This window comes from Pongo pygmaeus, chromosome 6, assembly GCF_028885625.2.
Source record: "Pongo pygmaeus isolate AG05252 chromosome 6, NHGRI_mPonPyg2-v2.0_pri, whole genome shotgun sequence".
Lineage (NCBI taxonomy): Eukaryota > Metazoa > Chordata > Mammalia > Primates > Hominidae > Pongo > Pongo pygmaeus.
The window spans coordinates 107532352-107676530 of record NC_072379.2 but is presented as its reverse complement, the minus strand read 5'-3'; the positions used below and the strand labels follow the sequence as shown (position 1 = coordinate 107676530).

Genomic DNA, 144179 nt, shown 5'->3' with positions numbered 1-144179 from the left:
AGTTCATGTCCTTTGTAGGGACATGGATGAAACTGGAAATCATCATTCTCAGTAAACTATCGCAAGGACAAAAAACCAAACACCGCATGTTCTCACTCATAGATGGGAATTGAACAATGAGAACACATGGACACAGGAAGGGGAACATCACACTCTGGGGACTGTTGTGGGGTGGGGGGAGAGGGGAGGGATAGCATTAGGAGATATACCTAATGCTAAATGACGAGTTAATGGGTGCGGCACACCAGCATGGCACATGTATATATATGTAACTAACCTGCACATTGTGCACATGTACCCTAAAACTTAAAGTATAATAATAATAAAAAAAAAGGGAAAAAAAAGAGATACTATAACTCATTATACATTCTTTAAAGTGATAGAAAAAATTAAGTTTTAAGATTTATGGCAACCCATACCAAAAGAGAAAAAGAAGTAACAAGTTAAGAATAATGAGGCACAAACAAATCAAATACTCAGGAAATTCAAAACTGACATTAAGACCAAAGACCTCAAAAAATATGATAAACAACATCCTCAACAACACAGGAATAAAGTTGACAGAACGATTTTTTAGAACATCCCTAACATAGGCCAGTGGTAGCATATCAATGCCCAAAAAATTAATCTTGGGGGAATGACACTGTGCTGATATGTCTTGCGTTGATTATCTGGTTTACCCAAGAATATAAGGTTAAAAGTTTTGAACTTTGTCCTATAGACTAGTAGGAGCCATAACGTATTTTTTTAATGTAACGCCCACATATTTAAAAGCAGACACCTGATATAACACTTTCTCCAGACTTCCTTTTACACTGTTAAATATTTTATTTACTCCAATGTATCCAACTTTTATCATTTCAATGCATGATCAATGTAAAAATATTATTGAATATTTTTACTTTTTTGGTACAAAATCTTTGAAATCTGCTGTGAATTTTATACTTACAGCACATGTCAACTTGAGCTGCCACATTTTAAGCTGTGTTTTGCTATGGATACGGAAATGGAAATGAAAAAAAAAGGTATATAGATGCGCTGTCTAGTACTCTAGCCAGACTTCCTCTTTGTAGCAAATCTACGAGAACTTTGGAATGGTTTCATCTGTCGGTATGTGGATATTGCCAATACAATTTTTCTTTTAACCTTAACTTCATAAAAGATACAGCTTGTTCTCAAGAAAAGTGTATTTTTCTCCATGAGTTGCCAACCAGATCTTGAAGCAACGTGAGTTTGAAGGTAAACACAGTGTTGCAGAAACTATCCATCAGAACTTGGAAAGCTTTAACCTGGAAAGATAGACATCTGGTTGTCAAGGGGACTATTTGCTTCTATGTTTTTGATGGAGTTTGGCCTGTACTTCATATCTCATGCATAATTGGAAGCTCCGCCTAGAGGAAATGGTAGTCCTTTCTGAAGAAGGTGCTATGGCAAGGAGAGAAAAAGGTCATGAATTAATAATCTTGTTCGGTGGAACTTTCGTGACACTTGCCAACACTACACACAAAGAAAGCATTTCTCAGTCCTTTGCTTTCATGCCTGGTGAATTAACTCATATATTTTACAAAAGAAGTGCTCCATACTGTGATCATTTCCATCTCCTGACATCTGCTTCATGCTTATCTTTGTCAGCTTAAGAAATGCTACTTGTCAGTGATAAGTGAATGAGGGTATATAAAAATGTAAAAATGCTACTTTACATTAGGAAGAAGGAAACAGCCTTAGCAGAAATTGACAGAAGTCACCAAATGCAAATTCTAACTTTACCTTGAAATTGACGACTTAAAATATGTCCCACAGGGTTTGTTGGACAGCTTTAAAATGAATAGGAAATCAAATTTTCTTGAATCATAATGTATATTTTGTTAATTTTGTGTGAGTTTTTTTGAATAGTGTAAAACATAAGCTATTTTACAATGGTATATTTTATAGTTTATTTCTTTATATTATTCATTTTATATTTAAAGGCCTTTATATTTGTATATAAAAATTGTGAAAACATAAAACTCCTTTCAATATGATGAGTAATATTCTTTGTAAATGCTAAATGTGGTTGCTTTTCTCAAAAAAAAAAAAAAAAAAAAAAAACAGAAAAAATAGGCCAGGCATGGTGGCTCATGCCTGGAATCCCAGCACTTTGGGAAACTGGGGGAGGTAGATTGCTTGAGCCCAGGAAGTTGAGACCAGCCTGAACAACATAGCAAAATCTCATCTCTACCAAAAAAACTACAAAAATTAGCCAGGTGTGGTAGTTTGTGCCTATAGTCTCAGCTACTTGGGAGGCTGAGGTGGGAGGATCACTTGAGCCCAGGAGGTAAAGGTTGCAGTGAGCCGAGATTGTGCCACTGCACTCCAGCCTGGGAGACAGAGTGAGACCCTGTCTCAAAAAAAAAAAAAAAAAAAAAAAAAAATGTGTGTATATATATATATATATATATAATTTAATAAAAAGGTCTAGTATAATGAATAACTTATGACATGTTATCTAGGGAAAAGTTATGTATGGTCCAAAGTGAAATATAGGAGTATATTTCAAATAATTAAATCATTTCATAAATAACAGTGATACTTTTTATATTATAGTGTTACTGTAATAGATTGTCTTTAAAACAACTTTCCTAAAAATACTAAATAAAATTGTGATTATGAAAATGGGTTATGAAGTGTTACTATTACAGAATTTATGAAATTAATAGGTGTTCCATTATTTTTAGCTACAATGTTCCTGGACACACTTAGGTTCATTTCCACACTAGCTATGCACCTTTGTACTTTTAATATAATGTATTAAAATCTTTAATAGAAACTATAATCATATATGAACATATTTGACTAAGATTTTTCTCTTGTTTAATTTTCTTTTTTACAGAATCACAGAAGACAGTTTACTGTCTCTCACAGTCCTACTAAAGCAATATTCTTTTTCTTCAATTGTGTGTGCATGTGTGTGTGTGTGCGCGCGCATGCATGTGTGTTTATATAGAAGTCAAGTTAAGGTATGGCAAATAGGTAATTTTTTAAATAGAAAAAATATTACTTTTATCAGAACCATCATAACTAGTACAGAAAAATGCCTACCTGCTATTAACACACTGCTTCCTAAATACTTGGGAAAAAAAAACAAAACAGAGAAAGGAAGCAATGAAATCAAAGAGCTTTAGACTAAAGAAAAGTCTAATGTGACTAAGAAAAGTAAATGGTAATGTACTAGTGTCCAACAGAAAGCAGTTTGGTAAATCTATTATATTATTTTTATAATCCATATATATTCATTTTTAAAAACCAGACATATATTTTTTATGTGAAAAATACTCTATGAAGAGTTGGGATCCTAGAAGGTATGTAACTCTGTAGGAGAATATATAACTCTGGAGAAATGCAGGTTTATTTTAAAGTTAATATAATTCCATACAGTTGGATATTGTACAGAATTAAAATTCGATTATATAAAAATTGCTTATATTATAAAATGAAAAGAACCTGTAAACACAATGCTATTTAATTTTGTTTATAAATACACATGCACATTATAAAGGTAAAGAAAAAAACTAAACAAACTTCTCATCGAATACCTGGAGTAAGAGGAAGTTTGGTTTTTATCAAACTTACACCCTTCTATATTCTCCATTTTTTTTCTATAATCAATGAGCATTAACTACTAATGAAAAATTTACTATAGAGTATTAACATAAAATACAAAAATTGAGAATTATTCCAAATAACTAACATCCAGGTGGATAATGTATCCCTTGAACACTTATCTCTCTATACTTGGTACATTTAAAAAAATCCATATCAATAATTATGCTAAAAATCAAAGAACAAGCCTTATTATTCTGTATAAGATATCTACACATGCTCTGCCCTCTCACTCACGTTGACGGCAACTATAAAAAATAGCAGAATGCATGCAGTATCTATTTGAGGGTGCCCAAAAAATAAATATTAACAGACACATTATGTAAGAAGATGAGCATTTGAATAACCACCTGACATACATTGAGCTTACCATTTTTTTCTTAAGATTTTCTTTGTTCGGCCCTGAATGCTACACAGTTTTAAAAGTGGGTGGTGGAGAAGGGGTAATAAAAGCCTTAGTTACTTGGGACTCTTTTCTAGCCAGAGGATGAAAAACAAGAGGCCTAAGAAAATAATGGAACCAGGGAGATTACAGAGAGTGAAGGGCTCAAAGAAGAAACCCTATAAAGTTATTTATAAACTTATTACCAAGTTTTGCATGTGTACACCAGACCTTAATCAGCGTATCAAAGATCTTTTAAAATTAGACTGGAATTGGAACCACAGCCTACTATAGATAAGTTGGAACTTGCAGTATTAACCTAACCAGGTCTATTGACTGCTAAAACAAAAATCTCTAGGGAAATTTCAGCTTTTGGGAGAAAAGACAACCAACAGACTCCAACAACAAAATCACACAGATGTTGAAAACATCTACAAAGACTTTAAAGCACCTATTATACAAATACTGCAATAATCAAGAAACACTTGAAATAAACAGAAAAACAAATTCTCGGCTCGGCGTGGTGGCTCATGCCTATAATCTCAGCACTTTGGGAGGCCGAGGCAGGCAGATCACCTCTGGTAAGGAGTTCGAGACCAGCCTGGCCAACATGGTGAAACACCGTCTCTACTGAAAATATAAAAATTAGCTAAGCGTGGTGGCACATGCCTGTAGTCCCAGCTACTCGGGAGGCTGCGGCAGGAGAATTGCTTGAACCTGGGAGGTGGAGGTTGCAGTGAGCCAAGATCATGCTGCTGTACTCCAGCCCAGGCGATAGAGCAAAAGTCCATCTCAAAAAAAAAAAAATAATAATAATTCTCAAAGAAATACAAGACGTAAAAAACAAAATATAAAATAACAAAATAAAAAATGTACTGGAGGTGCTCAGTAAACAAAGAGGACAGAGAAAAGGGCAGTGAACTTAAAAGATATATCAGTGGAAGTTATCTGATATGATTGGATCTGTGTCCCCACCCAAATCTCAATTCGAGTTGTCATCCCCAGGGTTGGAGGAGGGGACTGATGGGAGATGATTGGATCATGAGGGCAGATTTACCCCTTGCTGTTCTCATGATAGTGAGTTCTCACCAGATCTGGTTGTTTAAAAGTGTGTAGCACCCCCAGCTACTCTCTTTTCCTCCTGCTCCAAACATGAAGGACATGCCTACTTTTCCTTTGCCTTCCCCCATGATTGCAATTTTCCTGAGGTCTTTCCAGCCATGCTTCCCATGCAGTCTGCAGAACTGTGAGCCAATTAAACCTCCTTTCTTTATAAATTACTCAGCCTCAGGTAGTTCTTTATAGCAATGTAAGAATGGACTAATACATTATCCCATCTGAACCACAGAGGAAAAATAAACATTAGATAAAAATGAACAGAAACTTAGAAACTGTGAAACATTAACAAAGGTCTAACATTTATGCCATTGGAGTCATAGAAGAATAGAAGGATGCAGAATGGAAAAAAATATTTGATGAAATAACAGCTGAAAACTTCCTCAATATGGTAAAAAGACGTCACACTAGATATTCAAAAAGCTCAACAAACACCAAACAGGAAATATCCAAAGTAGTCCATATCCAGATACATCATAATCAGCCTGTTGAAAACTGAACAAAAAAAGAAAAAATGTTCCAAATAGCTAGTAAAAAATATATTATCTGTACGGAAACAATGATTTAAATAGCAGATTTCTCATTAAAAATATGGAGACTAAAAGGAAGTAGCATAACATTTTTAAAATATTGAAAGAAATGCCAATCTATAATCTATATCCCATGATGTACATAGTTTTCAGAAATTAAGGTAAAATAAAGACTTCGAAAGAAAGAAAATTAAGAGAATTTTTGCCAGGAAATGAAAGGAGAGAGAGAGAGAGAAAGAGACAGAGAAAGAGAGAGAGAGAGAAGGAAGGAAGAAAGGAAAGAAAGAAAGGGAGAGAGAGAGAAAGAGAGAAAGAAAGAAAGGAAGGAAGGAAGGGAGGAAGGGAGGGAGGGAGGAATGGAGGGAGGGAGGGAGGGAAAAAAAGGGAAGGAAAGGGAAGGAAAGGGAAAAGGAAAGGGAAAGGAAGAAAGACATTTTAAAATAGAACAGACAAATGGGATATTTAAAAATGTTCAAATAAGCCACAGAAAGGAAGAAAATGGAACCAATACACACACAAAAACCATGCAGCTAACAATATACATAATAGTGAAAGATGTAATATTTGCCAACAAAGATGAGGAACAAGGAAAAGATGTCCTTTATCACCACTCTTACTCAACAATTTAATAGAAGTCCTAACCAGTACAATAAGACAAGAAAAAGAAGTTAAAGGCACACGGATTAGAAAGAAAGAAATGGATGACATTATTGTCTACGTAGAAATCCCATGGAATCTACAGAAAACAATCTCCCAGAACTAGTATATGAGTTTAATAAAGTCTCAGGATATAAGGTCAGCATTATAAAAATCAACCTTATATCTATATACTTGCAATGTGCAATTAAAAACAAACTTAAAAATAATGCCATTTACAGTCTTAAAAATGATTAAACAGGCTTAATAGAAAATAGCTTAAAAAAACTAGAAAAGATGAAAAATTTTCTATCAAGTTTCAAATTAGTAAAATTTGAATAGCTCAATTATAGAAAAAATGTAAAAGTAATTAAAGATCAAAATTGAATGAGGGCCAATGGGAACAGGGCTAAATTGGAACACATTAAAATCCATTTTAAAACATTAAATTTATTTGAACACTTAGAAAAATGATGGAAATATCTCTAATTAATTTTAAAAGTCAGCATAATCTTAATTTTTAAACTTTATCAGGGTAGAACTAATGCAGAACTTTAGACTAATCACAGTTAAAAATATGGATACATCAATTCTTAATCTGATAATAGCAGTATATCAAAAGAATGGTAGATTAATACCATGAAGGATTAATTCAGAAATGTGAATTATAGTGGCCCCCAAAAAGATATTAGGCCTATGTCCTAATCCCCAAAACCTGTAAATACAACTTTAATTGGGAAAAGAGTCTTTGCAAACGTGATTAAGTTAATGATCTTGAGATGAAATCATCCTGAATTATTCAGGAGGGCCCTAAGTCCAATGATATGTGTCCTTATAAGGAACACAAACAGGAGAAGACAGGCACAGAGGAGAAGGCCATGTAAAGACAGAGGCAGGGACTGGAGTGATACCACCATAGGAACTCTGACACCAGAAGTTGAAGGACCAAGTAATGATTCTCACCTAGTGTCTCCAGAGAGAACAGTCCTGCTGACACACTGATTTTAGACTTCTAGCCTCCAGAGCCATAAGAGGATAAGTTTCTGTTGACTGATTGATTGCGACATTGTGTCACTCTGTCACCCAGGCTGGAGTGCAGTGGTGCAATCACAACTCACTGCAGCCTTGACCTCCCGGGCTCAGGTGATCCTCCCACCTTAGCCTCCTAAACAAGTGAGGCTACTCCCGGGCTCAGGTGATCCTCCCACCTTAGCCTCCTAAACAAGTAAGACTACAGGCATGTGCCACCATGACCAGCTAACTTTTATATTTTTTTGCACAGATGTGGTTTTGCCATGTTGCCCAGGCTGGTCATGAACTCTTGGGCTCAAGGGATCCGCCTGCCTCGGCCTTCCAAGGTGCTGGGATTACAGGTGTGAGTCACTGCGTCCAGTATTTTATTGTTTTAAACCACCCAGTGTTTGGTAATTTCTTGTTGCAGCCTCAGGAAACTAATGCACAAGGATATTTCAAAACTACAAGATATACAATCATTTTTCTAAAAGTAACAAAGCAAAGTACCCAACCAAAATGCTAAAAACATTTTTGTTATAAAATAAACAGTACCTAGATAGCAATATTTGTTATTATGATGATGATTTGAGAAGAAGAGAATTAACAGCAGCCCTGAAACCAATTGCCTCCCTAACTGGTAGTCCTGGCAAGAAGGAACGGCCTCAATCAAATATCTTGTTAAACAAACCAAAGACCAAATCTCATGGTAAACTTACTGGTGGTACTCACTCACGAGAATAGAGCAATCTTATGTATTAAATATTGTCAGAAGAATATACCTGCTCTGCTTATATTATTATTATAAGCAAACTTGAAATGTATGGTTTTATGGCAAGCATGACTCTCTAGACAATGGAAGATAACCAATTTATCTGTGAATTAATGAGGTATAAAGAGGAGGTGTTCTTTAACTGAAACGGCTCCCTTTTTTTCTAAGCAGCATATGTTGCTTAGGAAGAATCTTATTCATTAGTCCAAAACTAAAACACTTCCTAATTCAAAGAGAAAGTCACTTTGGGGAGCTGTGTTTGACTCCTCAATCTCTCCGAGTAAAGAATGTTTCACTTTTGCCTGGTATTTGACGGATACATGTTTGAGTCACTGGCAAATTTGCTACTGGTAAGGTTTATGATTCATGTGAGTCTGCTCAACGCAACCTTTTGTGTTGTCAGATAATTAAACATTTACCTGGAAAGCCCAACGAGTTTATTAATACAAGAAAACAAAGCATGAGATAAATTTTGGAAAAGAGAAAAAAACAAAAACCCAAAAGTGAAAAATTACTTGAATTAATACAATAATCTGTAATTAGAAAATATAAATGTATCAGGGAAGATTAACTATTTTCCACCATGTAAAAATAATAAAAAAAAGGATTTAGGAAAAAATTTCAACTTTCAACAATTATATCAAATTTGACAATGGACGCATAGAAAATCAACAAAGAAACATCAGACTTAGACCACATTGTAGACCAAATGGACCTAACAGACATTTACAGAGCATTTCATTCACATGCTGCAGTACACATATTTTTCTCAACGGCACAGGGAGAATTCTCCAGGATTAATTATATGTTAGGCTACAAAGCTAGTCTTAACAAATTTATGATAAGGGGGATCGTATCAAATATCTTTTCTGCCTACAATTGCATAAAACTAGAAATCAACAAGAAAAACTTTAGAAACTTTACAAATACATAGGAATTAAACAACGTGCTCCTAAATAACCAATGGGTCAATGAAGAAATTAAAAGGAAAATTTTTAAATTCCTTGAGACAAACAAGAATGGAAACATATCATATCAAAACCTATGGAATACAGCAAAAGCAGTCCTAAGAGAAAAGTGTACAGCAATACATTTCTATGTCAAAAAAAGATTTACAGTAAATAACCTAATGATGTACCTCAAGGAACCAGGAAAACAGTAATAAACTAAACCCAAAATTGGTAGGAAGGAAGGAAACAACAAAACTTGGAGAAGAAATAAGCAAAACAGAGGCTAAAAATGCAATTCAAAACATAGTGAAATGAACAGTTGGTTTTTTGAAAAGATCAACAAAATCAACAAACCTTTAGACTTAAAAAAGAGACAGACAAATAAAATCAGAGATGGAAAAGGCAACATTACAAGTGATACCACAGTAATACAAGGAATCATAAGAAACTCTTAGGAACAACTATATGCCAACAAATTTGATATCATAAAAGAAGGGGATAATTCCTGGATACATACAACCTTTAAAGGCTTAACTATGAAGAAATAAAATAATTGAACAGACCAGTAACTAGAGAGAAAATTAAATAAATCATATAAAACCTTCTATCAAAGAAAAGCCCAGGACTTGGTGACTTCACTGCTGAATTCTAACAAACATTTAAGAAAAAAAAAAAATATACCAATTATCCTCAAATTATTCTGGAAAATTAAAAAGGAGGGAATTGTTCCAAACTCATTTTATGAAGCCAGCGTTATCCTGATTCCAAAACCAGACAAGAACATAACAATATAAAAAGAGAAAACTACAGGCCAATATCCCTAATGAAAATAGGTACAAAAATTCTCAACAAATTACTAGCAAACCAAATTCAACAACACATTCAAAGATCGTTCACTGTAATCAAGCAGGATTCATTCCAGGTATGCAATATCATGCTAGACAGAGAGCAAGACTTTGTTTTTTTCTTCATTTGACATTTAACTATGGTTTTAAAAAGCATATATGGACACTAAGTACTTGTCCTAGAAATAGAATGAGAGTCATCAGTCCAAGGAGCTTCCATTTCTTGAGGATAGTCAGGTAGTGTCCTTTACCCCTAACAGAAGCATTCATTGCTTTCTATCTCCCCATCCCATGGCCTTAGGGAACATAAAATTCTCAATATCATATTCTACTTGCACAGAACTAGTGGTATTCCTTAAAAATGAGTATTCAGATTCTAAGTCAGAATAAATATATAGGATCTCAGTTATAACAAATTTTTGCATGAAACTTTAAAATTCAGAGAAGCCAATATTATGATGTCCATTATAATCTTATGGTTGAAGTAAATAGCATAGAAAATGCTGTATTATGAATGATCAAAACCTATTACAGGATAATCATGGGCAGTAAGTCTTGGGATAATCTTGAAGGTAGGAGACTGTTTTTTTGGCTCAACCAAAGAAAAGCCACTCTTCTTAGCTAAATGTATGTATTATTCAGAGATAGATATTCCAGAGAATCAGAGTCACTAGGAATGATTTAGAATAAGGTATTCATCATGGAGATTTGAACTTATACAATTGTAGGAACCGGTAAAACATTCTTGGTTCAGTTATTTCTTCTGTTTCTATTGCTGATTGTGGAGTCAGAGTGCAGGAGATGGATAAGGAAAGATTGACATGAAGTTAGAGAGATTAGGAACAACTGAAATCTGCAAAGTATAACCAAGAACCTCTATCTTTTTTTTTTTTTTTTTTTTTTTGAGACGAAGTCTCACTCTGTCACCCAGGCTGGAGTGCAGTGGTATCATCTTGGCTCACTGCAACCTCCACTTCCCAGATTCAAGTGATTCTCCTGCCTCAGCCTCCTGAGTAGCTGGGACTACAGGTGCGTGCCACCATGACTGGCTAATTTTTGTATTTTTAGTAGACATGGTGTTTTGTCATATTGGCCAGGCTTGGTCTTGATCTCCTGACCATGTGATCTGCTCACCTCAGCCTCCCAAAGTGCTGGGATTATAGGCATGAGCCACCATGCCCGGCCGAACCTGTATCTATTCTATGTTTGTCTCTCCTCATCAATGCCATGGATGACATAAAAGAGAAGTTTGCACTTGTCATAGAGTCAAATAGCACCCGACCCAGGATTTAAGAAAACTAGGGAAAATATCTTATGGAAGCAACATAACCCTTAGGTCCAGCTGCCACCCAGATACTCAAAAACATGCATGAACTGCAAAAAGGTTGGCCTACATAAACCTTCAGTGAACAAACATGGCTACTTTTTCACTCTACCTTCCAAATCTTACACAAATTGTTCTTGTAGTCGACCCTAATCAGAAACACACAGAGAAGGAAATTCTTGGGAACGTTGTTCAGTTGAGCCATTTTAACAAACTTTAAGGCCGTCACAGTCCTTGTCACCATGTACCCATACACAACACTTTAAATCATACTCAATTTCAAATAAAGATGAGCAGTCTTGCTTCTGCCCACCATACAGCTACTATACCATATACAAAGCACACACATACACACACACACACACACACACACTAACTGCCACCCCTGCAACCTGCCCCCAAGAGGAAAAATATAACCGCCGCCCTGCAACCTGCTCCTGCCCTGCAAGAGGAAAAATATACCTTATCCATCTTTGGGTAACGTTTATTCATTTTTCTAGCTGAGTCACAGTTGGCCTTTGAAGTCATATAAATTCAATACTGAGATAAAAAGTTAACATTATTGTAATGTTAGTTGACAGGAAAATGGGAGATGAGGAAGTAAAGATTTTTGTCAATATTTATATGTTTATTTAAAATATGGAAAAATATAATAGTCATAACTATTATAGATCTTCTTTCTATAATCAACTCCATCGTCATAGTATTAATAACCTTCTTCCACTACCCATTCCATAAGTCCTTTGTCCTAAGCAAGCACCTCAGCAGGTTAAGTTTCCTTGCCTGGTGGGGTGACCCTAACCTTTATTCCTGAAAAGACTGTTTCATTAGTGGTACAATGTATATTGGGTTGCTGTACTTTTCCATGTACTTTGATAAAGCTGCATGGAAATATGGAGAAAAGGAGCTCCTGCCTTTCAATTTCAAACATATTTCTCCTCAACCCCTGTATTGATTTTTTAATTGCTAAATTACATCAAAATGTAGCAGCTTAAAACAACAAGCTCTTAGTATCTTACATGGTTTCTGATTGTCAGAATCTGAGAGATGCTCAGTTGGGTGGATCCTCCGTTTCAGGGTCTCTTGTGAAGTTTCAGTGAAAATGGCTGAGGTCGCAATCATCTGAATACTTCCCTGGGTGAGCCAGCAGAGAATAAAACAGGGCATACAATAAGGAAGTCACAGTCCTTTTGAAGCCTAATTGTGGAAGTAACATCTGATACTTGCTGAATTATATCCATCAGAATGGAAAAAAGAATTCTACTCCACACTCAAAGAGCCAAATTACACAAGGGTACGAATACCAGGAAGTGGGATCTGTTGGGTGTAATTTTACAAGCTCACCACAATATTGTACAGATTTAGGCTAAACGAAGAATGTGACAGAAAATGTATGTTCTACTACCAAAGGCACCTCTTTGCATTATTGTAACTGATACTGTAACAATTGGAATTACGTTTCATCTAATTAGTATTTTACATACTTAATGCCAATTTCTCTACATGATGTTCTCAAATCTATCTCCATTTAGAGATAAGGAGTATTAAAACAGTCATTAATGGGAAAATAGATTTTATTCTGTTACTTCCACCTATAGTTTTATATACAATTTAAAAGTAAGGATATCCTATATATTTTTTAATCTTATTTGATAATAAAAAATCATCTTACCTCTATCCTTTTAAAAAGAATGTTAAGTCTGGGAAGGATTTTAGACAACAGTCCAATTTTTGCTTTGAGAAGTGAGGAAACTTAGGTCTAGAACTTTTACATGAATTATTCAAAATTTCATGACCATTTGATTCTAAATCTGGGAAGTGACGTGCTGGACTGACTTTCACAGAACTGCAAGGGTTAAGTGTCCTCGTCTCTTCTGAACTCTGCTTTCGGTGACATCAGGTCATGATCTTGAAATCAGTGACATGGGATATTTATACCATGGAAATCCAGCAACATTAAAAATCAGCATTTTTTTCCAGGGAGCCAATTGTGTGACATTCACCAGCACAACACAGGATTATGATTAGAATCCAGACTTTCTGATCTCTCGCACTTCTCTGTCCACTTCTCTGGTTACATACCTTTATCATTAATAACAAAGCTGGTAAACTAATTATCTTACATAAGGTTTTATCTTCCTCCACCTAACCTGGACTTTATACATGTTTCTTCAGAGGTTATATTTAGCCAAATGCACTGTTAATGAAATGTAGGTTTATATATCCATAGTAATTACTAAGTCCTGGTAATCTTTGAAATAGATGGATGCCCATTTTCTCTATTTCAGAATGTTTGCCACAAGAAAGCAATTACCCTTATTTAATGCCTTGCTGTTGTGCCTGTATTTTTAACACTGCTACATAGTATTGGCCATAATCATGGCTTTTCATGTGATCTATATAACAATTAAATTTAACAGCCTTATTTTTTCATGTTATGCATATTAACAGCAAACTCTCATTTAACAAACTCTATCTCTTATAAGATCAACAAATACAAACAATATAAAACATAAATAAACCCAAAAAATAATTTAAAATACTTTATAGAAGTATTCATATTATTTGCTTTATCTTGCCCTAATTTTTATATTCTTATATTTTTACCTTTATTATCTTTGATTACCACATAATATCATGTTATGTTCTAATTAGTAAAAGTAATAAAACAAATCTGTCATTCTGCAACCAGTAAAAATTGTGGACTATAAAGTTTCAACTTTTTGATATTTGTTTAAGCAAGAGTTTTAAAAAATTGTTTATATATAATGTATAATTTTGGTGGATAATAACTAATTATCCTTTAAACTTATCTTACTATAATTAATTATCACATGCTAGTTATCATCAGGATGCCTTCTTATAGCCACGGTAATTTATTAAATTCAAAAGTAATCTGCTGGCTGTGTCTTCAAAATTTGTCCAGAATCTGACTCTCTAACTATCTCTCACTATCTCCATAGCAGCAAATCTGGCCTGGTCATCATTTCTTACGTAGATCATGCAACAGTCTTCTAACCGGCTTTCCTGTTTCTATTCTTGTTTTCCTACAATCAATTCTCCACACAGGAGCCAGAGTAATTTAAAAGGTGTAGGTCTGCTGAATCACCCAATGACTTCCCATCTCCTACAGACCAAAATCCCAACTCCTTGTAATGGCTTGCAAAGCCTACATAATTTGACCTGTGTCTTCTCCAACCTCCTTTATCTCTTCTTTCCCTCTCTCTTCATCTGTTCCTGCCACACTGTCCTCCATGTTGTTTTTCCAAATACTGCAATCAGGCTTGTACTTCAGGGATTTTGCATTAACTATTTCTCTCTGCTTAGAGTGCTGTTCTTCCTAGCACTTCGATGGCCCACTTTACTTAAATGTTGTATGCTTAGTGAGGTCATTGCTGACCACCATGTCTAAAAATACCACTGATCTCTGGCTTTTTGCTCTCATTTATCTGGAATATTTATAATTTACTAACAATGTAATTTAACTATTTATTATGTTAGTGTTTATCATTTGTCACCCCCAGCCATATTTGAACATATATATAAAGTCTTAAATTAATATTTTTGAAGAAAGGAGGAAAGAAAACAATAAAGAAAGGAACAAAAAACTGTGAACCCAAAAGAGAATAGTAAAATGCAAGAAAAAAAGTCATGAACATAAAAAAATCGATAAACATGTTGGTAAATTTATTTAACTACAGACTATAAAAATAAATCAGTAATTATAATTAGTAGGAACAGATGTGCCTAACAAACCTGATAATAACAAAATAATAGAAAGAGATTAGTGTTTTTATAATTATATCCCTTTGCATTATTATGCAATATGATGGACATATTAATTAGCTTTAGATATTTTTAAGACGAGATTTAAAATATAAAGGAATCACTAAAGAAAATAATACACTAAAATACTAAACATATACTTCCACACAATCTGCTATGCAAAGAAAATTTATAATACGTTATGATTATAACTACATGACAATGAAAACAATAAAGGTTAAAACATCTCTAAAAACAGGAAATATTTACACCATAATATATATATAAATAAGACTAAAAATTAACAAGCCAAGCATTCAAATCAATAAGTTAGAGACAGAACAAAAGAAAAAACTCAAAGAATAAGGAGATTATAATGGTAAGAACAGAAACTTTTTTTTGTTTTTTTAAGGAAGAATAGAGAAAATCAATCCAGTTTTTTGGAAGATGGCTGACTAGATGTGGCTAGGAGAGACCATGACATTGGAAAGACTGGCATACTCTGAGCAGGTCTTCACAGGGAAGGCACTGAGAGCAGATGGAGAGAAGACACAGATGCTGGGCTGAAGAGGGAGGAAGCTGGGAACCCTGCATGAGGCTACTCTGCACTGGGACTCATTCCTGCCCCTGAATGACTCCTGGGGATGGCTGAGTTGAGAAGACAAAGAATGACCAGCTCTCACCATGGACCTCTGGAATCCTGGCAACAGGAGACCCCATGACTCCCATGGACAATTGAGCCAGCAGGGCCAGGGATGCCCATCCATCTAGGCTAGCCTTGCTCTCCTAGGAGACTTTAACCTTAGGGAAAATGTTGCAACTGAACAGTGCTGGGCAATCTTGCCTATGAGATGGGGCTGGTTTGACCTGAGTGCCCTCCTGTCTGCTGGCTTCTCCTGGGGCCCCAGCCTAGCCATGCCTGCTTGCAGGATGCTCACTGAGGCTTCTCCTAGGGGCCGCATCATAGCTCCTACACTGGCAGAGACCATGCCTGACCATCAGAGAGCTCCAGCAGAGCAGTCCTAGCCAATGTGCACATCTTGTCCATGCCCTCCCCCAACCACAGTGGCCCCCATGCCTCTTTCCCAGCATGCACTTGCCCACAGACACCCCACACCATGCTTTGTCAGTGTGTGTCTATGTATGGGTGGACCTTGCCTCCCTCTCTGCTGGTGCACATGCAGAGTGGATCCAAGGGCTAAGGGAATTCATTAAAACCAGATCTGCCTTACAAGAGGTCCTGAAGGGAATGCTAAATATGGAAAGGAAAGACCATTACTGGCCACTACAAAAACACACTTTACTACATAGACCAGTGACACTATACAGCCACCACACAAACAATCTGCATAATAACCAGCTAACAACATGATGACAGGTTCAAATCCTCACATATCAACACTAACTTTGAATGCAAATGGAACAAATACTCCAAGTAAAAGGCACAGAGTCGCAAGTTTGATTTAAAAAGGCAAAAGCCAATGGTATGCTGCCTTTAAGATACCCCATCTCACATGCAGTGACACACACAGGCTCAAAGTAAAGGGATGGAGAAAAATCTACCAATTAAAAGGAAAACAAACAAACCAAAAAAAGCAGGGGTTGCTATTCTAATTTCAGACAAAACAGACTTTAAATCAATAAAGATCAAAAAAGACCAAAAAAAAAAAGCATTACATAATGGTAAAGGGTTTAATTCAACAAGACCTAATTATCTTCTTGTTGAGATATATATATATCCAACACAGGAGTACTCAGATTAATAAAGAAAGTTCTTAGAGACCTACAAAGAAATGTAGATAATTTAGTATCTAAATATATATGCACCCAACACAGGAGTAACCAAATTAATAAAAAAAGTTCTTAGAGACCTACAAAGAAACTTAAATAATCACATAATAATAGATTTCAACTCCCCACTGACAGTATTAGACAGATCATCAAGACAAAAAACTAACAAAGATATTTGGGACCTGAACTTAACACTTGATCAAGTAGACCTAATAGATATCTACAGAAATCTCGACCCCAAAATAACAGAATATATAATCTTGTCATCTGTACTCACCACATACTCTAAAATCAACCACATGATCGGGCATAAAACAATCCTCAGCATATTTAAACAAACTGAAATGATACCAACCATATTCTCAGACCACAGTGCAATAAAAATAGAAATCAGTGTTAAGAAAATTGCTCAAAACCATACAATTACTTGGAAATTAAGCTATCTGCTCCAGAATGACTTCTGGATAGATAATGAAATTAAAGGAGAAATCAAGAAAATATTTGAAACTAATTAAACAAAATACAACATGCCAGAATCTTTGGGATACAGCCAAAGCATTTAAGAGGCAAGTATATATCACTAAATGCCCACATCAAAAAGTTAGGAAGATCTCAAATTAACAACCTAACATCACAACTTAGAGGAATAGAGAAACAATAGCACACCAACCCCAAAGCTAGCAGAAGACAAGAAACAAAATCAGAGCTGAAGTGAAGAAAACTGAGACACAGAAAATCATACAAAAGACAGATGAATCCAGGAGCTGGTTATTTTAAAGAATTAATAAGATAGATAAACCACTAGCTAAATTAATTAAGGAAAAAAGCAAGAAGATCCAAATAAACTCAATCATAAATGGCAAAGGGGATATTACCTATCTACCCAAAGGAAAAGAAGTCATATCAAAAAGACACCTGCAAGCATATGCTTATTGCAGCACAATTCACAATTTCAAAGATATGGAACCAATCTAAGTTCCCATCAACCAGCCAGTGGATAAAGAAAATGTATATATACACCATGGTATACTACTCAGCCATAATAAAAGAATTAAATAATGTCATTTGCAGCAACTTGGATGGAGCTTGAGGCATTATCTTAAGTGAAATAACTCAGGAATGGAAAACCAAATACTGTACGTTCTCACTTAGGAGCTAAGCTATGGGTATGCAAATGCTTACAAAGTGGTATAATGGACACTGAAGACTCAGAAGGAGAGAGGAAAAGATAGAGGTGAGAGATTAAAAAATAAAATATTGGGTACAATATACACTACTTGGGTGATGAGTGCACTAAAATCTCAAACTTAACCGCTATATAATTCATCTATGTAACCAAAAACCACCTGTACCCCCAAAGCTATTGAGATTTTTACAAAAAAATAGAGGTTAACAAAACCAAAAAGCTTTAAAAGTAATAAGAGATACAGAAGGCAAAATTGATCAACAAAATTTAAGAGAGATTTTGTTTGTTTGTTTTGGAAAGTTGAAGGGGGCATAACTACAAATAGACATGTTAAAACATTGAAGAAAATGCCATAAAATTATCAAATAAATTTAAATGTATATTAAAATAACTTTTAACAAATTATTATTAAAGTGGACTCAAGAATAAATAGAAAGACAGAAGTATAACCATTAAAAAATTCAGTCAACATCACAATTCTCTCAAAGGATGAGACTGTGAATTAAAGAATACCACTAACCTTTATATGAACTTTTTCATGGACTAAAGAAAATATTCCCAAATATATTACATATGGCCAGGATAGCCTAACTGCCAATATTGAATAAAGGTAATCTGAGGAAAAAATAAGCCTACTTATTCATAAGCATAAACGCAACATCTTAATTAAAATTTGTAACTAGTATAAAAAACACATCAACAAACAAATTTTATACTTAAAAGCAAAGGTGGTCTAATATACGGTATCCAAAAATCTATTAGTATAACTCATCACATGAATAACAAATATATACATTTATATCAATGGATGAAGAATAATCTATAACGTTGACTATATATTCATGTTTTTAAGAAGTAATTCTTATGAAACTGAGACTAGACCAAACTTTGCAAGATTTTCAGTGCAGAAAGGATGAAGATGGAAAATCTTCCCCCTGAAAAAAACCACTATGTGACTTGACAAAATTGTTGAAACAAACATTTCTATTTTCCGATATAAAACAAAGGCAAAGAACAACTTGAGAAGCATTAGTTCATGAAAAATTCTTAAATTTAATGTAAGAAATGTGGGAATCTGGGGTGTTCTTGCCTGGGGTGTCTCCTTTCCTTCTCCCTCCAGAAAATGACAAAAGTTAATGAAAATAAATTGAATATATAAATCTATAAGAACATAACTAAACTCAAAATAAATAACAAAATAAAAAACAGGCTAAAAAGCTTATCAATATTGGAAGTAAACGTAACACTGATTGCTACTCTGTGAATTGGCAATGAAAGGAACATAAGTTATCTTTAAACCTGCTTCTCTTGTACAGACTACGTTTCAGGGTATCCAAATGACCTGAGTTGATGTGTCCCTTGCCACCAAAATTATAATTATGGAAGTTTTCAACTATAAAATGTTATAGGAGTACACCTAAAGCCATATCACTGCACTTATTTTCACAAACTGTTAATTTTTGCCACATTTACTCTACAGAAATAAGTGACGGAGATAGATAGAAATGACAAGCCTAACAAATCTTTATGATAACATGAAAATAATAGAAAGAGATTGTTTTTATGATTATATCCTTCTGCATTATGATGACAGAGAGAGAGAGTGAGACGAGAGGATATTTACCATCTCCTCAGCCCCTGGCCACATCGCTGCCTGTAGGGGAAAGTGATATTTATTTTTAAAAATCCAAAGCAAATATGAGAAAATTTTGACATCAATTAAACCTAGGTATTGATATGCATGTGTTATATCATTCTTATACTTTTTAACAAGTTATATAAAACTTTCAATCATTTTTAAAGTTTTAAAATATGGTTTGTTTTCTGCCTTTTTTCCCACCTGCCACAAGAACCAGCTCTCTTTACCCAAATACTCACTTTACCAAAATACTCACTTATTTTAACTTTTTCCCATTTTTTGAAAATACTTTTCTCCTGTCTCATTCTCTTTGTATGTATGTGTATATATACACATATATATTTCCACACATATATAGATACATATATGTATATATGTGTGTCTCTGCATTTATATTTTCTGAACCATTTGTGGATTTTTATATATAACTTTATACACATTTATTAGCATATATATTATACATATTAAAATGGCCCTTTATTCTTACTATTTCCAATAATATGGATATTTTCTCACATAATCACAGTGAAGTTGTCAAAATCAGTAAATTTAACAGTGGTAAAGTATTATTACTTAATTTACCATTTATATTCCAATTTTTTTAATTGACCCACTAATTTTCTTTTAGAATTTTTTTCTTCTCAATTACAATATCCAGTGTGGGGTTAGATATTACATTCATTTGTCATACATGTTTATCCTTCAATTTTAGACCTTTCTACAGCCTTTGTCTTTCATGGCACTGATATTTTTTTTTAAATATCTCCTCGTTAAAAAATAAAATGCACCACATTTTGATGTGTTTTCTAATTAGATTTAGGTTTCCTCCTAATTAGATTTAGGCTATGCATTCTCAGCCAGAGTACTGTACAGGTGATGTGGTATCTGCCTCAATGGAGAAACAGCATATCTATCTCTTCCTCATTGAACATATTAATTTTGATCACCTAATCAAGTTGTTTCTGATTTATCCATTGTATAATTACACTTGCCCCCCCACTCTTGTAGCTAATAAGGAGTCTACTGTGAGCACTGCTTCCATTTTATTAGTTTGGAACTTAGAATTCTATTGTAAGCAAGAGCTTTCCATTCTCTTCAACTATTTATTTATTGGTTTACCTATTTATTATCAGTAGGTACTATTAAATATCTATTTATCCTATTTTTCAAATGTATTACTGTGCTTCAGTATTTTAATGCTCAAGTTCTCCTAAATTTAGTCAGGGGGAGCTCCTTCAAACAGGTTCCTGAGTCTTTGTTACATGCCCTCAACATTTATTGAGCACTTTCTAAGTTTCTGCCATAACAAAATGTTCCAGCCTCATCTCATTTATGCCCTATCACAGCTATAATATTAGTCACCTCTTTGAGGACCTTGAATTCCTTTTGTGGAGACTCTTATTAACTATAAGTCTTTAAATTATTTGTTTAAAGGTATCAGAGAGCTACTGATTTAACCAAGTCTTAAAGAGACAAGATCTTAATAAATAGGAAAACTGTGATAAGGTAAACTAATATTCTGGGTCTGCTTTTTAGCTTCGCTATATTTGCTAATTCTAGATACTGGGAAAGAATCTGAGAGTTCAGCAAGTGGAAGGGTAAGAAGGAAAATACTTAGAATCAGAGAAACCAAGAGAGCATTTACAGTTTCACAAACATGGAAAACGAACATGAGAAACTTGAGAGACCAAGATTTTAGTGAGATCCAAAATTAAGCACTGCCCTAGGACTGTTTTCCCCTAAATATGTATAAGTATGCAATCATAGCACCTGCAAGACTACACTCTAGGAACATGGAATTAACCAAAGGTAGAGAAACACTTAGCAAGCTTTTAACACAGTCTTAAGTCAGCTTAAACCAAGATTGGTTAATATTGTAAATTCCCATTTTTATCTAACAAAAGGAATGATAAACCCTCTCTAGAGAAAAAAAACAGCACTCAGAGCCTCTACACCTTTCCATACGAAGGTATTGATATTTAATATAAAATTACCAGGCATGTCATGAGCAAGAACCACATGATAAAAGCCCAAGAGAAAATATAGACAACACATAACCCAGGAGCAATCCAAATAAAAATTGTAAGATAACCATGACTAAGGAGTTCTAGGAAATAAATGGAACACTGGAGGAAAAACACAGAAAAATGGATGTATTCACAAGAACATTAACTTTACCAAAAATGAATAAAATAGAAATGCTATAAATAAGAAGTAACTAAAATTTAAAACTTAATGTAAAGGATTAAAATCATGATAGACAGGGGAAAGGGATTAATGAGCTAGAATATGGAACAGAAAATATCTAATTAAGGAGAAAAAAAAGGAAAATGTAGTAAAGAATCTAAGAAACATATGTGAGACCATGTAATGATCTAATTGAAGTTCCAGGGAGGAGAGACACAATGGGGTGTAACTAATACTCAAGTAATAAATAGCTAAGAATTTTCCAAAAGCAATTAAAGAATTCAGTCCATAAACTCAAATGAAACCCCAAGCAGGATAATTTAGGATCATCTGAGAAGATGCAGGTGAGGCTGAAAAGAAAAAAGAAATAGAAAAAGAAAAAAATCAAATAGAGAAAAAGATATCTTAACTTGAAAGGAAATCATCAGGATTTTCAGGTGATATATCCACACAAGCAATTTAAAGACAGTTGGCAATTGAAATAACAACCGAAATATAAAGTCAAAATTAGATACTCGTTAAAATATACATTTTCCACTTTCAATGGAATGAAGTAAGGTGGAACAGCTTTACTATACTGATTTAAACTAGAAAGCTAGAAAAAATATTTGAAACAACTGACACTTCATACAACAGGGAATACAGAATAATGGTCCCTAAGAGAAGGGAAAACATGAGGTAGATGCTATGATTGCCACAGTTCACCAGCTTGAGAGACTATCCGAGGCTGAGGGAAGGAAGGGCAAATCCAAAAAGATAGCTACGATTAATAGGAAAGTGTGCTGAAGAAAAGGGAAGAGCTTAGATAAAGAGGTCCAGAAATCATCAGAGAGGCCCTCTTGAATCTTCAGCTGAGTATTCATCTACACATGTATGTGGGAAAACTCTAAAAGCAGGGAGAAAAAAGCCATACCACATGCACACACACACAGACACACACGCACACGCGAAAGAGTAGTCAACAATTCCTGGGGTTCACGCAGAACTGAAAATATTTTGTGTTCCCACCAACTAAGGTGAAAAGAATTCTAATGAAATAAGAAATAAGGTAAAGAGGCCAGGAGCAGTGGCCAACATGGCGAAACCTCGTCTCTACTAAAAATACAAAAATTAGCTGGGCATGGTGGCAGGCACCTGTAATCCCAGCTACTCAGGAGGCTGAGGCAGGAGAATCATTTGAACAGGGAGACGGAGGTTGTAGGGAGCCGAGATCATACCAGCGCACTCCACACTCCAGCCTGGGGGACAGAGGGAGACTGTCTCAAAAAAAAAAAAAAAAAAAAGCAAGGTAAAGTACTGGGAAGAATCTTGACTAAAGTGTAGTGCCAATTAGCCCTAGGATAAAAGCTGTTCTGAACGCTCCCTAAGAAAACTTAAAAGCAAGTCATAAAAGAATCAAACCATTTACAAGTAACTTAACTCTAACTGACAACAAAACTCAAAAATATCTAGAGTAATACAATGAAAGCTAGCATGCAAAAGCATAAAATTCACAATATTGGCCATCCAATAAAAAATTATAATGCAAGCAATTAAATCAGGAAAATATGACTAAAACCAATCGATACAAACAGACAAGAAGTGACATAGATGGTAAAATTAGCAGTTAGTAATGTTAGTAATGTTAGAGTTCTTATAACTAAATTTCATATGCTTAAAAGGTAAAAGAAAAAAATATGATGGGAAGAAAAATGAAAGAATGAAAAAGACCCAAGTCAAACTTCTGGAGATGGAAAAATACAACATTTAGAAGGAAAATACTCTGGGTGGGATTAACACCCAATTACACACTGCAGAAGAAAAAAAATAGTGAACTTGAAGACATAGCAAGAAAACTATTCGAAATGAAACAGAGAGAGAAAAGACCAAGAAAAATAAAAGATTATCACTGTTCATTAATAAATTAGCTATTTTATTTAAAAACTTCAAAATACATAAAGCAAAAGTTGATAGAGCTAAAAGACATTCAGTAAAGAAGATTTAAAAATTCCAAATAAGAACATAAGGAAATACTTAATATCATTAGGCATTAAAGAAAAGTTAAAATTATAATGAGATATCAATGTACATTCATTAAATTGCTAAAATTTAAAGAGATTGACAATACCAAGTGTTTACAAGAATGCAAAATTACAATTTTCTTATATTGCTTGTTGCATCTACTTTGGAAAAGTTGACAGCTTTTAATAATTCTCATTTAACTTAACAATTCCACAATTAGTATATTCCATACAGAAATGAAAACATACATCCACACACATAAATGTTTATGGCCACTTTATTAATAATATTTTAAATCTGGAAAAACCCAAATGCTCGTGAAGAGATCAATTAATAAATATGTGATGTGTTCATGCATTGGAATATAATTCAGCAATCAAGAAAAACTACTGGTACAAGCAAAATGAATCTCAAAATCATTATACTGAGTGAAATAAATCAGCCAAGAAGAATATCTACTATATGATTCCATTTATATGAAACTCCAGAAAAGAAACAAATTTGAATCTATTGTTACAAAAAAACAAAACATTGGTTTCTTGGAGGTGGAAATGAGGGGAGGAGATTGCCTGACAAGGACCACCAAGGAAGTCTTTCTGAATCACGAAAATATGCTGTATCTTGATTACAGCTCTGGTTACACACACTCACACACACACAAGTAATTTCTGAAAACTTATCAAATTATACTTCAAATATAGGTACACTTAAGCATACATAAATGATTCTACTGTGTTAATTTAAATAAAAAAAGAGAGATAAAGAGAAAAGAGGAAAGAATGAACAAAGGAACGAAAGAAAGAAAAAGAAAAGGATGGAAGGAAGAAGGAAGGAAGGAAGCAAGGAAGAAAGGAAAGTAGGACAGAAAGAAAGAGAAAACCAAATCGAAATCTAGAACTAAAATAAAATAGTTTAAATAAAAAAATTCACTGGATGCACTTAACAGCAAATAGGTGACCACAGACGAAAGCAACAATGAACTTGAAGACAGGTCAACAGAAACTATCCATACTGAAACTTTGTGGGGAAAGAATGTGTATTAATCCATTTTCATGCTTCTATAAAGAACTGCCCGAGGCTGGGTAATTTATAAAGGAAAGAGGTTTAATTGGCTCACAATTCAGCATGGCTGGGGAAGCCTCAAGAAACTTACAATCATGGTGGAACGCGAAGAGGAAGCAAGGCACCTTCTTCACAAGGCATGTTCTTTGCAAGGCAGCAGGAGGGACAAGTGCTGAGCAAAGGGGGAAGAGTCCCTTACAAAAGCATCAGATCTTAGGAGAACTCACCCACTATCATGAAAACAGCATGGGGGAAACTTCCCCCATGGTTCAATTACCTCCACCTGTTCTCTTCCTTGACATGTGGGAATTATGAGGATTACAATTCAAGATGAGATCTGGGTGGGGACACAAAGTCTAACCATATCAGAATAAAAACTCCCATTTCCCCTGCTTTAAAACTGGTCAGAGAACTTCAATTGCAATAGAATGAAAATATAACTCCCTAATCCTGATCTATAAGTTTCTTATGGCCGAAGCCCTTTTTCTTCCTCTTAGGCTGTTGTCTTCTTGATCACCAGGCTCCACTAACACTGGCTTTCTTTCACCTCCTAGAAAATGCCAAGCTCCTCCTTATCACAGAGGCTCTGTACTTGAGTTTGCTTCCCCCCCCAAAACAAGGATCTTATTTCCAATGTTCACACTGCCAAGCTCAATAATTGCCTTCTTGATAACCTTATTTAAAATAGACTACTGTCTTCCAGATGCATCCTTTTATATCACTACATTATTATTTGACATGTTTATTCATATGTGTGTTGTATATCTCACCCAACTAGAATTTAAGTTTTTTGAGGCTAGGGACCTTGTCTTTCTTATTTACAATGCTTAGAACAGTGTCTGGGACATATAAAACCTGCATAAACAGTAACTAATGTATAAGTAAAAATGAGAGAATGAATTCTGCTGGGTAAGGGAGATGCATCTAGGAGCAAAGGAGACCTAATTCCTTTGTTCATAGGCTTACATTGTAGTGGAGAAAGCAGACAAATAAGCCAATTATTGAAATGCATGATGATTAGAGCAATTGCTGGGGAGTAGAGCATACCTCTAGGGCCACAGGTTGGCCAGCTAATCTGGACTGGAGGTTAGGGAGAGTTACAGGTAATCAGGCAAGTTCACTTGAGGGATTTCCAAACTGAGATCTAAAAGATAAGAAAGAATTACCTTTGCAAAGGAGAATGGAGACACAGCAGAGGAATTAGAGACAGTGGAGACTCTGTGGGAGGCTATACAAGTTCAAGGAACTAAAAGAAGTTCTGTGAAGCTGAACTCCACAGAGCAAGGAAGAGAGTAGTCAGAAATGAGGCTGGTGAGGAAAGTGGAGGCAAACTTATATAAACTTTCCTAATGTCTTAAATCAGAAGGAGGCAGGTGCAAAGGATACATGGGAGTTGCTGGAGAGCAGGCTTAATTGAGAAAGTAAGGCACACAGACATGAAAAAGGAATAAGTCTAAGGCACAGGTAGAAGTCTGTTTTAAGTACCACTTAGCAATAAGGGGAAGTAACTGAATGGCCTCCAGGCCTCCATTTATCAAGCAGAGAGAGAATGACTTCCTAAGAAGTGAAGTAGTAGAATTTCCCCCTTCAACTCATTTTGCCGTAACTAAAAAAAAAGGTAGTTTGAAACGAGGCTGCCTAAATGGACAATCACAATGCCTTTGATGATACTAAACAGTAAAGTCTTAATGTTTGTAATTTACCAAACAAATGATACATTTAGCAATATGATGTTCAATGGTTTCCAAGTACAGATTATACAATTTTCATACAGGATACATGAAGTTATTCTTTTATTTAATAAACTGTAACATTTTGTTGTTTGTTTTTTAAATGCAATTCACATAGCATAAAATCCATCATTTTAAATTGGCTATTAGTATATTCACTATGTGTGCAACCACTGTCATTATCTAAGCCTAGAACATTTCCATCAACCTCCCAAAAACCCTGTACCTATTAGCACTTAGTCCCAATTTCCCCCTCCCCTTATCCCCCCCAATAGATAGACTTGAACATTCAAATAGATAGACATGAACAAATCCAATTCCTATTGGAAAATAAAAGAAGTGTTTCCTTCACTGTTTTCAACTTCTAGTTAACTTTAAATAGTAATCAACATATAAAGTTTTCCATTGAAAAGGACAGTTTATTTCTCAAATTTTTCTTCTCTTGGTAGTAGTATAATTAGCATTTTAATAGTCACATTTTCAGATTCAGTTCTTAAAGAGTCAGTTAAATATAAATTCATAATGCTAACTTGTACCATGCTGCATTTTTGAGATTGTAGAAATGTATATGCACTTGTACAGCATATGTTATTGAATTTAGTCAACATAATTTAGATGTATTGAATAATTATGACAGTATGCAAACCTCTTTAAATTGGCTAATGTATAATCAGCATTCATACTGCTTCAGCATAATCCAGTCTATTGCTTCTGTCAGGCAAAGAATTTGAGCTTCCTTCTATGGAGTATCCCAGTTTCCATCTAGAACACCAACATTTTGGGCCTTAGACAAGCATCACCTTCTCCAGGAAACCTCACCCTATCACTCTCACACATAGACCTTCCTTCCCTTTTTGGAATTCTTTTTTAGCACTTTTTCATTATAGACACCTAATGAAACATTGTGTTATAGTTTAATTGTGCTAGCAAAAGCAATGAAATGGTAAAATTTTTTTAACCTAACATCTTTTACATTGAAATGAATTTTAGTGCTGGAGCTTCTGCAGAAGCAATGCCCTCATTTCAGTGACATTGTTTTACTCAAATCATTTTGTCAACTCCTGTTTCACAACTGCCATGAGTGGCACATTACAAATCATCTAAGCCAATCCCTATAGTGGACTAAATAAAGTCTTATCTGGTGAGGACTCACATTGCCCCCTCAAAATTGCTTTACTTCCTGATCTTGTCCTTAACCTTATCTATCCACCTTGACAATGGCTCTTAATTTAGAGTCTAATTGTTAGCTCTTTGAGAAAAAAAAGGGATCCTTCCTTCATGAAGAAGTTGGGTATATAAGCTCTTTTACAAATTGAGCATTTATTTATGAGAATGGTTCAAAATATGCTATACACTAAGGGAATTATAATACAGATCTAAGACATGTATCTCCCTTATTAAGAGTTCCTGAACTAATTGGAAAGGCACACCAAAAGAGACCCATTTAAAAACAATATGCTTTATTTTTAGTAAATGTGTACAACTTTAAATGTGTATAAATTTTTAGTAAATGCATATAAATAGTAAATGTATATAAATGTATATACATGTACTGTTAAAGTAAATTAAAATGAAGGCCTGATGAATTCTTCAGCAGACAAAGCCAGTTAAGCCTCATAAGTCACCTCAACCTTTGATTTGTAAACATAAGCAAAACTTAATTTGAGCTATTTCTTATAAATGCCTATATTCTTAAAAAGGAAAACTTAAACTCAACCAATCTGAGATAGCCAACAAACTTCTACTTATATAATTAGACTTTTCAAAGGAATAGACCAAATAAGTATATAATTGGAACCAGTCAAATATTTTACATACTCACCCTATAAAAGCCTCCTCCTTACATTTCCCCTGGTTTAGAGCTACCCAATTCATGAATTTCTGTATGTGCAAGTAAATTTTTAAAAAATTGTATTGTGCCTCAGTTTACTTTTGAACAATATTAAATAGGTAAATATATATATATATATATATGGCTGGTAGGCATCAGTGCTAGAAAATCAGGAATAAAAGATAAAATCAAAGACTTATTATCTGCTATGGGATGTAGAAAGGTGCTTTATGACACAAAACTTCAGAAATTACAAGATATAAACTAAAAATGAAAGTCAAGAAAAATGAAAGATTATTGGAAAATGTGGATTACTATATCTCCTGTATTGTCCAAGGAAAGCAGATACTGTTATATCATATAGTAGTAGGAAATTGATCTTCTTCAGTGTTTTTTACTTTTTGATGACTGGAAAAAAAATCTTCTACGTTAAAAAAACCTACAGTCATGATACTACCCATACATACATGCTAAATGACTCCAAGTAATCAAATGACACTTTTTATCTCTTCTTAAATTTTAAATCTCATAAGTACAAGGAGTATATTTTCTCAATCACAAATAGATGTTCAACAATATTTGATGAAGGAATTTTATGAAGGGGTGATTAGACTCATTGATCCTAATCCTTAGCTTAATAAATTGGCCAAAGCAAATGATACTATAGCCTAAATGTGAAAGACAGAGAGGTCAGTTAGGACAATAGAAGAGTTGACACTAATGTACAGCTTTTAATCAGCATGTGAGAAAAAGTGATAGATGTTCTGCCTGTCCAAGGGCCAGAGACAGAAACTGAACAACTAGTTGGGACTCTTTATTTCTTCAAAGACTCAAGATATCTAGGCCTGGGAACCACTCCATCTTAATTGCATAGAACCACAGAGAACATAAGTAACAAATAATGTAGAAGCAATGTTTGTATGTATATTAATTCACAAAGGTTTAGTTTAGTATGTCTAATACAGAGTAAAGATAATGTGGGTTGCTTGGGAGTCGGGAGACATAGCCTGAAGCAGTGCTATATAAACATGAAATTTCTTTGAAAACATTCCTTAAAACTCATGCAAATTTGACAGTGTAGTTTATTTCATATTTGTGCTTGTTTTAATGACCATAAGGACTATTTGTTTCCTGCCGGATCTTGAGTGTCTATCACTAGGCCCAGCACCTAATAAGCAATCAAAAAATACCCGTTGAATGAATGCAAAATTGCTTTATTTTCCAATTAGATAAGCAATATACCTTAATTAAAAAAAATCTCACTGATAATGCACAATATGTTATTGTAATGAATCTGTCAACTTTGGAAAATTAGCTTGAATTGAATCTTGGTTGACATCTCCCATACAATTTTGCCTGTTTGTCTCAGAGCCATATTTTATAAGACTTCTTTCTTACCAAAAAAGAAACAATCAGCAACTTTTCCCCTTTGTATGATCCTTCTTGCTTATTCTGATGGAAGACCCTCAGACATCCACTTAGAAAGGACAATGCAAGTTTAGGGGGTTTTGCTAATGGAAATTTTAATAAATGCATCTTCTTATTGAAATCTCAAGGCAATGGTTGTCAGGTTCTGGGCTGAAAGTGTTTCCATTCCACTGGTCAGGCTGTATTACTCTCTTGGGGAAAAATTTAAACAAAGGTCTTTTTAGTTAAAGAAAAAATGAAAAACCTACTGTTGATGTTCTTTACTCTTAATGCTCTCATTTTCTTTCCATGCAAATAGACTAAAAATCGCAAATGACTCATTTTATCAATAATTAACTTCTCATCTAAATCTCAAACATCATTTTCACAGTAGCCATTTTGTTGTATGCAGTCAGATCATTCCATTTTTGCCTTATAGTTAATTGATTGTAAGTATTCAGCCTTGAAAAAAAAAATCACTATGTAAGCAAACATTTGTAACACACTCTTCAATAAAGTTGGCAATGAATTAATTCATGTGGACAGATTCTTGCCCTTTATTATAGTGCCTTTTTCCTCATTAAAGGAAAATAGATATTAAGACTTTGAAAATACATAAACAGTTTCACTCATGGTCATATTTATGCAAGAATCTGAGTTACTTCCTATTTGACATCTGACCAAATATTTTTCATTTTAAAATTATTTTATTTTGCGCTAATGACAACTGTATATATTATAAATTTATGGAGTACAATGTGATGCTTTAATATATGTTTTTAAAGAAACCCTTTTAATAGTATTTACCATTTTGCTACCTTAATAAACAAACTGCTACAATGAGATTGCCTTGTGATTTTCTTCCTGATTTATGATGGATAAAGAAGTGGGTGCAAGTACATTTCAGGGCACCATGTTTTGTCTGTCGTGATTTGGCTCCATCTGTGCACATATCTTTTAGAAACACTTTTTCCTCATCAGGAATGCTTTATAAAAATCACACATTTGTTGCTGAAATGTGTTCACAAGTTTTGTTGTTTTTTTTATCATTAATCATGGTGAATTTAACATGTCTTCACAAACATATTTTAAGATGTTTAACTGATCTGAAGCAGCTTTTTTTTTTTTTCAATAAATTGTGTGGCTCTTCATATCCTTCATTCTTTCCATGAGCTCCCTTCCTGTACTTCATATACTTCATTGTATATGAAGCTGCACCAGCTTCTTGACAAACGGAAAATGTAATGTCATTCAGAAAATGTATTGAGAAGTGTTATAGAATCAACACCTATGAAAGGAGAGGAAGGAAAGCAAGATTGGAGAGCAGGAAATGTTGAAATAAAATGCAGTCTCAACAATGACTAGACTTCTTGGGAGGCCGAGGCGGGCAGATCACGAGGTCAGGAGATCCAGACCATCCTGGCTAACACGGTGAAACCCCGTCTCTACTAAAAATACAAAAACTTAGCCGGGTGTGGTGGCGGGCGCCTGTAGTACCAGCTACTCAGGAGGCTGAGGCAGGAGAATGGCGTGAATCCGGGAGGCGCAGTTTGCAGTGAGCTGAGATCGCGCCACTGAACTCCAGCCTGGGTGACAGAGCGAGACTCCGTCTCAAAAAAAAAAAAAAACGACTAAATGACTAGACTTCTTGTACATGAGTCTGAAGATTGGTCACTTTAGCAGATTTTTGTTCTGGTGCATTATCTGTTCCCCTTTACATTGCCCTAGTCTTAAAAGCATCTTTTTTTTTTTTTTTTTTTTTTTAATCTTTACGTTCTGGGATACATGTGTAGAATGTGCAGGTTTGTTGGTTTACTGCACCCATCAACCTGTCATCTACATTAGGTATTTCTCCTAATGCTATCCCTCCCCCAGCCCACCACCCACTGACAGACCATGGTGTGTGATGTTCCCCTCCGTGTCCATGGGTTCTCGTTTTTCAACTCCCACCTGTGAGTGAGAACATGAGGTGTTCGGTTTTCTGTTCCTGTTTTAGTTTGCTGAGAATGATGGTTTCCAGCTTCATCCATGTCCCAGCAGAGGACATGAACTCATCGTTTCTTATGGCTGCATAGTATTCCATGGTGTATGCATGCTACATTTTCTTTATCCAGTCTATCATTGATGGGCATTAGGGTTGGTTCCAAGTCTTTGGTATTGTGAATAGTGCTGCAATCAACATAAGTGTGCATGCGTCTTTATAGCAGCATGTTTTATAATCCTTTGGGTATATACCCAGTAATGGGATGGCTGGGTCAAATAGTATTTCTGGTTCTAGATCCTTGAGGAATCACCACACTGTCTTCCACAATGGTTGAACTAATTTACACTCCCACCAACAGTGTGAAAGTGTTCCTATTTCTCCACATCCTCTCCAGCATCTGTTGTTTCCTGACTTTTTAATGATCACCATTCTAACTGGCATGAGATGGTATCTCACTGTGGTTTTGATTTGCATTTCTCTAATGACCGGTGATAATGAGCTTTTTTTGATATGTTTATTGGCCACTTAAATGACTTCTTTTGAGAAGTATGTGTTCATATCCTTTGACCACTTTTTGATGGGGTTTTTTTTTCTTGTAAATTCGTTTAAGTTCTTTATCGATTCTGGATATTAGTCCTTTGACAGATGGATAGATTGCAAAAACTTTCTGCCATTCTGTAGCTTACCTGTTCACTCTGACGATAGTTTCTTTTGCTGAGCAGAAGCTCTTTAGTTTAATTAGATCCCATTTGTCAATTTTGGCTTTTGTTGCCATTGCTTTTGGTGTTTGTCATGAAGTCTTTGCCCATGCCTGTGTCCTGAATGGTATTGCCTAGGTTTTCTTCTAGGGTTTTTATGTTTTTAGGCCTTACATTTAAGTATTTAATCCATCTCGAGTTAATTTTTGTATAAGGTGTAAGCAAGGGGTCCAGTTTCAGTTTTCTGCATATGGCTAGCCAGTTTTCCCAACATTTATTAAATAGGGAATCCTTTCTCCATTGCTTGTTTTTGTCAGGTTTGTTAGATTAGATGGTTGTAAATGTGTGGCATTATTCCTTAGGCCTCTGTTCTGTTCCATTGGTCTATATGTCTGTTTTGGTACCAGTACCATGCTATTTTGGTTACTGTAGCCTTGTAGTGTAGTTTGAAGTCAGGTAGCATGATGCCTCCAGCTTTCCTCTTTTTGCTTAGGGTTGGTTGGCTATATGGGCTCTTTTTTGGTTCCATGTGAAGTTTAAAGTAGTTTTTTCTAATTCTATGAAGAAAATCGATGGTAGCTTGATGGATATAGCACTGAAACTGTAAATTACTTTTGGCAGTAAGGCCATGTGACCATGTTCACGATATTGATTCCTTCTATCCATGAGCATTGAACATTTTTCCATTTGTTTGTGTCCTCTCTTATTTTCTTGAGCGGTGGTTTGTAATTCTCCTTGAAGATGTCCTTCACATCCCTTGTAAGTTGGATTTGTAGGTATTTTATTTTCTTTGTAGCAATTATGGATGGGAGTTCACTCATGATTTGGCTGTTTATATAGGAATGCTCATGATTTTTGCATATTGATTTTGTATCCTGAGACTTTGCTGAAGTTGCTTATCAGCTTAAAGAGATTTTGGGCTGAGATGATGGGGTTTTCTAAATACACAATCATGTCATCCGCAAATAGAGACAATTTGACTTCCTCTCTTCCTTTTTGAATACCCTTTATTTCTTTCACTTGCCTGATTGCCCTGGCCAGAACTTCCAATACTATGTTGAATAGGAGTGGTGAGAGAGGTCCTCCTTGTCTTGTGCTGATTTTCAAAGGGAATGCTTCCAGGTTTTGTCCATTCAGTATGATATTGGCTATGGATTTGTCATAAATAGCTCTTATTATTTTGAGATATGTTCCATCAATACCTAGTTTATTGAGAGTTTTTAGCATGAAGGGGTGTTGAATTTTGTCAAAGGCCTTTTCTGCATCTATTGAGATAATCGTGTGGTTTTTGTTATTGGTTCTGTTTGTGTTGACGGTTTACGTTTATTGATTTGCGTATGTTGAATCAGCCTTGCATCCCAAGGATAAAGCCAACTTGATGGTAGTGGATAAGCTTTTTGATGTGCTGCTAGATTCGATTTGCCAGTATTTTATTGAGGATTTATGCATCAATGTTCATTAGGGGTCTCAGCCTGAAATTTTCTTTATTGTTGTCTCTCTGCCAGGTTTTGGTATCAGGATGAAGAATTAGTTTTTTCATAACACAAAACTACTATAATTTTTCAATCACTGCTTATACTTTAAAAGTTTCTATGCTCCAGGCTTTTGAGACAAAATAGATGTTCACCAAAATAGAAAAGTTATATTCTTATAATTTCACCTGTGAATATACTACATGATGAATATTCTAAGAAAATAAAACTTCGATGTTATCCAAATCTTTGAAAAAAAAAATCTCCAACTAGAAAGGTAATTTTCTTGTAGCTGTGCACATATTTGTTCACAGGTGTGTCCATATTCTCCAATTTGAAGATCCCAGTAGAAGAAAGTTGCCCCAGGAGACATGAAAGAGCTACCCTAGAGGCATTCAAGTCATATTTTACTAAAAGCCAAGTTGCCCATCTCCTGACCTGATAAAGTATATTCCTGTGTTCTCTTTTAATCTTCCTATCCATAGCTGACTACCTGGATACAATTTATGCCATGGTACCTTTTTTTTTTTTTTTTTTTTGAGACGGAGTCTCACTCTGTCGTCCAGGTTGGAGTGCAGTGGCGCGATCTCAGCTCACTGCAAGCTCTGCTTCCTGGTTCACGCCATTCTCCTGCCTCAGCCTCCTGAGTAGCTGGGACTACAGGCGCCCACCACCACGCCTGGCTAATTTTTTGTATTTTTAGTAGAGAATGGGTTTCACCATGGTCTCGATCTCCTGACCTCGTGATCCACCCGCCTTGGCCTCCCAAAGTGCTGGGATTACAGGCGTGAGCCACCGCTCCCGGCCTGCCATGGTACCTCTTAAAACTCTACAAAAATAGCGTTTACTCTCTTCAGGAAAGCTTGCTTCAGCATTTCCTACTGCTGTAGATGAGGGTTTTTAGGGCAAAAGAGGAAAAGAATATGTTCCCAGGACTTAATTCCTGGAAACATGTTAGTCTTCATGTGATGACCAGGAAATGTAAGACCACTCCAGCTCTTTCTGAGACATGTCCCCATGTCTCCTGCTTTTCCATCCCTCCACTCCACCATCCACTTATACTACCTAGGTGGCATAAATGGATTATCCCAAAACATTTTGACTATGGGCTCAATATGCCATCAAGGAAACAACTACCAGAAAAAAAAAAACAAGCACAGGAGTTGTGCTCACTTCTGAAAAACATGGCATCTGATGGGAATGATTTTAAAGTATTAATAGCTTGAGTACTTCAACTTTATTAATCAATATATAGTGGGACAAATATTAGCACAAAAACCTGACTCAGCCAAAGAAAATTAGAGTGAGACTATGTTGCAGGTTGGGATACATATCCTTGAGAAACATATCCTTGGATAGAGATTGGCATTTAGAAAAGGTATTGAGAAGTGTTCTAGAATCAGCACCTGTGGAAGGGGAAGGATGAAAAACAAGATTGGACAGCAGGAAAAGTTGGAGTAAAATATAGTCTCAACAATGGTCAAAGTCCACAGGGAATTCTAAAGGTGGGAGGATCCTTCCAATTTGTCGCAGATTGTGGTGAGAAAGCCAAGCATTTATATCCTCAAATTGATCAGTCATTGGAAGTTGGCTACCCCTAAAAAAGGAGTTGTAGGAGTGTGACTTTGGGATATGCAGCTTTTTCCAACCAAGAGCAGTTTCCAAAGGATGACATATAAGGGTTTCAAGCAATTAGAATAACAAGCTCTTCTGTGCTGAACAGAGATCTGGGCAGCATATCACAACATTCCCTAATGATGATCATTTTTCTCTCCAAGCCTTGAAGCTCCCATTGACACCCTCGAATAGACATAAAGTAGACGTTTCTCAAGGGAGAAGGAGATGAAAATTTGCCTAAGCCAAAATAGCAGAAATTTCAAACTCAAGTTTGGAGTAAATATTTTTAAAATATTATATATTAGTATATGTGCCCTTACTTTTTTGATATCCATTTTACTTTTAAAGGATTAAACATTATAATAATTGATACAATATACCAAAACTCTTCCATGTGGTAAGCACCATGCTAGAGGCATGCATGTAATCCTGCAACAAATTTAAGGGTTACATAATGCCACACACACTGTATAGATTAAGAAAGTAAGGCTTGGGCAGGGTGCAGTGGCTCATGCCTGTATTCCCAGCACTACAGGAAGCTGAGGTGGGTGGATTGCTTGAGTCCTGGAGTTCAAGACCAGCCTGGACAACATAGCAAAACCCCATCTCTACTAAAAATACAAAATACTAGCCAGGTGTGGTCGTGCGTGCCTGTAATCCCAGCTACTAGGGAGGCTGAGGTGGGAGAATCACCTGAGCCCAGGAGGTCAAGGCTTCAGTGAGCCAAGATTGCACCATTGCATTCCAGCCTGGCAATCAGAGTAAGACCTTGTCTCAAAAAAAAAAAAAAAAAAAAAAAAAAGAAAAGAAAGTAAGGCTCAGAGAAGTTAAATACATTATCCTTGGTCACACAGCTAATAGACCGCTAAGTTTAAACATACATATGTCCGACTCCAAAGCCTGTGTGCTTTCTACTATTTTGCACTATTTCTTAGGTTAACCAGAAACTATATTTAAGATACAGCTTTACAATTTATCAACTCTAAAATTCTGGTGCATTTGTTCATTCCATTCAAAGACGCAGAGTCAACAATGCTCTTGATCTTAGTAACTCAGAAATGAATCTAGATCTTTTGATCAATTTTCACAGGTATAAAAAGGGAATTAAAAAATGCATGCCTTACCTATATAAATAGCTTATGACGATCAAATGTGATAATGCATACTTAAGTGACTTAGAAACTGTAAAGTACTAGAAATAACATCTTAATTGTTAAGATTCACAATAACAGCATCTCGCAAATAGACTCAACATGGTAAGGTTTGAAAAAGCATATGCCCTAATGTGCATGCTCATCTGATGTTTAGCTATGTCCTTCACTTTCAGGCCTAAAAAAATTAATAATTAGTAATATTAATGTTAATTTTTAAAAAAGAAAGTCCACATTTCTATTTTAATGGAAGAAAATGATGCGTAAAATAAAAATAATAATTCTGTTAGTTACAGTCACCATACGAAAGTATAAATTGCTTTGGGAAACATACATAAGATTTTGCAACGGGGGAAAATCTGGCACTGAATGTTTGGAAACAGTCTAGTTCTTGAATTGTACTGTTTTCTAATTCTTCTATACATTCTTTTATATATAATAATAGCCAAATGGGGAGGAGGGTATAGGGTAAACTCTGGCTGAGCAGTTATCCAATAACCCTGCAAATACAGGGTTGCTTGGCAGAGGCTGATTTGGAGAATGTGGCTTAAGCCAAGACTCAACTGAGGCTTATTTTTCCCATGGGCCAGCAAGGCAAAAAATCTGTTTACTCAATAAACATCATAGAAAAGGGTATGAACACAAATAAAATAATGGCAATTTGATTCATCAGAAATGAGGAGGATATGGTAAAAAGACCATGACACATGCTGGCACTAGCTTTTAAAGCAGAGCCACCCCCACAAGTAAAACACAACCTAATAAAAATAGCAACTCTACCAAAATGAAGAACTATCAAGTGGGTGAAGAGAGAGCCTAAAAGCAATAAAGTAAATGCTCTGTATTCTCTGAAAATAGAAAATGGCAATATGCTCTAAAAATATGCCTGTCACATACATATACCTTCAATTTCCCTCACCTACACACACTCTTCCTAATATGAAGCTTTTTCTGATGAATTATTTAGTAAATAGATAAATAATTGTTATGTTAAAGAAAAAAGTACGTAAGGGAGATATAAAACAAATGGATAGTAAAATTCAATGTGATGCCAAACATACCCAAATTTATCTACAGATTCAATACAGTCTGAATCAAAATTTTTAAAATTTTTGTCAACTTGAAAAACATATTCTGAAATATATGTAGAAAACCAAATGGTCAAAATAGCCAAAATGAAGAAAGACATGCTCAATTGGCTATAGGAATTAAGACAATATGGCTATTGGCACAGCAATAGAAAAATAAACCAATGTAATAGAATACAGTGTCCAGAAATAAATCCATGAAAATGTAAATATTTGTTAAATGTAGCATTGCAGATTATTGGGGAAAGAATCATTTTTTAAATATATTAGGTTATTTTTTATACATATGGCAAAAAATATTAGATCTCTACCTTATCCTATCCACACAAATTTTAGATAAATTACAGAACTGAATGCAAATAACAAAGCTATAAAGTCTTTAGAAAATAATACAAGTGACTACTTTCATGACTATGTAGCAGGGAAAGAACTCTTAAATAAGACCAGAAAGAAAATGTTAAACTTACTAATTTAAAAGTTAGAATTTCTGTTAAATACATCAAGAGAGATAAGAGAAACTGCAAAACTAAAAATATAGTTGCATTTTACTAAGAACTGGAATATATATATATATTTATATATACACACATATATGTATACATATCATAAATGTATGCTTTTTTCAATATAATCCTCTGTGTGTGTGTGTGTGTGTGTGTGTGTGTCTAGGAATTAAAAATATATAGTGTCTAGGGAACCAATAGAAAATGGATAAAAGATTTTAATAAATACTTCAAAAAGAGGACATTTATAAAAAGATGCCTGACCTCACAAGTAATTAGGAAAACGGAGATGAAACCAATTTCAGCCATCTAATTGAAAAAATTTAGTTTAACAATTCAAACTCTTGTAAGCTGCTAGTATGAGTGTCATTTGGTACAATCACTTTAGAAAATCATTTAACAGTAATCATCAAGGTTGAAAATATGCATAGCCTATGACCCTGTGGTTCTCATCCTAGGCATAATCATAGAGTAACTCTTGCACATGTGCACTAAAAGGCATGTAAAAGAGTGTTCATTCCTGTGTTCATTGTAATAGTTCCAAACTGGAAATAACCTAAACAGCCACAAAAAGTAGAATAGGAAAAGTATGGCATAAAATAGAATGCTATACAACATTGAAAATGAACAAACAACTGCTAAAGACAATTAATATGTTAAATAAAACAAGTCACAGAAGTATATAGATAATATGATTTGGTTTATATGATGCTCAAAAATAGACAAAACCAAGTTATCTTGTTTAGATATGCATACATAGGCGGTTAAACTACAAAGAAAATTATTATTTCATTTAAAATATTGTATTCAAGTTATATTTTAAAAATTAAAAAAAAATTATCTAGTGGGAAGGTTTGTTCAGGAAGAGATATATGTAGGATGGCTAATGTATTCTGTGTCTTAAGTCTTAAGGTGTTTCTATGCTGATCCATTCACCAGGTAATTGCAAAACTTTATTATCCTACCAAATAATATTAGTTGAGAAATACTATATGCAATGCACCAATTTGACATTAGCTGATATGTTGAAAACAATCTTTTTTTTTTTTACCACTCACAATACTAAATATTTTTCTAATTTTTTCTATTTTTTGAAGTTTGATCTGAATTATGTTTTCTATTAAAACGTTCAAGCTGTCAAAACTGAAAATATAGAAAGAAGGTAAACTTTAGGTCAACTGTAATTGCTTCATAGAAAAGGAGGTATTTGAGATACACTTGGAAAGGTAAGTGGAAATTTGATATCAGGGAAAGAGAGCTACATAGCAAGTGCAGACATGTTCAATGACTGATAAATAGATGAACTTGACTATGGGGTTTATGTTTGAAAATAATTGAAGTCTAGAAACTTCAAAAAGTTATTTCTGGACAGATTCCCACGTACGGACTCTACCATCCAGCCAAGCAAGACAACCCAGTCATTCTTCAAATCTCTGCTTACTGTCATCTCCTTAGGGAACCCTTTTTTGATCTCTGTATTAGAACGACTTCAATGCTACAGCATATAGACATAATAACTCAAACACAATAAAAGTTTATTTCTTCCTCATCTAACACCACAATGTGGATGAAGAGTTTGTCAGACAGCCTGTCTTCACAATTATTCAGGACTATCCAAACTCTGTGACCTTCATCATGAGATTTCCACTGTAATTCTTTGGCTTACCTCTACCCCAGCAACTAGAAGGAAAAAGGTCATGGAGAGAAGGATGCTGCATGGCAGAAGGACTTTGTGGACCTGAAAACAGATCACATCTACTTACATTGTAATGGCTGGACTTATTCACATGTGTCTATCTGTAAAAGAACTAAGAAATCTAGCCTATATGCATATAGCATTTACTTATGTACAAAAGAAAACTTAGGTTTTGGTGAGCAGCTATCAATTTCTTCCTTACACCATTAAAATGTAGTAACATCGAAAATTTGAAAGAGAAGAGAAATTTTTTGTCAGACTAATTCTAAAGAAAAGATTGCATATATCACAATATTATTATGAGAGGAAACAGATTTAAAAACCAAATTCACTGTTATAGGTAAAGCAAATGACCAAATAATAATGATAGTCAATTAATTAAAAATGCAATTAAACCTAAATTTGTATGTCTATTCACATTAAAGATATATGAAATTAAAATTACTAGAACTGAGAGAATTACAAAGAGAAATTGCCAAATCATTAAGGGAGCTTTAATCATGTTTCTTTCTATATTCAAAATTTGAAGGGCCAATGGAAAATGGAAAAATGATAAGGTTATAGAAGATTAGAACAAAACCATTGTCAATTTTGATCTAATAACCATATATACCACTCAGCACTTAATAATTACAATTTATTTTATAAAATGAACCATATTTGTTCACATAGCTATACATATATAAAAAAAATCATTGATCCACATCATTAAGGCCTAACAGGCCACAGTCCTAACAGGACTAATAGCAGTCCGTGGCCTGTTAGGAACTGGGCCACACAGCAGGAGGTGAGGGGCAGAGCAAGCAAAGCCTCATCTGTACTTACAGCTGCTCTCTATCTTCATTCCTTGTGTTGCCGCCTGAGTTCCACCTCCTGTCAGATCAGCAGTGGCATTAGATTTTCACAGGACCACAAACCCTATTGTGAACTGTGCATGTGAGGGATCTAGGTTATGTCCTCCTTATGAGAATCTAATGCCTGATGATCTGTCACTGTCTCCCAGCATCCCCAGATAAGACCATCTAGTTGCAAGAAAACAAGCTCAGGACTCCCACTGATTCTATATTATGATGAATTATATAAATGTTTCATTATATATTACAATGTAATAATAGAAATAAAGTGCACAATAAATGTAATGTGCTTGAATTATCCCAAAATCATTGTGCAACTCCCCAGCCCCCCATGAAAAATTGTCCTCCATGAAACAGTTCCGAGTGCCACAAAGGTTGGGGACCACTGCTCTAAATGAATTATGTTCCAGTTCCTTTTGGTACCTCTTAGTATCACAACCTGCCAGACAAGTCAGGAATTTGTTAGCATTGTTGCAATCATCTCACTCTGCACCAATTTTCATCTTATTCACAGATCCCTATGGCTAATATGAGTAATATCATGTGTTGATGTTAGCATATAGTAGATTCAGGCATGCTGGCAGTCAGCTTTCTTCACAGCCAGTGTTCTCAGGAATTCCTTCTTCCTTTCTTTTTGGTTCTTTTCTCCTCTCAGAATATGTTTTTGCATTTGGAGCCTTTTTTTATTTTGGAGAGAAGGTGACATGTCATTCACATGCTCACTTGTAGATTGTGGCTATATGACCTTCTGCCTACTATTTATTTCACACTTTATTTATTGAACACTCTTGGCCTTAAACATGCATTTGCTGAAAACTCCATGGTAGTTAGATACCATTAGGTGATATTTTGCATTACCAGTATGAGGCGCTATTAGAAGGCCATATGATTTTTAGCATCCACCTCTAATGGCACTGCTTACTAGAACTCCAGTTACAAACAGATAACTGAGAGTCCTACAGAAATGCAGCATCTTAACAAGCTCCTTCAGAAACTTGAGAAGCAAGGAAAATGTTTAATTGAGACTTTTTTCTTTAATTTTACTTTAAGGCATTAAAATTTCCTGGGTCAGTGATTGAAAAAATTAATACAAATGCTTTATAACATTACATAGCATCATGTCAAATATTACTCATTCATGATTTCCTCTATGATTCAGCAAGGTGGTTCATGGCAAAAACAAACAAAAATGCATTTAAATATTACTCTAATAATGGATGTGTTTCTTGAAATTTAGCATTACAAACTTATTTATCAAACAAATGAAGTGATGTTTGCAATTAAATGTCAGTAGATTCAAAAAATAAATTCACTCAAACAACATGCTCTTTAGGAATGTGGCTTTAGAGTCTACCATAGACCTAATAATTCCCATCTTCCTCACCAGCTAGAGTGTCAGCTACCCACTGGCAAAAGGATTCTGTGTAAGTACCAAGCAGGTCTTGTCCAAACCCAGAGGTATGGGGGTTTATGTGTGAGTCTCTAATTTCAGAGGCATATACAAATAACTTTAATAATTTGCTATTTTAGGCCATCTGTCTATCTGTTCTGGAGTATATTAAAAGACAGAAAATCAAATTTGATCAATAAGATCAAGAAAATACATTCATGTTTAAAAAGAAGTGTCCTCCTCCAAAATGGTGAAATAGTGTAAACTCAAATATTACCAAAACATTGTTGATTCATAAATAAGAATGTCATTTAATATTATACTTTACATGTCTTGGTTGAGGGAAATAATCAAAACTAGTATTACTATACATGTCTTAGTTCATTTTTGCATTGCTGTAAAGGAATACCTGAAGCTGGGTAATTTATAAAGAAAAGAGCTTCATTTAGTTCACAGTTCCACAGGCTTTACAAGAAGCACAGTGCCAGCATCTGCTTCTAATAAGGTTCTCAGGCAGCTTCCACTCCTGGTGGAAGGCATAGAGAAACTAGGTTTTACAGAGATTACATGGTGTGAGAGGAGGAAAAGAGAGAGGAGAGGTTTCTGGCATTTTTTTCTTTTTTAAAGAAAGAACAACCAGCACTTGTGGAATCTAATAGAGTAAGAAGTCACTCACCCCCAAGGGAGGGCATTAATCTGCCCACATGCCCCAAACACCTTTCATCAGGCCCCATCTCCAACACTAAGGATCAAATTTCAGCATGAGGTTTAGAAAGGACAAATATTCAAATTGTAGCAGTACAATTGTGGCAGAATGCTTTTTACCACATCCCCTTCCTGCAGCATGACACCATTCTGGAAGACAGTGTGGTGATTCCTCAAGGATCTAGAACCAGAAATACTATTTGACCCAGCAATCCCATTACTGGGTATACACCCAAAGGATTATAAATCATTCTACTATAAAGACATATGCACATGTATGTTTTTTGCAGCACTGTTTACAATAGCAAAGACTTGGAACCAACCCAAATGCCCATCAGTGTTAGATGGGATTAAGAAAATGTGGCATATATACACCATGGAATACTATGCAGCCATAAGAAAGGATGAATTCATGTCCTTTGCAGGTACATGGATGAAGCTGGAAACCATCATTATCAGCAAACATAGGAACAGAAAACCAAACACCATATGTTCTCACTCATAAGTGGGAGTTCGACAATAACACATGGACACAGGAAGGGGAACATCACACAATGGGGCCTGTCAGGGGTTTGGGGGTTAGGGGAGGGATAGCATTAGGAGAAATGCCTTATGTAGATGATGGGTTGATGAGTGTAGCAAACCACCACGGCACGTGTATACCTATGCAACAAACCTGTACGTTCTGCACATGTATCCCAGGACTTAAAGTATAATCATAAAAAAAATTTTTAAAAATAGGCAAATGGCCTGAATAGACATTTCTCAAAAGGAGACATACAAATGGCCAATAGGTATATGGAAAAATGCTCAACATCACTAATCATCTAGGAAATGCATATCAAAATCACAATGAAATTTAATCTCACCCCATTTAGAATGGCTATCATCAAAAAAACAAAAAATAATAAATGCTGGTGAGGATGCAGAAAATAAGTAATGCTCGTACACTGTTGATGGGAATGTAAAGTAGAACAGCCATTATGGAAAATAGTGCAAGCCTTCCTCAAAAACCTAGAAGTAGAATGAACATATGATCCAGCAGTCCCACTGCTAGGTAGATATCCAAAAAAAGGAAGTCAGTATATAGAAGAGATATCTACACTTTCATGTTTATTATAGCCCTGTTCACAATAGCTAAGATATGGAATCAACCTAGGTGCCTATCAACAAATCAATGGATTTTAAAATATAATATATACGCACAATGAAATACTATTCAGCCACAAAAAGAATGCATTTCTGTCATTTGCAGCAACATAGATAAAACTGGAGGCCATCATGTCAAGTGAAATAAGCCATGCTTAGAAAAATATTTTATGTTCCCATTCATATGTGAGAGCTAAAAAATAGATTTCATGGAGACAGAGCATAGAACGGTAGTTACCAGAACTTAGGAAAGGAAGGGTGTGGGGATAGAGTTGGTTAATGGGTACCGAAAAACAGATAGAAAGTTAAGAACCAGTATTCAGTAATACAGTAGGAAAATTATAGTTTAACAATAATTTATTGTATTCTTCAAATAGCTGGAAGAAAAGAATTATAATGTTCCCAATACAAAGAAAAGAAATTTTTGAAGTCATGAATATCCCAATTACCCTTACTTGATCATTACACATTTATACATGTATCAAAATATCACATATACCCCCAACATATGTACAACAATAATATATCAATTTTAAAAAAAAGAAAGAATGTGGCAAATTATTTACCCCAGATCAGAATCAGTGACTTTGTGCATAAAAAAGAACAGTGCTGGGCCATCTCCTAATTCCATATGTGTTTCCTACAACGGACACTATCATTCTGCCTTTGAAATACTGAAAAATTATACAACTCCAATCTTTTCCTCTGCTTCTAAATTAGGCAAATACTGTATATGAATTTCACAATGGCATTTGTTTAGTCTCAGCTACTGTTAAGTCAAGATCAAATTTCTGAATACTATGATAATGTTTTCTTTTTCAGAAAATGAAGCAGTTACTTTAATTCATTCTAACATATTTTGAGTTTCACGCAGAGTGATCTGAGTAAAATATATGCATGTTATCTATAATGACAAAGTTATTCTATGAAGAGTCATAAGACTGTTTCATTCAAAGCTTTGATACTGAGTTGGTCAAATGACCTTTAGCTTCACTTTCTTCTCCTGAAAACTAAAGAAATAGCATCTGCGTTGTCTAGAACTCTATGTTAATATGAGATCAAATGAGGTAATGCATACCAAATGGATTTTAAAGTATGAAATTATTCACTAATGGAAAGGATTAAAGGGTAATGTAGATATTGCTCTACAGGAGATTTTTAAAACAATTTTTCATTTAACGAATATTTAGAGTATCTCCCACATGCCTGCCTTCTGTGGAGTCCTGAAAAAGGGGTGAAGGTGTATGTAAAAAGGGATTGGATATGTAAAGCATCATACTCCCTTGGCTCAAAGAGCTTGTAATAATATTAGAATCAAGATATAAAACAATTAAAATCCAAAATAACAATTTAAACAGCATAGAATTAGATGGTAAGAAACAGGAGAGATCATTAGTGCTAAAAATAGGTCTTTGGAGAGAGGTCATAAAGTGCTGGAAAATTCAGATCCCTCTAGGCCTTGTAATCCCTTAACATTCCTTGATTCATTAATTTATTTTCATCTTTTAAAGTCTGAATATTTTACACAAGAAATGCTTGAATATATGTTCATGATTCAACAACCTACACAGTACAATGTAAGAATTCCACACTGCTCTGTGACTACCACTTAATCTGGCAACCTCCAAATCCCATTTCTCTCCCCACTGAAAACCATAGTTAATGGTTTGGTGTTGTGTATCCTAGAGTTTTTATGTATTGATATACACACACACACACACACACACACTCACACAGCCGCTCAACTTGTAGCATCAAATTCCAACTTGCTTTGTTTAGTGTCTCAGCAAACCTTCTGTGATAATACATGTAACTTTAATATTTTTGAAAATGATACTTTGTATAAATATACCACATGCTATTTATTCTATTAGTAGGCATTTAGATGCTACTAATTCTCCAGTATTATAAGCCACACAGCACCACTATCTGGAAGCTCATAGGCTGTTTGATACATCACCAGCATGAGATGCCATATGACTTCATGTCAGACTAAGGAACCCACTCTACATAAAGTAGGTTCATGGCCATGGAATCCACTGATTGTATTACCTATCATACCATGCAGAAAGTGCTGGCCCAAGAGAACAGTGAAACAGCCTGCTGAACACACATTTGAAGGACTGTCTTGGAGGCAATACTCTGTGAAGATGGAGTCCCATTCTTCCAGATGCAGTAAAGACCTTTATACAGAACTGTATCCCGGTTGGGAAGAGCACATGGGTCTTAGAACCAACTGATTACCACCATGGAAAATTTGCTTCCTATCATTTTTAGTCTCAATTTGGGCTCTGCAGTTGGATGTCTTGGTCCATAAAGGAGATATACTCTACCAAAGGACATACTGAGAGTCTCATTGAACTACAAGCTAGCTCTGCCCCTGGGCCCTTTGAACTTCTCATGTCTAGATACTAGGAAGCAGGCAAAGCAATCAACATCATGGCAGTCAGGAGGAGGTAGGGCTGCTGTTACACAATGAGCTTCAGAGAAATATGTGTGATACCCAGGTGAATGCTTGGGGTGCCCCTTAGGACTCTCTTGCCCAATTGTGGTGGTCAATGAAAAAGTGCGGCAATATCAGACTCAGAAGAACAGGGTGACCAGAGGCTTAGACCTTTTGGGAATGAAAATCTGTGTCATGCCACCAGGTAAACCACCAGGCCCAGCAGTTACTAAGTGAAGATGAGGAGAACTGAGCATGGAGATTAGAGGAGGGAGGTAACGAGCATCAGTTCCAGCCTCCAAAACAGCTGCATTGCCAATAGCTCTAGTTATTCCCAATTTTCCCCAAAGAAGAAAGACTCACAGTATTATGGAGCCTCTCAAGGGATAAGTTATAGTGGACGTAAGATTCACTTTAGAGATCCTTCTTCAAGGAAATCCAGTTTTCCCCAACCACTGGGAATAGTCTGCATACAGACTCTAGCTGTTAACAGTCTGCCTCAGCTGCAGAGAGCCACTTTTTCCAATGGCACACCCTTCCTGGGGTGGCTGATATCTTATGATTGACTGTAGCAGTGATATTAAGGCCATTTCGTCCAGCATGTGACAACTCTAATGAGCCATATTTGGCCTAGAGCTCTCCATGAAATTGGTCAAGGCTTTTCTGAGCCTGCATCACAGCTCAACTTCTTCCTCTGCTCAATTCAGCTTCCATCTTCTTTTTTCCAAAGGTGTTAATCCCTAATAAATATTCTGCTTGCCAAAACAGAGTCTATTTCTAAAGAACCTAACTCAAGACATGTCTGTATCAGTCTGCTATTTCTGTGTAACAACAATGCACTCTCAGTGGCACAAAACAAGAACACTTATTTGCTTACATATCTGCAGGTTGACTGGAGGTTGGCTGAATTAGGCTGGGCTTGGCTGTGCCCAGCTTTATGTGTATATTGGGTAAGGTCTGATCCACACATCTCATCTTTCTTATATCAGCATGCTTTAGGGGAAAGAGCCTTTTCATGGTAATTGCAGAGATGTAAGGGTCAATCCCTCCATACAAGTACATTGAAGTCTTTGCTTACATATGCTAATATTTATCTATTTAGCTAAACATGTCACATGGCTGAGCCCAAAGTCAAGGGGCTGGAAAGTGTATTCCCTTTTGGGTGGATAGGTGTAAGACACTGAAGGGAGTGAATGTTTTTGAACAATAATTTAAAATCACAATGTCCTTTTCTACTTCAGATTTCCCTTATTTATTGATATGTGCTTTGTAAGAGGTCTGTATATATTAAAACTTTTGTCTCAGATTTGTTGCAATATTTTCCCAATTTTTAAAGTGATAAATGTATACTTTATGTGGTCATATTTATTTATATTTTGCACTCTAATTTTTTTCTTTTGTATTTATCCTTAGAAATCCCTTCTCTTTCCAGAAGTCAGAGAAGCAATCATTGCTTTCACCTCTGAGACACTACTTAGTGCTGCTTTTCCTCTATCCTCTGACTGAGCTTTATCTTGAATTCTCACTTCGTCTTTCCTAAAATGTTAATGTTATGGCAGGTTTTCTACACAATCTTCTTAACTACTTACTCTAGGCCACTGTAGTTCACTGGGGGACATAAGTACTTAATACTTACGTTCTCCTTGAACACCTCTTTTTAACAATACAGATTCAGTAGTAAACATCAATGTTCTTACCCAAATTTTCCAATCCCTCCCCATTTTTCAAATACATGGCATGGTAGTATTGAAAGTCACTGCTCCATTAAAGTTGTGACACTCTATGACTTGCTTTGATCAATAAAAGTAGAAATGACCATTGTGACTACTAGGTGGGAGCTTAAAGAGCTAGCATATGTTTTGCCACCCTTTCTTCTGCCTCAGAATTCATGGATGCAAGGAGATGAAGCCTCCATGAGACCCAGGACCCTGAGAGAAAATGGTGTGGAGCAGAGCCTTTGGCTGATTCCTGATGGATAAGGAGCCAGAGGATGAAATATATCCACTGACAATTTTTTTAAGCATGGCATAATCAAACATGCCCTAACTGATATTGAGTTCAAACCTTCCTTTCTCACTCCCACTCTGGCACTAGAATATCCATAAATCTAAGTATACAGCATTTTTAAAACTCACCAGCTATTTCTGATGTTCCTGCCACATCTACTTAAAAACCTCTTTTCTAAGTGTTTCTGAGCTTAATCCCCACAGTTTCCACCATAATCTGTTTGTTCATGTCCAATGTCCAAAATTACTATATTCAATTTTCCAATTTCTCTGGGGTGGATAGAGCTCTCCTGCCTTCTCCACCCACATTACAATTCAGGCTGTACAACTTTCCAAAGCCCATCCCCCCACTTATGCTATGGATGGCAGCCACTACTACTATATCAAAGACCCATTACTACAGATTTTTCCCTATCTCTTTATTTGGTTTTACCTTTAACAGCTCCCTCTCATGCATTTTTCTTTATTTTATACTAGGATTTCTCAAAATTGAAAAGAAATAATCCATTGACCTTTTTTTTAAACTGCTAACATCTTTAAAGCCAAACTTCTAAAATGAGTTATTAATGAATGCACTCTGCATTTATTCCTCCCATTTTCACCTCGATCACTCCAGTCCAGTTTCCACCTTCAACATTCTGTGGAAAAGACTCTCACAATAGTGTAAACCCTGGGGAAATTTTTTTTATCATCTTAATTGCAAATTCAGTGGCACAAAACACTGCTGATCTCTCCATTCTTGAAGGGGACTCTCTTTAGCTTCAGTGACCCCAAACTCTCTTTCCTACTAACACTTTTAGGGGTTTCCCTGTCATTCTTTTTCAAGCTCATCTGGGTCTTCACGCTTTTGTTTAAAGACCGTTATCCAGATTTATGCCTTAAGACTGGATTTAGCAATGAGTAAGAAGAAAACCCAAGTTGCAGTGCTTAAATAAAGTTCCCACGGACCAACCACATCCACTTCAGAACTCTCTAATTTCTAGGGTGTGATCTGCATCCTCATGGTCCAAGGTAGCATCTAGATTCCAGACTAGAAGATGGAAGGAAGAGAGGAAAACAGCAAAAGGGGGTGCACCAGGTATTTCATAAAGTAGGCACACAGGTCCTTCTTACATCTCATGCACCAAACCTAGTTTCAGAGGAGGTTGGGCAGTTACATACCCAGATAGTTTTTTTATATGAAAGAAAATGAAAGGAATATTGAGGGACAACTAGTAATCTCTGTCTAGGCCTCTTTTCTTCATTTGTTATAATATTTGTCAATGACTTCAATAATTCCATACACTCCTGTGACAAGCTTTGTGACTTTGGGTAAATTATGAAACGACTCTGTGCCTCAGTGTCTTCATCTGCAAAATGAGAATAATAAGTTCTATTTTAACCATGTATTTTTACATATGATGTGCTTACAAGAGTGCCTGGTATCTAGTAATCATTGAATAAATGTCAGCTACACAACTCTGAACTTAGATCTTCAGACCTGATTGTTCCCCCAAGTTTAGAAACGTATGATAAATTGTAGATCAACATCTCCGCCAAGATACCTCAAAGGAATCTCAAGCTCACTCTGCTCAATACTGAATTCACAACATGGTCCCTAATCTGGTTTCCTTCAACATTCTCTACCTTAGTAAATAACATGACCACTCCATTGTTAGTAATTACATACCTAGATAATTTTTAACATAGAAGACAAGGAAAGAAACTTGAGAAACTAGTAATCTCTGTCACTTCTCTAACAGTGAGAAATTTAACTCATTATCCACATGTTTTTTCATTTGCTCAACCTAGAATTCATAGAAAGCAGTCTCAGAATTGCTAATGTATACCACTGCTGAAAGCCAACCTGTAGACTAGAGATCAATACTTCCTTGCAGATTTTTCAAAATGCATAATAAAGCATACAATTTGATGAGTTTTGACAAATACGTACACTTATGAAATAGGTATATCCACCTCTATTAAGATAACATTTTCATCATCCCAAAATGTTTCCTTATGCCCTTTCAAATCAATCCTCCTCCCCTACAGAATGATTCACTTTCTGCATATTTTTCACCATTGATTAGTTTTGTCTGTCTTAAAATGAAATCTCACTCAATATGTAGTACTTTGTATGTAGTTTCTTTTACTCAGAATATTATCTATGAGATTCTTCCATACAGTTGTCTGTCTCAGTAGTTTGCTTTCTTTTATTCCTGAAAAGCATTCCATCATCCTAAACATACTACAAATTTTTTGTTAGCTCTCTTACAGATGAACATTTAGGTTATTGCCAGTTTGGGGCAATTTTATTTTTGGATATTAAAAATGTATCGGATGTACAAGTTGTTTTGTACATTTGGTTTAATTTCTCTTTGCTGAATATCAAGTCATAAAATTACTAAAATTACTGGTTTATAGAGAAGTTGAAAGTTGAAATTTATAAGAGCTGCAAAATTCCTTTCTAAAGTAGTGGTGCCATTTTTTATAGTCCCACAAATTAGAGTTGTATTGCTCTACATCCAAACCTACCTTTGGTGTTACCAATTTAGCCTGAAGTAGGAACACTCAAATAGTAGCTTAATTCGCATTTACTTGATGAATAATAATGTTGACTACTTTTTCATGTGCTTATTGACCATTCATATATTCTCCTTTGTGAAGTGTCTCTTCAAGACTTTTGCTCATTTTTCACTGGTTTGTTTTGAATTTTGGATTTCTCATGTTCTGTATATATTCACAATCCAAGTGCTTTATCACTATGTAATTTGGAAATATATACTCATATCTTTGGCTTGGATATCCATTTTCTTAGTGGTATCTTTCAATGAACAGAAGTGGTGATTTTGAATTTATTTTATCATACTTTATGGTTATTTCTTTCTGTGTCCTAAGAAACCCTTGCATACTCCCAAGGAGAAAAAAATATGTTCCTATGTTTTCATCTAGGATAACTTACTGTTTGAGATTTTACATTTACATTTATGATCTACCTTGAGTTACTTTTTCTATATATGGCTATTCAGCCATTATAATACCATTTATTAGATATACTTCTGTTACCTCTTTATCAAAATTACTTTTCCACCTTTACCAAAATCAATGGTAATATTAGGGTGGGTCTATTTCAGAACTCTCTGGCCTGTTCTTATTCTGTGTTTCTGTCTTTATGTCAAAACCACACTGCCTTGAATACTGTAGCTGTAGCAGTTCTTGAAATCCATGTAAATCTTTCATTTTTATTCTTTTTTTTCAGTATTTGTCTTTTTAATCCTTTTGTTTTTCTAGGTAAATTTTAGAATTATATTGTCAAGTTATAAAAACTAAGTAAAATCAGTTGAAAATTGTATTGCATTGAATCCATGTTATTGAGGGTGTGTGTGTGTGTATGTGTGTGTGAGAGAGAGAGAGATGGGTGCTCCAGGAATTATAATACACATCCATGACTCTTACAGTTCACTTAATGTATTACTTCATATTAGCTTTAAAAACTTTCAAACTACATATGTTTAACAGCTACCATCCTTTGTGCTACTACATTAATATATATTATACATCATAAACTCTATAATACAGTTCGTATTTTTGGTTTAAATGGCCATATGTCTTTTAGAAAAATTGGGACAAGGAAATATATATTTACATATATGAGGCTTTTTACAATTCACATTTTAGTATTTACGGTCCTTTTCACTTTTTCCTATAGAATACAAGTTTCCATCTGAAGTCATTTTCCTCTAGTCTGAATAACTTCAACAAATTTTTTTATTTTTTTCTTTTTAAAAAATCATAGAAGTCTTTCAGCTAACATTTCTTATAATGCAGTCTACTGGCAACAAATTTCTGGTTTATTTTTCTGTAAATGTCTGAATTTTGCCTTCAGTTTTGAAAAAAAAAATTCACAGGATGTGGAATTCTGAGTTGACAGGTTTTTTACTTTCTTTTATCCCTTTAAAGTTGTCATTCTGATGCTAGAATGGTCCAATGGTCTGATTCATCTGTTCTTTCTGATCAGAAACCACCCATCTCGTCTATTACTATTGCTCTGGATGTAATAAATTGTTTCGTTTAGCTGTTTTTATAAATTTTTCTCTTTGGTGTTCAGCAGTTTAACAGATTAAGTGTGCAGTAGAACGTTATCTATAGGCACCATGTTATACATCAGATCTCTAGAACTGATTCATTTTGCACAACTGAAATTTTACGCACATTAATTAGCAACTTGCCATTTCTCCTCCCTCAGCCTCTGGCAATCATCATTCAATTACTTGCTTCTATGAGTTTGATTATTTTGATACCTCATATAAGTAGACAAGTGACTGACTTGTTTCACTCAACATAATGTCACAAGGTTTATCTATGTTGTTGCATAGATAAGAATTTTCTTTTTAAGGCTGAATAGTATGCTACTGGATGTATCTACCACATGTTCTTTATACATTTATATACTGAACATTTTGATTGCTTCCACATCTTGGTTATTGCGAATAGTGCTGAAATGAACATGGGAGTGCAAATCTCTCTTCAAAATCCTGATTTCAATTCTTTGGGATAAATATCTTGAAGTGGGGTTGCTATTAATAGATCATATGGTAGTTCTATTTTTTAATTTTTTTAGTAACTTTTGTACTGTTTTCCATAGCAGCTGCACTACTTTGCATTTCCACCAATACTATACAGGGATTTCAGTTGTTCTACATCCTCAGCAACACTTGTCTTTTGTTTTTTCTGATAATAGTCATCCTAACATGTGTGAGATAATATCTCATTGTGGTCTTGATTTGCATTTACCTGATGATTAGTGACATTGAAAATCTTTGCATATACTTTATGGTCATTTGTGTATCTCTTCTTTGGAGAAATGTCTATTCCATTCTTTATCTCATTTTTAAGTGGGTCACTAGCAAGTCCACTGCTGACATGGCTTGGCTGTGTCCCCACCCAAATCTCACCTTGAATTGTAATAATCCCCACATGTCAAGGGTGTCAAACGTGGGGCCAGGTGGAGATAATTGAATCATGGGGGCAGTTTCCCTCATACTGTTCTCATGGTAGTTAATAAGTCTCGTGAGATCTGATGGTTTTATAAACAGGAGTTCCCCTGCACAAGCTTTCTTGCCTGTTGCCACGTAAGATGTGACTTTGTTCGTCCTTGCCTTCTGCTTTGATTGTTAGGCCTCCCCAGCCATGTGGAACTGTGAGTCCATTAAGCCTCTTTTTCTTTATAAATTACATGGTCTTGGGTATGTCTTTATTAGCAGCATGAGAACAGACTAATACAACACCTAACATCATACTCAATGGGGAACAACTAAAAGCTTTTCCACTAAGATCAGAGACAAGACAAGGATGGCTACTCTCATTATTTCTATTTAACATAGTACTGGAAGTCCTAGCCAGAACAATTAGGCAAGAAAAAGAAATTTTAAAATCCAATTCAAGATCTAATCTAAATTAGAAAGAGGTAAAATTGTCCCTGTTTGCAGATGACATGATTTTGCATATAGGAAAACCTAAAGCTTTCCCCAAAACTGCTAGAACTAATACATTTAGTAAATTGCAGAATACAAAATCAACATAGAAAAGTCAGTTGCTTTTCTATACACTAATAACACACTATCTAAAAAGGAAATTTAAAAACAATCTTATTTAGAATAGCATCAAAAATAAAATAGTTAGGCATGGCCTGAACTGGGGACTTTCTTTTTTATATTTATCTTCCCATTTTCTACATCCTTTCCTTCCTCACTTTCCAGATACTCCAGCTTTTTTTATCTTCATCTTACTACTCTAGTTAGATTGTGATTTTCTGCCTCAGTTGTAGCTTCCCCAATATGATGCAGACTGAGGGCAGGCCCTCAAAATATTATCCCTAGAACATTTTACCTAGGGAAGTTTTCTTCTTTCAATGGTCTACTCCCCTCCAGTCTCTGCCTCCTTCTGGTTGCTCTATAATGCCTTCCAGTGGTGGGTGGATTTTTTCCTCCAGAGTTTATAATTATCATCTCTGGGAGAGATCATCTGGTACAAGTTATTTCACCATTATCTGAAGAGGACTTCTCCACCTTAACCTGTACCAATTTCTCCACTTTGTAGTCAACCAAAAGAGCCTGCTTTTAGCTTCTCAAACCCCTTCCTGCCTGAGACTCCTTATAATTATTCAATCACCTTGGAATGCCTGCTCTGCATATCAACATTCACACACACATGCACACACACGCACACATCTGGTGTATCTCCATGCACTCTTCAGACATCAGGTGAATTATTTTATATATTGCAATGAAGCTTTCATTTACCTCTTGGCTCAGAACAGTTCTTCCTGTTATCCGCTTCCTGTTATCTGCTTAGAACAGGTCTTCCTGTTACCTGCTTCTAACTCTTCTGGTCATTTTACCTCATGCCTCTTATCACAGTTTATTATTTAGGCTTTCTGTCTGTGATTACTTTATTAATGTTTGAACTTAATTTAGAATTAAATTCCAATGATTTGTGCTCACAAATTTGTATGTAGATAAGACTTGCTTGTTATACTCACAACTGTATGAATAGTGCTGAGCAAGGGCCTGATACTTTAGTGTGTGCTGTCAAAATATTAATTTAACTAATTAATTTATCCATTAATTAATAGCTCCTCACCTGTATTGCATCTTGACTATTTCTAATTAAATACCTCACTGGTACCTTAAACATTATATGCCTCAAACAGAATGCATTTTCTGTCTATCCCCACTTGTCCTCTTTTATTTCCAATACAAATTAATTATAATTAGGGCACCTGTATACCAGGTGCCCTAAGTAGAAACTTCAAACCATTTTTAGAGGGTTTTTCTCCTCTCTAAGGAACACTTCTCACACATGTGCTTTCTTGGGACCTCTCAGTCAAAAATTCTATCACCTTTTCTTTTCATCCTCTAACTGCCCCAGTTAATTAAGGGTCTTCTTTTCTGTGTATTACTTCTACAGGTTTCCACCGTATGTCACTAGTTTTAGTCCTCTTCCTAGCCACTTTGCCTTTACTATTCACCTTCACTCTCCCAAAAGACAGATATTCCTAAAACTTTCCATGCCCTCAATTAAAAATCTTTCCAGAGCTCTCACGTTTAATTAGAGGAAGTTCAAAAATCTTAACATAGCCTACATTTTTTTCACCTAGCCCTACACCTATGGGGTAAGCCTACAAAAGTACACACTAAAACTCAAGGAAGAACTCGGCTACTTTATATAACTGATCACACCTTTCCCATACCTCCAGCCTATTGTGCAGTCAGCGCTCTGTGCTCTGTATTCTGACCCTAGGTCTCTGTCCAGCCACACATATTCTCAGATCCTCCACTCCCTATTCCTGGGCACTAAGAATTTACGGGGATCCTCTACACCCCATGTAGTGTTTGAGGAGCCTCACTATCTCCCTCAGCATGTCAGTCTTGCCACCTCCTCCTGTCAAAGGCTCTCTACTCCTATGACATGACGTGGGAAGTGGTTCCAAGCCAAATATCAGGCTGCTCTCAGGGCCAGAATGAAGGCTAGCCTTTAAAGTAGGCCACAAACATGATGTTCTCAGAAAATTCCATACCAACCTGCATGGTTTGCAGCCCTTTAACCTTCTAGATCAGTCCTGGATTGGGAGTGGATTAAATCTGGCAATTGATCTCCTTGCCTTTCTGTTTTTCCTTCTCCTTTCCCTGCTTCCCAGAAAAGGTGAAGGAGCCAGATTTCTACTTCCTTTTTCTTCTTCCAAAGCCAATGTTCATTTTGCCCACTTACTTGACAGACAGAGTGAAGGTATATAAAATGTCTTGGCTATAATAATCTAAAAATATTAGCCCTATGACACCAACTTTATAGAGTTTTCATTTTCATTTCTAGCCATGTCTTCTTGTCACCACTTCTAGACAGAATTAATTACTATCACATCTCCCAGAGTACCTTATTCATATTTTTTATTATTTAGCACATCGTAATTATAATTAGCTGCATGTTTGCCTTTCCCATTAGACTGTGTGACAACCTCAAGGACAGGGACTGAATCTTACTCATCTCTTTATTTCCCTAAAACCTACCAGAGGGCCTGACACAGAATAAGTGCTTAGTGAAAGTCTCAGTTCAAAACATGAGCAAATCTTCTTAGAGCTGAAGCTACCTATGAAGAAACAATGACCAGAGAGAGTTGGGAAGACAAATTGTAATAGCTTATAGGGTTCCCTGATTTGGGTCCTAAATCCTATGACACATGTAAGTTTAATTTCAGAGACTGAAAGTTTTTGAAGATTTTTCAGTGAAAGATAATTGTATTTCATCATATAAAGTTATCAAGGCACTTTGAAAGTGTAAAGCAATTTTTGATAATGATTTCAAACAAGTTTTTCTTAAATACTGTGCATTTAACTATTTTTTCACACATGAGGGAACATCCATCTCAGAATATGAGGAAGGAAATGCAGAATCATCTGCCTCTTGTCCCATTAACTATGCACATCCACCTTGGGTCCATTATCCCAAGAAGATAATTTAGATAATTTTCTTCATTCAACTGGATTTTTGAACATATTCTATTAAAAAAGATTTTGGTCCTCTATAGAATAATTTTATAGATTAGTGGGAATACAAATTTCCATGATAAAAACCAGGAAGGACATAGTTCAACAATGTTATCACATATGGATAACATCACGAGTGTATCTATCATTTAATCATACAATGCCTGTGGTATCAGAGGTAAGTTCATGAAAATTTATAAGGAATTTCCAGCCCTTATGGTATTACTAACATCAGAGCTTGCAAGAAAAATGATTGCACAAAATCAATGTGCAGAAATCACAAGCATTCCTATACACCAACAACAAACAAGCAAAGAATCAAATCATGAATCAACTCCCAGCCACAACTGCCACAAAGAGAATAAAATACCTAGAGATACAGCTAACAATGGAAGTGAAGGAAATTTTCAAAGAGAACTACAAACCACTGCTCAAGGAATTCAGAGGACACAAACAAATGGAAAAACATTTCATAGTCATGGACAGGAAGAATCAATATGGTGAAAATGGCCATACTGCCCAAAGCAATTTATAGATTCAATGCTATTCCTATTAAACTACCCTTGACATTCTTCACAGAATTAGAAAAAAAAATTAAATTCATGTGAAACCAAAAAAGAGCTCATATAGCCAACACAATCCCAAGCAAAAAGAACAAAGCTGAAGGCATCATGCTGCCCCACTTCAAACTATACTCCAAGGCTACAGTAAACAACACAGCATGGTACTGGAACAAAAATAGGCACATACACCAACGGAACAGAATAGAGAACTCAAAAATAAAACCACACATATACAACTGTCTGATCTTCGACAAGCCTGACAAAAAACAAGCAATGGGGAAAGGATTCCCCATTTAATAACTTGTGCTTTGAGAACTGGCTAGCCATGTGCAGAAAATTGAAACTGGACCCCTCTCTTACACCTTATACAAAAATTAACTCTAAATGGATTCAAAATTTAAGTGTAAAATCCAAAACTATAAAAATCCTAGAAGAAAACTTAGGCAATACCATTAAGGATATATGCATGGGCAAATATTTTATGATTAAATCACCAAAAGCAATTGCAACAAAAGCAAAAATTGACAAATGGGATCTAATTAAACTAAAGAGCTTCTGTACAGCAAAAGAAACTTCTCAGCACAAACAGACTACCTACAGAATGGGAGAAAATTTCTGCAATCTAACTGACAAAAGTCTAATATCCAGAATCTACAAGGAACTTAAGCAAATTAAAAAAAAAAAAAAACCATTAAAAAGTGGGCTAAAGGCTGGGTGTGGTGGCTCATGCCTGTAATCCTAACACTTTGGCACTTTGGGAGGCCTAGGCAGGCGGATCACTTGAGGTCAAGAGTTCAAGACCAGCCTGCCCAACATGGAGAAATCTCATCTCTACTAAAAATACAAAAATTGGCTGGGTGTAGTGGCACATGCTTGTAGTCCCAGCTACTCAGGAGGCTGAGGCAGGAGAACCACTTGAACCCAGGAAGCAGAGGTTGCAGTGAGCCAAGATCATGCCACTGCACTCCAGCCTGGGCAACAGAGCAAGACTGACTCAAAAACAAAATAAAAAAGGAAAAGGAAAAGCAGGCAAAGGACATGAACAGACATTTCCAAAAGAAGGTATACATGCAGCCAACAAAGATGACAGAAAGCTCAACATCACTCATCATTAGAAGAATGCAAATTAAAAACATGAGATACCATCTCACACCAGTCAGAATGGTGATTATTAAAATGTCAAGAAACAACAGATACTGGTAAAGTTGCAGAGAAATAGGAATGCTTTTACACTGTTGGTGGGAATGTAAATTAGTTGAACCATTGTGGAAGGCAGTGTGGTGATTACTCAAAGATTCAGATCCAGAAATATCATTTGACCCAGCAATCCCACTACTGGGTATATACTCAAAGGAATATAAATCATTATATTATAAAGATACATGCACATGTATGTTCATTGCAGCACTATTTACAAGGGCAAAGACATGGAGTCAACCCAAATGCCCATCAATGGTAGACTAGGTAAAGAAAATGTGGTACATATATGCCATGGAATACTATGCAGCCATAAAAAGGAATGAGATCATGTCCTTTGCAGGGACATAGATGGAGCTGGAAGCCGTTATCCTCGGGAAACTAACACAGGAATAGAAAAACAAACACCTTATGTTCTCACTTGTAAGTCAGAGCTGAACAGTGAGAACACATGAACACGGGGGAGGGGGGGGGAACAACACACACTGAAGCCTGTTGGGGGAGGATGGTGGGGAAGAGCATCAGGAAGGGTAGCTAATGATGCTGGGTTTAATATGTAGGTGATGGGTTGATAGGTGCAGCAAACCACCATGACACAAGTTTACTATATAACAGACCTGCATGCATAACCCGGAACTTAAAATTTAAAAAAAAAAAAAAACTAGCAATGCTATGGATTTGAACAATTATTAGCAATGTTAATTACTAAATAAACAATCATGATCTAATTGAAATATATGGGAAAAAAATAAAGTGATTCCACAAAAGAGTATTTAGATGTCAACTTTTACTAACTTTTTGTAAGTGTATTAACTCGTTATATAAAACAGATACACTAAAATCAAGCCAAAAAGTAAAACAAAACACTATTTACTGAACAGAAGTCATCACTGTTAACATAATTCTTTGTATCTCTTGAGTCCATGCATATATACAGATTCAAAGATATTAAAGATGAAAATGTAGAAAAACCGGTGTATGTCACACATGCCATTCCAAAGAAAAATATTAAATATAGTTTTCTTTAATTTTAAGGATAAAAAACACATAAAAGTAGAATTGCTGAACTTCAGATAAATGTTTCTTCATCATACAAGATAATAAAGCCTCAAAAATTTTTCTAAAGAAACATTATTATGAAAATCATTCAGAGTTTGGAGTCATTATATTTTTGTTTTTAACTCGTGTCTACTGACGTCATATACTATACTGTAAAATTAGAACATTTACACATTTAAATCTCCTTCCAGCTCCCATTTTTCATACTTTTTGAAAATGACATTATTGTCAACATCTATATTTCATCACAACACTGCTTTTCTTTCTGGGTATTTTCTGGGTACTTTATTTTGATTTGTTATTTGTAGAGCTGTACTGCATTGAAAGTTAAACAATTTTGAAAGCCTTTTCTGTGTCTGTTGAGATGATCATGTAGTTTTGCTTTTAATTATGTTTTTCTGGTGAATCACAGTTATTGATTTGCATATGTTGAACCAACCTTGCATCCCAAGCCTACTTGATCGTGGTGAGTTAACTTTTTGATGTGCTGTCGGATTCGATTTGCTAGTATTTTATTGAGGATTTTTGTGTCTATGCTCATCAGGGATATGGGCCTGAAGTTTTCTTTTTTTATTGTCTCTGTCAGGTTTTGGTATCAGAATGATACTGGCTTCATAGAGTGAATTAGAGAGGAGTCCTTCCTCCTCAATTTTTTTGATATAATTTCAGTAGAATTAGTACTAGCTCTTTGTACATCTGGTAGAATGTGGCTATGAATACATCTAGTCCAGGGCTTTTTCTTTCTTTTTGGTTGGTAGGATTTTATTACTAATTCAATTTCAGAACTAATTATTGGCCTGTTCAGGATTTCAATTTCTTCTGGTTTCAATCTTGGTTATGTTTCCAGGAATGTATCCATTTCTTTTAGGTTTGATAGTTTGTGTGCATAGAGGTGTTCACAATAGTTGGAGGATGTTTTTGTGTTTCTATGGGGTCAGTTAACAACCTGCTCCTGAATGACTTTTAGGCAAAGAACAAAATTAAGGCAGAAATCAAAATACTCTTTGAAACTAATGAAAAGAGAGACATGACATACCAGAATCTTTGGGACACAGTTAAAGCAATGTTAAGAGGGAAATTTATAGCATTAAATGCCTGCATCAAGAAGTTAGGAGGATCTTAACAATCTAATGCTGCACCTAGAGGAATGAGAAAAACAAGAGCAAACCAACTCGAAAACTAGCAGAAGAAAAGAAATTATCAAAAGCACAGCTGAATTGAACAAAATTGATAGGCAAACATACAAAATATCAATGAAACCAAGCTGGTTCTTCAAAAGATTAAATGAGTTTGACAGACCATTAGATTAATAGAAAGAGAGATCAAAATAAATACAACCAGAAATGACAAACATGACATCCTTCATTTATCCCACTACTTATCTTACCCTTAATTTATGAGCTTTTCATCATTAATTCATTATTTATTCAAAATTATTTTATTGGTTATATGTCAGGCAATCTTCTAGGTTTGGGGGATACAAATGTTCCTGACTGCTTCAGACTGAAATTCCAGTAAAAGCCAGGGACAAAAAACACATTAACAAATAAATAAATAAGATATACCTTTTTCTCTATTTGATAGTCAAAGAGAAATTATTTTAATAGTCATGCTTAAAATTTATTTCCCAGGAACCCTCCAGAAGGCATGGATTTCACTGAGAAGCAGACCTCAAATCCTACAAAAATGACAAATGTCAAGGAGAAACAAAATAGCATTTCAAGTTAGAGAAAGATGGAAGTGGGAAGATGTGCTTCTATAGTAAGAATGACAAGAGAAAGCCTCTTAACGGAGATGATGTCAAAGTGGAACTATTTTAAAAGGGTGTCATTCCTACAATGATCTGTGAAAGGAGCCTCCCGAACAGGATGGACAGGTCATGCGAAGTCCTGAATGCATGGGAGTCACAATGTTTAAGATACACCCTTCAGCTCTTGGCGACCGACTTTTAAAGACAGCTGCTTCGGGTGTGAGGTTTAAAGAAGTTTGTGTATGCTCTCAGATTTATGTTTACTTTGGCCCCAATTTTCAGAATTTGAAGGTAAACTTAATCGACTGTGGACCAGAGATGTGTCTGCTTTCTTTGTTGAATATGTAAGCCTCCTCTCTCCCTGCTTCACGTATTTTGCTTTCAGTTTTCTGTTTTTATTTTGGGAGTTTTTTTTAGGTGAATTTTTAAGGATGGGCATTGATTAAAATTACCTTTATTGTAACAAATTTATATTCAAGTTCTAATCAGTTTTAAATTAGGAGTATCTAAAGGACTGTGCAGAGACATTCTGATGATGAGTCACTTGATGTCATTTTGATGAAAATGGGTAGTAGAAATACTACTTTCCCAAAAAGCATCATTAAATATGACTCCTTCAATAATTCTCTGAAATAGCAGAACACGTGCCAGCATTCTTTCTGATAAATGTTTGGCCAAGTGCATATCTCATACAGATGATACACTGAACTCATCTATTTTATGTCTGTCAAACACACATTTCCAAAAAAAATAAATCTATTATCTTAGCACTACATACTACAAATAAATTATTATTCAACTCATCAAGTGCACATGTAATGTTTAAGTTCTGAAAGTAGATTTGTTAAGAACAAAGTTTATGATATCAGTAAATTATAGACATATCGTTTGTCTAGGATTTGAACAAAAACATATTACATTTGCTTTTAGGTAGTTTCTCTATTTTCCCCTGAAGAGAAAACAGAATAAAATACACCACTCATTTGAAACAACCACCGATATTGAAATATTTTAGAATCCCAAGTTGCACGTCATCTTGCATCTTTTTATCTGCAAGTATAAATTTGGAAGTCTTACTGCACACTGAGGTATCACTGTATAATATCAAATCTTATCAAGGCCTCTTTTAATTGCACCAGTTTAAATCTCTAAGGCATCAACTTTATCAAGAATGTTTTGTCTTTTCCCACTGTGCTGCTACTGCTGTGCTGTGGAGGACTGATTCTGGAAGCAAGTTTTCCAAACTAGATAAGCTTCCTACATTTGTTTTTCTGCCAAAAAAACAAAACAACAAGGACAACAACAAAGGAGCAGCTGTAAGTGTTCAAAGCCAAGCCACTGACTTCATTCAGAAGGCAAATAATGACTGTATTTTTATCATAAGCAAAGGTCTAAATTAATCTCTTGGTTTAATCTTAGCCCTTCTCATGCTCAGGTTATTTTTCTATATATAGAAGAGTATACTGCAGATAAAGGTGCAGTCAACTCCAATACTTGCCTATTCACCTCCCTCCTGTCCATAGGCAATTATCATCGTGAATTTAGTGTTTCTTCTGTCACTCTATTAGTACAATTTATACATTTAAAATACATAGAATATGTAACATATGGCTTAGTGTTATTTTAAAAGTTTACATAAGACATTACATATACTTTGCAACTGTCTGTTTTTCACTCAACATTAGGTTTTGAGATTATTTATGGTTTTTTATTTTAATGGCTATATATTAATTATATAAACATACAATGCTTTTTAACCTATTAGTGAAAGATTATTTCCATTTTTTAACTATTGCAGATATTCAACAAAGTTATTCTTTAATCCATCCACCTTGAAAGCAATGATAGAAATTTAGGATATGCTACTTTCAATTCAATCTCTCCTGTATCATTTCTCATGCTTTTGCAGTTTGATTTTCTGGTTCATCTTTAATTTTTTCCAAATTGCCTTTTCTTCACTGCCAATAGGTATTTTAACCTTAGCAATACAATACATTTACGAATTTATTTGTCAGCATTGATTTTGCATCCTACTCATCTTTCTGGGTTTATTTTTCTTTTGGTTGAATGCATCTTAAAATAGCTTTTGTTTTGGAAAATATGTGAATTGTAAACGCTTAGTCTTTGTTTATGCATAAAAGTCATTGTTCTCTTCTTACTCTGTAATCGTTTGTTTGAATACAAAAGATGAGTTGACGGGGCTTTTTTTTAAAAAGATTTTTGAAAGTATAATTCCATTGCTTTCTAATAGAAGAAGACACAGATAAGAGCCTGTCAAAAGTCTGATTGCTGTTCCTCTGTAGGCAATCTTCACATGTATTTTTCCATCCCAGTAGAAAGCTTTTAAAATTTGACTGGGTTTTTTCTGGACTATAATCTTACTGTGATGTTTCTAGGGGAAACTTGTTTTTCCTTAACATGTTTAAACCTGCTTAGGAATTATGTTTTTAAAAAAATTCTAATAATTTTTTCCTATTACGTCATATAAACACCACCCCCCCACCCCCCGCCATTTTCTCAAACTTTTCTTCCTAAAATTCCTATTACAATTATGTTGGATCTTCTCTTTCTGCTGCTCACATCTTAAACTTGTTTCGTGTTTTCTATCTTTAATTCTTTGTACCACATTCTGCATGATCTCCTTAGATCTGCAATCTAATTCATTCACTCTTTCTTCAGATGAATATAGTCTTATATTTAACCTTTCCATTGAGTTTCTTTTTAATGTTAAAGATTACGTTTTTAATTTTTTAAGTTTCTACATGGTTCTTTCGTATCTTCCTTTTTTTCCCAAAGTACTTTAGTTTATCTTTCTCATTTCTAGTTTATCTTTCATCTCTTGATTTGCACTGAAGGGTCTTCAGTCTGTTCTGCAATCTCCAGCCTAGGAGGTATACATTCTTCAACATGTTGGATCTGATGATTCCTCTAATGGCATTTTTTCCTCTCATGCAGTTTGTTACCTTACTGTAAACTTTTCTTCAGCAGAGTTTACTTCTTTGGGATTTCTACAAGCCCTGGGTTGAGAAAGTATCCCTGCAATGTGGCTTTAGGATTGCTTTTGCTGGGGGACCCAAGAGTCTCAAGAATTCCAGCTTGGGTATCTCCATGCACTGCAATTACCAATCTGGAATACAGACCCAACCTGGAAAAGGTTTCATGGTATTTCTTACCTCTCACAGGTAGCTCTTTTTTTTTTTTTTTTTTAAACTTTTGTTTTAAGCTCAGGGGTACATGTGCAGGTTTGTTACACAGGTAAACTTGTGTCATGGGGGTTTATTGTACAGATTATTTCATCACCGAGGTATTAAGCCTAGTACTCATTAGTTATTTTTTCTGACACTCTCCCTCCTCCCATCCTCCACCTTCCAAAAGGCCGCAATGTGTGATTTTCCCCTCTATGTGTCCGTGTGTTCTCATCATTTAGCTCCCGCTTATAAGCGAGAACATATGGCATTTGGTTTTCTGTTTGTATGTTAGTTTGCTAAGGATAATGGCCTCCAGCTTTATCCATGTCCCTGCAAAGGATGTAACAGGTAGCTCTTCTTTCCACTTTGATGTCTACAATAACATACTTCCTTGTTCTTCCTAGGCCTGACTGGAAGTCAAGCTTTCCTTGTCTTTATTTCACATATGACTTTATCACTTATGACTCCAAGTTTTATAAAAGATGTTCAGTTCCATGTGCCCCATTTACACAGTGCCTAAAGCTGAGACTTTCTTCCCCGATTCAAAAAAATAGCTCCCCCAAACATACACGTACCTCAGAAAGGTGGTTCAATGATTAAATACATGAAAAGAATCCACAAGCATAAGAATGTTAAAATCTACTGACTTTTCTCTATTCAGTTCTGACTCTAGGATTTTTTCTTCATTTAATTTCAAACCCAGTTATGTATTTGCTATTTTATGTGTTTATATTTTATCCAAATGTATTTGATGACAAAAACAGATGCAGTCAATTTAGTCTGATATATTACTGAAGAACCCCATCAGTTACTTCTTAGATTCATAAGTAGATATAACTAATGGTTTCCATAGTTGATTGCCTTAAGTATAAAAACATGTATTTTTTTTTTAGTTAAAAGTGTATTCTAACCTATTTGCTATTTTAGCATTTACGGCTTTGAATACAAAGGAAGAATTGTTTTGACTCTGAGAAGAAGTGTAAGCATTAAGGAAATCTTGGATAGTCTTATTTCATAATATTATCTTCAACATCAAAAGGTTTTATTGAATGAATACATGAATACATGGATGAACATTTTACTTGCTTCACAGACATCAGGACCTGAAATTGATTTTTTTAACTGAGTTCCTCATTTAAAGAAGGACAAGGTTTGAACTCTTTTGCCAGTTCCCTAGTTTCCACTTTTACACACACACACACACACACACACACACACACACACACTGCTTTGCTATTCTCTTCTTGGCATTGATACTCGCCAATTTTTATAAATTTACTGTGGAACTCAGCCTGCACTCTCTAATGCCTAGTGTTTCAATTATTTTCTCAAAGAAATCTTGGGCTTATATTTTCATAATGTATCTACTATTAATAACCTTTATTCCCCTATTCCATATCATTTAGAGAGAAAAGGAAGAAAGTGAAAATGAGAACACAAAATCTCCGTTTTGACTGAATTTACTATGAATGCAATGCACACAAGAATTGAGTGCAATCAAAAGAATAAAACATTTCAGAGATTTCTGTTTGTCTTAATTTTAAACTGGTAGTTCACGAAAAACAAGTCGCTCAGAGACATATACTTATTTCTAGGAATATTTTGAATTTGTCTTCCATAGAAGCATATAATCAATTCCATCTGCTTATCCAACCGATAATAGTAAAATGATAATCCCAAGCATTTTCTTTTTTATAAGGTTATTCAAATTGGAATCCACTCCTTTCTTTAACCAAAAATGTTACTATTTGCAACTAAGGCTCATAAAACTTTTCGGGCATTTTATGATGGCAGATCTCAGAGCCAGATGGTCTGAGGTCTAAAGAATATAGATAGCATAAGAACATTTACTGATTGGGTGATAACTGTCATAATTTTCACAATGGCCAATTAGCAAATTCTAATAAAGTTTTCAGAGGACTCATGAAAGTTAATCATGCTTGAATTTCTGCCATAGAATCACCTTACTTTAAGTAATATGTATTCCTAAAAATTGCATGTCAATTGAACATTTGTAAGTAAAAGCATACATTTTCACAGACCTGAATTATCATTGACATATTTTATTTTCATTATCTGATTAATTTACTATCGTCAGTGACTCAACTAAAGTTAAGTGTTTTCTGCTTCTTGCTTGTTAAATAACCAAAATTTCAGTGTCTTCGGGAGATTAAAATTTAAGATTACACTTTAAATTGTTTTGTAAAAGGAATAATTAAAATCCTCTTAATTAGGAAAAAGAGGTATACTTACAATATGTAAATAGCTGTTGCTAAAATATTATAAGAAATTCCTCTGGAAAATGTGAGATAAAGATGGTGGAAATAACCAACAAATGACAAGTTCTTTCATAATTATTTTATTTAAACTCAATACTCCTACAGATAGGAATTCTTGTTCCCATTTAAAAAGTTAGGATTGCAGGATTAGAGAAGTTGAGGGGCAGAGGCAGAATTTGAATCCATCTCTCTGATTCCCAAGTCCATCCACTTTCTACTCCACAACAGGCCTTAGCATGACACATATCTGGAAGCTAATTTTCAGAATTTCCTGAAAAGACTTCTGAAAATAAACTTATCTCATAGAGATTTATAAAAATGAAATGGTCCAGATATATATGGATTAAGTCAGCTGCCAAAGTCCCTAAATAGATAAACATTAAGTGTTATGCATTTCCTATTTACCATAATTATGTTTTTCCAGAATGCAACTGTATTTTGCTTTGAAATATGAGTCACTGCCATCATCTCAATTAGTGAGAGGAGAAGTGACTCTGCTGATGCTGAATCATGAAAACCCCATTGCACTGCTAGTTTCCTGCTCAGGGTAGCTACCTCATGAGCCCTGCAATCTCACAGTCTGGCTGCTTTTTCTTACTAACGAGTCACCACAAATGAAATGTCAAGTGGTATGGTCTTCAATGGCTCTTCAGCTGGACCTTGCTCCAACCCTAAGCCCTAAAATTAGAAGGCATTTCTGAATCAAGAGTCTCCTGCACAGGCTTCCTAGCATTACAGCATTATCTTGATATAGAAGGTTGTAACCAATCCTATGGTTTGCCCAAAGTTTTGATCAATTAAACTAAATAGCAACAATTTCTTGACATTTTCTGGCATCTAATGATACCCTTCCCTAATTTTTGATTTAGATTCAGGATTTCCCCTATTTTTATATTCCAAATAGGAATCTAGTGATGATGTGTGTGACTTGGGGGTAGACAGTAGGGGGTGAGTAATTAAGTCACCAAATAATGTTCAAGTGTCAATTAAGATTTTTGTGACATGCACAAAGTTGGTTGGTGCCTTGCTTTTTTGGGTGTGTGTGTGTGTGTGTGTGTTTTCAATGTGTAAAATGAAAAGGGGGTAGAATGAAGGAGAAAAAAAGGAATGATTTCAATCAGGGAGGCATAACCTAGTAATAATAACTAAACTTCATTACTAAACATGTGGTCTGAAAATTAAGGGAGGGCAATGATGATCCAGAATTTCCAACCCGGGAGCCATAAAAATGAAAATACCATTAACGAAGAAAGAAAAATAAAGGAAAAATTTTATTGGGGTATAAGGGGAGTCATGAATAACTGCATTGGTTTCAACTCCTCTTAGGGAGGTGGGATCAGTGCAGGAGGTGATTACATCTAGGGCTGCAGTGATGGTTATTAACTTCTTGAGTTGAGGACATCGCTGACCTAAACATGGTGAGGGATAATCACAGAACCAAGAGCTGAGTCTCAGGGTTTGGAGAGCAAAGTAGAACCACTGAAGAGTTTTTATTAAAAAAGAATAGCCAGAGAAGAAGAAGAAGCAGTGAGGTACATCCTCGTGGAAGTCAGAAGTGGAGAGAATTTTACGAAGGAATATGTCATGTAAGGAAATGAATATTGCAGAAGCTAAAAAAAAATGTTTTCTACGAAATTGTCTTGAACTTAAGATCGAAAGGTTTTATAACAAGTGTCATAACAATCCAAATAATCATACAAATAAGTAATGGTAGAAACATTTCTCAAAATCCATTATTCAACATTGCTGAAATTGGGAGAATAGACAGACTATACATTTTAGTAAGACAGCCTTGGAGAAATACAAGAACTTTAGCTAATGAAAAATATGCAAATGTTCCCCATTACATTTTAGTGTCAAGTGAATATACTTAAGTCACACAAATATACTCTGCAAATTTGGAACCATTTGCAATTTGTTCCTGATAGTAATACAGAAAAATTAATCCTTAATGTAATACCTTAAACTCTAGGGACAAGGACTGGCTGTCCTGTCTAATTTTCTATTGAAGTATAAGTACTCTTAATTTTGTGCAATTCTGACTTGTGAAAGTGAAATTCATTTATGTAAAATAAGCTTCATAATTTTAAACAATATTCCCAGTAATACAGACAGAATACATGGATATCAACTTAGGCAGAACCATCTGCTATCCCCTCTAAACTCAATATCATGCTTCTCAACACAAACTACTCAATGCATTAAAAATAACATTAAAATAACCAGCTACATCTAACTGAAGATAAGGCTCAGGGACTCCTATCTTAGAAATTTTTCCCAAAACCCCCAAATAAGCTATCTGTTTTCTTCTTAATCTCTCTCCCATTGCACCCTTAGCCCCCATTCCAAAAAATGGGGAAACTTATTGTCCACACAACAAAAGAAATTATAATTTTATGTTATAATGGAAATTAGGCAGCATTAAGCCTGTGAGTATAGGAGGCCATTCACATTTAAAACTGGTATATAGTTGAGCTTTTATATGAACTCTCCAATAAATACAAGAGAACTGGGGTGACAGAGAGTCAGGCAGCTTGATTCACTAGATTTTTAACATAGTCTGGGAGCAGTGAAAATACTGCACTATAATACTTACAACGTAACTCTAATGAAGAATATCAATCTGATAGAAAACTCCTACAATTACATCATGTTTGGCTATGGTTATGTCCAAACATAGTTTCAAACAAAATTTATAAAATTGTAGGGCTATTTCCATATTGGAAAATGGATGTCTGTCTAGTAAAATTCATTTCCGCAAGGTTTATAACAACCACCACTGCAAATTTGTGTTTCTAACATCCCACTGTAAATAAATAATTGGTATACTTTTTTACTTTGATCAGGTGCACTTAAAAGTTCTTTGCTAATTTTATACTCCACAGGGAATTTTAAGTTTTCATTTATATGCTATACACAAAAAAGTAGCTGTAATGTCTGAGTCACCATAAAGAACAGAGCTAAACCATTTTTAAAATGAAAAATCAAGATGTCACCAGTAGGCAACTAGAAATAATAAATGTAGTTTATAAAACATGATTCTATTTTATTTTATTTACTTTAAATACATTACACACATTACATCTGTGGAAGGGAATATCTGAGGAAAGAATTTGTTATTTAAGCATTTTTTTTTCTCAAATCTCTGAGCTACACATTGCATTTCCCTTAAAATTTTTAGGAACTTCAAGCCAGTATCATAAAGATTATGTATTATTTAATTATACAAAAAAAGTGATTCATAAAATATTCTGCTTCTTAGAAAATACTCCAGGTATTTTACAAGGAACAATATACTTAGAGTACTAAAAATATACACAACTGCAGAAGCAATTAAAATCAGTAATAAAAATCAAACATAAAATCAGTGTACCATGCCAAAGGCCTTTTGAAATAAAAGAGCTTTAAACCTATAGAACATAAAAGAAGGCTAATTCAATGGTTGTCCCCAATTGAAAAAATAAAAAATAAAAAAGGACATTCCATAGCCCAAGGCTGGCAGACAAATTCTTGCATTTGTGCTTGTAAGCTTTAGACTGAAAATTTATCTTGCCCTGGAAGTTCACCAGTTCTTTAACATTTCACTTTTTTCCAAAAAGCTTTGCTTAGAGAATAGCATCACCAAAGAGACCTTAACTATGAGGGTCAATTATAAGAATAAAGTATACCACTTTTCTATCACCTTGTTGGCCTTTTAAGTTTATGCAGAAAAGATAAAATAACTATTCACTGTTTGTACTTCTAACATCAGTTAAGCTCCTTGAGAATGTAAACATCTGGGTATTTGTGGATAAAGTGAAAAATAGAAGATAGATTTGAACAAACCGTCCTTCTTTCTAGAAAAAAAAAACAAAGGCAAATGAAAACGTTTTCAATATGTATGACTTTCTGACAGGGTAGGAAATTCATTTATTTTTTAAAAATGAACCAAAATAACTAACCTAAATAAATTTGTCACATTTTTAAAATACTGCTTGAAAGCAGACAGAGCTCCTACTTTATAACCTTTATTAAAAAATTAAATTGCCAGTTTATGTAAATGGTCAAATGTTACTCTAGAACTATGATGTCAGCATGAATTCATTGGATGAGCTGTAAAATTCTTATTTCTCTGTAGTAATGAACTGCAAGTCATCATGACTTAATATGGCCTGGCATATGCTTAGGATATGAAAAATGGAAGATAGACACTTTTGTCACCTAGAGTATATGTTCCAGTGAATTTCAAACAGACGTATGTTGTTGAACGTATTTTTAGTTTTTTTAGTGTCAGTGTATTTGAAGAAAAAAAACTTCACACTTTTTTTGCCTCCCTAATCAGAGGAAGCTTTGTAAAATTCACAAGAATGAAAGAGAAAAAAGTTCATAGATATTTAAAAAAGGAGAGAAGTTGAAAAACATAAAAAGAAAGAAGTTAGAAAAAAAATAAAGGCAGCAAACCAATTTACCTGAAAAAGAAACTTAAACCCAGAAGAAAACTCTTGCCTGCCAATTTCTTCTGATCTGGCTCTCTGTCCACACCTGACTCTGACAACAGCCTGAGCAGAAGCAGACTCTTTGTCCAGATGACTCCTGAAGTTCAAAATTTGAAAAAGATAGTTCTGGAGAATACCAGTGGGAAATGATCAGAAATTCCAATGATTAAGTTAAGAAATTATCAAAGACCAATTTGCCCCTCAGTATGCAGAGCAAGGTACAGACTTTCTACCACTTCCTTCATGAAGTGCTCTTCTGAACAAAACCAGGAGAGTACTTCATAAAATAATGGGAGGCCCAAGGAGAATCCAAGATTATACTATGAATGTTATAACCAAATGTAAATGTTTAGCTTTCAAGATGTGTTCAGCTTGCCCTTTATACCCTCAAATGACACATCCACACACTTATCCACGGCCATGGTCAACTGTTTTACTCCAGTGAGATGCAGTGTGTTAACACAGCTGCACAATCTATGCCAAGTAGCTTTGTTGTTAAGTATAATTCTTCATTAAAAAATAAGAATGAGTAGCAAAAAAGGAACAGTGAAGAAAAATCAAGAAGAGAAAAATTAAATACCACAGAAAGAACAAGCAGAGCAGTTCCTGGGAAAAAGGTATATGCTGGGGGAACTATAAAAACAAAAATCTTTTATCAACACGGAAAATCTCTCCACAAAGGTAGAAGAGAAGGAAAATAGTTTTATTGTTAAATAAGCAGAAAATCAGAATATGATGTTCTCTACAGGCAATCCACTAAGAGATTGCAAAGACAGAAATAAATTATATCCTTTAATATGCCAAGAAGATATAACCCACATGTTCTCAAGATAAATAATAACCAGTCCTCAAGCAAGAGAATGTGACAGCACTATTTGTCATATCTACTTCAATTCACCTGGTATTTGGAGGGCTATCTGTGTTTCCTAACAAACACTGGGAGAAGACGTGGAAAGGAGAAGAAAGTTTAGTCTAACTCCTCTGTCATAGTGAGGAGATACTTCATCCCAAATTGTTGGGATGAAGAAACAGTTGTATGAGAACAGCACTTGGTGTTTTTAGGGTAACAGCCAGAAGGCTGCACACAATGGGTTAAAAATAATTACTCATGAGAAGTAGAACTGGGGTTTAGAAAGAGAAAGGAAGGGAAATTTTCACATTGGTTTCATGTTTTTATTGTTTATCATATAAATCTCTCCTTTAGTTCAGGCAATGCTCTTTGTCTCACAAATGGTCATACCTGGAATCACCTCTGTGGATTTACTTTTCCTGTTGTAAAACTGTAGTTGATTTTATTATCCAATATGATATTCAATATACAGAGACCTTTGATATATATTCCTGTTTGAATGTAGTGTCATAAAAATATCTTTGTCTCTGCAGACAAATTGTGTCTTTTCTTTTGTCAGAGATAAAAACTGAGGCCTTTAGCTGCCTGGAATCTTAAAAGTTGAAGGCATTGCTCATTTGTAGTTATCAATTCACCTAGATGTCTAAGCTTTTAGATCATCTTTATCTTGCTTTCATTCCTGTTGACAAATGTGGCTTTTTGCTTCCTCAGATGCTTTAATTTGTGGAAATTTTACTGATGCTAAATATATCAAAAAGTTATTCGCTCCACTACTGTAACAGATGTTTGCGCCATTCACAGTTGTGCCACATTTTCCCCCATACATTTTAAGTTGCTTGATTATCCCAATTATCTGTAATATATTATATCCTCCATCCCTATCAGAGTGCTGTGTATGTAGCAGGTTCCCAATAAATGTTTCCATGTTGGACTGACTTAATCACCGTTACCACAGCTTTTCAATTTATCGCCAGCAGTAAAATTTTTTCCCAAGTTACATATAAACAAAAAGAAACTGTTTTACCTCTTAGCTACTTTTATATGTGCTAATAAAATTCTTCTAAAAGAAACAAAGCAAACATAAAAGACTAACTTGTGATTCATAAACACAGAAATATTGCAGTCATCGTTCACTGGATCACTTTAAATGCAATTTTGACTTTTAGAAGGACATATATGATATGAACAATAAAAAAAAATCCTTCTGAACTAATCCATTGCGAATGATCCCCAGTAGTAATGTGTATATTTTTCTACATATCCCTGCATTTAACAAATATCTGAACCTAAGTAGGAATGGAGTGGGACCAAAGCTCTGCTGTACTCTTGAGAAAAATCGATTCCTACATCTTTAGAGTTCAATCTGCTAAAACACTCAGCTGCCTCATCAGTGGAAGTTTGCATTGAAGGGTAATTGAACGATAATGTTTTCTAGTTGTGTAACAGTAAATTTGAAAAGCAACAGAAAAATTTGAAAAACAACACTGTACTACTAATGCAAAGTAAAGCACCTATGTTTCCCTATTACTTATCGCCCCCATGCTTTAGTTTTCTCAGAGGTAGACAAACCAATGTTCCTTACATGGGCCTAAGAGGTGATTCTACCAATAAAGCTGTTCCTTTGCAGAAGCACAAGGAAATGTTGTGTCTATATTGTGTTATGGATGCCACAGGCTGACACACCTGTCTTCGAATTTTTCCCCCTTGTTGAAACAAACAGAGAAACATCCCACTATACAGTCAGTCCTTTAGGTCATAGCATCAGCAGCAAATAGTTGAAGTTAGCATGATAGTAGCTTATGTGAGACAGCACAAACATTGGCAGACATTGACATAAATACATGTATTAGAGAAGACTTCAAGTAGAGATTAAAAATAAGAAGGACAAGGGCATTTCCCTGGACTATAGATGTCAGGATAATTAAAATATAGATTAAAAATAAGTAGAGATTAAAAATAAGAAGGACAGGGGCATTTCCCTAGACTGTAGAGATTAGGATAATCCTGAGAGTAAAGAGGGAAGCCCCAGGGATGGTGCAGAATGAAGGACCCAGAAGGCACATTGAGAAGTAGGAAACACTGGAGAGGGAGTGGAACTAAGAAGGAATGGGAAAGGTCAATACTTAAACATCATAGCTTCTTCTGTGGCCTCCCATGCACATTAAAATAGAAAACAGTAAAGGTGATAACAAAACACAGTGCATTTTGATTCAAATATGCAAATTATTCAAGAGAGGAAGAGAAATCACAAGCATGTGTAAACAGTAATCATTTACTTTTTCTTGTTGAAATACTACTTTATCATAGCAAGCCAACCTTCTAAGAGGAAATGGTGATGCAGAATGATCAATTCTGGGTAAACTCCTTAAGAAAATAAAATCTGAAACTGGCTCTCCAAAAAGAACACTTAATTATGAGTACAATTATGAGCAATGAAGCTCGAAGCTCGCTGCATGTTAGAATCACCTGGGAACTTTTAAATCATAATAATCCCTGAGACTCAACTCCCTGCCAGAGATTCTGATTTAACTCAGCCAAGATGGGACCCAGGCATCAACATTTTTAAGGCTCCCCAAGTGATTCTAATGTGCAGCTAGAGTTGCAAACTCCAGTTAAAGCCACAATGTAAGTTTTAGGGTTTCAAAAGGTTCGGAAGCTGCCACTGCAGGTTTCTGCACGCACAGAATTTTTCTTTCTGATTTTTTCACCACAAAACTGTTGAAGTTGCCATCATTATATAAATCAGACCATTTACAGTGCTACTCTAAAATACCCCTCTTGTTTTGCAGCAGACCCATGTCTGCTCAATTTCAAGTATGTAACAGAACAAGTTAGAGGGACAAATAATTGAATTCTAAATACCACACTTGTTGAAATCTCATGGGTTTATTAAGGGTGTTTACCACAAAGGACAGCCTTGTTTTAAAATTCTTAGTGTGTATTTTTTTTTTTTTTTTAGATGAAGTTTTACTCTTGTTGCTCAGGCTGGAGTGCAATGGCGTGATCTTTGTTCACTACAACCTCTGCCTCTCAGGTTCAAGTGAGTCTCCTGCCTCACCCTCCCAAATAGCTGGGATTACAGGTGTGCACCATCACGTCCGGCTAATTTTGTATTTTTAGTAGAGATGGGGTTTCACCATGTTGGCCAGGCTGGTCTCGAACTACTGATCTCAAGTGATTCACCTGCCTCAGCCTCCCAAAGTGCTGGAATTACAGACTTGAGCCACCGTGCCTGGCCCAATTCTTGGCTTTTCAAATCAGTGACTGGTTGGTTGTGTGGAGGGATGGAAGAAGTGACCAGGAGGCATGAGAAAGAGTTAACTTGCAAAGGAGCATGAGCGAAACTTTTGAGAGCAGCATGTTTTCATGATTTTGACAGTGGTAATGGTATTGGGGCCCAGAAAACAATACCTCAAAGCATGGTACCCTGGCATGCTGAGTACTTTGAATTAAGATTAGAAGACCTCAGAAGCAAGATCTCTGACCTTCTCCTGCCCTCTTGTCTCCTGCCTCATTTCTCCCCCTAGCTGAGCCACAGAAACCAGAATTCTTCCCCACCCCCCTCCCATGGCAGACAATATATGAAACTAGAACCCTTCTTCCCCAAAGAAAGCCATAAAACCTAGAAAGGTCACTCTCTTCCTTCTCCCATCTTTCTCTCTTGAAGACCTTCATAGACCCATAGCTAGGAGGAAGAAATGCCACACAGAGAGACCAAAAATAATCTGGACAGGCCTCGCTGGGTCTCCTCCCTCAGTCTATTACTATTAGATCCTACTCCTGTCCAGTCCCATTTCTACACGGCTGTAGAACCCAAGCATAAAAGTAGTGTTCCCTGGGGCTTTGGGTCTTCATTTCTGGAGACTCCTGTGTCATGTAAAACTTTGAACGAATAAATTTGTTATACTTTTCTCTTGTTAATCTATCTTTTGACAGAGGCGGAGCAGGGAGGCAGAGCAGGGAGGCAGAGCAGGGAGGCAGAGCAGGGAGGCAGAGCGGAAGAAGAAGATAATGACGATGAAGACGACAGGAGTGAGGCCAGAGGACTACTTGCGGGAGCAGACTCTCCAGGGACTTCCCAGGCCATCAGCTGGCAGGGCAGATCAGAGGGGATGACCGGTTCTAATCAGCTCAAGCTGACCCAGCCACCCGAGGTTGTCACTTCCTCGGTGAAGTTCAGCCCCAACACCTTCCGGTTCCTGCTTGTCTCCTCCTGGGACACGTCACTGCTCTTCTACAATGTGCGGAACACGTGCTCAGGTAATAGCACTTGCTCTCAGGTCCATGCGCTCAGGTACCAGCACGCCGGCACCATCCTGAACTGAGCCTTCTACGATCCAGCACAGGCCTGGAGAGGAGGACTAGATCATCAATTGAAAATGCATGATTTGAACACTGATCAAGAAAATCTTGTTGGGACCCATGATGCCCCCATCAGATGTATTGAATACTGTCCATAAGTGAACATGATGTTTACTGGAAGTTGGGATCAGACAGTTAAATTGTGGGATCCCAGAAATCCTTGTAATGCCAGGACCTTCTCTCGGCCTGAAAAGGTAGATACCTTCTCAGTGTCTGGAGACGAGCTGATTGTGAGAACAGCGGGCTGCAGAGTGTTGGTGTGGGGCTTATGGAACATGGGTTATGTGCAGCAGAGCAGGGAGTCCAGCCTGAAATACCAGACTCGCTGCATATAAGCGTTTCCAAACAAGCAGGGTTATGTATTAAGCTCTATAGAAGGTGGAGTGGCAGTTGAATCCTTGGCCCAAGCCCTGAGGTACAGAAGAAATATGCCTTCAAATGTCACAGACTGAAAGAAAATAATATTGAGCAGGTTTACCCAGTCAATGCCATTTCTTTCCAGAATATCCATAATACATTTGCCATAGGTGGTTCTGATGGCTTTGTAAATATTTGGAATCCATTTGACAAAAAGCAACTGTGCCAGTTCCATTGGTACCCCATAAACATCGCATCACTTGCCTTCAGTAATGATGGGACTACACTTGCAATAGCATCATCATATATTATGAAATGGATGACATGGAACATCCTGAAGATCGTATCTTCATTCACCAAGTGACAGACGCAGAAACAAAACCCAAGTGCACCTAATCATCTCATGAAAGTGGTTTCTCTATGGAAAGCTTTGTTTGCTTCCAACAAATACATGCTTATTCCTTAAGGAATGTGTTATAGTACCTGTGGAGTTCTCTGTTTTCTGTCCTGCAAAAACCTTGTCTATGTACCTTAATAATTTGTTTAGGATGAGGAGTCTTTGTGTCCTTATGCAGTAATCTGAAGAAGTCCCCCTTCTATCCCTTAGCAAGCCCAGTGGCTGCATATGAACAGTTTGAGCTCTTTTTGTAATATAATCTAAACCTGTTATTTCTGTGCTGTCTAATAAATCAGAGATTCAGAACCCTTAAAAAAAAAACCGTAAATTTGAGATAGAAGGAGAGAAAACCAGGAGGAGGGAGGCCACCCAGTTTACACTAGGAAGTTCCGGGCACTGGAGGATGGCAGGGCGAAGATGTTGTGATAAAAAGGTACACAAATGATAGTTGTGGTCATTAGATAACTAGATGCCATAAATTGCATCATATGCAAACTAATCCTTATTGGTTTTAGTGGCATTGCTAAAACATTTGTTCTTTAAAAATACTTATAAAAACATCCCTTAAATAATCAATGACCTGTGACTGTGCAGGAACACTCTTCACTTATTGATATTCTCTAAATGCATTATTCTCCTTAAATATAGAAAGTAGAAGATAAAATTGTCACTTTGACAATAGGTTCTGTTAAATTTCATATGCACATAGTCAAGCCGGGAAGTACCAAGATACATAGGCTTAAAATTCCTACATAAATATTAGAGTAAAAACCCCACATAACAAAGAATTTCTAAGTTACTCAATCCCCACTGAATCTATGTTAAAAATAGTATGAACAGAAGATAAGTTTAAAATGAAGAAAACATCATATAACTGGTAGTTTTCAATTAATACTCTGAAACACTGAGTTTCTGTTACCATTGTCCTCTAATTTTTTTTTGAGATCCATGAATTTGTTAAAAATATATTTCAAGGCTACCACATTTCAGACCATATTGAAATATTAAATCATTACTATTGTAAAAATAGTAGTATTTTATTAGAAGTGCCAGGAAGCTGAATATGTTTCATTTTTCATTGGTAGGCAAAAACACCCTCTGTGTTAAACTAGAGGATCATCTATCATTACAGAGTGTTTTATGGTTCACCCTGGAAATGTCCACTATGACTACCTGGTATAAAAGTATATTCATTTATAATCATTGCACTAGAGTACAAGGAAACACTTCAACTTGGAAGAAAATCTGCTGTCACTCTAGTAGTGTCCTAATGGCTTTCCCACAGTAAAGCCTTTAATGGAGATTTTTTTTTATTATCGTTCTTAATTAGACAAAGCACCTCTGGGAAGCTGATCTCTTGTGACTCAAATTCATTTACTGAGAACTGTGAGAGTATACAGGAAAAAAAAAATGAAACAGCAGCAGGAATATACACTCTGCAAAGAACTCTTGTTTTCAAAATGCTGAGCTTATTTAGTCTAGGGAATTTACTTATAATATTTATTTTCTGGTTTTCTAATTTACCCATTTCCACAGCCAGCCCTTGAAAATTTTGCCTAGAAAACCCACGGGGGCAAACCACAGGTTTACTTTTTCCAGGGAGTGCTTCATATTACCCAATATTCTCCCACTCCTCTCCCTTACCTCATTAAAATGTACCTTTCCTATATTTTACAACTCTGGGTCTGTGTTCTGTTAGATAACTTGATTATTTTTTCTATTTTGACTTCAGTTGTAGCTGACTTAAAGTGTGAAGCCTACTGAAGAACATTTTTTGCATTTTAACAGGGATCATAAATTCCTGAGCCAAAAGCAGTAAAGAATGATGGAAATTTTACATATAATCAAAGGTCATAGAGGTCTCTTTGAGCAAGATGACTTTTCAATCTCTAACAAGACCACAGAGGAGGCACCCTAAGGCATGCTTAGTACCCAGTTAGTTGCAGGCAATAAGTGCTCAATACGTATTAATTTAACTAAATGAAGCATTTGTTTAAATGAAACAGAGGGAAAAGGAGGTAAAGAACAGATCCCAGTGAAAAAATATGAGGCATTTATGCATATATCAGAATATCACATTGTGCCCTATAAGTATGTATGATTATTATTTCTCAATTAAAAATAAAATAAAGTTTCAGAATGTATGGAGCTGGAGGAAGAGGTCTAAGAAGTCAAGATCAGAGAAGTAAAAATGTAGACAAGATAGAATTGATTTGCAGAAGACAGTGAGAAAATAATTTCAGGGGGAATTAGGACTGCTAATAATGTCAAATCCTACAGCTCTAGAAATCAACAAAACCAAGAAAAGCAAGGATATTGACTGGTTATTAGAAACTTATTATAATCTCCAAAAGGGCATTTTTTGGTGATATAATGGGAACAGAAAACAAATTGTAAAAATTTGAAGAATTAGAGAAAAATAGAAAACTAATGACAATGCAGCTGTGCAGACTATTCTTACAAAGAATTGGCTTAAGGGTAGAGAAAAAGAAATGGACAAATATGCAAAGTGTTGAGATGAACAAGAAAAGATATCTCTGCAGATAGGAAAGATCTGAGGATGTTTATGCTGAGGACTAAGGTCCGGTTTTTTATCTCACCCAAATTCCTACCTAAGGGGTCTAGGAAGTCATACCCTACAAACTATAAATTCTCATTCTTTTCACCATAATCTTTATACAACACTTGTGAATCTAGCCATTTCAGCTGGAACTGTGTGTGTGTAAATGTGTGTGTGTGTGTGCATGTGCATGTGTGTGTGTGTCTTAGATGGATTTTATTTGACCCTATATATCGTGACTTACTTTTCAATCTGACTCTGGCAAAATATGATGAAACAAGGAAAAAAATAGTTAATCCCAAAATATATTTCTTTGCCATACCTTGAAATTGCCCTGCAAAATCTCTTGTGAGAAAAATCCACATTCTATAGAGAATCCTCTTCCCTCTTTGTTTTCCTTCCTTCCTTACCAGACCCAGGAGATAATCAACTAAGAGCCAAGCATCCTTTTAAGTCCAATAAAAAACAATTTACAACCCACTCTCTCTCAAGTCTGCTATCTAAGAGCTTCCTCTGCACAATAAAACTTAGTCTCCACAATCCTTTATCTTTAACCTGAACATTCCTTTCTGTTGATGCCAGGTCTTTAGACAAACTCAACCAATTGTCAACCAGAAAGTGCTTAAATTTACCTATAGCCTGGAAGCCCACCCCGCGTCCCCCCAAGCCCCACTTTGAGTTGTCCTGCCTTCCTAAACCAAACCAATGTATTTCTTAAATGTATTTGACTGATGTCTCATGCCTTCCTAAAACACATAAAACCAAGCGGTATCCCAAACACCTTGGGCACATATTCTCAGGAGTCCTGAGGGCTGTGTCACAGGCCATGGTCACTCATATTTGACTCAGAATAAATCTCTTCAAATATTTTATAGAGTTTGACTCTTTTCATCAACGATACCCTGAAAAAAAGAAGGCAGCTGAGTGGGAAAGATGAAAAACATGAAATAAAGAAAGTCCAGGGGGTCCAGGTAAGCAGAGAAAGCAAGAGTCAGTTTCAGAAATAAAAAAGTGAACTATATAAAGAAAGAAATAAGCAAAAAAAAAATCGTGATTTAAAGTGTGAGATCTGAAAGAAGGAAGAAGTGAACCACTAATTCATAAAGTACAAATTGAGATCATTCTCATGGTTTGGAATAGAGCTGGGAAATTGAGCAGAACTTAAAATCTTTAGAAAGTAGTACCAATATGCACAAAGAAAATATATTTTCTTTAAGTGCTATAAAGTTTAGCATAAATGCAAGCAAAATTTTTTTTTTAATTGAAGATAATAAAGTGTGAAGGTGTTAAAGCAACAAATCTACATACCAAATGTCTGCAGGTTGAAATTGTATATATCAATCTCTATAATTTTAATTTTAAAACCTGAATTCAGTGGCCTAAGGCCGTGAGTTTCAGGGGTAAGATCTCTAGAGAGATTATTTTCTAGATAATATTTTCCTTTGTGAATGGGCCAGGAACCTGAAACTGCTACTTTTCACCATAATCTTTATACAACACTTGTGAGTCTAGCCATTTCGGCTGGAACTGTGTGTGTAAAAGTATGTGGGTGTGTGTGAGTGTGTCTTGTGCTCTGCTTTGTATCAAAAGACTAAAAGGGAATTACAAATCTTAAGTCAAATTTACTAATCAAACATTGGGAATTGGGCTAGCTAGAAACAAAAAGGAAAGTGAGTTTCCAGTAGTGCTTGGGATTAGAGCATTTAGGAAGAGCTCTGCCCTGATCTTCAACCACTAATAAAAGGAAAAGAAAAGAAGGAAGATGTAACCTCTCTGCTCTGAGTTCTACTTAGACAAGGAGAAAAAAAAATGTTAATGGGACTCCCTTCAAAGGAATAAGTGAATTAAATCATTCCTGAGGCTCAAACACAACAAAAACTACCTGCCAACAAAACATCAGTGAAGACACAATGTACTGTGAAGTCTTCAGACAGTGGAAGGCAAGTCATTCTGTTTTGATATATGGACTACTGAGTGTGAGCTTGGCATATCTGCTGCCCAGCACCAGTCTGATAATATTCATAAGTGAGGAGGAGTTTAGAAGCCCACAGAGATCTGTAAACTAAGAGGCGGATAAACATAGCACAGAAATGGATGTTGCTAAGGCACCATAGGGAAAATGAATTTATTGATGATACACACCCAAGATTGTAATACTGGCAAATATATTGGTTACACTTAGAGTAATACTCTCCTTGAAGGCTTCTTCAGAAGCAATATAATCTCCTTCCTTCACCCCTCCTGACTTGTGTTATTCATCCTCCCTCCTAGCCAAAAGTTGTAGTTGACGACTCCCATTTTTCCTCCTTATTTCTGCTCTTTTCACTAGAGCTTTGGGCTTTTATTTGTTTAATTTATTTATTTGAGATGGAGTCTTGCTCTGTCACCCAGGCTGGAATGGAATGGCATGATCACTGCTCACCCTAACCTCCGCCTCCCGGGTTCAAGCGATTCTCCTGCCTCAGCCTTCCGAGTAGCTGGGATTACAGGCGCCTGCCCCCATGCCCGGCTAATTTTTTGTATTTTTAGTAGAGATGGGGTTTCACCATGTTGGCCAGGCTGGTCTAGAACTCCTGACCTTGTGATCTATCCACCTCGGCCTCCCAAAGTGCTGGGATTATAGGTGTGAGCCACCATGCCCAGCCTGGGCTTTTATTTTAACTGCATACCAAGACATATTTTCTTAGTTACCATCTCAGACATAATATGATTACTTTTATGCTCATCTCCTCCCATCCTAAATTTCCCAGGTCTTTTTTTCCTGATCTACATTTCCCAGGCTTAAGAAAACTTTGGGTACAAATTTACATGGTTAACATTCAAATTTCACTTCATACCTGCAGGGATAGGACTTCATTGTGGTTGAGAGTTTCTCCAATTCCCCCAGGTATTTCTTTTCTTTTTTTGTTTTGTTTTGTTTTGTTTTGTGGCCACTCTCCCAGCCCCCGTCCCCAACCCCCCAGGTATTTCTAAGAGTCTCCAGAAAATGTTTCATGTCTCTGAAACCCTCACAGTGTCACTAATAGAAAGCAAGCCCCTTTTCCTGCTCTATGCCATATTTTCTACCTGGAGAAATAAATAACATTGATTTTTCATGTTATGTTTCAAATAAATCCTTGGTGAAAATGAGTCCTCACAGTCAGCCTCAGCCTTTCTGTTTTAATGGCTCCGTGGTAATCTTTACTGGACACAGAATGCTGTACCACACCATCCTATCATTAACCCAAATACCACGTTCATTCCTCAGTCATCCAGGCAGAAAAATTTTCTCCTCTAACAAGTGAAAGCCATACAAACATTTGCCTGCAGGGGCTTCTAGTACCATCTCTATGAGACTGATACTCAGTTTAGACACAGCTGGTGCTGCCCTTGCCATGTGTTAATGACACCCAGGATCTTTCCCTCAAGCTATAAAACTGGATGCCACTTTTGAAATATTCTCTTCTCCTTTTCCATATAGCCCAACCATTAAAATCTCCATTCTTCTTCAGTTTCTCTGTGTCTAGAATTAATTTAGTGGTATGCTGAAGCCAATTCATACCGACTTGCAAGAGCCAATTGTTAGGTTTTCAGGAATTTTGTGAGCCAGTTGATTTTACACCAGTAGCCTGAATTCAGCCATTGTTATTTACACCCCAATAAGGCACCAAATTCTCAAATCGTGGCTTTTTCCCCCACCGAAAGCCAATTGCTAAATATTTATCAGTACACCATTGGATAAATTCACTTTTTTCATGAATGGTTTAATTCATTGATACCCAGATTTTCAGAGTAATTTCTCAGCTGGTTTCTTGCCTTTTCTGCCATCTCATAGCAATTCGCCCAAATCAAATCAATGTTTTAAGATTTAAATCAGTTCCTACTATCAAGATGCTCAAGTATAAATGTGAAGTCAGCTAATATGTTATTGATGATCTTAAAAAGAAAATCACATAAGATAATTCATGGAATGCACTTAACACATTGCTTTGAGCCATAGAACTCATTCAGTAAATATTGTTTGTTATTTTTATTAGCACTAATCTCCTGCTATTCATTAAGCACATCTTCACTTATAAAAAAAATCTCCATACTATTCTTCAGTATGACAAATTTTTTCTTATCTCTCCAAGTTTATTTCCAGTCTGAAATCTCCTCTCATCCTCCTTTCCCTTAAATCTTTCCAGGTCCAGAGCAAAGCTCACCTTTCTTAAGAGCATTTTCTGAATAACACCAGACCACAACTATCTCTCTAGTTTCTAAATCGCTTTAGTACTTTATTCTACCAAGACCCTAGAACATAAGAAGACAGTGCCACTAATGTTGTTCTGAGTTTTGTAAATGTGTATTTCTTTTTCATGATAAATTATGAGGTCCTCAAGAGTGAGAAACATCATATGAATATTTGGGGACTAATTCACACACACTTCTATGCCTCTAGCCTTCATCTATTCTTATTTACTCTCAGCAGAATATTGTTCATGAGTACGAGTGCCTGTGTACATTAAGCCCTCTCAGTGAAGACAATACCAGTCAAACATAGTGTCATGACTCTTGAGCCTCCTAGGATCTATTCTATATTTTCACTTGGGGAAAAATATCACTAGAAGGCAAAAAGGTTTACCTCCCTCCAAGCTGTGACCCTTGTGGCACATCCTTATTTTCTTTCATCTCAAAGAACCAATTAAAAATCATTAAGATAGGAAGCAGTTTTCATTTATTTTTATTACTTCATAATTCCAGCCATTTATAACTCATTTAAACATTGTCCATGAATTTCAAAATTATGTGGCAATAAGAGTAATTTAAAAACAGAAGTTAAAACAATGCCAATGGCAAATCCTTTCCAAATGTAATATGAACACTGTCAGCAGAGTAGATGCCAAACTCAGAGGGACAAGGTGCATTTTATACTGGGGTATCAATGTCATGAATGTGTGGACAGGGTCCATCTTTAATAAAAGTGATAAAATTTGCTTTCCATAGCTGAAAGGAAATGGCCTGTGACCGAAAAGTTCTGATCCATTACAGTAGGAAAGCTAAGCACACTGATTTAGCTATGTGGTGATTCTGAGGTCTCCTTGCGTCCTCCCACCAGAGTCTTTTCAGGATTGAATATTGACTCCATCAGTCTGCTCTCTATTCAAACCTATATGAGAAGAGGTTTATGGAAATGTCAAGGTCCAAAATGGAGAAGATGGTGGATCTCATTCAACCCTTCTAAAAATGAAACATAGAACCTTGCCTGTAGTTAGAGAGGGAAAATATTTCCAAAAGATATGTCTTTTCCACTGGTTTTATATGTGAGAGTTAGCAGAAGTATGAGTATAGTATGTATAGTGTGCATTTAATTCATTGATGCCCTGTTAGTATGCCATTGATGCAGTCTGAGCTACAAGAAATTAGATATAAACATCATCACCTTCGAGTCATTTCCCTTTGACCAGAATTACCCTTTGGGGTTAAAGTGTTATTTCCAAGAAGAAATTTGCTAGAATTACATCTAAACCAGATGAGGCTGGGTAATGGGAAAGCCACTGGAAACCATTCATCACAAACAATAATAACAGCAATAATGGTTTTTACCATATCAGGGAATCATAATATATTTCTCTATATTTTTGGATTCAAATAATGTCTACAATCTTAGCTAATAACAAACAGTACATGTATTTCTGGAAATGGTATTTTCATTAAAAAAATTCATAATCATTAGTAAGAAAAGGGAGCTTTCTTTTGAGTAAAAAAGTAGCCATTAATCACCAGCATGCACCATTGGTTTCAATGATGTTGATATCAGCATCTGAAGCAAAGCCCAAGGTGAGATGAAAATCAACAGTTAATTGCAGCAACTTAACAAATAAATGGCTGTTTAAAAGATTAGTAGAAAATGAAAGATGTCACTTGACTTGCATTCATGTCTGGTAATGTAGCTGGAGAACATCAATACATACAATTCTTTCGTTAATTAAATTGAATTCTGTGATCTGAAGTTTTGGGATTAGGATTCTTCTAAGTAGAAAGTCCAGTGTTCTTTCAGGCAGTCTCCAATGCCCAGTTTGCAGTTCTCTGCTTTTAGTTACAAAACGTCTAGACTAAGAGGAGTGATGGGGCAATTGAATTTTCATGGATTGGATTAGTGCTGATTCCAAAGAAGTGAGTTTACTACTAGTGTTGTAATCTATGATAATGAAATGAAATATTTAAATTAAATTTCAACTTGAGCACAGCTTCCCTGCAAGATGGCCCTGGCAGCTGTCTCTGAATTTCTCAATACAGTACATCACCCCTACAAAAATTGCACATTTATGCAAACGAAGCTGCAAAAAGGCAAAAGGACTGAGCACAAATTTCCCCTTTTTCTTCTTTTCCAATTTGAAACATTGACTCAAACCACCAAAGGAAGAAAAGTGTTACACAGTATTTACTTCAGGACATCAGCTTTTGGAAAAGAATGCCTACATTAATGAAAAAAAAAAAGGAAAGAAAAAAGAAATGAAAAAGAAGAAAGAAAAAGAATCACAATGAAGGCTTTTTTTTAAAAGTAGCTCAGTCTTCCATGTACCTCATTCAAATGTAGAAAAAAATGAAGGCAGGAGCCTGTTATGAAAGGAAAAGCTAAAATTGCATTTTAACATCCTTAGATTCAATTTATATCTTTTTCTTCTTTTCTGCTCTTATTATTCATGGACTCTTTACAACTTCACTCAAAATATGTTACCCAATCACCAACTCTACAAACAGAATTTTCAAAGCCTTACAACTGCACTGAGGAAGCAATTCTAAAAATTCAATACAGCAATGAAGAGATATATCCTTTTTGTAAAACTCGATTAGCTAGTGATGGTGCTGGAGAGTGAGGTAGAATTAAGGTTTTACTTCATCTACTGATAGCAAGAGTTTGTGAGGGAAAAACTGTTACTGCCAAAATGAATGGAAGGCAAAATAATTTAAATTTGTGTATGAATAAAAGTTATATAACAGTAGATCTTTCTGAAAGCTAGCAAAAGGTAAGGCAACTTTGAGTTTGTCTACTTTATCATGCAAAGTTTGGGTTCATAATACCTTTAAAATCATTCCAAGTGCCACTGTTTTTGCTTAACTGTACCACTGTTTTCCACCTATCCCAGATAATTAAGAATCCATTCAATGAGCATTTATTAAATGCCTACACTGTGCAGGTATCAGGCTCCATGATCTACAGAGAAGACAGGCTTTGAAACAAACATTTATAAGTTCAAATAGGATGCTATATTTGTTTTGTGCACAAGACACGTTAGAAAAAGAGTAGAAAACAAATGAATGAATATGTGTATTTGTGGTAGAGCTAATTTCAGGACTACCTAAATTTTATACTGATTGACTCTTACGAACACTAAATAAAATTACAGTTAAAAGCCAGGCACAGTGGCTCACACCTGTAATTTCAGCACTTTGGGAGGCTGAGGCAGGCACATCACTTGAAAACAGGAGTTCAAGACCAGTCTGGCCAACATGGGGAAACCCTGTCTCTACAAAAATACAAAAAATTAGCTGGGCGTGGTGGTGCGTGCCTGTAATCCCAGCTACTTGGGAGGCTGAGACACAAGAATTGCTTGAACCCACGAAGCAGAGGTTGCAGTGAGCCAAGATCACTCCACTGTGCTCCAGCCTGGGCAACGGAGTGAGACTGTCAAAAAACAACAACCACAACAACAACAACAACAACAAAACCCCAAAAATCTCACACTTAAAAATTTAAAATAAAAATTATTTTCTAATTATTTCTGGTTCATTTCAACAAAGCAACAATATTAACATTATCCTGTTACTTATCTAAGGCATTAGCCAAGTAGCCTGACTGATGTTGACACTGTCTATAAGACAATTTAATACCTTTACCAAACAGATAGTACCTTTACCAGATAGTAATTTCTAGGCTTGGGAGAAAAAAAAAATTAATATTTTTTCCAGTGTTGTTTGTATTTATTGTAACTTACAAATATAGAAGTAAGGCTTTTTGTGGGGTATTATTTGTTTTTTTAATGCTGTAATGTTCAATAATGTCTACTAATGATTACTATTAATACTTTAATATTAATACAATAATATTGAATCCTTACTGTCATTTAAAATCACCTCTTACTGATTCCATTTGAATACTACCATATTTAGCTAATATGAATACTATTACCTATGTACATATTTACATGGAAATCTATGACTTTGTATCTATATAAGCATATATATAACTTGTGAATAGTATATGTGACTTATAAAAATTTGCAAATACATAATGTATACAAATAAGAAGTTTGCTCATTTTTTTTCCTTTATTATTATTATTATACTTTAGACTCTATGGTACCTGTGCACAACGTGCAGGTAAGTTACATATGTATACATCTGCCATGCTGGTGCGCTGCACCCACCAACTCGTCATCTAGCATTAGGTATATCTCCCAATGCTATCCCTCCCCCCTCCCTCCACCCCACAACAGTCCCCAAAGTGTGATGTTCCCCTTCCTGTGTCCATGTGTTCTCATTGTTCAACTCCCACCTATGAGTGAGAATATGCGGTGTTTGGTTTTTTGTTCTTGCAATAGTTTACTGAGAATGATGATTTCCAATTTCATCCATGTCCCTACAAAGGACATGAACTCATCATTTTTTATGGCTGCATAGTATTCCATGGTGTATATGTGCCACATTTTCTTAATCCAGTCTATCATTGTTGGACATTTGGGTTGGTTCCAAGTCTTTGCTATTGTGAATAATGCTGCAATAAACATACGTGTGCATGTGTCTTTATAGCAGCATGATTTATAGTCCTTTGGGTATATACCCAGTAATGGGATGGCTGGGTCAAATGGAATTTCTAGTTCTAGATCCCTGAGGAATCGCCACACTGACTTCCACAAGGGTTGAACTAGTTTACAGTCCCACCAACAGTGTAAAAGTGTTCCTATTTCTCCACATCCTCTCCAGCACCTGTTGTTTCCTGACTTTTTAATGATTGCCATTCTAACTGGTGTGAAATGGTATCTCAGCTCTGCACCAAGTGGACCTAATAGACATCTACAGAACTCTCCACCCCAAATCAACAGAATATACATTTTTTCAGCACCACACCACACCTATTCCAAAATTGACCATATACTTGGAAGTAAAGCTCTCCTCAATAAATGTAAAAGAACAGAAATTATAACAAACTATCTCTCGGATCACAGTGCAATCAAGCTAGAACTCAGGATTAAGAATCTCACTCAAAACCGCTCAACTACATGGAAACTGAACAACCTGCTCCTGAATGACTACTGGGTACATAACAAAATGAAGGCAGAAATAAAGATGTTCTTTGAAACCAACAAGAACAAAGACACAACATATCAGAACCTCTGGGATGCATTCAAAGCAGTGTGTAGAGGGAAATTTATAGCACTAAATGCCCACAAGAGAAAGCAGGAAAGATCCAAAATTGACACCCTAACATCAAAATTAAAAGAACTAGAAAAGCAAGAGCAAACACATTCAAAAGCTAGCAGAAAGCAAGAAATAACTAAAATCAGAGCAGAACTGAAGGAAATAGAGACACAAAAAACCCTTCAAAAAGTAAATGAATCCAGGAGCTGGTTTTTTGAAAGGATCAACAAAATTGATAGACTGCTAGCAAGATTAATAAAGAAAAAAAGAGAGAAGAATCAAATAGATGCAATAAAAAATGATAAAGGGGATATCACCACCGATCCCACAGAAATACATCTTTTAATACTATAAATGTTTTATGATAATATATATACATCATCCTAATGACTGCAAAGTGATTTACTATAAAAATTTCTGCAATATATTTGATAATTTAACTAATTTAGCTAATTTGTTGCTGAATATACAAATGTATTCAACAACAAATATTTATTCAGTTCTTAGTATGGACAATGTAAGGCCATAGTATGTCAATTCTAGGTATTCAAAATACAGCAAAAACAAACAAAAAACAAAAAACACACAGACAAAATTTCTGCCCTCTTGGAGCTTACATTCTAGTTTTATTTCTACTACAAAAAAATTAAATATTATTTCCACAAAGCTTTTTGAGCTGCAGAGAAATTCTGTGTGCAAAGTATGGACACAGAGATTGCTCTGTGGTTTGAGTACCAAGGTGTCCCTTGAGGAACATGGTGTTTATTCTCCAACATATTCCTTCATTATTTAGCCCCAAACCCAGCTACAAGTTAACACAGAATAAGAGGAGGAAGAGGAGGAAGATGAAGAGGAGGAAGCATGATCTGCAAATGCAGTTTCAAGGTAATTCTTTTCTTCCCTCCATACCAGTAAGATGATTTTCTTCAACTCTTTCCAAATAGAATGCTGACTAAGTAATGACTTAAAGCCCCAGTCCCTGTTTCAAGCAGTGTTTCTTCTCTTTATCAGTCCATTCTCACATTGCTATAAAGAAATACCTGAGACTTGGCAATTATAAAGATAAGAGGTTTAATTAGCTCACCATTCCACAGGCTGTACAGGAAGCAGGGCAACATCTGCTTCTGGGGAGGCGTCGGGGAGCTTTTACTCATGGCAGAAGGCAAAGATGGATCAGGCATCTTGGATAGCAGGAGCAGGACCAAGAGAGAGATGGGGTAAGTGCTACACACTTTTAAACAACCAAGTCTTATGAGAAATCTATCACAAGAACAGCACTGGGGGAAAGATGAGAAACCACCTCCATAATTCAGTCACCTCCTACCAGGCCCCACCCTGCAGCATTGGGGATTACATTTCAACAGGAGATTTGGGCAGCGACACAGATCTAAACCATATCACTTCTTCTAATTGGCTGCAGGACACCTTTATCTAAAATGACCTATCACATACTGGGTTGTGGTCAATACAACCCAGCTCACAATTGGGCTTTTATTTTTTACCATATCCCTCTATCACTCTGTACTTTCATTTTCTCCATTATTTTAATTTACTAGATGGTAGGTGCTTCTATACAAATATTTTTTAAGACCTGAAACTGATACAATCAAAGTCCTTCCTTTTAAATAAGAAAAAGTGACACAAAGAGATTAAAGTTTATTATTAAAATGCTAACTATGTCCACCAAGTCTAGATACTTCTCCCACTGGGTAGAACTTATTTTTGTAATACATGGGCCCCATCCTTGACTCTGAAACTCCTTTTAACCCATCTTGTCTTATTAAGCCACTCTCCTGAATATAAAGATGGTAAAGGTAATGACACCAGAAACTCAGTCACATGGTAGTATGGGGTGATCATAATGAACACAATGTGGTGGGAAAACACTTTCTACTCCAGGCTTCAATCACCCCACCTCCACATACACAGATTCTTCTCAAGAAGCAATGGTATAATCAGTGGACAGTATAAAGGGATATCAGTAGACATTAGGAAACTATTGGAAGCATATATGTAGCAGTGATACAAGTCTTCTACTTCTCCTTCTGCAAGGTCTTCCTTCTTGAGAGAAACAGAAAGCGCCCTTGGGATGCTGCCTTAGGAGCAGAGAAACTCATCCTTTGGCTGTCAATGCTGTACCTTTCAGAGATGGTAGTGACAGGACATAGTGAGAGTCCCCAGCTAGACAGGGCAGTGCAGGAATCCACTCCAAAGCGATTGATCTAAGATTACAATACAGCATGCTTCAGATCAAGGGGACACACCAGGGCTCCAGACTCCAGTGAAAATGAGTACAGACTGGGGCTGACACAAGTGAATCCCTTTGGAATGGGAATAGTCAATTGATTGATTGGATTCACCTGGGCTGGAGGGAATGGAAACAGAAATGACATCTGACTTAGTTTTCTTTGGGGGCTTTGTGTGTGTGTGTGTGGAGTAGGGGACTCCAGTAGTGTTGGTCAAGCTGCATACCACTTCTCATTCTTATACCTGTGAAAAAGTTCTCATTACCTGGCATCCAGGTAAGTTTGATGAGCCCCTGTATTATGAGCCGTTTTTAATTCAGGGACTCATCAAACAACTTTGGGCACTTCAGTGCACATTGACTCTAGCCTGGTTGTCAGAGAGAATGGTGGGGGTGGTGGGAAGAGGAAATACTTTCACTGGTGAGACAGAGGTACAGAATAATATTAATATTATTCTATAAAGAATTATGACTTTCTGGTTCAACCTGGGCAAGATGACTGAATAAAAACGGCTCCTATCTGTAGCTCCCAGTGAGATCAATGCAGAAGGCACGTGATTAATCATAAAGACCATCAACACTATGAAGAAACTGCATCAACTAACGGGCAAAATAACCAGCTAGCATCATAATGACAGGATCAAATTCACACATGACAATATTAACCTTAAAGGTAAACAAGAAAAATGCCCCAATTAAAGACACAAACTGGCAAATTGGATAAAGAGTCAAGCCCCATCAGTGCGCTGTATTCAGGAGACCCATCTCATGTGCAAAGACATACACAGGCTCAAAAAATAAAGGGATGGAGGAAGATTTACCAACCAAATGGAAAGCAAAAAAAAAAAAAAAAAAAAGCACGGGTTGCAACCTTAATCTCTGATAAAACAGACTTTAAATAGACATCAAAAAAAGACAAAGAAGGGCATTACATAATGGTAAATGAATCAATGCAATAAGAAGAGCTATCCTAAATATATATGCACCCAATACAGGAGCACCCAGATTCATAAAGCAAGTTCTTAGAGACCTACAAAGAGACTTAGACTCCCACACTATAATAGTGGGAGACTTTAACGCCCCACTGTCAATGTTAGACAGATCAACAATCAGACAAAAAATTAACAAGGATATTCAGGACTTGAACTCAGCTCTGAACCAAGCAGGCCTATAGACATCTACAGAACTCTCCACTCCAAATCAACAGAATATACATTCTTCTCAGCACCACATAGCACTTACTCTAAAATTGACCACGTCATTGGAAGTAAAACACTCCTCAGCAAATGCAAAAGAAAAAAAACATAACAGTCTCTCAGACAACAGTGCAATCAAATTAGAACTCAGGATTGAGAAACTCACTAAAAACTGTACAATTAAATGGAAACTGAACAACCTGCTCCTGAATGACAACTAGGTACATAACGAAATTAAGGCAGAAATAAATAAGTTATTTGAAATCAATGAGAACAAAGACAACATACCAGAGTCTCTGGGACACAGCTAAAGCAGTGTTTAGAGGGAAATTTATAGCACTAAATGCCCACAGAAGAAAGTGGAATCGACGCCCTAACATCAAATTAAAAGAACTAGAGAAGCAAGAGCAAAAAAATTCAAAAGCTAGCAGAAGACAAGAAATAACTTAGATCAGAGCAGAACTGAAGGAGATAGAGACAGGAAACCCCTGAAGAAAAAAAATAAAAAAATAAATGAATCCAGGAGCTGACTTTTGAAAAAAATTAACAAAATAAACTGCTAGCCAGAATAAGACTTCTAGCCAAAAAAAAAAAAAGACAAAAAGATAGAAGAATCAAATAGACACAATTAAAAAATGATAAAGGGGAGATCACCACTGATCCCACAGAAATACAAACTACCATCAGATAATAGATGCAATGCTATCCTCATCAAGCTACTATTGAATTTCTTCACATAATTAGAAAAAACTACTTTAAACTTCATATGGAACCAAAAAAGACCACGTATTATAGCCAAGACAATCCTAAGCAAAAAGAACAAAGCTGGAGGCATCATACTACCTGACTTCAAACTATACTACAAGGCCACAGTAACCAAAACAGCATGGTACTGGTACCAAAACAGATATATAGACCAATGGAACAGAACAGTGGCCTCAGAAATAACATCACACATCTACAACCATCTGATCTTTAACAAACCTGACAAAAACAAGCAATGGGGAAAAAATTCCCTATTTAATAAATGGTGTTGGGAAAACTGGCTAGCCATATGCAGAAAACTTAAACTGGACCCTTTCCTTATACCTTATACAAAAATTAACTCAAGATGGATTAAAGACTTAAATGTAAGACCTAAAACCATAAAAACCCAAGAAGAAAACCTAGGCAGTACAATTCAGGACATAGGCATGGGCAAAGACTTCGTGACTGAAGCACCAAAAGCAATGGCAACAGAAGCCAAAATTGACAAATGGGATCTAACTAAACTAAAGAGCTTCTGCACAGCAAAAGAAACTATCATCAGAGTGAACAGGCAACCTACAGAAAGGGGAAAATTTTTGCAATATATCTATCTGACAAAGGGCTAATATCCAGAATCTACAAGAACTTAAATTTACAAGAAAAAAAACAAACCCATCAAAAAGTGGGTGAAGGATATGAACAGACACTTCTCAAAAGAAGTCATTTATGAGGCCAACAAACATATGAAACAAAGCCCATAATCACTGGTTATTAGAGAAATACAAATCAAAGCCACAGTGAGATACCATCTCATGCCTGTTAGAATGGCAGTCATTAAAAACTCAGGAAACAACAGATATTGGAGAGGATGTAGAGAAATAGGAATGCTTTTCTACTGTTGGTGGGAGTGTAAATTAGTTCAGTCATTGTGGAAGACAGTGTGGTGATTCCTAAAGGATCTAGAACCAGAAATACCATTTGACCCAGCAATGTCATTACTGTGTATATACCCAAAGGATTATAAATCATTCTCCTATAAGGATACATGCACACGTATGTTTATTGCGCACTATTCACAATAGGAAAGACTTGGAACCAACCCAACTGCCCATCAATGATATACTGGATAAAGAAAATGTGGCACATATACATAATGAAATACTATGCAGCCATAAAAAAGGATAAGTTCATGTCCTTTGCAGGGACATGGATGAAGCTGGAAACCATCATTCTCAGCAAACTAAAACAGGAACAGAAAACCAAACACCGTATGTTCTCACTCATAGGTGGGAGTTGAACAACAAGAACCCATGGACAAGGAGAGCAACATCACACACCGGGGCCTGTCAGAGGGTAGTGGGCTGGGGGAGGGATAGCATTAGAAGAAATACCTAATGTAGATGATGGGTTGATGGGTGCAGCAAACCACCATGGCATGTGCATACCTATGTAACAAACCTGCATGTTCTGCACATGTATCCTAGAACTTAAAGTATAAAAAAATTAAAATTAAAAAAAAATGTTCAAAACAAGAGAAAGAATTGTGACTTTAATACATCAAGCTGACAAAGTAGGACACTTACATTACACGAAATAGCTCTTATTGCCCCCAAGGTAGAAAGAAGAAATGTTTTAATCAGTGAGATGGATGGAGGTGCAGTCATCTTAATTTTATTTATAAAATAATTGTGACTTTCTTTTGTACTACAATCTGATGAAGTAGGTTATTTATTTTACATGAAATAGCTCTTATTGAAGAATATATATTTTTCAAGTGCTCTCAGTAAAGCATTCCACTAACACCATAGACAATTATAAACAGATATATACATATACACACAAAGAGGGACATATATAATTATATATACATATTTTATAATTACTATATGATATAAAAATATTATATATTATACATTATATATAATTATCTTGTTATATAGAATTGTATTATGTACACATAGAGACATATAGAGTATACAGAATTTGAATATAAACAGTATCTTCAAGGAACTGAAATTTACATTAGAAATACAAAATATACACAAGTGTTTACGTGCAGAATTTGACTACACTACTCTGAAATTTATTTTGAGTCATTTAAAAGAGTAAAGTTTGTCAAACAATTTATGCCATACAATTGTTAAAATGTCTAATTTAAGCTTTAGAGGCCACAGAGCCTCTAATACTAATTTCATTTCTTCAAAAAAATCTTCTAAATTCTAAATCCAAAGCCACTAATAAAAGTTCTATTTTTGCTCAAAACTCGTCATTACAAAACCACAGCCAATGTGAAAAAAAAAAATTCTTCCAAAAATTTTCAAATCCCCATAGATTTTAATTCATAATGTTAAATGAATACTTTTAAAATTAAAGAATACTAGTTTAAAATATTTCAAAGAAAATATATAATTTTCCCCTAAAGTTCCCAAATGTCAGGGATTTTGAAGTTTTTTAATTATTATTCAACTCAGAGAAATAAATCTTGTTTAAAATATAACCACAGTTGTGAAATACAAAGAAAGACTGAGGAACTTTCATAGAGACACCAAGTAGACTTGACAACTGAATGACTATGGGATTCTCCATTGGGTTCTGTGACAGGAAAAAAGGGACATTAATGGGAAAATTGTTGGAACTCAAATACTATCTTTAGTTGATAGTATTATGCCAATAATAATTCCTTGGTTTTGATCATCATACCAAGTTTATGTAAGACATTAACATTTGAGGAAGCTGGGTGAAGGCTTTACAAGAATTCTATGACTTTTGCAAATCTCCTTTGTCTAAAATTATTTAAAAATTGAAAGTTTAAGACAAATCCCTGAGTAGAAATGCACGTTGTTTCCTTATGCAGTTGGGTAAACTTTAGGTATAAATGAAATACTTCTCTGCAGCATGCTTAAGAGAAGGTTTTGTGATGAGGAGAATAATTCCTTGCCACCCACAGAATACTTACTTGATGGCATCATTTGCATAAATAAAAACATTGTCTTAGTAAAAAAGAGCTTAAAAATTCAGTAATTAATGACTTTCCAAAACTATGATAATAATGATAATGATTGAACTTACTTCACTGCAGTCTGTCTCCTCTACATTATTATGCTAAGCTATAATTACCATGTTTTCTTCTCCAGAGTAATTTTTGATTCTAAAATTCTAGGTAAAACTGCTTTTACAGATTGCCTTCCACAGTGTTCTTTGGGACCTTGTCATAATGCTATAAATACAGCAGAATCAGGAAAGGTAGGCTGAAGGGGTAATACCCTAGAGGGTTTGTTAAAGAAATAACTAATGGGTTTCAGTATGAAACAGTTTCATTTTAAGTTTATACCAAAAGTATTAGCCCTGAGGGCTATGCTATTGAGAAGTTCAAACTCAATCTAATGTCATTGTGAATAAAGTACAAAGGCCATAATTAAGGCCTGTCTTCAGATCCCTAAATTTCAATTTCTCCAAATTATTCTTGGTCAGCCAACATGACTTTTATCCTCAAAGGGATGATGTAATATCTAAGAAATAGGATTGCCTTGACTCACGTCTCCTTCTGGCCTTCCCCCATGACATAAACCCTACCTTCCAGACACTCATTGTGTTTGAAATTCCTGATAACAGCAGGGTCGAAGGAAAAGCAAATATATTGCTTAAGGAAACCCATGCACATAGTTAGTCCACTAATATACAATCCAGGAAGATTAATTTTTTAGATTGGTTAGTTTTAAACTCAAGAGAGAGAGAACTGGTATAGGATAAGAAGAACTCGAAAGTCCAAGAGTATCAACTTCTTTCCAGGGAGAAGAGTAATGCAAAGAGTAATAGGAGAGTTACGGTCTGGGAAGAGAGGAAGATGGCGGCAGAGGCACTAATGAGAACTTCATCTGCTTAAAACTGTTCAAGAGAAAAGCCTTCTAAGACAACATATCAAGGGTGATGATGGCTCACATCTGAAGCAGTTGGGATGCCTTAAAGTCATACTATGCAGAAAAAGGGAAAAACAAATTTACAGCTGTGAGTTATCTTATTCTGAATTTCAGCTGATGCCAATTAAAAGATGCTATCTGAAATACTCACACAATTTACTTGGAGTTCTAAGCTCAAAAATATATGCCAAAGAGACCTGTCATAAAGTCAATCGATACAGAATAATGGCTATTGTTGGAGGGGAAAAATAGCGCCAAAGTTGTTTTAAAACCACAATGTATCCTATCAAAAGTTTCAATACAGTATATTCATTTCCAAGCTAATTTTTCTCCCACTGGAATAATATCTTTATTTGAAATCAGACAAATAAATAATACTAGAAAAAACACAGAAATTATATAGTTGAACTATTGCATACTTTATTTCAGTTATTTTAAACCTGTAGGTAGGAGAGATATACTAAATGCTTCCAGCATTTTGAAAGCCTCTAGTTTGGCAGCCCCTCAAGGAAATTTGTCACTCTTTGTGCCACTGTTTGTATCTCCAGCTGGCTTTCCAGTATCTTGAAACTGTTTGGAAGAAATCATTACATCTTCTCAGATTGAAGATTTTTAATTGATGTAAACATAATTATTGTATGATTTCAACACCTCCCCTTTCTGCAGTGTTCTTTCCAAAACTATTTAACTAATTATTTTTTTTTTTTTGAGGATTTGGCCCAAACACAATCACAGCTTCTTTGCTGAAACAATTTCTCACCTTTTAAAAAATAAACTGGCAGGAGTTGATTTGTATTTTACTGTATTTTATTTATTTGTATTTGGTTTTTTACAGTGAATAATCCTTTTGGAGTTAAACCTTGCCCTATGCATCTATCTTATTGAATCTTGGGTCCCCACCTCTTCAGGCAGAACCAACTTAATAAGTGTGTGACCTGTGCAGTCACATAGGGCACCACACTCAAAAGGGCACTGTGCTTAGTTTCATGCTACACTATCACTATCTGAAAATTCTTAACGATTTTTGAGCAGGGTCCCCACAAATTATGTAGGGGGCTGGAGGGAACACCTTCACTCCATAATATTCAGCCTGAAGACTCTGCTCCATAGTCCATCTGCTTAGCCAGCATTCCCAATGCAGTATCAGCTTGTGCCAATCCCAAAGAAATTCAGCCTCCTAGCATCATTTTTCAAAATGCTACTACAGGTTTGCTTCTTAGGAGCCAATTTTAAAAGCTAAGTAATGAGAGGAGAAGGAAGTGTGTATGGGGGAAGGATATAGAAAAACTCTTAGAAAACGTTTTGTGGATTTTTTAAGTTAGACTCAGCATGAATTTTGTGCTTCTAAAAGGCAGAACTGAACTCTAAATACCACTTTCTATGACTATACACCATAATCAGTTAGTACTAAAAAATTAAATGAACATAGTAATGTGATAGCTTACAAGTTAGAGGGGACTATAGAAAGCATGTAGTTCAAACTTCTATTTCTACTTCACCAGGAACTTGAAAATAAAAAAGCCCAAAAGCTCACATGTAGTTAGGAAGTCAGCTGTGACCAAAATCCAGGTATTCTGGTTGGCAGTCCAGGGTGCTGTCAAGCTCACCACTCTGCTATAGAAAAACTAAGTGCCCTTTACAGAGCTCATCTGGTACAGTTGTGCTGTTGCTAAGGATGGGGCCAAGACACATCCATACCTCTTTACAAAGTCCCCACCTTGCTGTGGGGCACCCAAACTCTGTTAAGGTCAGATCCAGAGAATCATTAGAGCCTGCTGGGATGACCTCAATAATCATCAATAATTGCTGAGAGTCTACATTGTTATCATTGAAGGATGGAAGTGGGGAAAACTTATAAAGAATGTGTTTTTAAGTTTTTTTTATACAAAAGGTATACTGAGGCTCACATTGTATATAATCCTGTGTTTTTGACTTGTTTAAATATTGCCAGTTGTGAATAGCATTCCTGTCTTCATATGTAATGGTATACAATGTCCAAAAAGACTTTTTTTTTCTTTTTTGGACACTTTTCATATTTATTATTGATTTTTATGGGGGTGGGTCCTTCAGCTGTACATGAAATTTGAGAACAAAGGAAAAGTTCCTTTCTGCCTTTGTTGTGAAGTTAGAGCTCCCTCCAGTGATCTGTCTCGTTGATTGAACTTCAAAACACTCTTTCTTTCCAACTGTTCTATACATTCAAATACATCTAAGCTTTAGCCTTCTCAATGCAGATTTTTTCCTTTTAAAATTAAATTTATACAGTAACACATACAAATTTCTCCTAAAATCTTGTTAAATATCCATTTTTATTTATCCTCTAATAATATATCTAGAGGACAGTATCAACAAAAAGAAACATGGTCAAGGAATTTTCATTTTGACAGACTACCCATTTATGGTTATTATTTATAAACTTTGTGACTCTGCAGTTGAACATTTACTTTCATAATTATTAGCCAAAAAAGAAAGTAGATAGGGTAAGTGCCCTACCATTTACATTGGAGTTGTTATTCTTATTTCAGAGACTTTATTCAGGAACTGAGATATCTTTTTAGATTTCTCAGAGTCATATTTTCATTCTTCCCAGAACTGCCTCCAATTTAATGGCTTTTACAAGCCATTGATAATGCCAATATCAGTGATGCCATATAACTAGATTAACTAAAGGTAGTACCCAAAGGGATACATGAATAATAACCAAGTGTCAAGTGGACATTAAATCACTTTTGATCAGTGAGAAAATGAGTTAAGATTTTTGTAGTTTCTTTATTTACTTATTTGCTTATTGAGTTCCTTTGAATGCCAGATGAGGTGCTTTCTTGCTTTATATCATTGAATCACCTCCAAGATAATTAATGTGATGCTCTCTCAACCCTGTGTATGTCTATTCTCTCTCTCCTTTTGTTCCTTCCTCCTTTTCATTTTTTCATCTCTCCCTTTCTCCTTGCCCCTTTCTGATAGGTTTCACTGAGACTCAAAGCCTTAGAGCTTTTAAACACATTAAAGATAATCTAACTCAACACTTTGATTTTACAAAGGAGAAATTCAAGAAGGTTGAGAAGGTTGGCTCAAACCACACCAGAGTTTTCTTTTTCTTCCTCCTTTGCTTGTGCCAAGGCCATAAACACCCATTAGGTTTGGCAAACTTCTGGGCATTGCTTAGACAGCTGGCCCTGTTTTACTCCAGTTCATTGTCTGAGGTTTGGGTCAATGCCCAAAACCATGTATGCAGCAATGGAAATTGGGCTGATAGAAATAGCTTTCTGGTTGAAGAGACCTTGGAAGATTGAAAACCAGGGGACATTGCATCAGCTTGTAATATTTCACAAATATGGAATCTAGTATTTTAGGAATTTTTTTCTAAAAAATGGCTTGCTTTTGCCCCTTTAAACAAACATAAGAGAATTTCATTTTACATCACTTTTCTTGACAACAGTGTCAATAATATTGCATTATATTTCTCTAGCTTGTTATACTTTACAAAGTTTTTTCATTTCCTATATTGGTTCAGGTAACCAGAACGCGATCTCCTAGAAGGTCAAGGAACAGAAGTACAGAGGGCAGAATGCAAGGAAGCAAACTCTGACAGAGTTTAATGGAGCTTCCATATTTAGCACTTGGAATAAGAAGGTTATTGATATATGGAAAGTTAGAACAAATTGCCCAGCCAAGAAAAATTACTGCAGCCTCTACGACAAACACAGGTGTTCTGTCACCATTAGCCACTGCCTGGAAGTCCAGTAGGAGGAATAAATCTAATGCTAGTCACAGGTGTTTAACCTGAGAAGCAAAGTTACCCTTAAAGAAGTTCACCCACCTGGGTCAAAATGGTAAATGAGAAAGTTTGAGAACTTCCAGCCATCTTGCTAACCTACATTTCTTATGCTGTTCCAGTAGTTTTGCTAGATATAAGCTATTTTAGTAAAAAAAAAAAAGCAATTGAAAACTTTTATTGATAAAAATTTCCTCTGTAGAGAAACACAGTAATCTCAGCATTACTTACAAGTCTCAGTTTCTATGAGCAAAAGACTAGTTTCTATGAGAGGAACAAATCAAACTTCTTATTCGCATGCTGTGGATCTCAAATGTTAGTAATCACAAAAATTACCCGGGGACCTTCTCAAAGCGCACATTCCAAGACTACACCCCAAAAAGTTCTCTTTCGGTAACCTCAAGGCGCAATGAAGGCATATTTCTTTTAATCACGAACTCCAGGTTATTCTGATATTGACTGTCTGGTTACCACACTTTGATAAAACAATTATGTAAACTATGAATTTAGTGAAACATGGTATTAGCCCATTCTCATGCTGCTATGAAGAAATATCCAAAACTGGGTAATTTATAAAGACAAGATGTTTAATTGACTCACAGTTCTGCATGGCTGGGGAAGCCTCAGGAAACTTACAATCACGGCAGTGACACCGCTTCACAGGGTTGCAGGAGAGAGAATGAATGCAAGCAAGAGAAATGCCAGATGCTTATAAAACCATCAGATCTTATGAGACTCACTCATTATGAGAACAACATGGGGAAAACTCCACCATGATTCAATTACCTCCACCTGGTCCCACCCTTGACACGTGGGGATTATTAGAATCCAAGATGAGATTTTGGGTGGGGACATAGCCAAACCATACAAAATATGTACTGTGTCCAGGAATGGGGGTTGTTGACCAGTTACTTTCAGTTACTTCCTTTGACATAAGAAGAGAATTGAAGCAGAAACCATAATAAGTGAGCTCTGTTACTGCCTCTACACTGAGCGAGTCTCTTTAGCATTCCGAGCAAACACCAGTAGCCTCATCTTTTAAGATCTGTTTTATAGAAAACACAGGGTTATGGAGAAGATTTTAAAAATATCTGCATGCAAAAAAGTGTTTCCCAAAGCATAAAACACCAAAGTAAGGTGTTTATTTTACTAAAGAACCAAATGTCAAGGGAATTCTCTGGGATTTACAATGTACAAATATGTACTTCAATTAGAGTTGTAATGTCTTCTCTCCTTTACTTGATTGTTGACAATGACTGAAGGAAAATTATCTAAAATAGTGGTCCTAAATATGAATTATTTGAAGAAAATAAACAAAAGGTTAAAAAATCCAAACATTAAAATAGTAGCCCCACAAAACTAACCTTTGTCCATCAGTCTGATAAAGCAATATTGCTAAATTTACCTCACTGTTCTAAGTGGTTTAAGTCAACTTTTGAAAATTGATTCCATGTTATTCATCAAGATAAGCCAAAATAATAAAAGCAGGCACCCTGGAAAAAGTAGAGATGAGGGCTTTGGACTGAGACTAAAAAATGCAAGTGTTGGCTAAACAAAGCTTCAAGCCATCTTAATACCTCAGTCCCATCATCCATAAAGTGGGAATTAATCATGATTTTCTCCCTTCAAGAGTTGCCTTAAAGGAATTACTAACACAGCAAAAAGCTGTAAATTATTTTGAAGGCCTGCTGTGTTTCTACCGAATAGGAAAAGTTTGATTTAAAAGCTGGGATTTTTAGAAGCTTCATAATATTACAAAGTAAGTCACATTTCATGGCTAATTTAAAACATCAGGGGTTTTCACAAGTTACTTATAATGATATTTTCCAATTCTCATATTACTTGATAATTTATACAGCTTCAGCTTTTGCACTTGAACCCAGCTATTCCTCCGTGGCCATGATTCTCTTTTATCAATATGACCCATTCACATAGCTGTCTATATCTTCAGGGGATTAAGCACTACTTTTTATCTGGACCTGAGAAGAGTAAATTCAGAGATGATAAGAAATTCTGGTTGCAAATCCAATGTGTTATTTATTTAGATCAGAAAAAGAGCCGTTATACACAGGTGGAGGAAGACTTTTTAAAGCACTGATAAAGTCTCTGTGTGTCAAATGGAATAACACTCAAATTATTTTAACAGCTTAAAGCTGTTATGATTTGAATTAAACTTTTAGCAAGAGTCTGATTCTCCTTCTAGAATTTTAGCCTTCAAAAGACAAAAAATATGTTAAGCAAAATAAAATGACAAGAGCAAAAAAAAAAACAAAAAACCAAGTGCATTAAACCTTTAAATTACAATATTAAGGTAAATAATAATTGTAAGTTTAAAAGAAAACAGAAGACATGAGAAACTCTGGATGAAAGCAGGATGAGAAATAGTCACTGTTTGCCGAAAATAATGTATCCTAAAAATTGCCTCGGATATTAGATAAAAATATAAATCCCTAGTCTCCTTTCTAGCCTTTTTGAAACAAAATCTTAGAAAGAAGGTGCTGGAAGTCTGAATTTTTTGCTAGTGTCTGAGATTCTTGCTACATAAGGTATTGCTGGTGGGCCAGTAGTATCAGTATCATCTAGAAGCTTGTTAGAAATACAGAATTCCAGGTTCCACCCCAGACCTGTTGAATCTATACCCGTCATGTAACAGGATCCTCATTTATTTGTATACACACGGAGGTGTGAGTGGCACATCAGATAATTTTTATATTCTAACAACTTTGGGAAACGGTTATCATGGAAAGAGTCAGATGATTTAGGTTGGAGCCAAGCCCTGACTCTGCCACTAACCAACCCTGAGCTTCCTCCTCCCTAGAGGGAGTAGAGTAAGAGGTTTAGTGTGAGTTCTGCATCACTAAACAAATGATCTTTTTAATTATGATGAGCCATCAAAGGTCAAGAGTTCTAAGATGTTCTTCTTTGGAAAAAAGAGATAGGAAATATTAGGTAGGCAAAGATTGTTATTAAACAGTTTTTGAGGAAATGCTACATTACAGACACTGTGCCAGATAATTAAAAACTATAAGCCTCCATAGAACCAAATAGCACACACACACACACACACAGACACATATATACACACGTAAAGCTGGTGAAATCAGAATGAAGTGAGTGGATTGGACCAACATCAATTTCCTCTTTGTAATACTGTTCTGTGGTTATACAAGGTGTTGCTATCGGGAGAGACTGAGTGAAGGGCCTATGACACCACTCTGCGTGAATTTTTATAACTGCGTGTAACCCTACAATTACCTCAAATTAAAAACTTAGGAAAAAAAAACTCCCAGTTCAACAAGGATCCCCATTTTATGTGTGAGAAATCTCAGGCTTAGAAAAATTAACTTTGGCAACTCTTCCTACCCATAAGATAGGTAAATTTGAAAAACAGTAGCCTTTGGTCCATGATGAATCAAAAAAGAAATTCACAGAATGAAATGCATCTCTGTGTCTTCTATTTTACACTATGGCGTATAAATGTCACTGCTTTTAACCTATTCATTAATAAAGACACTATTGAATCCAGGTTCTGTATTAATTGAGCTTAAGTCAAAGCAGGAAGGAAAAAAAGGGGAAAATATATCTCTCAATCACAAATACTATTAGATCTACTATCAAGGACCATGAAATAAGGAGTTTTAAAAAATACAATTTAACTTACTATTAGGTTTCTATCTTTTCCTTTGTTTTACACTTTGAAGAGAAAATATTTTATTTCTTTAGAGGGACAAGCAGTATAAACATATTCCAAATTGTAAATCAAAATCAACAAAAAAATCTTTTCAACTTGGAAGCACTGTTTTTAAATGTTATTTTAAAAAATATTTCTAACAAAACCTCTTTAGAGAGAGGGAGAGAAATAAGAAAGAAAAAATGAGAGATGGAAGAAGGGGAAGGAAAGGAAGAAAGAAAAAGACAGTGAAAGGGATGAAAGAACAGAATGAAGGAAGAAAGGAAGGAAAAAAGGAAAAAGAATATGAAGGAATAAAGAAAAAAGATTGGAAGGAAGGTAGGAAAAAAGAGGGGGAAAAGGAAGAAAAAGGCTCAGAAGAGAGGTTAAAAATATAATCAGGGCTAAAAAATACTCTTGACACGTTTTAATGAGCAAAAAACAAAAACAGTAAATTCCTAAAGTAAGCAGTCACTAGAGGTTTTTTAATATCCCCCCTCAAGATTAGTATACACATTCTGGACCTATCAAATTGGAACGTATACCTTAAAAATAGTTATTTCTGGTAAATATGGACATATTCATAATAGTGGAATGGAACTGGTATAACCTCTGTGGGATACATTTAGGTAGTATACCTCAAAAAGTGCAGGCAAAGACTTCCATGCAAAGATATTCATCATGTCATCATTTCTAACAGTGGATGGCTCATGGATCTTCACTGAAAGAGAAGGAAGGCTCTTTCTCGACTAGATAGGCAACTGTAGGAGTAGAATGAAAATAAAGAAGCTGGAAAAGGCGCAAAGACTGAACAGAGGGCTTGAGGTACATCCCCAACCAGAATTTCCCAAAGAAATGAGGTATGGCTAGTACAAAGGCCAAGCACTCTCCGTCATGTGAGCCCTGCCTACCCAGCCCCTTTGTGCACCTTCGGTAAAGATTAGAAATCGGTGGGGGTTTTAGAATCATTCATGTCAGTATTTTTCTGTGTTTTCATTTTCCTTAGTTTCCTATAGTAAATTCTGTTTCAGAGAGTTTGACCTTGTTTTGCCCCCATCTCAGTTAAACTAGAAGAAGAGCAGTATTATACCTGAAGCAGGCCAGTGAGATGGTGGTTTCGGTTGACATCTCTGCTTGGGCCCAGGAGAGGTTATTAGAAAGGGGAAAATATTGGAAGAGGTTATCTAGCTGTTACTGCATATGCTGCTCCCTTCTCATTTGGAACTTGATTTCTATTTTACATACAAAATAAACTAGACTCTGTGGCTGTAATTCGCACCATCATAATACTAAAAACAAGCTATGCCTTTAAATATGAATCAAAGGAATTTCTAAACACAAATGCAAGTTTAAGCACCAAAAATCTATTTACGTACTATATTTTTACAAGGCAAGTGCTTTGACTCCCTATATGTGCATGAATGCATGTGTGTTAAGAGTATCTGTGTATGGTAAACTGTAAGATTTCTTCCCTCCACATGAACATAAAACAGAGAAGACTCAAGTTCTCATAAAGCCTTATAGCTCTTCTTGCACATAAAAATCCTTTATGAGCAAGTAAGTCAGTCAGCTCAGGGAGAAGAAAAAGAGAAATATAACGGTAGTTTAAAAATTAGCCAAACCTAAGATAACCACCAGGGATCTTGCTGCCTCCTGCATGGCAACAGGCAAGATTGTACATTCCCCTTGCTCTCAGCCCTAAAGGGAACAGGCACACAAGCCTCACGTGATTATCCATCTCCTATGTGTGAATGTAGTCAATAATCTTCAGCTGTGAACAAAAGCCAAAAGCAGAATTCTACTTCTGGATAGTAAAGAATTTAAGGATAATGAAGGTTAAGGAGAGGAGGCATCCCATAGCCATCTATGCTAGCTATGGTTTCTATAAGGTTTCTATACAAACAGCAGTTACACAGAAAGCATTCCATCTTTATTTTTGATGAAAAATCCATACGTAAATAAAGCAAATTCATGCAATAATAGTAAAATCTCATCTGAGAACATTCAATATCTTTGAAAAATTTAGCCCATAGATGTGTAACTCAAATTGTTTACTGGATTGTGATGGTTAATACTGAGTGTTGACTTAATTGGATTGAAGGATACAAAGTATTGATCCTGGGTGTGTCTGTGAGGGTGTTGCCAAAAGAGATTGATATTTGAGTCAGTGGGCTGGGAAAGGCAGACCCACCCTTAATCTAGGTGGGCACAGTCCAATCAGCTGCGAGCACAGCTAGAATACAAGCAGGCAGAAAAATGTGAAAAGAGAGAAGGGCCTAGTCTCCCAGCCTACATCTTTCTCCCATGCTGGATGCTTCCTGCCCTTGAACACTGGACTCCAAGTTCTTCAGTTTTGGAACTTGGACTGGCTCTCCTTACTCCTCAGCCTGCAGATGGCCTATTGTGGGAACTTGTGATCTTGTGAGTTAATACTTTATATATATATATTCCATTAGTTCTGTTCCTCTAGAGAACTCTAACACATAGATCAAACAAGCTAGCAGATATGCAATAAGTGGAGTTCCAAACATTATCAAAATAATATTGAACTTCTGGAGTCTCCTGTTCAGGCTTGCCATTTGACATTTCTAGTTTTTATCTTTACCTTTAAAAATATCCATCATTTTATAAAGTTTACATAGATTTGGCATAAAAGTGGTTTCCCTTTGCTGTGAATGCCAACAGCTGTATATAGTTCTAGTCTTGTGTTATATATGTATCTTGTATATAAGCATATATTCCTAGTCACATAAAGTTTATGTGACAGAACACACTTTGATGTGTCTATTGAGAAAAAAAAAAAAAAAAAAAAAACCTCTACATTATCTTGTTAAAACAAGTTCAGTGCTGCTTCTTAGAAAATAACTTTTTCAGCATAAAATATGGCTTATTTCCTTGTTGATTTAGCAGAGCAATCACCCATTGAGCCCCAGTCTAAGGTCAAAGTCAATAAGGTTGATATAGGATGACGATATAATTTATTGACCAAACTGGGACCCTTTTGATAGTAAATCAGACCTCTAAATATACAGGCAAGGCTGGATGCCTGGCCACCCTCATTATGTCCCAGACTGAATAGCTGTTTCTTGGTGTGTTTATCATATTGCAATAATTGGAGTTACATCAAGATATAATTTATTTTTCTCAGAATGTAAAAATTTAAAAGTCAAATAATGCAACAAAGACAGAAATAATAGTAATGTAAACGATCACAAGACAGCAGGAAAACTCTTCACTCTTTACCCACTCTGGGTTTGCTCCTGTATGTCTCAGTGGCCCCATGTGACTGTGCTATGTGCCCCCGTCATGATCCTGCTAGGCTGCAGGCTACACACAAGAAAGCATTAGCCCAGCCACAATATCAGCAAAAGCCTCACTAGGTGATTATTTCAAACAGAAATTGGAAATGAGATCTGTCATAAAGCCACTGTGGAGAGCATGTTACACCCAGAAAAAAATAAATATTTTATCTTGATATCTGTTTGCATTTCCAGTGGCAGAGAAACCAACTTTCAGAATATCTTGTCATCCTTTACCTATCTTCCCTTGCTCATTCTACGCTCACTCTACCTAAACCTCCCCTTTACTATCTTAAAGCATTGATAATCCTGCTCTTGTTATTTTTTCCTTTTTATGACTTTCAGAAAATCTAAAACTTTCTAAAATCTAAAACTTTCTGATACACAATTTGTATTCTTAAAAGTTACAAAGTAAAAAAAACTAGTTCATTTTGTGCATTTTTCATTTCGATATCTGATTTTCCATAGGTATTTTATATACATCGAGAGGCATGAATCCAGATACTTTTCACAAAGATAAATTAATCCAGAGAAGAGAAGGTGACATTTATTGTAGACTCGCCACATTTCCGGTAATGGAAGAGAAAAATAAATAAGCTTCTACTTTTAAAGGAAAAGAAAAAAATAACACGATAAAGGGAATCATAATTACATTCTACATATGAACCTCTCTCTACCTGGCACCAAATAGATCTTAAAAAAGATGTTGCCCCCAAGCCAAAATATTGATTACAAAACAAGATAATATCTAAGTATAATGTACACATATGTATTGCTCAATAAATTATTTGTGCAAAGCAAACACACCTGTGTAATCAATTTGCAGATTAAGAAATAGGACAATGATGGCATCTCCAAGCTACTTCCATGACCTCACGTCATCAATATACTTTCTTCTCCAAAAATAATAACCTTTCTGACTTCTATCACCATTGATTAGCTCTGCCTGTTTCAGGATTTCATATAAATGGAATTACACAGGATAAACTTTTTAAGTGTTTGGATTGTTTTTAGTCAATATTAAGTTTATGAGACATCCATGTTGTTGCATTAAATAATAGTCATTTATTCTCATTGATATATGGTAATCCCTGGTATGAACATGCCACAGTTTAATTATCTGTTCTACTGTTAATGGATAGGTAGGTTGTTTTCAGCTGAGGGCTATGACAAATAATGGTACTACAAATATTCTTAAATATGTCTTTTGGTGCATATGCATACACATTTCTGTTGGGTACAAGAATGGATTGCTGGTCAAGTGATAGGCATAGATACTGCCAAGTAGTGTTCCAAATAAGTTGTATCAATTTACACTCCCACCAGCAGTGTGTAAGACTCCCTGGGCCAGGCACAGTGGCTCATGTCTGTAATCCCAGCACTTTGAGAGGTTGAGGTGGGTGGCACTTGAGGTCAGGAGTTCGAGACCATCCTGGCTAACACGGTGAAACCCCATCTCTACTAAAAATACAAAAAATTAGCTGGGCGTGGTGGCAGGCACCTGTAGTCCCAGCTACTTGGGAGGCTGAGGCAGGGGAATGGCATGAACCCGGGAGGTGGAGCTTGCAGTGAGCCGAGATCATACCACAGCACTCCAGCCTGGGCGACAGAGCAAGACTCCGTCTCAAAAAAAAAAAAAAAATACAAAAATTAGACAGGCATGGTGGTGCACACCTGTAGTCCCAGCTACTCAAAAGGCTGAGGTGGGAGGATCGCTTGAACCTGAGAGGCAGAGGTTGTAGTGAGCCGAGATTATGCCATTGCACTCCAGCCTGGGTGACAGAGCCAGACCCTGTCTCAAAAAAAAAAAAAGAAAAAAGAAAAAAGAAAAGAAAAATAATTCCCATTGTTCTATATTATATTCTCATAAAAAAAAGGTACTGCCAGTCTTTTAAAATTCAACCATCATGGCAGGTGTGTAGTGGTATTTTATTTTGGGTTTAATTTAGATTTCCTTGTTTACTAATGAAATCAAAGTATGTTGTCATATGTTTATCATTATTTGGATATTCTCTTTATGAAATTTTTGTTCAAGTATTTTGCCCATTTTTCTACTTGATTGTCTTTCTTTTTCTTACTGATTTGTAGGAATTCTTTGCAGATTCTAAGTTCTATTAAGAATATAATCTCTTGGGTATATACCCAAGGATGGTATATACCCAAGGTATATACCCAAATGGTATTTCTGGTTCTAGATCCTTGAGGAATCACCACACTGTCTTCCACGATGGTTGAACTAATTTACACTCCCACCAACAGTGTAATAGCATTCCTATTTCTCTACATTCTCTCCAGCATCTGTTGTTTCCTGACTTTTTAATGATTGCCATACTAACTGGCATGAGATGGTAGCTCATTGTGGTTTTGATTTGCATTTCTCTAATGATCAGTGATGATGAGCTTTTTTTCATGTTTGTTGGCTGCATAAATGTCTTCTTTTGAGAAGTATCTGTTCATGTTCTTCACCCACTTTTTCATGGGGCTGTTTGTTTTTTTCCTGTAAATTTGTTTAAGTTCCTGGTAGATTCTGGATATTAGCCCTTTGTCAGATGGATATATTGCAAAAATTTTCTCCCATTTTGTAGGGTGCCTGTTCACTCTGATGATAGTTTCTTTTGCTGTGCAGAAGCTCTTTAGCTTAATTAGATCCCATTTGTCTATTTTGGCTTTTGTTGCCATTGCTTTTTGTGTTTTAGTCATGAAGTCTTTGCCCATGCCTATGTCCTGAATGGCATTGCCTGGGTTTTCTTCTAGGGTTTTTATGGTGATAGGTCTTATATTTAAGTCTTTAATACATCTCAATTAATTTTTGTATAAGATGTAAGGAAGGGGTCCAGTTTCAGTTTTCTGCATATGGCTAGCCAGTTTTCGCAACACCATTTATTAAACAGGGAATCCTTTCCCCATTACTTGTTTTTCTCAGGTTTGTCAAAGATGAGATGGTTGTATATGTTGGCATTATTTCTGAGGCCTCTATTCTGTTCCATTGCTCTATATATCTGCTTTGGTAGCTGTACCATGCTGTTTTGGTTACTGTAACCTTATAGTATACTTTGAAGTCAGGTAGTGTGATGCCTCCAGCTTTGTTCTTTGATTCTACCATAAAGACACATGCACACATGTGTTTATTGCAGCACTATTCACAATAGCAAAGACTTGGAACCAACCCAAATGCCCAACAGTGATAGACTGGATAAAGAAAATGTGGCACGTATACACCATGAAATATTATGCAGCCATAAAAAAGGATGAGTTTATGTTTTTTGCAGGGACATAGATGAAGCTGGAAGCCATCATTCTCAGCAAACTAACACAGGAACACAAAGCCAAACACCACATGTTCTCACTCATAAGTGAGAGTTGAATAATGAGAACACATGGACACAGGGAGGGGAAGATCACACACTGAGGCTTCTCAGGGGGTGAGGGGGCTAGGGGAGGGATAGCATTAGGAGAAATACCTAATATAGACAATGGGTTGATGGGTGCAGCAAACCACCATGGCACGTGTATACCTATGTAACAAACCTGCACATTCTGCACACGTATCCCAGAACTTAAAGTATAATAAAAAAAGAAAATAAATTAATCTTACTGTTAAAAAAAGAGATATTTGTACTCCCATGTTTACTCCTACATTACTCGTAATAGCCAAGATACAGAATCAAACTTAGTCTCCAGCCACAGATCAATAGTTAAGAAAAATTAGCCTTGAAAAATGAAGTAAATTCTGTCATTTGTGATAATATGGATGAACCTGGAGGACATAATGTTAAATAAAGTAAGCTAGTCACAAAAAATATGTATATATATACATATATGTGTATATACACATATATATATGTATATATATACATATATATATGCCAGTCATGGCGGCTCACACCTATAATTCCAGCAGTTTGGGAAAAGGAGATGGAATGATCACTTAAGCCCAGGAGTTCAAACCAACCTGGGCAACATAGCAAGAACCTGTATCTATAAAAAAAAAAAGTTTAAAAATTAGCCAGGCATGGTGGCACATGACTTCAGTCCCAGCTACTTGGGAGACTGAGGCAGGAGGATCCCTTAAGCCTAGGCGTTCATGGCTGCAGTCAGCTATAATCATACTACTACACTCCAGCCTGGGCAACATAGTGGGACCCTGCCTCAAAAAAAAATATACATATATATGCATTAAAAATGTATTGTCCATTGCTATTTCTGTGGCTTGCCTTTTTATTCTTATGTACCATTTTATTCCCTTTCTTATAATTAGTGTGGTCCAAGTATCAACCCTCCCTTTTTGTTTGTGCTTTTTGTATGCTATTACATAAAGACATCCTTTTAAATTTTCCTTTAGAAGTCTTACTCATTCATTTTATATTTAACTGGAATTTGACTGTATCTTTATGTGAGGTAGGGAGTAAATATTCTTTTTAAAATACAGATATCTAATTTATTGAATTTGTCAATTTCTACAAAAACTCATACTTTTCTCCCTGCATTGTAATTTTTTAATAAGTGAGCATATGTGTGTAGCTTTATCTTTAAGATATCAATATGAGACTTTCTTCTTTTGATATTTATGCATTCCATAGTTTATGTCTTATTTTTTAATGCCAATTAAAAATACCTTCTCACTGCCTTGTGTTTGTTTTATTCATAGTTTTGTTCTCTTTCTTTATTTTATTTTATTTTATGTTTTTCTGAGACAGAGTCTCACTCTGTCACCCAGGCTGGAGTGCACTGATGCAATTGCGGCTCACTGCAACCTCCACCTTCTGGGTTCAACTGATTCTCCAGCCTCAGCCTCCCAAGTAGCTGGGATTACAGGCATGCGCCACCATGCCTGGCTAATTTTGTATTTTTAATAGAGGCGAGGTTTCACCATGTTGGCCAGGCTGGTCTTGAACTTTTGACCTCAAGTGACCCACCCACCTTGGCCTCCCAATGTGTTGGGATTACAGGCATGAGCCACTGCACCTGTCCTTTAGTTTTGTTCTTTTAAAAAAGTGTATTTCTTCTTCCCAATACTCAGAAATTTTCTAGTTCTTTTGCAATTGATTCCTAGTTTTAATTCTAATCAAAGGAGATAGTTTTCATGATTTTTGTAGTTTGAAATGTATTAAAACTTTCTTAATAGCCCAGCGTATTCCACAGAGAAAATCTTAAAGCCCAGTATAAATCTAATACAAATATAGTTATAATGACACATTTTTAGTTAATGTGTACCTGTAATTTTTTCTAACACTTGATTTTCAACATTTCTGTATCCTTTTAGTTTAGATATATGTATTTTAAGCAGCTTATAGATGTTTTGGGTTTTATTTAGTCTAATAATTTATTTTGTTTACATTTAATGTAATTACTTCTATATTTAGATTTAAATAGCCATTTTATTACTTACTTCTAGCTTCCCCACATTTCTTATCTCTCTTTCTTACTTTTTTCTTGCAAGAAAGCCTAACAGGTTATACATTCTTTTACTTACAGTGAAAATAATTGAGGTTACAACAAAAATTCTCAGCATATTATAATCTAACATAAACTAGAGTTGTATTATTTCTTAGAAAACACTATGTTCCCAGAGCACTTTAATCTTATTTTCCTGCTTCCTACCTTTTTTGTTATTATTGTCACAATTTTGGTTCACATTTGGTTAAATGCCATGAGACATTACTTGTATTTTTGTTCTCATCATCAATTTTTACTAAGATTTGCTCACGTTTCCATCTGTTCCATTCATCTTATTTTTTCTTATTTTATCATTTTTCCTTTGCCTGAAGAGATTTCTTTCATAGTTATTTTAATTCAGCTCTTCTGGCAACAAATTTTCTCAGTTTCTTCTTGTATGAAATGCCTTTGTCTGTCTTCTTAAAGGATATGTTTACTTAATTCAGAAATCTAAATTGACAGCTAATTTTATCCACACTTTAAAAATATCATTTAATTTGTTTTTTTACGTCCATTGTTTTGTTGAAAATTCAGCTCTGCTTAGCTTTGTTTAGGGCTTATCTTGGCTTCTAAGTCTCTTGCTGTGCATGGTTTAAATTCAGCAAATGCCCCAGTGAGAGGAACTATCACATACCGTGGGCTCTCTTCTTTGCATCTCTCTTCTATCTATGACTTTAGGCTTTCAAGTCTTGGCTGTTTTAGCACTCTCAAGCTCTAATTCTTGTCTCCTCAGTCTCATGAGATTGTTGTATCTCTGCTGATGTTTCAACCTCATCAACTGACCTGTCTTTGGATTCTCAGCCTCTCACCGTGTGCTGCTTAAGAGCCAGCAAATGCCTTCCAGCAGAAAGCAATGTGCAAAATGTTGGTCCAACTCAATGAGCTTCTCTTCTCTCCTCTCTCCAGGATCTCAGGCCATAAGGGCCTGTCTGCTTCAGTGGCCTTCTGATAACCTTTAAAGGATTTTTTTTTAATCCAGCTATTTTAGTGGTTCTCACAAGAAGCACTTGTCTATGACAATCCATTCCATCAGACATAGAAGCAGAAGTCAAATATTGTTTCTTGAAATAATAGTCCAAAACATTTTTTTCATTTTCAAGAAGGTTATGGTAAGTTTTAATATTTACAGTTATTAGCTTTCAACCAGCAGCAGCAAAATGCATCCCCGCATTCACTGACATCAGCTTGGCCATGTGACTTCTTTTCATAAATGAAATGTGGACAGAAATGAATTTGGTCATGTCTAATTAGTGTCTTTAAGAGATAGCTTGTAGATTACGCTGTCTGTTTCCCTCTGCCATGAAACCAACAGTAATTCAGAGTGAAGAAAAAAAGGAAGCAGAACCAGAGCAAACTGGATAAAGACATAGGACAGGTGTAAGGGCCTGAAATTTGGGGTGGTTTATACTGCAGTACCTAGCCTATTCTGACTAATACATAGTCACACAAAGGAAATTTATGTCTCCTTCATCATGTGTCAATTTACTAAGAACAGCTTCTCTTTCATCCAACTAATGACTAAAAGCCAACTTCTCCCTTCTACTCACAATACTTGATATGGTTTAGAACTGTGTCCCCGCTCAAATCTCATGTGGAATTCTAGTCTCCAATGTTGGAGGTGGGGCCTGCTACGAGGTGATTCCATCATGGGGGTGGGTTTCTCATGAATGGTTTTACACTATCCCCTTGGTACTGTTCTCATGATAGTAAGTTCTCATAAGATCTGATCATTTAAAAGTGCATAGCACCTTCTCCCTCTCCCTTGACTCTGCTCCTGCCATGTAAGATGCTTGCTTCCCCTTTGCCTTCACCATGATCGGAAGTTTTCTGAGTCCTCCCCAGAAGCAGATGCCACTATGCTTCCTGTGCAGCCTGAAAAACCGTGAGCCAATTGAACCTCTTTCCTTTATAAATTATCCAGTCTCAGGTATTTCTTTACAGCAATGTGAGAATTGACTAACACGAGAGTCTTTTCTTAAGATTCTCAAAGGCAAAAAAGATGAATTAGATCCCAATGCAGTTTTGACTTTGACCTGTTTCTAAAATCTCCCATTATGAGAATTGAAGCCATTATGTAAATTCAACCATTAAAGAAATAGGTTCTTTTACCAGGAAAAGTCATTCAAAAGATTTCTAAGCCTCCTTTCATGTCCAGTGATAATAAAGGCTTTTTCCTTGACCTATTCATTTCATATCATTTCTAGAAGGCTTACGTGAGAGAAGATACTTTGAAATAGAAGAAAACTTTATACAAATGCCAGGTAGTAAAAAAAATACTATTTTTATATTTATGATCAAATTAATAGCCAAAAGGATACTTTATTTTCTAAATGCATTCATTCAATTAATATTTAAGTATTTACTAAAATAAATTCAAACTATTAGAATTCAAACTTGTTATCTAAATGGTTTCATCCTTACATTTCAGAAGATAGCAGCATTTCTTCCTGGACAATTAATGGAATTAAGTCACAAAGCTAACAATTCAACAAATTATTTTATTACATAGTTAGTGGTATCTTAGTTACAGTACTCTGCTATTTCACATGAAGCCCCGACCTCGCCCTAAAATTAAGCTCTGATATGATGAGTACATTTTACAACCCTGAGAAAGTGATTTCACATTAAAATAAACCTGTGACAGAAATCATATTACAGAAAATAGGAAGGAAGCAAACTCTAACTACTATATTGTGATATAATGTGAATGAGACTATACTTTAGATTAAGAATATATTATCTAGTGGCTTTAAAAATACTTTTTTGTTTTTTAACTTTGAAGTGACCTGTTAAATTGATCTGTGAACATCTCAGGTGCCCTTGGAAAGTGGTGCTTAAATTCTTTTCAGTAGCAGAAAGTCCTGGTTGAATTAGTGCAGACCCCAAGGAGACTTTGGAGGCTGTTGATAAATCATGTTTAAGAGCTTTTTGGACCAAAGCTCAGCTGTAAACTCAGGCAAAGCCATGAACAAATTTGCAGGTGGCAGTGCCCCATAACTATTCCTTTCTAATCCAAAGTGATCCCTTCTGAGCCACTTCAACATCAAGCAGCCCATTTATCAAATTAGGCTTAGTAATGCATATGTGTGTATATATCTTCACTTATATTCTCATCCTTTGTGCAGTCAGATCTGGACCAGTTAGAGAGCAGGCAGAGTGATTCATCAGTGAGAAAGAAAAATATAAATACGTGAATCAAAAACCAACATGTAGGGATTCACCTTTTAAATATTAGACAAGGGCAACAATGATAGTTTTGGGGGTGGTTTATACTGCAGTACCTAACCTATCCTACTACTGAAATTATGTTGCTCCTCACCAGTTTGACTATACACCAAAGTCAAAGAAAATATTGTTACTTAAATCATTTTTATCTGCTTTCTTATATTGAGTACTTTACCTTTCCTCAATATATCTTTTTTCCAAACATTCAAGAAATAGATAAGAAAACTTGTGTCAATAAAAAAGTATAACCTCAGTACATTTACCGTTATCTAATACGATTCCAGACCCAACTGGCAGCAAGACAAATGGAGACTGGCCCCCTGAAGCAAATTTAGCTGAGTTAGTGTTTGAGCTTCTAGGTGAGTACTTTGGACTGTAAGCTTAAAGGCCAGGAGCGGTGGCTTATGCCTGTATTCCCAATATTTTGGGAAGCCAAGTCAGGAGAGCTGCTTAAGGTCAGAAGTTTAAGAACAGCCTAGGCAACAGAGTGAGGCCCCACCTCCACAACAACAACAAAAACAAAAATGTAAAAATGTAGCTGGGTGTGGTGACATGCAACTGTAGTCTTGGCTACTCGAGAGGCTTAGGCAGGAGGATCACTTGAGCCCAGAAATTTGAAGTTACAGTGCACCATGATGGCACTACTGCACTCCAGCCTGGGTGGCACAGAGAGATGCTCTCTCTAAATAAATAAATAAAATTTAAAAGATTTTAAGCTTATGGAGGGTAATGATCATAGTTTCACACTTTAAGGCTTATTGCAGCTTGTCCAAATTGAATTTAATCCACACTCTTTCTCTTGCATTACATATTATGATATTATAAAAATTATAATGTATATAAATAATGGAATACTAAGGAACATTAATAATGACATTAGATAATTTTAAATTATATGGGAAAATTTCCATAATATACAGTTAAGTGAAAATGAGTATATTAAACTGAATTTACAATCATGAGAATAAATGTAAAATATCAACATATGTAGTATATATGCATGACAAAATTACTACATCAGAAGTAGCTAATAATAACATCATCTTACATGGATAGGAATAAGAGTAACTGACTTTTCCTTTATATTTTACTATATTTTTTATATTTTTGACAATAAATGTGTATTTATTTATCATAGGGGAAATCAACAAGCATAAAATATAAAAATTAAAGTCTTCTGATGGCATCAGCTGCTTTAGGAAAAATGCACTAATCTCATGTAAACTTCCTCCCTCTTTGCCTTCTATACTTTAGCGTAATAATCTCCCCTTATAATGATGTATCCAGGGAGGGTCATGAGGATGGTACACTTTAGTTGCAAGCAATAAGTGGGAACTTTTTCTGTAGAACATTAAAATGCATGATAAAACCTGCTAAAAGTCAGTCTGTTTCATATTATCATCATGTGCCAGCAATTTTTTTAAGACAAAAATACTCTTCTCTACCAAAACAAAAAATGAAAAAAAAAAAAAAATCCCTCTTGTTATAAGTTCTAAATAGCTGCCTGACCCAGGGTGAAATTCTCCTACAGTTTGCCATGGGTATACCACTCTTCCCCCACTTTCCAGTAATTGCTCAAATGAACCTTTAGGTCTGGATACATTAATTCATCAGACATTGTCTCCCTCTTTTTCCTCTGCAGGACCTTCTTACAACCCTTAGATCCAATTTATATGTCTTCTATGAAAACTTTGCCAACACTCTCAGGCAAAGTTCTTCACTTCTCTACGTGAACTACCTTCACTCCTCATCCATACCTCTATTAACACACTTAGTACATGATGTTGTATTTACTGACCACATTTCATTTCCTCTTAATGATGCCCTTTTTCGATATTTACCATCACTGCTACCTTTCATCCTTCTCAAGTTGAAGCTCCAGTATGGAATAAGAAAACATGGGCAAAACAATGAGGCCAACAGGCTGGACTGTGGAATTCTTGGGGCCATATCAAGGAAGCCAAATCTCAAAGACCCAGGGAGGGATTGTCTTCTCCTAGAGTGGCTGACTTTCTTCTTGAGAAGCAATTTTTGAGGTTTTGATACCATGAAAGAGAAACCTAAAGGATGTCATTTCAAGAAGAGTTGCTTTCCCTTAGCTATTTTTCAACTGCTCATCCTCATGCCCTTAAAAAATACTATTTTTTTTGTTTGTTTTTGATAACTTTTTCTTGATTTTTTTTATTATTATTATACTTTAAGTTTTAGGGTACATGTGCACAACGTGCAGGTTAGTTACATATGTATACATGTGCCATGCTGGTGTGCTGCACCCATTAACTCGCCATTTAGCATTAGGTATATCTCCTAATGCTATCCCTCTCCCCTCCCCCCACCCCACAACCCATCAGGAGAGAAAATAGCTATGTCTTTGATACAGAAGCCCTAGCCAGGAATAAAATTTATGTATTTTTAGACATCATTTTCTATCTTTGGGAACTAAGCCCTGCTTTCAGCAACTGGGCTTAGGGAGGATAAACAGATTCATTCTAGGTGATAGATCACTAATATATGACATTTCAGCAGAATAGAAGTCTCCCATCTGAGATATAAAATCAACATCACATTCATGCTGGTATTCCCTGCTCCTAACATGGGACCTTATGACTTACAGTAAATGCTCAATATATAATTATTAAATTAATTTTTAAAATAATCTATGTGCTTTCTCAGGTAATAGAAGTATATGTATATAAATTACATTCCCATTTTGAAATTGCATCTCAATTTCTCCACTAATTGATGGAAATCATGAAGTCAGTAAGAAAAAAAAACATGCAAACAAACCCCACTGGACGGTGCAGCTGGATCTGTTCCTACTTCTAAGCCAAATGAAACTTAGTTTTGATCCTAAGCCCCTACTCTAAACCTTCAGCCTTGGTTCTTCACTTGTTAAGGAAGAATATTGGAATAGATGTTGACTGATATCCAAGTCAATGTGGCTATGGCATCTCCAAGGAAGAGATGACAGGTATTCTTCCCTGAGTCCGGCAATGAGAAAAACAGAGGATGGAGGCTAGTAACACAGCTTGATTTCCTCACTCTTTGGGGTCTAGGAAGCCTGGGTTGACAACTGCTCATAATCTTGCTCACAAAGACTTTGACCCTGCTCTGCTTTGTGATGCATGCAAGTCTGAAAACTTTAGAACTATGGAAACAGCATGAGACTTCATTTTCCCTGCCTTATGAGGTTATAGTGCACAGGCACTGAAATCAGACAGACTGTGACTTCCTTTAGACAACTCTTTCCATTTCTCTGTACCTCTCTCTCTTATTTATATGACAAGGGTAATAATAATATCTACCAGAGAGTATTACTGTGACAATTGAGTGAGGTTATGTGTGAAAAGGGCTCACCATAGCTTCTGGCGCACAGTAAAATCTCATCAGAAAGTAACCGTTAGAATTATTACTGGACGTATTAGTTTCCTAGGGCTGCTGTAACAACATGCCACAACTGGGAGGCTTAAAACAATGGAAACTTATTGTCTCACAGTTCTGGAGCCTAGAAGTCTGACTTCAAGATGTTGGTGGGGCCATGCTCCCTCTGAAACCTGCAGTGGAGAATCCTTCCTTGATTCTCCCAGCTTCTGGTGTTTGCTGGCAATCTTTGGCATTCCTTGACTTCTAGACACATCATTCCAATGTCTACCTCCATCATCACATCTTCCTGTGTGCCTTTGCTTCCGTGTCTCTTCTCTTCTTCTCATAAAGGACCCCTGTCATATTGAAGTAAGACTCATCCTAACAACTTCATATAAACATCTGCATTTCATCTGCAAAACGCCTATCCAAATAAGGTCACATTTACATGTCCCAGGGGCTAGAATTTCAACATATCAATATGTTCAATCCATAACAATGCAAATAGTCTTAAAGGCTGTCACTGTCTAAACGTACTCAATGTGATTCAAGGGACCATGTCTCTGTAGAAATTCTAATGCACAATCCCTCAAGATTTGGCAAGAACTATTATTCTCTGTTACCTACATACGGAAGAATTAGGGTCTGCACAGCCTGTGTTCTCATTTTATTACAGGCTTTCTTGGTTCATTGTCCAGAATAACTTATCTATACACTTTAAAATTTTGGATTGGCTGTTTTGTTTTTTTAAGTCGGAAATAACATACCTGGATATTTGGAAAACTCTGCCTATTTATCTTTTCCTCTCCAGTGTTTCTCATCCAATTCTGTCTTCTTATTGGAGACAGATAGATACTCCCAAAACAAGTCACTCTTCTCCAGAGGATTAGGAACTCATTGGCCTACTTCTTGCCTGGCATTCAAGGCGAGCTCTACACTGGACCATGTAAACTCAGAATTCTGAGACCCAATGCTGACAACTTGCAATTTAGCTTCATCTTTCTTGAACTGACTAAACTTCATTCATTTTTAGGCCTGTTCTCTCTCAGGTTCTTACATCTTTATTCGTATGGTTTCTACATGCTAACAATCCATCAATCCATCAGTCCATCAATCCAAATCCATCCATTTTTCATGATTTATCTCAATTTCTACTTAATTGAGGAATAGATCACAACTGCAAATTAGTTATTCTTCCTACGTATTCTGTAATTTTCAATGTCAATTCTACTGATCTGGTGTTTATTCTTTTGTTACCTGGTAATGGCACATAATTTTAAGCTAAATTTCTTGGTCTCAAAATTAAAAAATAAAATTCTCAAAGGGAATAAAAATGTCTGTGTTTCTACCTATTATAATGTTTTGTATGTGGTAAATACTTAAGAGTTCCTTTGTTAGGCAGAAACTAGCCCCTGAAAACAAAGCTGTCAGAGAGGAAACACCACAAATTGGGTCACCTGGAAATAATGTTTATTGCTCCTAACCTCCAAAGAGCCAATCAAGCTAAGCCTGGACTTGGGTTTTAACTCAAGGCACATCATGGGCACTACAGATGCCATCATGCCTTGCAAGATTTCATTCCTGGTTCACTGTGGTCATTACTAGAGAAAACTAATTGGCTATACAAAAAGAGAACAGATTGTTGTAATTATTCCCTATGCGTAATATTTGGGTTCTGACCATGGAGTCAATTTAAGGACTGAGGTAAAAGAATTGGGGACCTGACTAACAGATCTTCCAGTTGCTTCAATAAGTGGCAATAGAGATTATTCTGTCTAGCATCTGAGCTTTCTCTAGGCTGGAAATGCACCTGGCATGATTGACTAACTTGAGGAGTTTTTCCAGTGTTCTCTGTGTGGTGTATTTTAATCAGCATTAGAATTTAGCAGCTCCATTAATTAATTAGTACGTTAATCAGGAGAGCATTTTAGCAGCTAATCTCTAGCAAACTAGCAGTTTGTGATAAAATCTTAGCAGTAGGAGAACAAGCAGCATACCAAGTTATTTTTCAATGTTATCATCACCATGGGCCTAGCAAAGCCTGAAATTATGCAACCAACTTGAAACTTTTCTTAAAATACACCTAGGCAGGGCACATTCGAAAAATTGTATGCTTCATGCAGAAAGGTTTAACAATTACTATTTTCTCTACAAAGCAGTAGTTCTGAAGAAAACTGTCAGGCATTCTAGGAAACAATCTCTCCAAGTGATCTTAAAATAGTCCCTGTGTGGCCGGGCGCGGTGGCTCACGCCTGCAATCCCAGCACTTTGGAAGGCCGAGGCAGGTGGATTGCGAGGTCAGGAAATTGAGACCATTCTGGCTAATAAGGTGAAACCCCATCTCTACTAAAAACACAAAAAATTAGCCGGGCGTGGTGGCAGGCGCCTGTAGTTCCAGCTACTCGGGAGGCTGAGGCAGGAGAATGGCGTGAACCCGGTAGGCGGAGCTTGCAGTGAGCCGAGATCTGGCCACTGTGCTCCAGCCTGGGCGACAGAGCAAGACTCCATCTCAAAAAAAAAAAAAAAAAAAAAAGTCCTTGTGTAATTTCAGAAGAAGTCAACAAGGTTTCTCTTCTATTAGCAAGATTATGTATGTAATAATGGGAAGTTTCAAGAAATAATTTCATAGTTACATGTGTTATAGGGATTTAAAAGAAGGAAATACTTGCCTTAGCAATGAAAATATTACAATTTTTTGCTCTTTAAAACCTTTACAGTGAACCTTATACTTGAGAGGGGAATCGAAAAAAAATCTCTTCTAATACAATGTTTAGAGATAAACGCATGTCGCACCACAGTCAAATGTAATATAATTTTGATGAAATATAAACTGGAAGACTTCCTCACATAGAAGCATTGCTCCTTTTTAGCTTCCTTATACCCAAACTGCAGTGACATGTGCTTTTACCGAATCCATGCATATTGAATTCCACGTTACCAAATTAAAAATTTAATGGAAAAATCCCTTAGGCTGATATTAAAACTTCCCTTCATTTACAAAGCCTTGGGATATTGAATTCTTATACACAGCAATCTATTAGTTTGAACTATTAAGCAGTTCTCAATCCTCACAGCGTTTTCCTGGGAGAAATTAGTGTTCTTTCATGACTTCCCATCACTTTTTCAACCTCAGAAAGGAGACGGTCAGGATAACTGAGAGAGTGCATGCTGCATAAGCATTTCCATACACTTCAAACTCTTCTGACATTGATTTTCACCTCTGGTTCATGGAAATTGCACTCTATTCAAAAAACATACTACAATCTAAAAGAATTTTAATTTCCACTCTACCTTTTGTCTCCATTTATAAATCACATGTATATCTCTCAGTCTTCTCCCCTTTCTTTTCTAAATGTTCAACTGTTTAAAATCTACTTTAGCAGCAGTTTCACTCCAAGTTGAAAGATATATCAAAACTTTCTGGGAAAAGAAAAATGAGAATTAGATATTTCTCTACAAAAATGTTATAAATTATAATATTTATTAAGGGTCCTTTCAAGTGTAATATTAGTGGGCTTATTTATTATAAATTCCCAATAACAAAAACCCCGCCTCTGCAATGGCTGCCCATGCAATTGTATCTTTAATTATTTTGAGCACTGTCAAGTCTTACAGTCTTTTGGATGCTTAGGATGAAATTAGCATATCTTTTTTTCACAGCTGAAATTAGTGTAATTAATTTTTAATGCATTACTCGGCTTCATTTGTGAGCACAGTATTTGCTATCAAAGACACCTTATGGATAAACCTTCACTTATCTATGAGTTGCCCTCTATTGACATAATCCTTTTTATCTTTGTAAACTTTGATAATTAATATAAAGTTTGCCTGGGCTCACATTCTCTCTCACTGACTGAATTTCCTATTCCTCCCTCCATCTCTAGTCTGCTTAGATGGGTTCACACACACACGCACACACACATACTGACATGCATGTGCATACAAGCACACATGCATATACACACACCATCCTTCCTCTGTAGTATCCATTCTAGGGAACTCTGGTGGAGTATTGACTAGTGTTGCTCTTTGGTAAAGCACTAAACATTATTGCAGCATACTAATTGCCGTCTCTCTGGTGACACGTTTTTATATTAAAGTCTACAATAAACCTAAACTGCCTATCCTTCAGTCATAGGATCAGGCATCTCAAAAGGGGATGATTTAATTAATTTATTTATTTAACAGTTACTTATTGAAAACCTATTATATGCATGACTTTTACTCTTTAAGCCCTTGAAATCTGTTATCAGGACTAATGCAATATTCCTAACTGGTCTTGTTGACCTGGGTAAACTGCCTTCACTAGAAAACTGTCATCTGTCATACTGTTGCTACAGTGATCACCCTTCAAATGACATAAATCTGTTTGTTTTACTCCTTTACTTGAAATCATTAAGTGATTTCTTATCACCTTTAGGATAAAAGATAAACCTTGTAGAATAGCCTACCATGTACTTCTTGTTCTGGTCCCTGTGTCCCTCTGTGATACCATTTCTAGTCACTTGAGCAATTCCTTCAGTCCAGTTTATTTTGCCATTTGTTCCTTCCCAAACAGACTCTGCTCTCTTGCTTCTGTGCCTTTGTGGATGCTTTTTCCTAAATACGGAATGCCTTCTTTTCTTGTTGTCCTGGATAACACTTGTTCCTTTTTAAGACTCATTTCCAATGTCATCACACCCTGTCCTGTATTCAATCTGTTAGTTGCTATCTTCCCTGTGCTAATGGAATCCTATGTATATCCCTCTTCGTAGAACTTTCCACATTTACTTTTTGTGATTACCCTGTCAGTTTTTCCCAGGAACTGTGTGTTGTGTCACTTTCCCCCAGTGCTTCACAGAGGGGAAAGTATGTTAAATCTTGAGAATGTTGATTGAAAGACAGTAACTTTTTACGGCAAGTAAAAGGTGCGATTGATGTGAGACACAGACTGTTGGAAGAGTCTTTGGGCCTCAGAATGGAAGCAATCGGGCAAGAAAGAAGTCCTTTAAAAACATGTCTTCAAAACCTTCAAGTGATGATAGGGACTTTTACAAAACTGGGACTTTTGCCAAACTCATGGGACCCATGACCAGGATTAGTAATTAAGTAAATCCTTCGACCTCTTGTGAATTAGTTTCAGAGCTTCAAGGCAAATCAGTCCACTTTTTAATTCATTAAGGAATGATATGACTTCCTCATGCCCAAGAAATGGCAATTTGGGTACACTGGAATTTGTATCACCTTGGTGTTAAAATGTCTCAGAATAAGCAATGAAAGTCATGAGATGCTGGCAAGAAAAATCTCTTAAAAGAGAGAAAACATCCTACAACATAGGTAAAATATCCATTACCTCTATTTTTTATGAAAAAAATTGAAGCTCAGAATCATTTAATGACTTGCCCAAAGATGCACTGTTAATAAGTAGCAGATGTTGGTGTCAAACCTAATTTCTGAAATGAAACCACCATGCTCTTTACCTATGCTATTAACCATGTACCAACATCTTAAAAGGCTCAAAAGTAACCAGGCATTTGGGCTGATAGAAATTTATAACTGCTACTGATGCTACTGAATGTGTATGTGTGTCTGTCTGGGGGAGCAGGAGGTGGAAACAATTAGCAACTATCACTGTGACATTGAATTGCAATTATTATTTTCACATATTAAGGTAAATTATTTTTGGTACTAATTGTGAAATATTACCCTATTAGAAATAATTATGTCTTTTCAGCCAAAGGTAAAGCATCAACCAACCTGAGTTGTCTCTGTCTCAATCAACTTCCTATGTCTTCTGAAATTAATCATTTCAGAAAATTGAAGGCTACTAGTGGGCCTAAAGGAGAAATGATGGAGACGTTACACTGGGAAAGTACATTGATTAGCTAATAAAACAAAGTTACACACAGCAATAAATGTTGGTTTTATATGGTTCACTTAATCTACCTTGCCACCAAATGCTTTATAGAGAAAATCTGTCATAAGATAAAGAGCACCGAGAAAATACGAAGATGTTTGGTAACTCAGGGGGAAAGCAAGGAAGCTATAGGAGGTATCACAACATCACAAAAGGCCACTAAACAAGATAACATTCTGACAACTCAGAAGGAAAGGGGTATCCAATTATTTATAATAAAACCTCATGTTAGGAATTAGATACAAATGGTGGACAAGAGGAAGCCACTTTGAACAATTATACTCACCAGATAGTGCTATGGTTTGAATGTATGTGACCCCACAAAATTCATATGTTGGAACTTAATCCCCAAGGGTGATGGTATTAAGAGGTAGGCCTTTGGGAAGTGATTAGGTCAGGAAGGCTATGAGCTCAAAATGGGATTTTTTTTTTCTTAAGAGACAGGGTCTCATTCTGTCACCCAAGGCTGGAATGCAGTGGCATGTAAATGGTTCACTGCAGCCTCAAATTCTGGGCTCAAACAATACTCCCTCCTCAGCCTACTGAGTAGCTGGGACTACAGGTGTGTGCCACTATGCCTAGCTAATTTCCTTTTATTTTTGGAGAGATAGGGTCTCGCTATGTTGCCCAGGCTGGTCTCAAACTCCTGGCATCAAGCGATCCTCCCTCCTCGGCCTCCCAAAGTGCGAGGGTTACAGGCATGAGACACCATACCTGGCATGAATGGGATTAATATGCTTATTAAACAGGCTTCAGAGAGCTGCCTGGCCCTTCCATCTCTTCTGCCATATGAGGACACATGGTTTGTGCCTTTGCCTTCCTGCCATGTGAGGATGCAGCAAGAAGGCACCATCTTGGAAGCAGATCTCCCTCCCCAGACACCAAATCCATCAGCACTTTGATGTTGGACTTCCTAGCCTCCAGAACTATGAGAAACAAATTTCTGTTGTTTATAAATTACCCAGTCTGTGGTATTTTGTTACAGTTGCATGAGCAGACTAAAACAAGCTGCTTTGAAGAGATAGACTATCCTTCAAAGTAAGAGAAATGTGGACTCTGACTTTAGTGCTAAAGAGCCCCAAGAAGCTAAAATCGTTCAAATATTCTTAGGAGGATGCAAAATTACTTGCAGACTTAACTGAATGGCTTACTAGGGGAAATGTTGTTTTGAGATGCAGGTATTATAGGTTTAGAATTTACAAATAGGCTCTGTTATTTGGGACATCAACATGAGATTAAAGAAGCATTCTTCTCCATTTAGTCCATATTCACAGACGCATGATGTGCACAGAAAGCCAGTGCAGGCACGGTGAAAATAATAACTATCAGCACAGCTCTTCTTTAGTTGATGTCACAGATATTTTCAAACCAATGCCCAAAATACTGACCTGAGGAAGGGTTTAGGGAGTGAGGGGAATATGGCAGTTCTGTCAGTTGTCATTGACACACATGATAGACTCTTTGCCAGGGCTGATCTTCACTAATAATCAACCACTGTGCCTATGAAGTGGAAGTGAGATTGTCTCCACAGTTCAACTGTAGAGAAGAAATCCAATGAGCAATAACATCTCTCCTCAAGTAGAAGTGGAGCAGTAATGTGCACCTCAGAGTTGCCATGGAATCAATCAACTTTTTCTGCATTTTCCTTTTATAAGGACTGCTTGGTAACTATTATCCTGACACATCTAAATTTGATAGCAATGGTATTCTGATGGGTGTTGGTACTACATTGTAAGCATAAACATATATAATTTCTGATCAACCATCTGTTACTAAAAAGCAGGATCACCTTGAAATCCACAGAAAGAGTGTGTAGGCAAATTACAGTGAAACAGTGAGCAATTAATTTACTTGGAAAACACTTTTCCTACCAAGCAAATTTTATAAGTCAATCGACTTTATTAAATTGAGGAAAAATGGCAAATAAGAGGGCACTGACTTCAACAGGCTCACTCTGTTGTGGAGTACACTCATCATCATCACCTATCACTCCTTAATAATTAGAGGCAATGAAAGTATTAGTTTAAATTAGCTTCAAAGTCTTTAGGAGATTTCAGTGGGACAGAGGAAGGAGACTATGATTTAAAGAGTAGAAAGGATGATGTGCAAATGAAGGCAAGCCTTGCCAGCAATTCCACTGCTAAGACAAAAGTATAAGAACCTTGAAGAGGAAAAGATGAGGATGTTAAAGTCAGAGAAGATAATTCTAATAAAGAAAAGCAATGGTGGGTAAATGAAAGATGGGTCAAAGATGTGTAATTAATAAAAAATCATCAGTTTCAATTAACAATGTAGCACTTAACCTCAAAAAATGCAGTTTTACTTAATTAAAACAATTATTTATCTTTTACACACATGAAATACATGGTTTGATGTTATCTCTTTCTCTGTCTTCTCTACTTATTATTTTTGACTTTTAATCATGCTGTCTCATTATGCCAACTACCAGCTGCGTTTGCCATTCCATTTTCTTGACCCACATTAAAATTAGGCAAGTATGAAATTAAAACTCCAGACATTTTCAAAAGCTATTTCAAATTCAGAGATTTATATCCCTTGCAAAATGGGATTTTGACTTTGACACTTGTCTGGGGAACATTAGATCCCTAAGCACATTTCCACACAGTTATGGAATAGTGGTGGTAGTACGGAGGGAGAATATTTTTTTTAATATCTGAAAGTCCCTTGTGACTAACTTCTTTGGGTTATTTACATGTACAGCATTTGAGAAATTTGAAGTTTCTACTAAGTAAAGCAAAAAGGACTCTATTTTCTTAATAGCATTTAATTTATATAATGACATGCAGGTACTGGGTAAAAATTACCTCTGTGATTCTATTCGTATTCAAAGTCTAATATAAGAAATGTCATCCAAGGTCATAAAATGCCGCTAAGCTCAATGACAACATGAAAGTCACAGAAAGAATCAGTCAATATGGAGATGCTCTCTCCAGCTTGCTCCATAATCCATGACAGAGGGACTGTTTCATTAATACTTAGATTATAAAATACCACCTTGATTAATATTTACAGAGAAGAAATGGCTAGAAAAACCTTTAGTCAAGAACAAAAATTTAGAAAGAGCTTATAGTGTAGCAACAAAAATTATCTGCTTCATACAAATCAGGGCAAGGCCCCTTTTCACAAGCAGCTTTTAATAAAGTTGAGAAGAAAATCCATACATAATAGGGGGTGGAGCCAAGCTGGCCAAATAGGAATAGCTCCAGTCTATAGCTCCCAGCGTGAGTGACACAGAAGACAGGTGATTTCTGCATTTCCAACTGAGGTACCAGGTTCATCTCACTGGGGAGTGCTGGAAAGTGGGTGCAGGAGAGTGGGTGCAGCGCACCGTGCATGAGCTGAAGCAGGGCGAGGCATCGCCTCACGCAGGAAGCTCAAGGGGTCAGGGAATTCCGTTTCCTAGTCAAAGAAAGGGGTGACAGATGGCACCTGGAAAATTGGGTCACTCCCACCCTAATACTGTGCTTTTCCAATGGGCTTAAAAAACGGCACACCAGGAGATTATATCCCACACCTGGCTCGGAGGGTCCTACGCCCATGGAGCCTCACTCATTGCTAGCACAGCAGTCTGAGATCAAACGGCAAGGCTGCAGCGAGGCCGGGAGAGGGGCGCCCACCATTGCCCAGGCTTGAGTAGGTAAACAAAGCGGCCTGGAAACCCGAACTGGGTGGAGCCCACCACAGCTCAAGGAGGCCTACCTGCCTCTGTAGGCTCCACCTCTGGGGGCAGGGCACAGACAAACAGAAAGACAGCAGTAACCTCTGCAGACTTAAATGTCCCTCTCTGACAGCTTTGAAGAGAGTACTGGTTCTCCCAGCATGCAGCTTGAGATCTGAGAATGGGCAGACTGCCTCCTCAAGTGGGTCCCTGACCCCCAAGTAGCCTAACTGGGAAGCACGCCCCAGTAGGGGCGGACTGACACCTCACACAGCCGGGTACTCCTCTGAAACAAAACTTCCAGAGGAATGATCAGGCAGCAGCATTTGCAGTTCACCAATATCCACTGTTCTGCAGCCACCGCTGATGATACCCAGGAAAACAAGGTCTGGAGTGGACCTCCAGCAAACTCCAACAGACCTGCAGCTGAGGGTCCTGTCTGTTAGAAGGAAAACTAACAAATAGAGAGGACATCCACACCAAAAACCCATCTGTATGTCATCATCATCAAAGACCAAAAGTAGATAAAACCACAAAGATGGGGAAAAAACAGAGCAGAAAAACCAGAAACTCTAAAAATCAGAGCACCTCTCCTCCTTCAAAGGAACGCAGCTCCTCACCAGCAATGGAACAAAGCTGGATGGAGAATGACTTTGACGAGGTGAGAGAAGAAGGCTTCAGAAGATCAAACTACACCGAGCTAAAGGAGGAAGTTCGAACCCATGGCAAAGAAGTTAAAAACTTTGAAAAAAAAATTAGACAAATGGCTAACTAGAATAACCAATGCAGAGAAGTCCTTAAAGGACCTGATGGAGCTGAAAACCATGGCACGAGAACTACGTGATGAATGCACAAGCCTCAGTAACCGATGCGATCAACTGGAAGAAAGAGTATCAGCAATGGAAGATGAAATAAATGAAAACAAGCACGAAGAGAAGTTTAGAGAAAAAAGAATAAAAAGAAATGAACAAACCCTCCAAGAAATATGGGACTATGTGAAAAGACCAAATCTACGTCTAATTGATGTACCTGAAAGTGACGGGGAGAATGGAACCAAGTTGGAAAACACTCTGCAGGATACTATCCAGGAGATCTTCCCCAATCTAGCGAGGCAGGCCAACATTCAAATTCAGGAAATACGAGAACACCACAAAGATACTCCTCGAGAAGAGCAACTCCAAGACACATAATTGTCAGATTCACCAAAGTTGAAATGAAGGAAAAAATGTTAAGGGAAGCCAAAGAGAAAGGTCGGGTTACCCATAAAGGGAAGCCCATCAGACTAACAGCTGATCTCTCGGCAGAAACTCTACAAGCCAGAAGAGAGTGTGGGCCAATATTCAACATTCTGAAAGAAAAGAATTTTCAACCCGGAATTTCATATCCAGCCAAACTAAGCTTCATAAGTGAAGGAGACATAAAATACTTTATAGACAAGCAAATGCTGAGAGATTTTGTCACCACCAGGCCTGCCTTACAAGAGCTCCTGAAGGAAGCACTAAACATGGAAAGGAACAACCAGTACCAGCCACTGCAAAATCAGGCCAAATTGTAAAGACCATGAAGGCTAGGAAGAAAATGCATCAACCAACGAGCAAAATAACCATCTAACATCATAAGGACAGGATCAAATTCACACATAACAATACTAACCTTAAATGTAAATGGGCGAAATGCTCCAATTAAAAGGCACAGACTGGCAAATTGGATAAAGTGTCAAGACCCATCAGTGTGTTGTATTCAGGAAACCCATCTCATGTGCAGAAACACACATAGACTCAAAATAAAGGGGTGGAGGAAGATCTACCAAGCAAATGGAAAACAAAAAAAGGCAAGGGTTGCAATCATAGTCTTGGATAAAACAGACTTTAAACCAACAAAGATCAAAAGAGACAAAGGCCATTACATAATGGTAAAGGGATCAATTCAACAAGAAAAACTAACTATCCTAAATATATATGCACCCAATACAGGAGCACCCAGATTCATAAAGCAAGTCCTTAGTGACCTACAAAGAGACTTAGATTCCCACACAATAATAATGGGAGATTTTAACACCCCACTGTCAACACTAGACAGATCAACGAGACAAAAAGTTAACAAAGATATCCAGGAATTGAACTCAGCTCTGCACCAAGCAGACCTAATAGACATCTACAGAACTCTCCACCCCAAATCAACAGAATATACATTCTTTTCAACACCACACCACACCTATTCCAAAATTGACCACATACTTGGAAGTAAAGCACTTCTCAGCAAATGTAAAAGAACAGAAATTATAACAAACTGTCTCTCAGACCACAGTGCAATCAAACTAGAACTCAGGATTAAGAAACTCACTCAAAACAGCTCAACTACATGGAAACTGAACAACCTTCTCCTGAATGACTACTGGGTACACAACGAAATAAAGGCAGAAATAAAGATGTTCTTTGAAACCAACAAGAACAAAGACACAACATACCAGAATCTCTGGGACACATTCAAAGCAGTGGGTAGAGGGAAACTTATAGCACTAAATGCCCACAAGAGAAAGCAGGAAAGATCTAAAATTGACACCCTAACATCACAATTAAAAGAACTAGAGAAGCAAGAGCAAACACATTCAAAAGCTAGCAGAAGGCAAGAAATAACTAAAATCAGAGCAGAACTGAAGGAAATAGAGACACAAAAAACCCTTCAAAAAATTAATGAATCCAGGAGCTGGTTTTTTAAAACAATCAGCAAAATTGATAGACCGCTAGCAAGACTAATAAAGAAGAAAAGAGAGAAGAATCAAATAGATGCAATAAAAAATGATAAAGGAGATATCACCACCGATCCCACAGAAATGCAAACTACCATCAGAGAATACTATAAACACCTCTATGCAAATAAACTAGAAAATCTAGAAGAAATGGATAAATTCCTCTCCAAAGACTAAACCAGGAAGAAGTTGAATCTCTGAATAGACCAATAACAGGAGCTGAAATTGTGGCAATAATCAATAGCTTACCAACCAAAAAGAGTCCAGGACCAGATGGATTCACAGCCGAATTCTACCAGAGGTACAAGGAGGAACTGGTACCATTCCTTCTGAAACTATTCCAATCAATAGAAAAGGAGGGAATCCTCCCTAACTCATTTTATGAGGCCAGCATCATCCTGATACCAAAGCCTGGCAGAGACACAACCAAAAAAGAGAATTTTAGACCAGTATCCTTGATGAACATTGATGCAAAAATCCTCAATAAAATACTGGCAAACCGAATCCAGCAGAACATCAAAAAGCTTATCCACCATGATCAAGTGGGCTTCATCCCTGGGATGCAAGGCTGGTTTAATATACACAAATCAATAAATGTAATGCAGCATATAAACAGAACCAAAGACAAAAACCACATGATTATCTCAATAGATGCAGAAAAGGCCTTTGACAAAATTCAACAACCCTTCATGCTAAAAACTCTCAATAAATTAGGTATTGATGGGACGTATCTCAAAATAATAAGAGCTATTTATGACAAACCCACAGCCAATATCATACTAAATGGACAAAAACTGGAAACATTCCCTTTGAAAACTGGCATAAGACAGGGATGCCCTCTCTCACCATTCCTATTCAACATAGTGTTGGAAGTTCTGGCCAGGGCTATCAGGCAGGAGAAGGAAATAATGGGTATTCAACTGGGAAAAGAGGAAGTCAAATTGTCCCTGTTTGCAGATGACATGATTGTATATCTAGAAAACCCCATCACCTCAGCCCAAAATCTCCTCAAGCTGATAAGCAACTTCAGCAAAGTCTCAGGATACAAAATCAATGTGCAAAAATCACAAGCATTCTTATACACCAATAACAGACAAACAGAGAGCCAAATCATGAGTGAACTCCCATTCAAAATTGCTTCAAAGAGAATAAAATACCTAGGAATCCAGCTTACAAGGGATGTGAAGGACCTCTTCAAGGAGAACTACAAACCACTGCTCAATGAAATAAAAGAGGATACAAACAAAATGGAAGAACTTTCCATGCTTATGGGTAGGAAGAATCAATATCGTGAAAATGGCCATACTGCCCAAGGTAATTTATAGATTCAATGCCATCCCCATCAAGCTACCAATGACTTTCTTCACAGAATTGGAAAAAACTACTTTAAAGTTCATATGGAACCAAAACAGAGCCCGCATCGCCAAGTCAATCCTAAGCCAAAAGAACAAAGCTGGAGGCATCACACTACCTGACTTCAAACTATACTACAAAGCTACAGTAACCAAAACAGCATGGTACTGGTACCAAAACAGAGATATAGATCAATGGAACAGAACAGAGCCCTCAGAAATAATGCCGCATATCTACAACTATCTGATCTTTGACAAACCTGACAAAAACAAGCAATAGGGAAGGGATTCCCTCTTTAATAAATGGTGCTGGGAAAACTGGCTAGCCATATGTAGAAAGCTGAAACTGGATCCCTTCCTTACACCTTATACAAAAATTATTTCAAGATGGATTAAAGACTTACATGTTAGACCTAAAACCATAAAAATCCTAGAAGAAAACCTAGGCAATATCATTCAGGACATAGGTATGGGCAAGGACTTCATGTCTAAAACACCAAAAGCAATTGTAACAAAAGCCAAAATTGACAAATGGGATCTAATTAAACTAAAGAGCTTCTGCACAGCAAAAGAAACTACCATCAGAGTGAACAGGCAACCTACAGAATGGGAGAAAATTTTTGCAATCTACTCATCTGACAAAGGGCTAATATTCAGAATCTACAATGAACTCAAACAAATTTACAAGAAAAAAACAAACAACCCCATCAAAAAGTGGGCAAAGTATATGAATAGATACTTCTCAAAAGAAGACATTTATGCAGCCAAAAAACACATGAAAAATGCTCATCATCACTGGCCATCAGAGAAATGCAAATCAAAACCACAGTGAGATACCATCTCACACCAGTTAGAATGGCCATCATTAAAAAGTCAGGAAACAACAGGTGCTGGAGAGGATGTGGAGAAATAGGAACACTTTGACACTGTTGGTGGGCCTGTAAACTAGTTCAACCATTGTGGAAGTCAGTGTGGCGATTCCTCAGGGATCTAGAACTAGAAATACCATTTGACCCAGCCATCCCATTACTGGGTATATACCCAAAGGATTATAAATCATGCTGCTATAAAGACACATGCACACGTATGTTTATTGCGGCACTGTTCACAATAGCAAAGACTTGGAACCAACCCAAATGTCCAACAATGATAGACTGGATTAAGAAAATGTGGCACATATACACCATGGAATACTATGCAGCCATAAAAAATGATAAGTTCATGTCCTTTGTAGGGGCATGGATGAAGCTGTAAACCATCATTCTCAGCAAACTATCGCAAGGACAAAAAACCAAACACCGCATGTTCTCATTCATAGGTGGGAATTGAACAATGAGAACACATGGACACAGGAAGGGGAACATCACACACTGGGGACTGTTGTGGGGTGGAGGGAGGGGGGAGGGATAGCATTGGGAGATATACCTAACGCTAGATGACGAGTTAATGGGTGCAGCACACCAACATGGCACATGTATACATATGAAACAAACCTGCACATTGCGCACATGTACCCTAAAACTTAAAGTATAATCATGATAAAAAAAAAAGAAAATCCATACATAATAAATCAAAGAACCCCTTTTTCACACTCACACATATGCACAAATGGGATTAAGGTGAAAAGATAAGTGTATGCTTAAACCATTAAGTGTATCTTTAGAAATGGGAGTTTGTAGGCAGACAGACCTGGATCGAATCCCAGGTATGACACTCCCTAGCTGTGTATCTGCAATCAAGTGACACAAACACCCTGAGCCTTGGTTTCCTCACCATAAATTTGGGAGAATAGCAAAAGGTTTTACCTACAACAAAAGATTGTTGTGAGATTTAAATGAGAAAATGCACAGTGTTTGGTATACAGAAAATAGTCAATAAATATTAATAGGAAGGTGATGCTGCCTTTTTTTTCTAGGAATGTTTTTCCACCTCTATTGAGGCGTGGTTGACCTTTCGTGTGCATGAGAGAACACTTAAGATCTAGTCTGTCAGAAAACTTCAAGTATTCAATACATTATTATTAATTATAGTCACCATATCACACCTGAGATCGCCAGAACTTAGTCATCTTACACCTGAAATCTTGTAACCTTTAAATTACATCTGTTTATTTCCCCCACCCCCTAGTCCCTGGCAGCCACTGTTCTACTCGCTGTTTCTATGGATTTGACTTTTTTTTAAGATTAGCTATAAGTGAGATCATGCAGTATTTTTCTCTCCATCTCTGTCTTTTTTTACTTAGCATAATGGCCTCTAGGTCTATCCATGTTGTCACACATAGCAGAATTTCCTTTCTTTCTCAAGGCTGAATTAATATTTCATTGTGTATGTACATATATGTATATGTTTATAAGCATATATGACATTTTCATTAGTCCTTCATCTGGTGGCAGACATTTCAGTTGTTTTCATATTTTGTCTATTTCGAACAATGCTGCAATAAACACGGGAGTGCAGGCATCTCTACCAGGTATGTATTTCATTTCCTTCTAATGTATACCCAGTGGCGGGATTGCTGGATTGTATGGTAGTTCTATTTTTAGTTTTATGAGAAACCTTCATACTCTTTTCCATAATAACTGTACTACTGTACATTCCCATTAACAATGTTCAAGCATTCCCCTTTATCCACATCTTCATAAGCATTTATTATTTTTTGTCCTTTGATAGCAGCCATTCTAGCTGGGTAAGATGATATTTCATTAAGGTTTTGATTTGCATTTCCCTGATGATTAGTGATATAAAGCATTTCTTCATGTATTCCTTTGGCCATTTGTATGTCTTCTTTTGATAAACGTCTATTCAGTTATTTTGCTCATTTTTAATTGGGTTTTTTGTTTTATTATAAGTTGTTGATTTTCTTATATATTCTGGTTATTAATCCCTTGTCAGATGAATAGCTTGCAACTATTTTCGCCCATTCTGTGGGTTATCTCTTCATTTCGTTAATTGTTTCCTTCGCTGTGCAGAAGCTTTTTAGCTTAATGTAATCTTATTACATGAAGCTTTTGCTTAACTTGTAACTTTTGCTTGCCAGTGCTTTTGAGGTATTACCCCAAAACTCTTTGTCCAAACCAATGTCCTATAGCATTTTCCCAACATTTTTCTTCTGGTAGTTTCACAGTTTCCGGTCTTACATTTAAGTCTTTATTTTGTGTTGATTTTCATATATGGTGAAAGATGGTAATTTAATTTTATTCTTCTGCATATAGAGATCTAGTTTTCTTAGCATCGTTTATTAAATAAAAGAGACTTTCCTTTCTTGTGTTGGCTGTTTAAGTTGTATGAGTTCATTTTATATTTTGGATATTAGCCACCTATTGGATACACAATTTGTAAATATTGTCTCTCATTCCATAGGTTGACTTTTCATTTTGTTGATTGCTTCCTTTGCTTTGCAGAAATGTTTTTGTTTGAGGTAGTTTATTTATTGTTCATTTTTGTTTCTGTTGCATGTGCTTTGGTGTCACATTTTAAAAATTATTGCCAATATCAGTGTCAAGGATCTGTTTTCTTCTAGGAGTTTTACAGTTTTGGGACTTATGTTTACATCTTTAATATATTTTGAATTGATTTTTGTGCACGATGTAAAATAAGGGTTCAATTTAATTATTTTGCATGTGGAAATCCAGTTTCCCTAATACAGTTTACTGAAGAGACAATCCTTTTTACCTTCTGGTGCCTTTGTCAAAGTTTATGTGTCTGTTTCCATGTCAGTACCATCCTATTTGGATTACTACATCTTTTTTATATAATTTGAAATTAATTATATAGTGTGATGCCTCCAGCTTTGTTCTTCTTTTTCAAGATTGCTTTGGCTATTCAGGGTCTTATTTGGTTCCATACAAATTTTAGGATTATTTTTCTATTTCTGTGAAAAGTGCTATTGACATTTTTATAGAGCTTGCAGTGAATTAGTAGATAGCTTTGGGTCACGTAGACATTTTTAGAGTATCAATTCTTCCAAAACATGAACTCAGCCTATCTTTCCATTTGGTTGTGTTTTGAGAGTTTTTAATCACAAAAGGATGTTGCATTTTATCAAGTGCTTTTTCTGCATTTATTAGAATGATATAATTTTTATCCCTCATTCTGTTAGGGTAGCCACATTTATTGATTTGCATGTGTTGAACCATCCTTGCATCTCAGAGATAAATCCCATTTTATTATTATGTGTGAATCTTTTTAATGTGTTGTTGAATTAGGTTTACCAGTCTTTTTTGAGAATTTTTACATTTATATTTATCAAGAATACTGACCTGTAGTTTTCCTTGCTTGCAGAAAAATAAATTAAAATTAAAATTTATTTTCTGTACTCACTCTTCACTGCCACCACCACTGTCACCATCCCATGTATTCTTTTTTCTCCTTTTCAGATGGTGACCTATAATTTATCAAAACATGCTCAGAAAAAATAGAATGTCAATTGCATTCCAAACTTCCTTCAAAATTTACCCTTTTGGTTTGTTGTTCTCTCTACTAAATTCTCCCTCTGAGCCTGCCATCATTTTCATAATTTCCCATCTACAAATGAAAAAGCCAAAATTGTTGCCTTCATTCTGCAACCCACTAGTTACTATTATGCCTTCCTTTTCCTTACAACAATTTCCCACATCAGTCCTCCTTCTCTGTAATGAATTCTAAACTTAATCACTCAAAACTTTTCCCATATGCTCAGGATTAGCTTCTCTATATCAGGTCCTGCTAAAAGGATCTTCACTTTCACACTGATCTCCATCCTGTCACCACATGAGTGACTACATCATCATCAGCCATTCACTCCTCCTCATGCATACAAATATACCATCTAAATGCAATACTAGATACAGATTTTTATTTACTTTCAGTCCACTCTGCTAGTTCTTCTTCTTCTTTTTTTTTTTCCTGAGATGCAGTCTCACTCTGCCACCCAGGCTGGAGTACAGTGGTGTGATCTCAGCTCACTGCAAGCTCTGCCTCCCGGGTTGACGCCATTCTCCTGCCTCAGCCTCCCAAGTAGCGGGGACTACAGGCGTCCACTACCACACCTGGCTAATTTTTTGTATTTTTAGTAGAGACAGGGTTTCACCGTGTTAGCCAGGATGGTCTCGATTTCCTGACCTCATGATCCACCCGCCTCGGCCTCCCGGAGTGCTGGGATTACAGGAGTGAGCCACCGCACCCGGCCGCTCTGCTAGTTCTTGCAGCAAAATTTTCCAGCCCTGGTACACTCTCCTCTTGATCTCTCCAGTTACTTTTGCTTCAGTTGTTATTTTGTCCCCGGCACTGTGTAACCATTTTCATCACTGTCAGTTAGGGTTTCTCTGGTTTCTGCTCCATTTACTTAGCGAGGAAGGCACCTCAGAGCCATTTGTCATCACTAGTAGACTTTCTTCTGGGTACATGAATAACTACCTGACATGATGTCCCTTCTATTCGCAAATGAACTACAGCCCTGTTTAGATTTTCATGTCATTTTTATCAAGTTCCAGTAATATTTGAAGAACTATCAAAAGAACTACGCATATAATCAAACACGACCTATGAGTTTTCAAAGTTACTGGAAATGTTCACAAGATGGTATTGTTTGCTACTAGGAATTAATTGACCTTGATTACAATATTCTCAAATCCGGAACATCGCAGAATACTGCTGTCATGCCCAAAAGAGGGGAAGGGGCTGGTGAGGGTAACATAGGTCCACTAGTGGTATAATAAATACTTTAATTCTGTTAGTATAAAAAGCTGGTGTTTGTCTCTACACAGACATCACTGGCTGATCTAGGATCTGAATCCTTTGCTACAAGGAAATGTCTTATGAAAAAATATACTTGAAGCCCAACTGCAGATACAGTACTTTTGTCTATACCACAAATTAGACATAATCCTGGCCCTCTGGGAAACTCATGAAGTAACAACTTAATAAAATTCTAACAAATAAATAAATTTAAGTAGTATTACTCAAAAATAATTTCACTGCATTTTTTTTTAAATCTGTGTTTTCATATTTCATGCCCCACATGTGGGGCACGTCCTCTGACTCTTTGTTAGGTATGATGATGAAATAAAAGTTCCAAATGACTTATTCTCAAATCTCATCATTTATTCTTAAAATGAACTATAAAGCCCAATTTTTATAGCTCCATTTATTCTACTGTAATAAAAATATTTCTATTTTTTGTTTCTTTTTATAAAGAAAAAACCTGTTCTATTAGTGTCAATAGAGTTTACTATAAAAGCATTTTGAGTGGAAAAAATTAGAGAAAAACAATTTTGATAGACATACATTTTATATATTGAATTACCTATTTACACAAAACTCTATATTACTACCAACTGTCACATTTTTAACATGACATATTAAGACATAAAGAAATAATGAGACTTAATTATGTTTTTGAATGATTTCTTTAAATTTGGTTGAAAATAGTCATCTGCCTAGTATTGTACGGTGAAGTAGCTATCAAATGTAATTATGTAATATTTGTTAGACAATATTTTAAAATTTTTATTTCAATTGTTGGGCCTAAAATCTTTAATTCAGGTTACCATTTTTCACGCAATAATCATATTTAAAATCATGTTATTTATGTTGAAGGTAGAGTAAGATGTCTGAATAGAATCTTCCACCTTTTGCCTTCCTCACAGGAACACCAAATTGAACAACTATCCACACAAAAAAATCACCTTCACAAGAACAAAAAGCAAGTGAGCAATCACAGCACCTGGTTTTTACTTCATATTGCCAAAAGAGGCACTGAAGAGGGAAAGGAAGGACAGATAGTCTTGAATTGCCAATGCCATGTCTCACTCATCCCTCAGCAGTGGCTGCATGACACAGAGAGAGAATCCCTGCGTTTGTGGGAGGGACAGCAGCACAGTGATTGTGAGACTTTGCATTGGAACTCAATTCTGCCCTGTCACAGCAGAAGCAACACCAGGCGAAACTCAGCCAGCACCCACAGAGGGAACAGTTAAGCCAGCCCTACCCAGAGAAGAATTGCCCATCCCAGCAGTCTGAATCTGAGATCCAGCAAGCCTCACCACCATCAGCTAAAGTGCTCTGGGTCCTAGGTAAACATAAAAGGCAGTCTAGGCAATTCCTGGAAAAGCCCTGGTGCTGTGCTGGGCTTGGAGCCAGTGGACTTGGGGGGCATACAACCTAGTGAGACACCAGCCAGGGTAACCAAGGGAGTGCTTCTGCCACTGCTTCCCCAACCCCAGGCAGCACAGTTCATAGCTCTGGGAGAGACTTCTTCCTTCCACTCAAAGAGAGGAGAGGGAAGAGTAAAGAGGACTTTGTCTTACAACTTGGATACCAGCTCAGCCACAGGTAGGATAGGGCAACAAGCAGAGTCCTGAGGTCCCCATTCCAGGCCCTAGCTCCAGAACAACATTTCTAGACACACCCTGGGCCAGAAGGGAGCCCACTGCCTTAAAGGACCCAGTCCAGGCAGGGTTCATTACCTGCTGACTAAAGAGCCCTTAAGCCCTGAATAATCAACAGTGACAGGCAGGCAGTACTTACCATGGGTCTTGGGTAAGACTTAGAGATGTGCTGGCTTCGGGTATAACCCAGCACATTTCCAGCTGTGCTGGCTATGGGGAGAGATTCGATATGCTTAAGAAAAGGAGAGGGAAGAGTAAAGGGTACTTTTTGCCTTGCAGCTTAGGTACTAGCTCAGCCACAGTGGGGTAGAGCAATAGGCAGGATATTGGGGTTTTCAATTCCATGTCTCAGTTCTTGATGGCATTTCTGGAGCTTCCCTGGGCCAGTGCAGACCCCACTTCCTCCTAAGGAAGTGTTTCAGGTCTGACATTGATGTAGTTTGGCTGTGTCCCCACCCAAATCTCATGTTGAATTCCCACATGTTGTCGGGGGAACCTGGTGGGAGGTAATTGAATTATAAGGGCAAGTCTTTCCTGTGCTGTTCTCTTGATAGTGAATAAGTCTTACAAGATCTGACGGTTTTAAAAAAAGGAGTTCCCCTGCACAAGTTCTCTCTCTTTGCCTGCCACCATCCATGTAAGACGTGACTTGCTCCTTCTTGCCTTCCACTATGATTGTGAGGCTTCTCCGGCCATGTGGAACTGTAAGTCCAGTTAAACCTCTTTATCTTGTAAATTGCCCAGTCTTGGGTATGTCTTTATCAGCAGCATGAAAACGGACTAATACAGGCATCATTCACCAAAAGCTAACTGAAGAGCCCTTGGGCCTTGAATGAACATGGGCAGTAACCAGGCAATATTTGCCATGGGACTGTAATGGTTGTGGCCATGGGGAGATACTCCTCTGCTTATGAAAAGGGGAGGAAAGAGTAGAAAGGACTTTGTCTTGTAGCTTGGGAGTCAGCTAAACCACAGTAGAATAGAGCACCAGGTAGATTCCTAAGGTTTCTGACACCAGGCCCTAGTTTTAAGACAGTACCAGAGAGAGGGGTGGCAACCATCTCTGCAGTTTGGTCAACTCAGCCATTCCAGCCTGTGAGCTTTGGAGAGTCCAAAGGGTCCAGATGACAAAGGGTCCTCCCGAAAACAGCACAGCTGTTTGACCAAAAGGCAGCCAGACTGCTTTTTCAAGCACGTCCCTGATTCCCATTCCCCCTGACTGGGTGAGACCAAAAAGGTCTCAAGCACCCCCCTACAGGTGCTTTTGGGCTGGCAACAGGTAAATACCTCCCTGGGATGGAGCTTCCATAGGAAGGAGCAGGCTGCCGTATTTGTAGTTTTGTAGCCTTCGCTGGTGATAACTCAAGGTACAGAATAAAGTGAGAAAACTAGGGTCTGGAGCAGACCCCCAGCTAACCACAGCAGCACTACAGAAGAGTGGCCTGACATTGAAAGAAAAACAAACAAACAAACAGAAAACAACAGTAACAACATCATCAACAACAACAACAAAAACCAACAAAGAAACTCATTCTAAGATCAGCACCCTCAAAGGTCGAAGGTTGATGAGCCCACAAAGATACAAGAATATCAGCACAAAAACACTGAAATCTCAAAAAGCCTCCTCCAAATGACCACAACACCTCTCCAGCAAGGGCACAGAACTGGGATGAAGCTGAGATGACCAAAATTGACAGAAGTAAGCTTCAGAAGGTGGGTAATAACAGACTTCACTGAGCTAAAGGAGCATGTTGTAACCCAATGCAAAGAAGCTAAGAATCATGATAAGACAATACAGGAACTGATAGCCAGAATAGCCCGATTAGAGAGAAACATAACCGACCTGATGGAGCTGAAAAACACAATATGAGAACTTAACCATGCAATCACAAGCATCAATAGCAGAATAGACCAAGTGGAGGAAAGAAACTCAGAGCTTGAAGACTGTCTTTCTAAAATAAGACAGGCAGATAAAAATATTTTAAAAAGAATGAAAAGGAATGAACAAAACCTTCAAGAAATATGAGATTATGTAAAGGGACCAAACCTACTACTGATTGAAGTACCTGAAAGAGACAAGGAGAATCAAGTTGGAAAACATACTTCAGGGTATATCATCCAGCAGAATTTCCCCAACCTAGCAATACAAGCCAACATTCAAATTCAGGCAATGTAGATAACCCCAGTAAGATGTTCCATGAGAAAATAAACCCCAAGACATATAATCTTCAGATTCTCCAAGATCAAATGAAAGAAAAAATGTTAAGAGCAGCCAAAGAGAAAGGCCAGGTCAACTACAAAGGGAAACCCATCAAAATAACAGCAGACCTCTCAGTGGAAGCTCTACAAGCCAGAAGAGATTGGAGGCCAATATTCAACCTTCATGGAGAAAAGAATTTTCAACCCAGAATTTTATATCCAGCCAAACTAAGCTTCATAAGTAAAGGATAAATAAGATATTTTTCAGACAAGCAAATGCTGAGGAAATTTATCACCAGCAGGCCTGCCTTGCAAAAGCTCTTGAAGGAAGCACTAAATATGGAAAGGAAAAGCCATTACCAGACATTACAAAAGCACACTGAAGTACACAGACCAGTGACACCATGAAGTACCACATAAACAAGTCTTCAAAATAACCAGATCACGATGACAGGATCAAATTCACACATGACAATAATAATCTTAAGTGTAAATGGGCTAAATACCCCAACTAAAAGACACAGAATAGCAAGCTGAATAAACAGCCAAGACACATCAGTATGC

At 36.2% G+C, this 144179-nt stretch overlaps 1 pseudogene; it reads left to right on the top strand.

The window, feature by feature from the left end:
* Positions 1-76555: 76555 nt before the first annotated feature.
* On the top strand, positions 76556-77558 carry LOC129041299 (mitotic checkpoint protein BUB3-like; annotated as a pseudogene).
* Positions 77559-144179: the final 66621 nt, after the last annotated feature.